The 141,115-nt window shown below is 48.6% G+C and overlaps 5 protein-coding genes and 1 pseudogene across 14 annotated transcripts in view; 4 read left to right on the forward strand and 2 right to left on the reverse strand.

The window, feature by feature from the left end:
* Positions 1–11,592: 11,592 nt before the first annotated feature.
* OTUB2 (OTU deubiquitinase, ubiquitin aldehyde binding 2) lies at positions 11,593–34,829 on the forward strand. The gene is made up of 6 exons (XM_081227568.1): positions 11,593–11,781; positions 24,501–24,596; positions 25,964–26,082; positions 29,145–29,229; positions 29,829–30,023; positions 31,590–34,829. Exons 1-6 carry the CDS (start codon positions 11,779–11,781, stop codon positions 31,794–31,796), a joined length of 705 nt encoding a protein of 234 aa, XP_081083694.1. The 5' UTR covers positions 11,593–11,778; the 3' UTR covers positions 31,797–34,829.
* Positions 11,859–22,790, forward strand: LOC308614983 (regulatory factor X-associated protein-like; annotated as a pseudogene). The gene is made up of 3 exons: positions 11,859–12,061; positions 13,036–13,157; positions 22,154–22,790. The product of its transcript is annotated as a regulatory factor X-associated protein-like (transcript).
* A 1,728-nt stretch (positions 34,830–36,557) lies between the features above and the next one.
* DDX24 (DEAD-box helicase 24) lies at positions 36,558–56,798 on the reverse strand. Of its 3 annotated transcripts, none has more exons than XM_081229468.1 (10): positions 56,780–56,798; positions 56,106–56,203; positions 54,310–55,029; positions 46,529–47,074; positions 45,303–45,456; positions 44,527–45,042; positions 42,446–42,521; positions 40,099–40,287; positions 38,582–38,711; positions 36,558–37,111 (listed from the first exon to the last, which is right to left on the reverse strand). In XM_081229468.1, the coding sequence occupies exons 3-10, from the start codon at positions 55,022–55,024 to the stop codon at positions 36,840–36,842; spliced, it is 2,598 nt and encodes an 865-aa protein (XP_081085594.1). In that variant the 5' UTR covers positions 55,025–55,029; positions 56,106–56,203; positions 56,780–56,798; the 3' UTR covers positions 36,558–36,839. The 3 variants fall into 3 exon arrangements, with proteins under 3 accessions (XP_081085594.1, XP_081085595.1, XP_081085593.1); XM_081229469.1 differs by lacking the exon at positions 56,780–56,798 and adding an exon at positions 56,587–56,773 and having other exon boundaries at positions 54,310–55,026; XM_081229467.1 differs by lacking the exon at positions 56,780–56,798 and adding an exon at positions 56,587–56,773.
* An 87-nt stretch (positions 56,799–56,885) lies between these two features.
* On the forward strand, positions 56,886–73,460 carry LOC308614781 (uncharacterized protein). Of its 5 annotated transcripts, none has more exons than XM_081229471.1 (6): positions 56,893–56,964; positions 61,369–61,486; positions 61,882–62,031; positions 71,424–71,453; positions 72,490–72,651; positions 73,203–73,460. In XM_081229471.1, exons 2-6 carry the CDS (start codon positions 61,414–61,416, stop codon positions 73,409–73,411), a joined length of 624 nt encoding a protein of 207 aa, XP_081085597.1. In that variant the 5' UTR covers positions 56,893–56,964; positions 61,369–61,413; the 3' UTR covers positions 73,412–73,460. The 5 variants fall into 5 exon arrangements, with proteins under 5 accessions (XP_081085600.1, XP_081085597.1, XP_081085596.1 ...); XM_081229470.1 differs by having other exon boundaries at positions 56,895–56,964; positions 61,365–61,486; XM_081229472.1 differs by lacking the exon at positions 56,893–56,964 and adding an exon at positions 56,982–57,069.
* Positions 73,461–90,413: 16,953 nt separating this feature from the next.
* On the reverse strand, positions 90,414–92,214 carry LOC308613748 (interferon alpha-inducible protein 27-like protein 2). 2 transcript variants are annotated; one of them, XM_081227713.1, is made up of 4 exons: positions 92,101–92,214; positions 91,910–91,939; positions 91,174–91,335; positions 90,414–90,635 (listed from the first exon to the last, which is right to left on the reverse strand). In XM_081227713.1, exons 1-4 carry the CDS (start codon positions 92,105–92,107, stop codon positions 90,433–90,435), a joined length of 402 nt encoding a protein of 133 aa, XP_081083839.1. In that variant the 5' UTR covers positions 92,108–92,214; the 3' UTR covers positions 90,414–90,432. The 2 variants fall into 2 exon arrangements, with proteins under 2 accessions (XP_081083839.1, XP_081083840.1); XM_081227714.1 differs by lacking the exon at positions 91,910–91,939 and having other exon boundaries at positions 92,101–92,212.
* A 44,941-nt stretch (positions 92,215–137,155) lies between these two features.
* The window catches only part of PPP4R4 (protein phosphatase 4 regulatory subunit 4), a gene marked incomplete at its 5' end in the record, with an annotated part of 122,809 nt that continues 118,849 nt past the window's right edge, over positions 137,156–141,115 (forward strand). For both annotated transcript variants that reach the window (XM_081230039.1, XM_081230040.1), the window contains 2 exons: positions 137,156–137,272; positions 138,745–138,818. In XM_081230039.1, coding sequence (XP_081086165.1) covers positions 137,156–137,272; positions 138,745–138,818 — 191 coding nt within the window. The remainder of the gene's footprint in view (positions 137,273–138,744; positions 138,819–141,115) is intronic.

The following is a 141,115-nucleotide window of genomic DNA, read 5'->3' on the forward strand; positions in this document are numbered from 1 at the left end:
TTGATCAGGAACTCAGTGGCAACAGAATCTAGTCTATCTGTGGGCTCTGCTCTGCGACAGCTTGGCTTCATTTTCAGGCTCAGCATAAACAAGATGGCTGTCAACAACCTCGGCCCTGCATCCTTTAAAGTGGAAGTCAGAGGAAAAGAGAGAATGTCTCTTCCCAGTAAACCCTGGCAATTCCCAGGATTTATTCTAATTGGATCACCTCGGGTCAGGTGTCGCTCTAAACAAATCTCTGATCGGCTAGGCCTAGGCTCCCTGTCCATCCTGAATGAATCTCTGTAACGAGGGGAGATTCCATGCTCTGATTTCCAGGACTTGATCAAATTTTCGTTTGAGTTTTTGTGAGGTGGAGTATCTTCCATGGCTGGAGACCAACCATATGTACTGAAAGAAGGGTTCCCCAAAGGGAAATCAGGCAGCTGTTATCACAGGGAGGTGAGGCCTGGCGCTGGGCAAGCACAAGCCAGAAATGCCCATTACAATACAGAAATGGTGTCCGTACCAAAATGTCCACCTCATTGTTACTTACAGTAGCCAAACTGGATACAAACTCAATATCTCGGAGGACAAGTTCAGTCAATGATGCAAAACTTTATGATTTTATAATTCTGCAGTCATTAAATTCCATGTTTTCAAAAATACTTAATGTAAGGAAAATTATCTATAGGGTGTAAAGTTAAGTGAAAAAAGCAAGCATTTTTTAAAAAGTTGAATATAAACTGAATTTAGTAAAAATTATATATGTAAAAGAAGGAAATAGACTAAGGCAGTGCTTCTAAGTGGGAGGATCCTGACCCTGGGGTGGAGTGGGAAGTGTTATACCCACCAGGTGCAGTAGATTGAGTAAGTGGTCCCTAGTCTCCACCCGCTATGGTGGCGTCTACATCCGTGCTCCTGCCAGAGGCTCAGGATTCACTTCTTGGCTTTGGGTTGGTCCTGTGACTTGCTTTGGCCAATGGGATGTCAGTGGATTATGACACAAGCAGAGGCTTAAGACGTATTGTGCAGTGGGGCTTGTGTGCCTCTGGGAGCCTCCTGGTTGCAGGGGGATGAGAGCCACATGGAGCTGACATAGACCAACCTGCAGCTCGGATCCACCGACACCATTCAATCCTCACTAAATCCACGGACCACAGAGTGCAAAATAAATGCTTATAATTGTAAGCCAGTGAAGTTGGAGGTTGTTTGTTACACAGTATTACAGCAAGAGCTGTCAGATACGCCCTCACACTTCTTCAGATTCCATGCTCTCTCTAATCCAAGAATCACCAGCGTGTGGGGAGCCAATCCACCCGCTGGGCAGGAATTGGGTTCCTGAGGAACGCTGAGCTGTTGAAAAAGGATTAGGAACTCCATTCTGCCATGTCCATCAACCCATCCTCTGGGTTGGAGGATTCTAATTTTTAATTCTCTTCTTTTTACTTTTGCATATTTTCCAAAGTTTCTGCAATAAGCATCGTTAACTTTTATAACCAGAGGGGAAAAACAACTTTATTCAAAAATTGGAAAAATTAATTGGAAACCAACTCTTCTTGGCACCTCACTGATCCTAACTTTGGTGTCTCCAAGAACAAAGCTAATTGTCAAGTCCTTCACCCCCAGGACTCTCTTCAAGTCTCTGAAGACAGGGTTCTTGGCCCCTGCAGGCTGTCTTTTCTCCAAGTTCAGCAATTCTGATTTCTTTAATGCGTCTCTGTTCTCTGAATGGATCTCACTGGTTTCTAGCCTTAAAATGTGGTGTCCCAATCTGAGTTCCATTCTCCAGGTAAGGAAGTTGGCCAGACAGGGATAACAGGATACATCTGGAAGAGGCTTCCTTGCCATGGCTCCACCTGAAAAGGCACTGGGCGTTCCTGCCTTCACTCCCAGCCCATCACCCTGGGGCATCAGGCTCTGCCCATCCCTCTTCTTGGCCCAGGAACGGCCTGGCTACTTTGAAGCTTGTGCCCAAGACTGTAAGTGCTGGCCAGCCCATGGGAACATCTCAAACGTCTTCAAACCCGAGCCCACCTGGCACCAGTATGTCCCTGTTTCTTACTAGGCACCTTCAGAAGATGCTGCACTGTTTCTCTGCCTTTTGAGGCTGAAGCTCGCTCATCCTGGCTGCCAGCTACCAGGATGCCCAGCCCTGGGTCTCCAAGCTGCTCTCCAGCACTGTGCAAGGGGAGATGTGAGGCCCGGAGCTGCATCTCCCTCACCCCTAAATCTCCATGCCTAGTCAGGACCTGGCACAGAGCAGGTGTTCAGTGTTGGACAAGGGGGGATATGTGTGTCAAGAGAGCTAGGCTCCCTCCATAGTGAGAACTTCCTGATGTGGTACTAGGATGCTGCTTTTGGGCCACTGTACCTCACTGGGTCCTCCCCACAACCCGAGATCTAGAAAGTGGCAGTTTCCCAGTTCCATTCTACAGAAGGGGCAGCTGAAGCTCAGTGCAGTTCTGTGACCTTGGGGTCACACAGCCGCTCAGTGGTTGAGCCGGGACGTTTAACTCAAGTCCATCAGGCTCCAGATGGAACAATGTAACTGGAAACAGTTTGGTAGCCAAAAGAACTATAAGAACAAGCACCAACATGCACGGGACGCTTGCTGTGTGCCACGTACTTTGCTAAGCTCGTCATTGTTCATGCAGCCTTCATACCCACCCCGTGAGAACGACTATCCCATTTTGCAGATGAGGAAATGGCGGCTCAGAGAGGTTGAAGGCTTGCCTGAGGTCACACAGCCCAGGGAGCAGGCCCCACATCTGTCTCCTTTCAGAGCTGATGTTATGGGGCTGAAGGGGACATGGGTATGAATCATGAACTAGAGCCAGGAGTCAATGGCTTAAGTTCAAATCCAGGTGGAATCAAGTTCCCAGGTGGAATCAAGGGAGAGTGTGCTTACTATAGATCCCTGCTACTCAAAGTGTGGTCCGGGGACCTGCGTCATGGGCATCACCTGGGAGTTTGTGAGAAAGGCAGAACCTGCATTTTAACAAGATCCTCTGGGGATCCATGTGCACAGTAAAGCACTGGTCTAATTTGCTCGGAGGCAAGCCTGGCATTACCCTCAGGTGAAGGTGGGACTCCCGAGGACAGCACCAGCTCTCATCATTAGGGTTCTGCTGGGGTCTGGGAGGGGTGTCTGTCTGTGAACTGGGACGGGTGATGTCTCTAGCCAATCAGCCACCTGGGTTCCCACTGAGAGCTGCACACGGTCCATATGTGCTTCGAGGGAGGTTCCTTCCGCCCTGACTTTCTTTCCCTGCCCATCCCTTCCCTATCCACTTCCAGCCTCACCTCCTTCATGAAGCCTCCCCAGCTGCCCCTGCCCCAGGCAGAGCGAGTAGAGCCCGCCTCTGGCTGCCACCCCCTTGTAAAAGGCTCTCAAGAGTAATTACCTCCTTATAGGTGTCACTTAATTGTTGACATTTGTATCTCCCCCACTGGAAGGAGAAGTTCTCAAGAAGAAGAGCTCTGTCTTAGCCACATATTCCAGCACCCATTGTGGAGGCTAGCGCAGAATAGGCCCTCAAGAAATATGTGTTGAATGATTGCATCCTTATATCCTCTGAGTAAATGAAGAAGGAAGGAAGGAACAAATGAATGAACTAAAGTCTTAAGCAAAGGAGTGAATCTCTAAATGAAACATTTTAAGGACCATGTAGGAGCCCAAAGTGAGGGATATTTTGGGGGACAGAGGAATCTTGGCTACCGCTTGGCCCTCAGGGTCATCCATGTCCCATGCATCGGTGCCGATGGCTACCTGGGGCCATGCCACTTTCCAGGATGAGCTGTCTCCCCAGCAGTCACGTAGGGTGAGCCTTGCTAAACCAGGCAAGTGTTTAATGAGTCCTCCAAGGGAATTATTAGGGGAAGCGCTCCCTCTCTCCCCTCTCCATAACATCATAAATCATAGGAATGCTGTAGCCAGTCACCTGGACTGTTACAAGAAATGAGGAAGGAGGGGGCCTCAGGACAGCCAGTACCCACATTGGAGCCTGTGACAGTGTCCACCTCTTTGGAGCCAGCAGAGACTTGCTCTGGGGTGAGTGAAGCCACACAGGCCCACAGGGCTTTTTCAGGCCTCACTGGCCTTTAACATGTGGAGTTGGGATGGATGAAATGGAAGGGAATAGAATAGAAAAACATGATTGACCTCTGTGTGTGTGTGTGTGTGTGTGTGTGTGTATTTCTGTCTATTACTAGTTTATACGCAATGGCTGGATAGATTATCACCAGCTCTGGAGGATGGACTTGGGACGTTCTGACTAAAAATAAGATCACATGATATCTATAAAGATGGCTGATCCAAAGGTTGGGAACTTTCAAATTTTCCTTTTTTTCTTTCATACCGAATAGTGTAGCGTATCATTTTAAAAGATTTCAAAAAGTTGATCTAAGACCTTTATACAGTTTGGATTTTACTATAAAGTCTTGCATAAGATACAGTGGGGGGAGTGGGAATACCTACAGTTTTTTATTCCTGCAATGATTGATTTCATTTGTCTATTTCCTGTGATCTCATATAAGAAATCATTCTAGGCAAAATGCTGCCACTTAGAAGATGAACAAATTTTAATTCTCCTGCAGCAACTGGCAAAAAGGTGAGAATTGTGAGAGTTGGAAAGCCAGTCTGAGAGGAACAACTGCTTGAAGTATGGGAGTGGCAGGGTCTTTCGTGGGCAACTGCAACTGATACCTGGGCTCAGAGAGGTGCAGTAACTCACTCAAGGTCACACAGCAATCAGATGGCAGAGCCCAAGTCTGGCTGACCTCAAAGTTAGAGCACTTTTGGGGGCTTCCCTGGTGGCGCAGTGGTTGAGAGTCCACCTGCCGATGCAGGGGACACGGGTTCGTGCCCCGGTCCGGGAGGATCCCACATGCCACGGAGCGGCTGGGCCCGTGAGCCATGGCCGCTGAGCCTGCGCGTCCGGAGCCTGTGCTCTGCAACGGGAGAGGCCACGACAGTGAGAGGCCTGCATACCACACACACACAAAAAAAGTTAGAGCACTTTTCCTGATCAAAGCCTAGAACTCCTCCTCCCCCACCCCAAATATGTCCAGTGGCAGAGAAGAGTTTACTCAGACTTTCAGGGGCCTGGCACTCAGACCTGAGGGAGACCAAATATTTTTGCACTTTTGCATTTTCACCTGAAAATTTTATGTGAGTCAATTTGCTATTTCATAATACTTTGTTCTTATACAAAAAAATCATGTTTTCTTCCCTGTAAAAATCTTTGAGGAAAACAGATGATCCAGGAAGCTGCTCAGTGTTTATGCAGCACTTCAAGCTCTGCCTGACAGAGCTGGGGGCCCCCGGGACCTGGGCTGGGGAGCCAGCACTTACCCCACACAACCTCCATCATCTGTAAACAAAAGATCCAGTTTCAAGAAGCTTTTACCAACACCTCCAAGGCGAAGCTTTTCTGAGCTTTGCTCTCCAGGGGTCTAGAGAGTTTCCAGGGATCACAGCCCCGAACTTCTCCATTTTTCACGTCCTGGGGGATGGTCATTGGGGGATTCACTCAGGCTCTGAGCTCTGCTGAATCTAACGGAGGCTGTGCTGTTGTGGCATCACCCCAGACCCTCTCTCTTCTGCTGCCCCACATCCAGCCACTGCAGGTCCTGTCCATGTCACCGTCTGCCCCTGGGTACTGCCACTTCCCCCATCTCTGTGCCCCACCCTAGGCCCTAGCCCTCTTATCTCTGGCCTTCAGGTCTTCTGCTTCCAGCCCCGCCCTCTTGAAACCCATTCCCCTCATAGCAGCCACAACGATCTCTCAAAAAAGCACATCTGATTGTGTCCACCCTCCCTCCTGCCCCTTCCAAGGCTCCCTATTGCCCTCAAGACAAACCCCTACCTGAGGCCTCAAGGCCTGCATGACCTGGTCCTGACCCCCTCTCCAGGCTGACGTGAACCACTCTCCCCTTCTTGACTTGCACCAGCCTGACGGGCCTCTCCCAGTTCCTAGAATTCACCAGCTCCTCTCCCCGGATCATCACCTATGCCATTCCTTCTGTCTCTAGTGCTTTGTCCCTTGGTCTTTGCTTGTGCCTACTCATTCATTCAGTTCAGTTTTCTGGAGCACCTACTACGTGCCAGGCACTCTGTCACGTACTTGGTGTGCTGTGGTGACCTGGTCCCCATCCTCTAGGAGCTTCCCCAAGGCAGACACACATTAATGGTGATGAACTGTGATAAATACTAGGATAGGAAATCACAAGGTGCTAAGAAAGAGACTAACAGGCTGGGGACAGGGAAAAGAAGGACAAATGAGCCCTCTTCCAACTCAGCCTTCAGACCTCAGTCAAAATTCACGTCCTCTGAGAAGACTTCCCTCTCCCCCTGAACAAGGCCGGGGCCCTGGGTTACTGCTCCCACAGCACCCTGTTCTCTTCCTTCCCAGCACTTGCAGAGTTTGCAGTTAGACATCGATTTCTGTGACTCAAGCAGTGGTAAGGAATGGTGCTGTGGAGCATCCACTCTGCATCCAGTGGGGGCTTGAGGAAGTAACCCCAGAGCTGGCTTCACCCACACCATTACCCAGAGATGTGAGTATCATTAATGCCACTTCCTAGAGGAGCAGACTGAGGCTGAGAGCAAGAGAGGCTGTCTGTATTAGTCATCTAATGCTGCATAACAAATCACCCCAAAACTTAGCTTAAAACAATGAACATTAACTACCTCAGTATTCTTGTGGGTCAGGAATCTGGGCATGGCTTAGCTGGGTCCTCTGGCTCAGCATCTCTCCACAAGGCTTCAATCAAGCTGTCAGCCAGGGCTGTGGTTTCATCTGAAGGCTCAACCGGAGGAGAATCGGTTTCCAAGCTCACTCATGTGGCTGTTGGCAGATGAAGTTCCCATGGCCTGTTGGACTAAGGCCCTCAATTTCTCATTGGCTGTTGGCTGAAGGCCTCCCTCAGCTCCTTGTCCCATGGACCTCCCCATAGGGCAGTTTACAGCATGGCAAGTAAGAGAGGAGAGAGAGTGAACCAGACAGAAGCCACTGTTTTGGGGTAACCTAGTCTCAGAAATGACACTCCATCACTCTTGTACTCTGTTTGTCACAAGCAAGTCATTAGGTCCAGCCCATGCTCCAGGGGAGGGAATTACACAAGGGCATGAACACAGGAGGCGGGGTTGTTGGGGGCCATTAGAGGCTGCCCATCACAGAGGTCATGTACCTGCCCCAGATCTTGTAGCTAGGACATGTTCCAGCCTCCTTCAGGGGCCAGGCTCTCTGTCCCGCCTCAAGGAGGTGAGGAGGGGGCAGGGACAGGAGGCTTCTGCCAAGCCCAGGACCCCCCAGTGGCCTTGGCTTTCTGTCAACCATACCCAATGCTTTCTCCTCCCATGGAAGCTGGGAGTATTCCCTGCCCAGCCCAGGAGGCTGTGTGGGCTATGAGCATTTACTACCCAGACTGGAGAAATGTTAGCTTTCAAAACCCAGCCCTGGGAGGAACCCACAAATGGGCAGTTGGCTGGAAAACTGGCCTATCTATTAGCCTCCTAGGGCTGTGGGTTATGTTTAGACTGAAAAGTGAGCTGTGATGTGGTATAACTGAGCCCTGTAAGGTTATTTCTCTTCCAGATTTTCTTGCCTCGTTTGAAAAGCCAGAGCAGCCTGGTAGGTACATTCCTTTTGTTCCCCCACCCCCACCCCAAATTAACTCTCACTGTGTCTCCTAGGCTGGTGAAAAATTAAATCTCAGTCATCCAAGGGGCTCCCTCCTGTCCTGCCCGCACCCTATAGGGGTTGTGTGGTCTGGACAACAGATTCAGTGCAGAGAGCTGGAGGTCACCACCCCACCAGAGTGGGAGCTGAGTGAGGCCAGCGACTTCTGTCAGTTTTGTGCACAGATGTGCATAGTCGGTGCCCAGCACACAGCAGATGTGCAATAAGTCTTTGCTGAATGTTGAGTGAGGGGTCTTTTGTTCTGTGGCCACAGTCTTTGCCCAAACATACATGTGCCTTGGATGGAGGGACAAAAGGGGTCTTGGCCAGCCAGGCCAGCATCCAGCGTTCCCCCGGGGAACACAGGCCTTTCCTCTTGTTCTGGGACACCAGCTTCCACCCCTTCCCCAATTCCAGAAATTTCTCCCTATTCAGTCAGCCCCAACTCCCCATTCCCTAAACCCCCAGTTCCATTGTTCTCTCCGGAAAGAACTTTTCTTAAAAATAAAAACCTCTTTCTCAACATTGCCCCTAGGAGTGGGAGCCAGGGTAGACCACTGACTCCAGGGCTGGCCCACAGCTCTGCGACCGGGAGTGAGGGAGGGGGAGGGGGGGGATCTGATTCTATCTCATCCTTCCCAGCAGTGAAACAGCACACACGTTGTATCTCAACAAAGTTTTCAGCTCAAAGTTGCAGGCTCTGATGCGAGGGGCAGGGGCAGGGGCCAGCCAGGAGGACGGCATTGACATCCTGTGAGGAGGTGAACCACCTGACAACCCGGGGGTCCTGCAGAACACCCCGCCCTGCAGCTCGCAGAGCAGAGAAGGTCAAGTGCGTGAAACAGCACAACGCCAAGAACACCAGAAGGTGGGTCTGCGCTAAAAGAGCTCCTGCCAACAGGGGTACAGCTGCCTGAGATCACCCCATCATAGTCTCCGGACATTGATTTGGGAGAGGGCAGATGACCCTCCTTTCCGTCAAAGACACAAACCTCCTTGGGGCTCCTTCCTGCCACATGCAAATCCCTGCCTGTCCTCTTTAGGCTTCGCCACACAAGATGAACAAGACTCAGGCCCCAGTAAGTACCAGGCAAAGCCCACATATATTGGGCACTTACTGGATACCAAGTACAGTGTCAAGTGCTTTTCATGATCATCTCACTGAGTCCTCCCGAATGCCCTTTGAGATGGGTATGAACACCTTCACTTTACAGATGAGGAAACAGAGGTATGCCTTTCTCAAGGAGCGATGCCATGGCAATCACGACACAAATATATACCTCATGCTCTGGCTCCTACTTGTAATTACCAGGTCCTACTGCCCCCTCCAAATCACAGCTGCAAAGGATCGGCACCACAGAAGGACAGAGATGATGTAGTGGAAATTCAGAGGAATTCATGCCCAGCCTGGCAATCCGGGATGGCTTCCTGGAGGAGGAGCCAGAATTTGAAGGATGGGGGACTTTGATAAGTGAAGCCTGTGCAAAGGACATTCCAGGAGGAGCAGAGGCTTAGAGGTGGGAAAAATTGGGAAGGTTCTGGCCCTTGGAGCCAGCCTCTTATGCTCGTGTACTGGGGAAGTGGGGAAGTGAGGGAGAGGGGGATGAGAAAGGTGGGCACATTGTAGAGACTAAAATGGGGTCAACCTGCGAAAGCTCTCTGGGTCTGACCAGCCTGAGAAAGGCCAGACCATGAGTTACAGGGGCCACAGGGGCCACAGAGCCCAGCCCCAAAGTCTGGGGGTGTCCAGCACCCAGGTGCCCAGGTCCTTTCCTGGAGGACAAGACACCCCTCTCCAAACCTGTGAAGTCATAACAGCCATCCCCCGACACCCCCCCCCCCACCAACCCAGACACCTGGACGCCAGGCAGAAGAGGGGCAGGTAGAGGAGACCAGATCCATTCCAGAAAGAACACGGTTACACCCAGCCAGGGGGCGGCCCCTACAAAGACTGTTCACAATTGCAGCTCCATCTCAGCTTGAAAACTGGCTGAACTCTTTGGAAGCTTTCTTTCTCTTCTAACCAGACTTTAGGGAGCTCAGGAAGACGTCTGATTAGTTACAGACCAAAGAGATTACATTTTCCCTGCTCATTTGAGCCCCAGTTGAGGAAAGTTTCCATATACTGAGATTCTGGGTAAGATTGTGTTTTTGTTTAAAAGCTTCAATAGTAAAAATATATTTTTAAATCTTCTTTTAATGGCCTCCATTGTCCAATCTCTTCACTGAGTGAGGAATCAGTGGCCTGGAGAGGGCCTGGATGTCACCTGAGGCCACACAGCAGTGAGCGGCAGAGTCTAGAGCCAGCCTGGGGCTCAGGGTTGCCTGTGAACTCCAGTTCAGTGCTCCTTCCACATGCCAGTGCTGGCTTGGGTTGGAGCTGCTGTGGCCTGGGGAGAGAAGGAGATGGGCCAAAGGCCCAGGGCTTAGTATGGCCCAGCATGAGGGCTCCTAGAAGCCCTCCTTCTGGAAGCCCCAGATGCCTCAGATGTGGGCTTGACCAGGGTTAAGCCTGAGACCAGGCCCCAGGCAATGCCCTCACAGGCCCTTCCCGGCTCTCCTCAGCAAAGACACCTCGCCCACACCTGCAGGGGCCACACCTGGCTCAGTCATTCCTCCAGCGAGTGAAGCCTATTTAACACACTCTGGACCAAGCACTGGATGAGGAGTCAGAAGTCTGGGATCCACCCCAGCTGAGCCTCTTCCTAGCTGAGCAGCACTGCGCTGTGCCTGTCACCTCTCTGGCTTCCTTGGCTGTAAAAAAACAGAGCAGAAACTCTCCAAGTGCAAAAAGAAACACCAGGAGTACACAGCCCCTGCAAACACGGGCATTGTTCCTCAGCAGAGCAAATTCAAACCCAGCTCTGGAGTCAGGCCGCCTGGGATTGAATCCCACTGTGTGCTGGGTCAATGTGGGCAAGTAGCTTAATTTCCCTGTGTCCCAGTTTCCTTGCCTGTAAAACAAGGATAATAGGACCTACTGCCATAAACTAGTTGTGAGAAAGTTAAGATAATATAGTTTGAGAGTTTGGGATGATGCTGGATACACAGTAAGTACTCAGTAAAAATTAGCTTTTATTATTATGGCTCTTTGAGCCTTGATTGACCCCAAACTCCCCAACTAGTAAATGATATGCACTTGGAAGATACAGATGTTTGTCTACTCAAGAGCCTAGCCTGGTGCCTGGGGCAGGGGAGTGAGAGTGTGGTGTGGAATTACTTAATACATGCTCCAGGAAGTATTAATACTTATAAAAGGGGTGCATACAGTTCACTGGAGCCCCCTTTCCCCACACAGAGCACCGTCTTCCAGCGGTCAAGGGCTGGTGAATGAATCTCTGAATGATACATATTCCTCTGTTTGATGCTCGGCAATAATGAGCTTGTATGCAGGGTGAGTCACCAAGCGTGGTTCACGGTCTGTGCCTCGTATATAGCCGTACAATTCCACAGGCACAGAATCAAAGATCCTGGAAATTCATTCATTCGACAAACATTAATTGGGTGCGTGGCAACCTACTGATTCAGGAGTTGGAAGGGTGTAAAATATTATTTTGAAGCTACACACGCAGGCAGGTAACTTAATGTTATTGGACACGTGTTCCCTAAGCGCCTGTCTTCTAGTCTTGAGCAAACTATACTTATATATGACCTGGTTTATGAATTAATGAGGGCCAGCTAATCTTTCAGAATTCAATTTGCAGTTTTGGTCAAAAGCCCTTCAGCCTTTACAACCTGTCTTCCTGGGTTGGGCTAACTCCTTTGCCAGTTAAAAGGTTTCTGTGTCTTTAAAAAGAGGCGGTACCCTGTCAAGTGTGCCCCAAAGGATACGCTGGAGGCGCGTGAAGTCTCACCCACTTTTTGTGACGTCCTGTGGCCCGGCTTCTGATTGCCCGCCTCAGACGTCAATCGAGGGGCGTGTGTCTTGCTGGGACACAGTGGTGGTCTAACCTCTGGTTTGCGGAGCGGTCGGGTGTATTCGCCTCTCGCCCCCACGCCTTCGAGGTCCCCGCCGCCCGACCCAACGGCGGAGCCAGCCAGCGGTTCCCGGGGCGCCCTCCCGCACCGATCCCACCTCTCTGGGGCGGGACCTGGCCCGACGGCTCCGGTCACTATGGTCAGTGGTTGTAGAGGGGAAGCGGGGAAGGAGGAGTGGGAAGGGGGGCGCGGTAGGCGGGGTCGCCGCCTGGGCACATGTGCGCTCGCGGGACTGGGGGTTGGGCGCGAGGCTCGGCCGCCACCGTCAGACCTGCAGCGTTCGGACACCCCGGAAATACTGGGGGCTCAGTCCTTCCTTGGAAGGCCCCCGTGAACGGCCAGCGACGGAGACCCAGCCCAGCTCCCAGATCCCCCGCCCCGGCGCGTTCGTCCCGGCTGTCCCCGAGTGCCGCTCGACGGTGGGCACCCGGAGGCTCCAGGGCTAAGTGTCGCTTCCTTTTTGTTAAGTAGACCTCCAGTCCGCAGCTCACGGCCCCACCCATCCGAGGGCTCAGCCATGAGAGACCTCCCACTCCCAAGCCCCAAGAGTGGACCTGGGGAGTGCAAGGGTGGCCGGACATCCTCTCCGTCCTACACGTCAACAGAAGGTCTTTGGAGTTAGGACCCACGTGGAGAGGCTGTCTCAAGTTGTGAGACACGTGAATTAGGGGTCCCGGCAAAGCAAAGACTAAAGGAACCCCTGGTTCAGAAAGCAGAAAGGGCCCCAGAGACCCTCTGAGCCAGGCCAACCGGGTCTTGGTCAGCTGGGGCCACTGAGGCCCAGACAGGGAGGGGACCGGGACTGATCGTGGTGGACTTGGACCTGAACCCAAGCCTCTGGACTCCCAGTCCAGTGCTCTTTGTATTACTACATCAGTCCATCTTGGGGGCAAGGGGAGGTGGGGGACAGGCACTCTGCAGAGGACTGGGTGTGATGAGTGCCTAAAACTCTTCAATTCTGAGCCCCCCTGCTCCAGGGAGCTTGTAGAGTATAAGGACTGGTGGCCTGGCTTGTGGTCACACAGCCCTGAGTTCAAATCTCACCTCCATCCCTTGGAAGGCCAAGAGGCTTTGGTTGGTCACTTCCCATCCCCGGCACTGTTTTTCACATCTGTATACTGGGCTGCTGTGAGGACCACGTGAGGTGATGCGAGTGGATCACTTGGCTCAGATAACGGGCACGGCTTTCCCTGTGAAAACAGGGTCCTGGAAATGCGCGTGCACGGGTGCCTGGTTTTTCTTGCTCGGCCTCCTCCCTCCCATGTCTGGGCAGAGAAATGGGTCACCCCTGCAGGCTGCCGCTGGCTTGGGGCACAGGTCAGAAACTGGTCACGGTCTGACACGTTCGGACTGTGGTGTGGGCAGCCAGGTCATCTGTGCTGGCCTGTCCTAGACAAACCAGCCTGCTGCTGGGTGTGGCTGAGGGCTTCTGGGGCATCTGGAAGCACCAGCTTCCTGCTTCTACCCAGTACCTAAGGGTTTACCTGGCTCTGCTGCTCCTGGAAGGGGACCCAGGTGTTTCTGCATCGCCTGCCAGGGAGTGGCCAAAGCTGGGGTAATAACGGGTTTAGCCACCCTGGAGCCGAGGCTGGCAGGGCTTCCAGCCCCCACTGGGTAGCTGAGAACATGGCAGGGGTGGTGAGGGCTGGGACCTGAACTTCTGGCCTTCGTGCTGCACAGTGAGGCCTCTGACTCCATCCTCGCGTCTGCCCTGGACTCACAAGACCGGAAGTTAGAGGGCAGATGGAGTCAGAGCACCAGCCCTCAGCCTGTGAGGGGTGGCGTGGCTGCCTTGGAGAGGGATGAAGTTGTTAGCTCACCAAATAGGACGTCTGCCGGGGAATCCTGGGAGGGTGGGGGTGGCAGAGGCGGTGCAGGGTGTGTTCTCTTCTGTTCACCCAGCACTTACTGAGCACCTACTGTTTGCCAGGTACCGTGCTGGGCCCTTTGGTGGTCTTCTGAGTCTGTGTGGTGTGGATGGCGGTGAGTGTGTGTGTGGTGGGCAGAGGAGAATGTCTTTGGAAAATATGGTGTTTTCTTTCTGTATTCATTTCAAAGTCACTGGGCTAAGCTTGAGGAAGGGTCCCAGGTAGAAGACACAGAACCCCTTGGCAACTCAGGGGCCAGGGTGAGGACAAAGCCTGGGGCTGCCACTGGCAGAGGTTGTAGGTAGTGAGGGGTCTCATGCTCACTCAAAGGGCATTTAACATTCAGTGAAGAATGAGGGTCGGATGTGAATAGCAGAACCACAGGGCCCTTCTGTGCTTTGTTCTTTGGTTTGTCAAACAAGCCCCAGTAGGTACCCTAGTCCAGCCCCATGCTGGGCAATGATGAGAAAGACAAGGGGCTTGCCCATTCTTAGGAGCTCACTGCCTGTTGGACAAGGCAGAGCTGGGCACAAGCAATTCTTGAGCTACCGGTCATGACCTAAGAGGCCTGACCATGGGCTTGGGGAGCACAGCAGGGAGCCATGCACTCTGAGGGAGTGGGGAGTGTTGAGGAAGTCTTCACAAAGGAGTCTTTTGAATGGGGTATTGAAGGATGTATAGGAGTTTTCAGGAAGGATTTGGGGAAGAGTGTATTCCGGTCAGGGTGGGACAGTGTGCTTACAGGCCTGGCAACATGGTTAAGAGTGGGATATGCTGGGAAAGGTGAGCGGTCTGTATGGATGCAGGGAGCTTGGGGGAGGGAGGAGAGATGAGTTTAGAAAAGCAGGTGGGGTCAGAATGTGCCATAAAGGGCTTTGCATGTGGATGCAGGGAGCTTGGGGGAGGGAGGAGAGATGAGTTTAGAAAAGCAGGTGGGGTCAGAATGTGCCATGAAGGGCTTCACATGTGGATGCAGGGAGCTTGGGGGAGGGAGGAGAGATGAGTTTAGAAAAGCAGGTGGGGTCAGAATGTGCCATAAAGGGCTTTGCATGTGGATTCAGGGAGCTTGGGGGAGGGAGGAGAGATGAGTTTAGAAAAGCAGGTGGGGTCAGAATGTGCCATGAAGGGCTTCACATGCTGCACTGTGGGGTTTGGATTTTATCCTGCAGGTGTGGCTGGGGAGGGGGGAGGACCATAACATATTTCTGACAAATAAGAGATGGTTGATTTGGATGCCGTCTGGCAATGGAGTGGACAGAGGGTTGGAAGTGGCCAGGCTGGAGTCAGAGACCAGCGCATACATCTGTTCACTCATCTGCTTGTTATGCATCTTGGGGGCATTATTGTGTGGCAGGCACTGGGGAATCTGGTCATGACAGGCAGGCAAAGTCCCTGCCCTCATGGAGTTGACATTCTCGTGGAGGGTGACCGACAGCATGCAAGTAAACGAGTGAACCTACATGTCAGAGAGCTCTAAAGACATAAAACAAGTCAAGGCAGTAGGGGTGGGGAAGGGGCAACTTTCACAGTGTGGTCAGGGAAGGAGGTTGCGTCATCTGAGTCATGTAAAGAGACAGAGAGTCATTCCATGCAGAGGAACAGCATGTGCAAAGGCCCTGAGGTAGGAATGGGTGTGTCTTGGGAAACATAAGGAGGGTCACTGTGACTGGAGCTCACGAGAGTGAGGGGAGCAAGGCCGGATGGCGTAGGACCTGGGTGGTTGTCATCCAAAGGTTGAGTCTTCTCCCATGTGAAGGAAGCCACTGGAGGGAACTGGGAAAGGGCATGTCCTCATTTGCTTCACATGGTAGGAGCCTGTGCTGGCTGCTGTGGAGGATGGTGGGGACGGGGGGTGGGAGTGGGAGCCAGGAGGTCAGTTGGGCAGACACGTGGTGCAGCCTCCCTGGGGGCAGATGGTGGTGGCTCTGGCCGGACACAGGAGCCGAGCTGACGGAGGAAGGGAGGAGTAGGAGAGGCCTCCCCTGTCTTTGGCCTGAGCTCTGTCTGGATGGAGGGGCTTTTGAGGATCTGGTGACACCTGGAGGGGATGCAGGCGTGGAGAGAGAAAGCAGTTAGGGGCACAGTAATTCTGCGATCTTGGTCAGACATCCCGGTGGCTGGTGGTGTTTGAGGCCGGAGCTCTAGGGAGAAGTCAGGGCTGGAGATCTGAGGGTCTGTTAGGAGGATGCTATGAGTCCAGGGTCAAATGAGAGAGGGCCAGCCTCTGAATTCGGGGTCTCTGCAAGGCCAGCCAATAACTGTGACCCAAGGCAGGTAGGGGTCCAGATGCAGGGTCTTCTCTGTTTCCTGAACTGAACTGCAGAGATGGGGGAATGTGGGTGGTAGGCTGAGTAATAGCGCCCCGTAGACACCCACATCCTAATCCCCAGAACCTGTGACTAGGGTACCTCACGTGGCAACAGGGGCTTTGCAGTTGTGATGAATTAAGGGTCCTGAAATGGGCAGAGTACCCTGGGGTACCCAGGTGGGCCCAATGATGTAATCACAAGGGTCCTTATAAGGAAGAGGCAGGAGGCTGGGAGTGAGGAGGCGTGACAACGGGAGGGAGGGATCATGAAGAAATGCAGGCAGCTTCTAGAAACCGAAAAAGGTAAGGGAGTGGCTTCTCCCCGTGAGCCTCCAGAAATGTAAGATCATAAACCTTGTTTTCAATCACTGAGTTTGTACTAGTTGCTGTTTGTACAGCAGCAATAGGAAGCCAATTCAGGACACTAGGTCTCCCCTGAATCTTGGGCCTCCAAATGGTTTGATCACTCATCAATAAAAATGTTTGATTTTCCCGTATGTGGGTATATTATACATCATACCCTGAAGTAGACATTTAAAAAGCCATTTCCTTCCGGCCCCTGCAAACAGCCCCCTTTGGAGACCCCAGCCCCAAGCAGGCAAGGCCAGGTTTGGAGCCACGGGGAGCCTCTAGAAGTGACAGGGACCTTCTGAGGGGAGGTGGTTGGCTGAGTTCTGGGCCCTGGCCCTCTGGTGGTGAGCCTGCAGGCTCTGGCCTCTGCCATGGAGGAGTTGGTAGCTTGAGGTCAGGCCACGCAGTGCGCTGTGGCTTCTCGGGGCTGGGCCTGGTTCGCGAGGCTGACTCATGGCCCGGGGTGAGCACACCAGCGGAGCAGCCTCAGTGGGAGGTCTGGCAGGCTAACGGCTGGCCTTGCCCGCTGGGGCCCAGGGTGGGCCCAGGAGAGGCCCACCAGCACCTCAGAGCCTTGGCTGGGGGTGCACACAGAGGCACCGAAGGGTACGTTATGGGGGGTTTGTAGGCAGAGGCATGAGCCCAAGGCCGGGCTGCTAAGGAGCCATCAGGAAGTGATGATAGGGCACACGAGGGCCAGGTGCGTTCTCTTTGTGGAGAGTTGGGGCGGAAAGGCACCCAGGTCTGTTGAGTACCTTTGATGTGCTGGGTGGCCAGCGTCGACGTTTCTCCCTGGATTGCCTCACTGTGTGACCTTGGACAAAGAGCTTGACCTTTCTGGGCTTCAGTTTCCATTTGTAAAACGGAGCTACTGCAAGGCCTAAGTGAGATTATCCCCAGCGCCTGGCATACGATGACCTCCCAGCAAAGGTAACTTAAGTCATTCAACAGGTGGTTACTTAGGGCCTTCCGGGGGCCAGCTGCTGTTGCAGGCACTTGGAGTACTGTGATAAAAGTGACAAAGGACCCTGTCCTTGTGGAGTTTCATCCTCCTATTGTTTCACCTCTCATGAAAGCACAGAGAAGCTGGATTAAAACTCTGAAGTGAACTGTATCTGTTCCAAGAGGGGCCCACAGAGAACTCACAGGAGGGGCAGGGGTTTGTTTTGGGTCACAGGTCATGTCACGGATCAGACCTTTACGGCCTGCAGGACTAAGCTGCCAGGGCCCAGTCCTTTCAGCGTGGCCCTCCCCACCCTGCAGCTCCCTGCCACCCCACCGTCTGCTGGGGGTCCCTGGAGATGCGCGCACAGTGCTGGGCACGTGGGGTTCCCGTGGGCAGGGGGCGCAGCAGCCTGTAGGATGGAAGATCCTGCATCGCCCTGGCAATGGGACCTCACTCTGGCTCTGCTTGGTCACTTCCTTACCGGAAGCTTTCAGTGCTTCAGATGCCACACCAGTGGGGCAGGATCCATGGATCGGTGTATATGGGTCTCAGGGGGGTATATGGATGAGAGATGGGGATCGAGTGCAGGGCCAGCAGCACTGCTGTAGGTGGTTACGTGCTGGCTCTGCGGTCTCCGAGGCTGTAGGAGGAAAGGGGACCCCCATGAGGACTCAGATCTGGTCTGAACACCAAGCCCCCCCCCCCCCCCCGTTCCAGTGCCTCAAGCTTGTTCCCAGGGTTACTGGGAAGGAGCCAGTGATGGGAGAAACATCCTTCTCTCACTTTGAAATATCTCCCTCGACTCAATAGCTCAAAGCTGTTTCCAAGCAGAGGTGCTATCTGCCTGACTTAGTTAATTAGCATCTATTTGCAAACCAGCAGTTTAAGGCTAAAATCCTTTAGGATTAGGTAACCTGATTAGGTCTGACAGGACGTTGTCAGGCGAGGCCTGTCCTTTTCCCATAACATCCTGGAAATTTGGGGCCATGATTTAAAAAACAAACCACCAACTAGAGTCAGCCAAGGTCGAACCCAGAGTATTGTACCTGATTTATGGGCCAGTATACCGAGGCTGTTCTTCCAGGGGTGTGACCAGGGCCCTGCCGATGGGGAGGGGGGCGGGGCCACCCGGGCTGACTTGGGTCACTCTGGGCCGCCAGGCAGGGACTTAAAGGCGCCAAAGCAGAAACCCACTCCCCTCACCCCTCCCAGTGGCACCAGTAAACACACCTGGGACCACGAGGGGGCGCTGGAGCTAACTCACAGCTCCATCACAGGGCAGGGCAACCAACCTGGGAGCCATTTGTCAGGAGGGGTGGATCTTAAATAGCATTGAGTGAAGGAAGAAGAAGCCACGATATCTATAGAATAATTTGTATGCATATTTAAAACATACATAAAACATAAAACATACATAAAACATACATAAAACATAAAGCATACATAAAACAACTCTGTATTTTAAAAAAGACATACAATCCACTTACATGAGGTCCCTAGGACAGGCACATTCATGGAGACAGAAAGCAGAGTGGTGGTTGCCAGGGGCTGGGCCGCGTGGAAATGAGGGGTACGGAATGGGGAGTTAGGGTTTCATGGGTAGAGTTTCAGCTGGGGGTGATGAAAAAGTTCTGGAAAGGACGGTAGTGGTTGCACAACAATGTGAATGCACTTAACGCCACGGAACTGCACGCTTAAAGATGGTTATGATGGTATATTTTGTGTTATGTATGTTTTAGCACAATTTTAAAAAGGCAGATCCGTATTGAAAGACGTACCGTAGGGAATACCTATAGAGGGTGGGGGGATGGCAGGATGGGAACAGCGGTCAGGGATGAAGGAGAAAAGGTGACAGAATGCCTTGCAGAGGCCGGTGCTCACAGCGGGTCTCTTGAACGCTGAGTGTGATGAGCTTGGCTCTCAGCGACCCAGAGCCCCCCACCCCCCGTCCCCAAACTGCTGTTTAATATTTTTCTTTTAAGTTGACTTTTAAATAGCCTAAGTAGATTTGTCTCGAATGCCCAGTCGATATGACTATGGCAAGTGGAAAAGCTAGGGAGGCTTCCCTCAGTGAGGCCCGTTTCCCCCTCCTGACCCGCCTTTAACATTCTCATTTTGACTGGTGACGGCGGGCTTTCTAACATCTTAAATACTTACCTCTACATATGTAAGATTCAATCCTTATACTCCTTTCCACTCTCCCAGCGATACCTTCTCAGAAACTGCCCATCAGATAGAACTGATTGTATGCATCCTCCCACACCATTTGTCATTTTTTTCGGGGGGCGCTCCAAGCGCGAGCAGCATTCAGTACAGCTGTGCTGCTTTTTAATCATCCATTGTTTAAAAAGACCCAAGCTGTCATTTTAAGTGGGCTGTGGGTAAAAACAAGACTTTTTGTTGGTGAGGTAGGTAAATAATGGGACTTTGGAATGAAAGGAGACGGCGGGTGGGTGAGTGCGAGAGATGGGCATTGTCGAGTGGGGACATGTGCTGTTTCTGAATAGTACCTGTTTGTCATCCTGCCTTCCCCTCGGGTCAGCAGAGGTGGATTTTTAAATTCTGAAACTCATGGAATCCCGTGGATATTTGCTTTATGAGCACACCGTATGAGTGCAAAATTAACTGTACACCAGCCATTGGTATTTATGATGCCAATAATGTAAGTCTTCCATGATTTAGAATAGGTCAAAACATGTTCACTTTTTATAACTATGCCAATGAAGTTAGTAAGTTAATAAGTTTTGGATTTCCCTGGCGGTTCAGTGGTTAAGACTCTGCTTTCTACTGCAGGGGTCACAGGTTCGATTCCTGGTCGGGGAAGATCCTGCATGCTGCGAGGCATGGCCAAAAAATTAAAAAAAAAAAAAAGTTAACAAGTTTTGTTTTAAGTTAAAAAAATTGCAAATGAAAATGCAACATTTTACGCTCCAAGTCAGAGGCCTTCTCACCCTTCAAAAGAGGCTAGCAAAGTGGAAAGGAGTTAAAGGTACACTGGAAGCCTGCTTTCTCCTTGGTGCAATTAGAAGGTTTGAAGAAAGTTGAAAAGAGATTAATTTTCGCTCCCAATGTCGCCAGTGTCTTCTAACCCCCATGTCCAGACATCACCTATAAATGATCTTCTCACTCCACCTGGGATGAGCAGCCCTCAGACTGGGGGACCCTGCTGTAGGCACTGAGGTCCAGGGCTGAGCACTCTGCCTGTAATGGGTGGAGGGGGAGCTGCAGGGGCCCAGCCTGAAGGTGAGAAGGCCCCAGACTGCCCTGCACACAGTGTTCCCTTGAGGCCTAGCAGCCTTTGTCCCTCTAGAGCTCCTGGACTCTGAACTCTGTCTGCTTAGCAGTTTGGCTTGGTAGAGTTTCCATGGGCTTCAGAGTCAGGCAGATCTGCAGCAAACCCCTTCCTGGCACAAGGGACCCAACCTTGTCAGTAGAGTGGATTTAGTAATCGTCAGTCGGGATTAAATGAAATAACGGGAATATGCAAGCCTCGGTCCCAGAGCTTGGCCACACAGCTGGTGTACAGTAATGGCATCCGTTATTATTCCATACATCTTGGGCTTAGGGTAGCAGCAGATCATCAAACCATCCTCCATGCGTTGGCTTTCAACCTCATGGTCACAGCATGGCTACTGGAATGCAGACGTTGCATCTGTATTAAGTCAGGAAGAAGGAGGAGGAGGCGGACATGCTGTCTCTGTTCTTTACATCCAAAACCAAAAGCCTTCCCCAAAGCCCCCAGCAGAGTTTTTGTGAGTCCAGTTGGCCAGCCCCGGTCACTTGGCTGCCTACAGCTGCAAGGGAGGCTAGGAAAATCGGTGAGGAGGAGGTTAGGGTTGTCCTGACTCAGCCCAGGCATTTTCCATCACACTGCCCAGAGTAAAAGAGGAATCCTGTCGGTAGGGAAGAAATGGGAAATGGCTGATGGGAAAGCAGCCTATAGCATCTGCCCCAGGATGGTTATTTGATTCCTCCTGATGGCTCGCCCCTGCTCTGCCAGCCCGCCACTGTGGTGTCAGAGCAGAAGTGAGGAAGGAGCCTGAGACTGACTGAATGTTGCAACAAAGGTTGGGTACGGAATAGAAGCTTCCAGAAACAAAACCTAGAATCCCTTCGCCCACCCACAAGCATTTGCACGCTCTCCTCCCTCTTTTAGAAATACTTTTCCTCCTGTTTTTAGGGACAACAGTCATCTTCTCACTGTTTGGCTTTCGTCTGGGAAGATGCCCGGGCGCCCCACATCTCGGGAGGGCATGTTTGGGGCCACCAGAAAGGGAGAAAAAGGAACAAAGCATGAGTTCAAGGGAGGACCCAAGCCTGATTCAGATGGGGTGGGGCAACCAGGGAGGCTTCACCGGGGAGATGGCTTTTATTCATTCATTTAACAAACATCTCATCCCCTGTTCTGCTTCGGGCCCTGTGAGGGGCCCTGGGGCATCAAGTGAATGGAAGGTCTCAGATGGTTTGACAGCTGCCCGCTGGCAAGGGAGGCCCATGTGACTTTGGAGACTTTGAGGGCTGGGAGCTTCCAGGTCCCCCAGAAATGCCGCTTCCCCGTCACGGAGCCTGGATGCCGAGTACAGGAATCAGAGACCAAGAAGCTCATTGTCAGACAGAAGTTTAGAGTCTGTCCAGGGTGGAGACCAGGTAAGCCTAGAAGTCCCTGACACCTCATTGTACGATTCTGTGGGCCAGCTCTCTGCTTCCGGTGGTGAGCTCTGGAGAATCTCCTCATCAAAATCCAACACATTTCTCCAGATGGGAAGGGGTCTGTAACACCGAAGCCTCCTTTTCAAGCACTGCGGTATTGGGTTGAGGCCACTGTCTAGTCAGTGAGGAGGCTGAGAGGCCGCCCGGTAACAACTGTCAAAAGTGATGGCCAGGGACTTTTCCTCTAGCGGGTTCCCGGCCGTTGGTTTCCTAAGTGCAGCTGGGCCCGGCAGGTGCTGAAGGGTTGGGATCGTGGACCCCCGCCAGGTCTCAGCAGCGCGGAGGTGCAGGCTGTCGCCGAGGGCTGCTCTCCGGCCCTGGGGGGCAGCGCCCGGGCTGCCCATTCGGTACCTGTGCAAAGTGGTGGGGGGGATGGCGAGGGGGAGGCGGGGGAAGACGAGGCAGACCTGCTGGACACTTAGGTCCCCCCGGGGAGAGGCGAGAGCACGGCTAGTTTGGAGGATCTGGAGGACGAGGGGACCCACTCTGGGGGAGAGGGTGGCAGCGGTGGAGCCCAGAGACGGGGCAGCGGCGGGGGCAGCGTGAGCAAGACCTGCCCCTACGAGGGCTGCAGCCAGACCCCGAGCCAGACACCGAGCCAGGTGGCCAAGCAGCACAAGCCGTGGATGTGCAAGAAGCACTGCAACAAGATGTACAAGGATAAGTACAAGAAGAGGAAAAGCGACCAGGCCCTGAACTGCGGTGGGGCCGCCCGGCCTGGCAGCGCAGGAACCGTCAAACTTGAGGAAAGTGCAGATAATATACTCTCCACTGTTAGACAGAGAACAGGATCTTTTGGGGATCGACCTGCAAGACCTACTCTTTTAGAACAAGTGTTAAATCAGAAAAGACGGTCATTACTAAGAAGTCCAGAAGTGGTGCAGTTTTCACAGAAACGGCAACAACTCCTAAATCAGCAGGTTTGGGAGCAAAGACAACAGCAGTTTCCAGGAACATCAGTGTGAGGGAATTTATCAAGAAGTCCTGCACGTTTTTTATCTTATTGTAGTGGATGGACACATGTTTTTTTTTTACATCTTTATTGGAGTATAATTGCTTTACAATGGTGTGTTAGTTTCTGCTTTATAACAAAGTGAATCAGTTATACATATACATATGTTCCCATATCTCTTCCCTCTTGCATCTCCCTCCCTCCCACCCTCCCTATCCCACCCCTCTAGGTGGTCACAAAGCACCGAGCTGATCTCCCTGTGCTATGCGGCTGCTTCCCACTAGCTATCTATTTTACATTTGGTAGTGTATATATGGGATGGACATATTTTTATGCTAAAGATAAATGGGGTAAGATTTGCCAGTAGAAGGTAAACAGTCATTTTCCTGTGCACGTGTGTGTATTTGGGGACAAATACGTATTGCACACTGTGCATCTATGACCCTGTTTCTGTTTTGCTATATTTGTTCATTTGTTTTTTTAGATTCCACATATAAGTGATATCATGTAATATTTGTCTTTCTCTGTTTTCACTTCACGTAGTATGATAATCTCTAGGTCCATCCATGTTGCTGCAAACGGCAGTATTTCATTCTTTTTCTATAGCTGAATAATTTTCCACTGCATATATATACCACATCTTCTTTTGCATATATATACCACATCTTCCTTATCCATTCATCTGTTGATGGGCACTTGGGTTGCTTCCATATCTTGGCTATTGTAAATAATGCTGCAGTGAACATAGGGGTGCATATATCTTTTCTAATGAGTGCTTTTTGTTTTCTTTGGATAAATACCCGGAAGTGGAATTGCTGGGTCATATGGTAGTTCTATTTTTTATTTTTCTGAGGAATCTCCATACCGTTTTCCATAATGGCTACACCAATTTACATTCCCACCAATGGTGCACAAGTGTTCACTTTCCCTCACCAGTACTTGTTATTTGCTGTCTTTTTGATAATAGCCATTCTGACAGATGTGAGGTGATACCTCACTGTGGTTTTGATTAGCATTTCCCTGATGATTAGTGACGCTGAAAATCTTTTCATGGGTCTGTTGGTCATCTGTATGTCTTCTTTGGAAAAATGTCTATTCAGATCCTCTGCCCGTTTTTTAATTGGGTTGTTTGGGTTTTTGATGTTGAGTTGTATATCTTCTTTATATATTTTGGATATTAACCCCTTATTCAGATATATTATTTGCAAATATCTTCTCCCATTCAGTAGATGGCCTTTTCCTTTTGTTGAAAGTTTCCCTTGCTGTGCAAAAGCTTTTTAGTTTGATGTAGTCTCGTTTGTTTGTTTCTGCTTTTGTTTTCCTTGCCTGAGGAGACATATCCAACAAAATGTTACTAAGACCAATGTCAAACAGCCTACTGCCTATGTTTTCTTCTAGAGAAGTTTAATGGTTTCAGGCCTTACATTTAAATCTTTAAACCATTTTGAATTTATTTTTGTGCACTGAGGTATTATGTTCTATAAAACGAATCAGTTTGGAAGTTACAAGTTGATACCCCTACATGGTGGGCCTGACCCTGGCTCCCTGCCTGCCGGGGACCATGGCGTCTGGGATACTAGTCACACACCCGCAGGTGCTTCTGTCGGGGGGAGGTAACATCCACTGTGTCCCTGCAGCCAGCAGTTCGGAGGCTTTCTGTTGGTGAAAGCCCAACAGCTGCTTTTGAAATTGTCACAGCTTCACTCCTTTTTCTGTCTTTCAGAGTGAAGCATCTTTCAACCTAATATCAGAAAAATGTGACATTCTATCAATTCTTCGGGATCATCCTGAAAACAAGATTTACCAGAGGAAAATCCAGGTAAGGCAGAGGGTCAGAAGAAGGGGAGCCTAGATGAAGTGGGCTGGAGTCGGGAGCAGAGAAAGAGGTGCCACTTTGAAGGTAAAAAAGGCTTCGCATTTGGACCAGGTTCCTGGGCAAATGAAAGGGCTCCCAGAATATTGTCATGTTAGGCATTTGCCTTCAAGAGAAATCCTTCCGCTGCAAAGAAAAAAAAAAATAGCACCTCTGTTTTTAAAAAGCTAGGCACTCTCCTAAGTGTTTCCTTTCTCCCTGAGACCTCAGTACAACATTGCAAGGTCAGAACTTCTATTACCCACGTTTTACAGCTGAGGGAAACGAGGCACAGAAATTAAATGGCAAGTGCACGGCCCTACTGCTAGTGCATTTAGACCAGGCAGCCTGACCTCATAAAAGTCGTCTTTGTAACCGCCCTGCAAGGGCATCTCTCAGGAGGGAAAGCCCACTCCAGCCGGGCTGTGAAAAAGGCGGGGTAGGGTTGCTGGAAGGATGCAGGGAGAGTCACAGAACAAGAAGGAGCCTGGGCGCTCCCCTGGTGCCCCCTCTCCACCTCTCGGCTTCCCGCCGGGGCAGGAGCAAAGGCTGGGCAGCACACTGACTCTCGTGTCCCCTGGACCCCCCTCGGGAGCCGAGATGGAGTTTTCAAGGAGCCCATCCTTCCCTACGGCCTGCCTCTGGTGGGCCCTGTCAGCTCCACTCTGGTGGGACCCCTTGAAAACCAGCTCTGCTGTCAGAACCCTGAGGGTAGGCAGGCCCAGGAGGCAGCCATGGGGACTCCGGCCGTTTCAGAGGGAAGCTGACAGCCAGGAGCAGTGCTGGAGGGGGTGGCATGGGGAGGCCACACCTCCCACGAAACCCTCTGAAGCACTGGCCAGACTGCTTGGTGAAGGCTGGGGAGGCCCTTCCTACCGACTCTGCAGCCTCCTGGCCCACCTCCCAGGCACGCCCACCCTCACTGCCCCCCCGCCCCCGTGCACGCCACTGCTCCTCCTCTCAGCGCCATTCCTCCAGGAAGTCTTCCTGGACTGCTGAAGTCTGATGTAGATGCCGCTGCTCCGTGGCACCCCGGTGCTTCCCCTGTCCTCCTGTCACGATCATCTGACTGTCCATCTCACCCCAGACTGTAGGCTCCCGAGGGCAGGGCCGTGGGACACCCCCACGCCCATACCGTTCGTGCTCAGTGTCTGACACAGGACACACTCCGAGTAGTTTTATTTTTGTGGGATGAGAGTTGGGACACTGTGGAGGGCAGCCAGTCTGAGAGGAGGGAGCAGGTGTTACGTGGGGGAGGCAGGGGCCCCGGCCCTGACGGGACACGACGGGGGTGCGGTTGGTGCAGACACCCACATTTCCTCTGTCCCCCGCAGGAACTCAGCAAAAGGTTCACTGCGATCCGCAAGACCAAGGGGGACGGGAACTGCTTCTACCGGGCCTTGGGCTACTCCTACCTGGAATCTCTGCTGGGGAAGAGCAGGGAGATACTCAAGTGAGTGGGGCACAGGGGATGCTGGGTGGGCCGCCAAGGGGCCGGCTGGGGAAGGACAGTGACCTCGCGGGCACTCTCGGCCCTCTGGTCTCAGCGCGCTTAGGCAAGTCGCATTGGGTGCGTTCTCGAAGCCTCACTGCAAGAACACAAAGAAGCGTTGCCCCGTTGTTCTGGGTGATCTCAGCGGACCTTGGGTTTGAGTGTGTGAGTGACCCAGGGGTCCACCTGGTCAGCCTGGATCTAGAGTTGATGCTGTCCAAGGTCCCTCTGTCCCGCAGCTGCTGCCCGTAGCGATCCTCCCTTAGACCCTCGGGTTTTGGCCTAGCTCGAGGCTTCTCACACTTCATCATTTGTGCAAACCCCCTGGGATCTTCTTCAGCTGCAGATTTCAGTTCAGTAGGTCTAGGGCGGGGAATTCCGCATTTCTCACAAGCTCCCTGGAGAAGCCGCCCCTGCCGCTGGGCCTCGAACCACGCTGGGGAGCAAGGAGCTGAGACCTGCTTCTTTTTTTTTTTTTTTTTTTTGTGGTACGCGGGCCTCTCACCGTTGTGGCCTCTCCCGTTGCGGAGCACAGGCTCCGGACGCACAGGCTCAGCGGCCATGGCTCACGGGCCCAGCCGCTCCGCGGCACATGGGATCTTCCCAGACCGGGGCACGAACCCGTGTCCCCCGTATCGGCAGGTGGACTCTCAACCACTGCGCCACCAGGGAAGCCCAACGGGCCTTTTTAAGGACCTTGAATGTCGGCCTGAATGAGATGGAGCCACAGAGGGTTCAAGAGAGCAAGGGGCCTGATCTGCGGCCGGCTGCGTGCAGGATAAACGCAGCGGCGCGCAGCCAGGGAGCAGCAGGGGACGCGATTCGGGAGAGCCCAGAGGAGGGGTGGTGATAGTGGCCTGAGCAGGTGGAGGTCGATCGCAGAGCCCTGCAGGGGTGGCGCCAACAGGATTCACTCGTGGCTGGAGTGGGGTGTGTGAGCAGAGACAGGAGTCGAGGATGGGTGCCTGGGGTTTGGCCTGAGAGTTAAAAAAGCAGGAGCTCCATGTTGCTAAGTCCGAAATCCCCGTGGGCCATCCAAGCGGGGTCCAGTGGGAAATACCAGGAGGGTGTTACCCCATTTTACAGATGAGTAAACCGAGCTTCGGAAAGGTTAAGTGACTTGCCCCAGGTCCCACTAAAGCTGGTGTGTGGCCGAGAGGGCCTGTGCTCCAAGTCCTGACGCCGTCCTCCTCCCTCACCTCGTCGGGCGGGAGTCCTGCCCTGGCTGTTTGTCCCTCGCTTGACTGGGTCTGTGTGTCGCCGTCTCTGTGTCCCCAGGGCTGGCACGGCAGGGCCAGCAGTCGTTGGTGAGGAATGAGCGTGGGGATGCGGCGGGGGCTCAGGAGTGCGTGGCCAGGGAGGGGAAGGGTGTGAAGGCAGAAAGCTGGGAACAGAGCTGTGCACATTCACAGCCTCACAGAACAGTGGCCAGAGGGGCCCTCCCAGCACCCCTCGTGGAGGCCTGTTACCATCACCCATGCCGTAAGAAAGGGGAGCCTACGTCCCAAAGCCGGAGAGCGACATAGCAGCAGGGCTGTGGCTCCCAGCACAGCACTCCTTCCCACACCTGCCCTGGCCAAACCGGGCTCAGATAACGCCGGCCGGCCCAGCCTTTGGTGGTTTGCCTTTCGGCAGAAGCGCCTCACCTTCCAGGTTAGATGGTTCCACTTCATACACACCACCCTCTCCTCACCTCCCCTGTCCCACAGGGCACCTAAGCCTCCCAGGCCTTTCTCATTGTGCCTTTAGTCCCTCGTGAAAACCCCTCCCGTGTCCTCCCTAGAGTCTGGTCTCCCCTCCCAGGGGACAGGCTGCGGTTACGCCTGTGCCAGCTGGTCCCCCAGAGCCTCTGCACCTGGTCCTTCTTGCGGGGGATGCATCCCTCCTTCTGTGGACCACTCACTTGGACTGTATCTCGTCTCTGCTGCTGAACTCTGTGTCCGGGGGCAGCTCCTCGCCATCCCCAAGGGGGCCAGGACAGGTCCCAGATGGGGCCGTGCCAGTGGGGGGCCTTCAGTGGGAGCACTAACAAAGCAGGGGTCCCTGGACCAGGTCTTGAGGGATGGTCAGTTCTGGCAGAAGTTTAGTGGCTGTTTGGCCGGGAGGCCTGATTTGTGGTGTGAGTTGATTTCTGTAGTATCAGTACCCTTGTCATGATTTTTTTTTTTCAAGTTACCATCATGGGGTCACTGAACAGGGAGTTGGGAAGAGATACGTAACACGTGCTATAGTCCAAATCGTATTTCCACCATCCACACACAATAGACAAAGATTACCTCAAGAGCATAGATTGTAATTTGTGTTTTAAAGTTATTTAAGTTTACATAACTTGATTCTTAAATAATGGCTGTTTAACAGCTGGATGGCAAAACGCGTAAATTTAACAACTAGCTCGTGTGAGCAGGTACAAACCAGCGCTAGCACACCTCTGAGAAGAGCATCCCTGGCTAAGGGGACAGTGGAGGCTAAGGGGTGAGACCGCAAATGGGTAGTGACTGTGGGGTGTGAGGGAAGCTGTGAGACCTGACTAGAGATGAGGCTGCTGAGCTCGGCAGGGGCCCTTCCAGGACACCTGTGCTGAGGAGCTGTGTCCTGAGGGAGAAGGCTGTGGCAGGTCACTCTAAGGTCGCTGTGGAGAGGGCACCAGGAGTGAGGGAAGGCTGGGTGTGGCCCAGGCCAGAGATGGTGTTGACGCACCAGGAACCATGGGGACAGGAAGGAGGGACGGAGTCAACAGGCCTTCGAAAGGTAGAATCAATATATCTGGGAGTGGGTGGTGATTACCTCAATTTCCTCATCTGTGAAATGGGTATACTACCCACCTCCCGTGACTGTACAGGGGAGGACGGAACAAATCAGTGTGTGGTCCACGTGGAAGTGCTTTGAACAGTAGAAAAGTCCTAGTAGAAAAGTGACACGCACCCTCTCAGGTGTGTATGGGGGTGGTGGGTGAGTGGGATGACAGCTGACGTCACAGCAGCGCCCCCTGCAGTTCCTTGTAAGTACCAGTCTTTCCCCTCTAGGTTCAAAGAGCGTGTACTGCAGACCCCAAACGACCTTCTGGCTGCTGGCTTCGAGGAGCACAAGTTCCAAAACTTCTTTAACGCTGTGAGTTAACCTGGGCACGACGGCTGAGGGGCCAGGTCCTCCCTCGCTGGCAGAGCAGACAGGAGCGGGCACTGGCTGGAGTCCCCTCACCGCCCAGGGCTCTGTGGTTGCGCCCCTCTGGCTCCTCCCAGCTGGGGAAGGGCTGAGGGTTGCTTGCTGCTTGTGGGGACATCGAGGGAACAGGGAGCCCAGGGCCCTGCCGTCTCTCGGGGAGGAGGTACCTCCTTTGGGGCACTAGCTCTCAGGCTGGAAGCTTCCCCCAGCCTCCGTCAGCCCCTCCCCTCTCCACCCCACTCCCCGGACCCCACTAGTGAAGGCGCTGGGGTTGGAGGACCGTCAGTTCTGAATCTGTAAATAAGAATTGCAACCACGGCAGTGAGGAGGGACACTAACCGCTGCTCCTTCGACGTGACTCCGGGCTAAGGGACTCGCTACAGGGTACCTCTAACCCTGTCACGGAGCTTTGGCGGGGTCTCTGATTGATTGATTTTGGCGCCTCAGCTTGAGGATTTGAAGATGGAAATGTCCGTGGAGGGAGGCCCACGGGGGGGGTGGGGCGGGGCTTGCCGCTCCCCTGGCTGAGGACCCAAGGGCTGCAGTTTTACAGCGTGGTAGAGCTCGTGGAGAAGGACAGCTCCGTGGCCAGCCTGCTGAAGGTGTTCAACGACCAGAGCTCCTCGGACCGCATCGTGCAGTTCCTGCGCCTGCTCACGTCAGCCTTCATCAGGAACCGCGGAGACTTCTTCCGACATTTCGTCGATGAGGAGATGGACATCAAAGACTTCTGCACTCATGTAGGTCCTCGGGGCCCAGGCTTTGGGGACTCGGACTCCGGCCCTGGGCTCCGCTCTCATCCCTCTCTCCTTAGGAGACTTTAGCACCAGCATTCCCCAACCAGGGGACCTGGGTGTCATGTCTACATTGCAATTCAAAGAGCACTAGGTTAGCAAGCGGGACACATCCTCCTTCGGCCCAAAGTGTGTGGCTTTGGGCAAGTCGCTGTCCCTCTCTGGGCCTCAGATTTCTCATCTGAGAAATAAGGGCTTTGGACTAGACTGTTCACAGAATTACAGAGTAGCAACCCCAGAGTCGCATTTGCCCAAGACCTGTTTTGTTTATGATGTGTGGTATTTACCCGAAAGAGCTGCCAACGTTTAAACAGTGGGCAATTTTCGTATGAACGTCTGGATTTCTCTGGAAAAATCAGAAGATCCAGCTCCCCAGGCCTTATTCCTTTTTGTGTTTTTTTTTAATAAATTTATTTTTTATTTATATTTTTTATTTTTGGCTGCGTTGGGTCTTCGTTGCTGCGCGTGGGCTTTCTCTAGCTGCAGCAAGCCGGGGCTACTCTTTGTTGTGATGCATGGGCTTGTCACTGCGGTGGCTTCTCTTGCTGCGGGGCACGGGCTCTAGGCCCACGGGCTTCAGTAGTTGTGGCACGTGGGCTCAGTAGTTGTGGCTCACGGGCTCTAGAGCGCAGGCTCAGTAGTTGTGGCGCACGGGCTTAGTTGCTCTGGGGCACGTGGGATCTTCCCGGACCAGGGATCGAACCCATGTCCCCTGCATTGGCAGGCGGATTCTTTTTTTGTTTGTTTTTGTTTTTGGCGATATGTGGGCCTCTCACTGTTGTGGCCTCTCCCATTGCGGAGCACAGGCTCCGGACGCACAGGCTAAGCAGCCATGGCTCACGGGCCCAGCCGCTCCGCGGCATGTGGGATCCTCCCGGACCGGGGCACGAACCCGTGTCCCCTGCATCGGCAGGCGGACTTCCAACCACTGCGCCACCAGGGAAGCCCCCCAGGCGGATTCTTAAGCACTGTGCTACCAGGGAAGTCCTTCCCAGGCCTTCCTCTTGCCCGGCAGTAATCAGTAGGAGCTAAATGGCAGCTGCCCTAGTTATTGGGACTCAGTAGGCAGCTTGGCTCTCCATTGACTCACCCACTCGCTCGCCTAGCCCTCTGTAAGCACATAAGCTTGAAATCCCTTTATGATGAAACCCCTTTCTGCTGAGATTCTTTGACTCTGTGCATTAGGAAGCCCAAGCTGAAAAACCCCTGCCCCCCTTTCCAGATTCTTCAAAGTAGTGTCCTCTTCTCACAACTAGGGGGTCCAGAATCAAAAAGATCTAGATTCAAGCCTTGCAACTGTGGCAATTTCTATCTGTTACCTCTTCAGTGAGCCTGCGTTTCCTCCTCTGGAAAATGCAGATGCCAACATCTGCCTCACAGGTTGCTGTGGGGATTATTTCCCAGCGCAGAGGTTTCGACCCAGGACCACGAAAGCCAGAGTTGGACCTCTCACTTGTCCTCTGCCAGGCCTCCATCCTCAACTGGGTTGTTTTTTCATTGTGACCTTTGCAGGAAGTGGAGCCCATGGCCATGGAGTGTGACCACATCCAGATCACGGCCCTGTCCCAGGCACTGAACATTGCCCTGCAGGTGGAGTATGTGGACGAAATGGACACGGCCCTGAACCACCACGTGTTCCCCGAGGCTGCCATCCCTGCCGTGTACCTGCTCTATAAAACCTCCCACTACAGCATCCTTTATGCAGCCGATAAACGTTGATTTTAGGCCATGCAGTGGAGCCTGTCACCTAACGGGACTGCATTCTTTTTTTTTTTTTTTTTTTTTTTGCGGTACGCGGGCCTCTCACTGTTGTGGCCTCTCCCGCCGTGGAGCACAGGCTCCGGACGCACAGGCCCAGCGGCCATGGCTCACAGGCCCAGCCGCTCCGCAGCATGCGGGATCCTCCCGGACCGGGGCACGAACCCGTGTCCCCTGCATCGGCAGGCGGACTCTCAACCACTGCGCCACCAGGGAAGCCCTACGGGACTGCATTCTGAATGGAACGTTACAGCTTTTCAATTTTTTTAAGCGATTTAGACTATAGTTAGAAAATGTGCAGCCTTTTGGGCAAAGTCACTGGGAATAAGGCCTACTCACTACGGACTGGTGGTAACTTGGCGATATTTTTAGTGTTTATCTTCACGGAGGATCCAGTGTTTTCTCACTCTGGGCTAGGAAGCCACATGTCCTGGCTCTACCCCAGTTCTGAGACCTTGCATAGGACACCTCCTCTCTCTGGGCCCAATTCTTCATCTGGAGGAGGTTCCTGCCAGTGTTGACATTCCATTGTTGTATAAAAATGGGGTCCTCTGGTTTATTTTCACCAGGGGCAGTGCCTCTCTGTAGGGGAAGAAAAGCTCAAGATCAGCTGTCTTAAGTGACTTACCAGTTCTATAAAAAATTCAAGTCCAGTAAGCCGTTGGACTGGACTTTGGTGCACGGTGAATTGAGGCCAATTTGAATGCGAGGGCTTCAGTGTACTTCCAAGCATTCATGACAGTGTTTTCTTACCCCTAACTTGAGGAAAAAGATACTTTTATGCCAAAGTCTAGAAAGAGGCCTGTAGCCATCAGCGTGAAGCCCAAGTTGTTGGGCCCCTCTATCTCCCTCAGGGCCAGGACTGCCTGCCTTCTGGTGGGCAGCCCTGCAGGGTTCTGCCGCCAGCCCTACCTGGACAGACACTGAGAAGGACTAAGGTCTGGGACCAAGAAGGTGTCTCATCGTCCCCAGCACATCCTGGAAGTAGAATACGGATACTCAGCCAGGTGGAGACATCGGTCCGCACATGCAGCCGTAGACTCCAGCTGAGCAGAACAGACAAGGTTTTCTGAGGCTGTCTTTGGCTTCCTTTCCCCTTTCCCCGCTTCTGTCTGGCTTATGGGCTGGCTAGAGATTAGGTGGCAAAGAACAGAGATAAGCCGAGGAGACTGGCAGTGGGGGAGGTCACCTCTGGGGAAGCTGCCTGGTAGCCAAGAGCCCTGGCTCTGGCCAGTCTCCCTGTTCATCCGCCTGAACATGCCCCTTAATGACCCCCTCACCTTGCTGCCTCAGGATCTCGAGGAGCCCTGGCTGGGCTGGGGGCGCTGCCAGCAAGCTCTCTTCCTCTCTGGGAAGAAATGGAGAATGCAGGGGTGTGGAATCGCCTTCCTTAATCGAAGGCCTCACAGGTTCCATTCTGCAGGGATTTATTAGAATCTGTTGGTGCTGCAGTGCCAGACTGTAGTGTCTGCTGACAGGCAAACTGCACCAGGAGGACGGGGTGACAGCCTGCTCCCGATCCTCGTATACAAATGTCAGATTGGTATCAGTCTTCCGCCTTTGTGAAAACTGATGTCAGGGTGCTTTTAATGCCAGGCAGGGACCCAGGTTCCCATACTGCCCTTGGCTGGAACTTGGACCCCAAGGGCTCAAGCTAAATAAGTGACTGTCACTTTTTCACAGGAATGTGAAGCTGACCCTGATCTCTGAACTGGTTCAGTGGTCCTACCTTGCTCTGGGTAGGAGTGCTGTGACAAGTACACTGTAAGAGCAGGGTAACATGTTACATGATTTGTGAGTATCACGATCCCTGTTTCCAAACTGAAGGACACTGACCTGCACCTTGGCTGCTCTGAGCAGTTGTGAGATGGGTCCTGGGCCTCCAGCTGGGCTCTCAAGCACAGCATGATCAGCACTGGCTGCCACTTAACTGCATTTGTAGCTTGTGTAGCGTTCACAAAAGCCAAGCTTTCTCTTTGGCAGACAGGCTGGAGAACTCCCCTCTGAGGTGTGTCTGTGCTGTGTGTCCAGGCCGGAGAGCCTGCCAGTGCTCACGTGGGACCCTCTTCCCAGGGGAGAGCCGATCAGTTTAGAATCAGAGTGCCCAAGAGAGGCAGGCTGTTGTCATGACCCCCCTCTCCGCTCTCCCATTTTTCATAAAACTATTGGCCAAATCCAAACCGCTGCTCTCTTCCCTTCCCATCTGCCCTCAGCTCTTGCCTCTGAAGGGAAAGCACCACGGAGGAAAGGCGCGGCAGAATTCGGAGAAGCTTTAAGTAACCAATGTAAAATCCAGTCATCCGTGGACATTACCCTGCTTATGTACAGCAGCCAGTCATGTCAGCAATCACGCTTCCTGGGTAATTCCTCACCCGGCCCACAAAGCCTTCTCTTTGCAGACCAAAAGCTGGAAGGAAGGTTGCTTTCAGAGTTTGTCTTTACAACTGCACATGTGTTACCTTCCTTCCAAAGGGAACTTTACAAACCAGTGTGAATACTTAGCAACAAAAAAACTGTCCTTGCTTTTGGTTCCTACTTTAAGCACATAGTGGCTCTGGAGCCACACCGCCTGGGTTCAAATCTTCAACTTTGCCACTAACTAGTTATATGACCTTGGCCAAGTCCCTTCACCTCCAAGTTCCAATTCCCACATTAGTGAAATGGAGACGATACCAACACATCACAGAATTATCGGTTCAAGTGGAACAAGATTACATGTGAAAACAATCGCAAGACCTGACGCATAGTGAGTGCCCTACAAATGGGATGCTTCCCCCCACGGATCCTTCCCCATGGGCTGCAGAACACTGCAAGATGGGAAAACATGCCACCTTGGCAGTGGCACTGTGGTTTCCCAAACACGGAAGAAGTCTAAGGACCAAACGCAATCCTGTGATGAGCGGAAATAGGGGCAGGGGCCCCTTGTCCCGTGGGATGTAGGCCAGGCCTACAGCTTCCTCGGGCAATTGGTAAAAACATTTTCCTAGCATTAAAATGGTTTCCATAACAACTGTTTGTCCTGGCTTCTTAATAGCGGGTACCTGGCATGCACCAAAAATCAACACTACTGTCCCATAGGGCTTGTACGTGTGAGTGGATTAGCACGGGTAGCAGTGTCCTTGTTTAGTGAAAGGTCCAGACACTCAGGAAATTCTGTCCTTGGGCTGGGCTGGAGGTGCCAGAGGAACCACAGGCCTCACCAAAGCTTCACCTCATCAGGTCAGAGAGCAACACGGTCAGGGAGGCTGGCCCCATCTTTTAAAACCTAGCTCTTTAACATGTTACCCCACAAAAAAGAATTTGCTGTTAGAGGGCAAGGACAGGATGTCACAGGACATTAGTGGATCTGTTTGGCCTGTGACAAGTGTCCTCAGGCCTCTCATGGCTCAGGTGCTGCTCAGGGACCTTGACCGTGCTTATACTTCCACTGTATCATTTGGAAAATGGCGAGTCCCCCCTGCCATCCTCTGATAGCTATCACTCAGGAGCTTCACAGACGAGGGCTGTTTTCTTCTGCATTCTCTCCGGGTCACTGGTGACACTCGGGAGACAGTCTCTGGCAACACTGCTGACTTCTAAAACCAAAGCACTTTTCTGGACTTCCCTTGGGCCTCCAAGGAAATACCCAAGGTTCTTATCCCAGCTCTGCCACGTGACTGCTGTGTGACCCTGAGCAAGTCTTAGCCACTCACAGTGAGGTTTCTCAACTGCAAAAAAGGGTAAAGACGTATGTCCCAGGGCCTTGACGGAAAACCAAATGACAATCGAAGTAGATAAAAGCCCCTAACCAACACTCAGTGATACCTGAATCTGAGTTTAGGCCAACTACCCTGTTGCAGTTGCCCAGAGGGACCAAGGGAACACAGCTGCCAACCATGAGGCCAAGAAAACGTCTGTTTAGAAGCCCAGACTTAGCTGTGCAGAAATCAGTGCTTCTCCCAGGACTGTGGCTACTCACCCAGGCTGACCCAGAGGAAGCTGCGGTGGCGCCGGGAGGTCTCGGGTTCCCTCAGCACACATTAACACCAGGCCCTGATCTAAGTGCAAGGGCTGAAAGGAGTAAGAAGCAGCTTCTGCCCGAAGGGAGCTCAGCCAGGTGCCGGAGAGCAGTGTGGCAAGTACTGTGAAGAGGGTGAGCCTGGGTACTGTGGGAGCTGCTCACGAGAGGAACACATCACCTCCTGGGTCTCAGGGGCCAGCAGAGCTCAGGGGCAGGAAAAGGCAAACAGGCCAAGGAAAAGCTTGGACAAAGGCTCAGGGCCAAAGAATGGGGGCGTGAGACCGTGGGCAGCAACCAGTTCCGTCACACAGAGGAAGGGAGCAGAGACACGAGGCTGGAGAGACTGGCCAGGGCCAGATCCCAGGTGCCTCACCGCCCCACTCAGCAGACTGCTCCTGGCTTCCCCACACGTGGCTCTGTGGTATCACGGAAGCTGTGTTCTCTTGGAAGCCGGCAATCTCTTCCCTGCCCACCTCCCCGCGAGGCTAAGACGGGACAGCAGCGGTAGAGCTAAGGAGCTGTCAGGATTCTTCTGTGGAGAAAAACGGGGACACGCGGTGGGGACCCAGGCAGAAAGGACTTTACAGTGATCTGCGAAGCTCACCAGCCTCTCGCTCTATCCACACCGTGCAGCGGAGTGAGACGCACCCCGCGTGCATCCTGCAGCCAGAGGACTATGACGGTGTCCCCCGTATCCTGGCTAAAAACTCAAGAAAAAGCGCTGGTTCTGACCATTGTTTTTAATTGAGGAAATCAAGTTAACCATACAAGAAGCCTGTAAACACTGGAATGCAGAAATATATAAGCTGCTACATAGAATTCTTACTGTGAAACAACACAGATCTGCATGAGGTCTCTCCTGCTATGGGAGGTGGTATGCAAGAGGGAGATTTCTGTAACTGGGGCTGACAGTGGCGTGAAGCCAAAGGCGCGAAGGTTTTCCGTACAACCAGAGAACAGAGACACAATGTGCAGGCCCCAGCAGGCTCTGACCTGGGGGGCGGTTAGTCTGCACTTGTGCTTGGCTGTGGCTGTTCCTGCCGCTGCTCTTTCGGCTGCTTCTTTTTCTTCTTCTTCTGTTTGGAGAGGCAGCTCAGCGCGGACTCACCATTTCTTGGGGTGGACACGAGCTCGGGCAGCTTGCCAGACTGAGTGGGATACTTGGTTTTCAGACCATCTTTAAACAGCGGTTGGGAGAGTAAATGGCGCAGCTCCTTCTTCAGGACTTTCGTCTGCTTTTGTCGCCGACGCTCTTCTTGCTGGTCAACTTTTCCTCCTTGAAACACAATTCAAAACAGATCATGTTTACTATGGCTTGTAGGAGCACTCTGCGTCCCCTGATGGATAATACTTGTGATGAGAAGTGTTCTGGGACCCTTGGGGAGGATGGGGAGGAACGCCCTCTGCAGAAACTACTGTTGGCTGACTTCCAACACAGTTTAGAGAACCGCTCAGGGCCCCTCTGTCCTTTACCCCTCCAAAAAATCCTCTAAGACAGGAATTATCTTTAGTTTACAGTTGAGGAAATCCAGGTCACTTGCCCAAGGTCACAGAGCTAGCTAGCTGCCAAGTTGAGATTAGTACCCCAGTCTCCTGACCTGAAGATCACTTTTCTTCCTATGACCCACCCACTGGTTGCCTGGAATTTGGTGACTGGATGGCTACAAACCCCTCAGGAGACAGTGAAAGCCACCTATGCAGCCCAGCTCCCCTGCATCTCCCCGCCAGCGTTGTAACTGCACCTGTAGAGGCAGACACGGCCAGAGGGCTCCACGCCTCACATCACAGCCCTAGCCCCAAGCCTGAGCTACCAGGAGGACCACTGACTGTCATCGAGCCTAGTGATTTGGTTCCTGGCTTCCATGCTGAGCAGGGAGCAGTTAAGCCTGCCTCTGAATTTGTTGGCTTTGGCACCGAGATGCCAACACCTCAGCTGAGCTGCCCACTTGTGCGGTGGAAAGAGCACTGGACCTAATTCTGGTGTTAGTTCTAGATGTGGTTTTACCACTTCTTAGAGTCAGGAGCTTTCCCAGAGCGAGGACCACACAGATTCATCCCTGAATCCTTAGTCTCTGGCCTCGGTTCGGAGCACGGACTCCGTCAACACCTGGTGCTGGAGCTGCTTCCCTGCACAAATCGCTTCTGTGAGCCTCTAGTTCCCAAATGTAGTAACGATTCCTGCTCTGTTTACATCATGAGACCGGAGAAGATCAAATGAGATGATGACAGAAGTAATCTGTCAGCTTGGAAGACAGGTGACAATAAATAACTTAAAATGTACCCAATACTTTCCATTTGCCAGGCACTGTTATAAGCACTTTATACTCATTAACTCAAGCCATCTTTGCAACCCCATGAGGTAGTAGGTACTTTACGAGCTGCGTTTTACAAATGAGGACAGCCTAGGTACAACAGAGAGGTTAAGTAACTTGACCCGGTCACACAGCTAGTTAAGGGATGGGGCAGCGGTCACACACATGCAGTCTGGCCCCGGAGCCTGCCCTGACGTCACTGTACTCCACTGCCTCTCCACACGAGGGGTGGAGCTACAGGCTCCAGACAAACGATGACAGAAGCAGACAGAGGCTGAGGGCTTTAGGCTCATCTGTCACAAAGAAGGGAAAGGCGTCTTGCCGATTTTGACAGGACCCACGGTGGTGGGGAGGTTCCCACAGACAGAAGCTGAAGGGAAAAACGAAAGATCAAAGCTGAGTGAACCCTTCCCCGAGTCCACCTTGCCCCTTACCCTTGTACATTTCTTCTTCCAGCTCAATCTCAAGGGCAGCCGCTGCCTGCTCAATCCAAGAGTTGTGCAGACAAGCCTGGAAGTTGCGATACTCAGCTTTTTCAACCTGTCGAGCTAAATGGATTCGCTCCTAGGGGAAAGGAAAAGAAAGTATTCATGTGACAGAGGATTGAGGGCTCTGGGAAGCAAAGTCTCATTTAAGTTGTGTTTTTAAAAAAGCTCTTGAGATCAGTGTTCAGTGAGATGCACCTTAGCTCCCATCAAAATGCATTTGCTTTGGTTCCTGATTAAAGCACAGAGGGCAACTGCTACTTGTGAGCATGTACACGCGAACCACAAGAGCCGGCTTTCCAAACCCGCTCGAACAGCCCCTCTTCTTGGCAGCCCACCTCGGTCAGACTCCCGACCTTCACGTGTCAAAGGGAACCGTTTCCCCAGACACCGCAGCTGGCTTCCATAGCTGAGCTGAGACCTGGAGACACCCCGAGAGCCCTCAGTTAGGGTCCCGCTGTCACTCACAGGGACAACGCATAACTGCCATCCCCCTCTTCCACACTGTCCTCTGCCAAAAACACTTCAGTTCTCCTTCTCCTGGGTTCTGGGTTCAGACCGCAGCAACAGGATACACCAGGATAATGGGAAAGATCTTGTGATGTGGGGGAAAAGAGCCACGGGAAGCCGGGGTGGCTCCTAATCCTCTCTGCATTCTCCACCGCTCCATCTCACCTCCCACCGTATTTCCCCACACAGCTAACAGTCCTTTTGAGCCACAGGAGCCAGCAGAGCTTGAACCACTCCTTGCTTTTTGCTCCCCCAATTCCTGGAACTCCATCCCTTCTTCACCCCTTCACATCTCTGCCTGCAGGAGGCTTGGAGGAAACTAAATCTCCTACCAATGTGACCACATACCCACCAGTCCACAGTGCTCCATTTGTACCTGAACTTCAGCCTGGACTCAACCTGCCTCACGAGCCAGTGGATTTCTATGGAAGAGAACCCACCCTGTTTTGGTGCCTGACACGCTGCAGCCCATAATAAGCAGCACCCATTCAGGCAATGTTTATTGAGTTAAAAATAAACCCCCGAAGGTAGGAATTACAGGCATCTGCTTCAGGGATGTGACAAAGCTTTAGTTTCTGCCTCAGCACCACACACTGACCTCACTTCCCTACAACCCTCCATCCAAAGGCATGTCCAGACAGCCATGCTCACTGCCCCTGCCATGGGCGGGGTGGGGGTGATGGTGGAGGTTTCAGGGGTGGAGGGAAGGAAGGGTTCATGAAGAGAACTCCTCCCACTCTGGCCACTCACCCTATCCCCCCTTCTGCCAGACACGGTGCCCCCCACCCATTTCTTTTTTTTTTTTTTTTTTTTTTTTTTACAAATCTCCCTGCTTAGCTATTGGCAGAACTACTAATTCGTTCCCAAGGGTGGTACTGCAAGAATCTCACAGCAAAGTGAGGGAGCAGCCCAATCCCTCCCCTCATTAGCACTGGGCTTTGAACTTTTCTTTTTACCTTGACTGCATCCATATACTTTGCCTGTACAGGGAACAGCGGGATGTCCTCATCTTTCTTAAGGGTTTTGTAGATCTTCTTAAAGTTGATCACGTCCTCAGGCCCAACCAGCATCAGGCTGAGGCCTTCACTGGTGGCACGAGCAGTTCGACCGCTTCGGTGGACATAAATCTCCGAGGTACGAGGGACCTGCCAAAGGAGGAACTGGGAGGTCATCGTGACTGTCACCAAGCACTGCTCTTCCCCTCAAGGCCAACAACCCAAGGCTGGACTCTCCTCCCTCTCAGCCAGGCAGCTAGAAACCTCTCCAGCACTGTGGACAGATCCAGCCCTTCTCCCTAAGTCCCACATCCAAACTGTCCCCAGGTTTAGCCCATTCACTATGCAGGCTCTGCCCTCCCATGGCCCCTGCCCTGGTTCAGGTCCTCAAGACCATTCAACTGGACAATGGCAGTCACTTCTTATTTGGTCTCTAGTCCTGCCACCGCCCCCCTGACCCAACCCAAAGCTGCCAGTGTCATCTTCCAGAGCCAAAGCTCTGACCATCATAACCCCTCTACCTAAAGAAACTCTAATGGTTCTTCATTAACTCTGCATGGATGATGGATGATGGTAATCAACGTGCCAGGCAATTCTAAGCCCTCTGCGTGTATTACTACCCCATTTATCCCTCAACAACAGCAACAGGAAATAGATGCTTTCACGATGATCCATGTTATAGACCGGGAAACTGAAACACACCGATGTGAAGCAGTTTCCCCTAAGTTACCCAACTAAATGGTGGAGCCGGGATTCGAAATGAAGCAGTCCAGCTCCAAAGACCATGCTAACGCCCGGGCTATGCTGCCTCTACTCCAATAAAAACTGGATATGTTATCCACGGATAATGTGGCATGGGAGCTGACAATCCCTCCCTTCCCACACCCATGGCACACACCACTAATCAAGAACAGTCTCCTCCACTGAGCCCCGAGAAGGCTCAGCATCTTTTCCAACGCAGTGCCCTAAGCACGGTGATCAGTGGTTCGTAATGTGCTGGAAATGCTGCCATTCTTCACTTTCCTCTTCTGTCATACAACCCCTTCTTCTCCCTCCCTGTCCGCTGCCCCCTTCCACATGTTTGCTCCTTCTCCTGCTTCCTTCTCTACCTCTACATGCCCAAATCCTCTGCATCCGTAAATGCCAAGCATCTTTTAGAAAGCACTTTCCAACCTCCTAACCTCCCAAACTAGCAGTTATCTCTCTCTCCGATTTTATTTTGCAACTTTCTAATATCTTCTGCCTTAAGTTACGGGTATGGTCATCTCACGTTCTCTGGTGGATGTGATACTTCTTCCGGGCTAGAACGGTTTTTGTTCATCTGGATATTTCCGAGAGACTGACCCAGACTCTTTCCCCAAAAGAGGAAGAATAAAGATTTGCTAAGCTGAATTGGCACCCTCAAAGATGGTTAAAAGCATGAAGGGTTTAAAGGGGAAACAAGCATGCCAGAACAGCTCCCATTTGTTGAAGACTTACACTCGCTAGGCGATCCGTCCGCATTAGCTCAATTTAATCCTGTGACAACCCTATGGCGTAGGTAGCATTATTACTCCCACTTTACAAACGATGACACTGAAACCAGAGATACTAAGTAACGTGCCGAGAGCTAACCCGCTCAGCAGCCGCCAGGAAGGATTCAAACGCTGGAAGCGTGCTTCCGGAGCCCACATGCCTAACCGCCACACTACGCTAATCTTTACTAGGTACCCGTGCTGATGTTCACGTCAGTATCAACAGCAGCTCACATTTAGGAGGCACCACCTGTGGCTTTTGAAACGCCTCACGCAAAGTAACTTATTTCACCTTAATAAGAACTTAGGAAGTCGATACCGTAATAACTGCCATTTAACAAATGAAAAAACTGAGGCACAAAGAGACTAAATCACTTGCTCAAGGTTACACAGCTGGGATTTAAGCCCGGGCAGGACTTAATGACCACATTCCTTTATTTCTCTACAAGCAGGGTAATCATGTTACACGCTAAACTTATTATGCCCATTTCATGGAAGAAACTACGACTCTAACCTGCCAATATTAAGTAGTCTGCCCAAGTCAAAAAGAAAGGGGCTATCTGATATTTGACATCAGACAGTGTCAAGAGGTGTTGGAGAATAACTCTCAGCACGGTGTTCCCGAAGTGGCGGCAGCCAGTTGGTCACCAGATGCTCGTGGTATTATTCTCTGTTGCACGAGGCCTCGGGACCAACAATTCCTCCTCCCTCCCCTTCCTCCCTCCCTCAACCCTTGCTTTAAAAATTCCCCACTCAGTGTTGGGAGATGCCTACAAATTCCCTGATGTCCCTACCTGGTAATGGATGACATGCTGGACTTTAGGAATATCCAGGCCCCGAGCTGCCACATCTGTCGCCAGGAGAACACAACTGTGGTGGAGAGAGAAAGCTCATTAATAACAACTAACGGCTATCATTAATCGAATTCTGACCACCAACTGAGTACCCTAAACACGACCATCCTTAGAAACACTCTACGAGACAATACTATTACACATCTCCCTCTGACAGATAAAGAAGCTGAGGCTCAGAGCCATTAACTTCCCAAGGTATATATATGGCTATTCAGTTGTGGAGCCAGGATGCAAACGTGGGTTTCACTGGCCGCAATTGACAAGCCACACTCTGCAATAATAAAGCCTACCTCAAGTGCATTAAATGGGGCCGTACTCTAGGTCGTGACCTCATCTCCTATCACCCTCCCACTTCATTCCCTCCAGTCACACAGGCGTCCTCGCTCTCCTCGCTCTTCTCAAACACGCCAGACCTGCTCTTACGTCCCAGCCTGTGCACTTAGTGCGCCTTAGGCCATAAAGGTCTTCCTCCGATATTCACATTTCCTTACTTTCTTCCACTCTCTGCTCAAATCTCACCTTATGAGAAAAGCCTCCCAGACCACACACCCACAGTCTGCACAACTCCCCATACAACTTTACCTCTTAGCACTTAGCACCACGTGACGAACTGTATACTTACTTTTCAGTTTATTACCTCCCTCCCCTGGGATGTAAACTCCATGAGAGCAGGGACTCTGCACTACTCACTACTGTATTACCAGCCCCTAGAACAGTGCCAGGTTCCCAGCAAGCACTCAGTAATATGTACTGGGTGATGTTTCTTAATGTATGTGTAGTTTGAGGGGAGTCAAAAGCACCTGAGGTATGTCTTAAAAACTAAAGATTTTAGGCCCTTCAGGGTCCCCACTTCCTGCATCTCTGAGATAGGGCTGCGGAATATGATGCAAACTAAAGTTTGTAAAATATTAAACCACCATTCTAAGTCAAGGTCAGCAAACTTCTTCTGTAAAGGGCCAGAGAGTAAACTATTTTTGGCTTCGTGGGTGATGTCTGTTGAAACTACTCAACTCTGCCATTATAGCACAAAAACAGCTATAGGCGATACATAAATAGGCCTCGCTGTGTTCCGATAAAACTTTACTTATAAAAACAGGCAACAAGCCAGATCTGGCCCATGGGCTATAGTTTGCCAACTCCTGATCCAATGAACCACTAACTCTACTTACTAACATTCAGAGGGAAGTGAACCACTTGTTCTTGCAACTGATCTGTAACCGGTAACCGGACAAAACAATGTGGGCAGAAGCCAATTTAAAGTCCAGCTTCCCAGGCCCTCACTTTGACAATCTGCAGCGTGCTGCCTGCCTGACCATCAGGCCCAAGAGCAGGTGGACATGACAGCGTGAGCTCCGCAGTCTGACAGGCTGCTCTGGGGCCCAGCTCTGCCACTTCCGAGCCGAGAAACCTTGGGCAAGCTTATGTGCTTTTCTAAACCTTACTTTTTTAATCTATAAAATAAGAACAATGACAAGTGGTCAGTATTAAAGCTAACATTTAGCAAGCTCACACCACGTGCCAAGCACTGCTCCGAACACTTCAAATGCATAAAGTCACTCACTCCTCAGAGCAACCCTCTGCCATAACTTCTATTATTATACTGATTATGAGAAAACTGAGACATGAAGAAGTAATCTGACCAGCTAGAAGTGACACAGCCAGGGTGTGATCTCAAGCAGTCCGCTTCCGGTCTGTGCTCTTAACCATGTCTCTATTCTTCTTCTCAAGGATGTGAGAAGTGAATGAATGTAATAATGTATCTAAAATGCAAGCACAATACTTAATCTACTGTTAAGTGTTCAATAATAATAGGTATTATTGTCACCATTACTCATTATTAAAGACGTTTCTGTTGGGCATTACCAGCAACCAAATGTACTAGATGACAGTGAGCCTGCCTCACGCTGTGCAGAAAAAAAAAAGGCTACCTTCTACCGATAAGGATCCCATGAAAGAAGGTAGCTTCCCACCATCCTGGCGAACTAGACCCAATGGCTAATCTGTGGACAGGCCTGACTTACTCCTGCAGATGGGCAAACTGCTCCAGGTTTCTGAGCCTCTGCTTCTGGTGCATGCAGGCGTGCAGGGTCAGCGGCATGACATCCAGGGCTTTGAGGAGCCCCGAGAGGCGTTTGATGCAGGAGATACTGTTGGCAAACACTAAGGTGCGGCCTGGGTACTGCATCAGGAAGTAGTACAGATATAAGTCTTTCTCATCAGTCTCACAATGGATCTTGGTCTCTGTCAGTGTCTCTACCGTGGCCTCCTTTCTTGTAAGGTCGATGACCTTGGGCTTGCCCCTCATGCCAATCTTCTGCATGAGGAGGTCAAGTTTGGCAGATTTGTCGATTTTCTTAGCGTGCTTCTTGTGAAGGATTCGAACAGGAGCTTGATGTACCAGGGTCAGCGTGGCCGAAAAAACAAGTGTCTGTCTCTTTGGGTTGTACTGGGCATCACCGAGCATCTCTAGCAGCTGTGAGAGCTCAGCAAAGTGGCCTTTCTCAACCATGCGGTCAGCCTCATCGATCACCAGGCACCTACAGATCCAGACAGACCCACATCACCTGGTTAGCAGCAGGTAAGAGGAGTCCCCCACGGCATATACTCTACCGCCCCCCCACCCCAGGGCCCTCAGCTAATCCCCCGCACACATGCTCGGCTTTCTAAAGGCCCAAGTCTGGCTAGTGCCACACCATGGCACTTTGTAACAGGGAGAAGGCATTGCACACTGTGCCATGTCACCTCAGTTCCACTTCAGAACAGGGGCTGGGGGAAAGGGGGAGGTACTGTTTCTCACCTGAGCTGCCGAAGGTTGCTCAAATGAGGGTGCTTTTCTTTAACTAGCTCCCACAGCCGGCCTGGAGTGGCAACCACAATCTCAGGCTGACGGTTCAGCATCCTCTGCTGTTTCTGTGTGGACATTCCACCAACCAAAATAGCAGTTTTAATGCCTATGGTACACAAAACGTAAGGGACACTGTTATTCAGACTGATTGCTTATTTTTTCCAACGCTGACACAGGCGCCCCCAGATTAGTAAAGGCTGCCAGTCACCAGCACAGCTCCCCTCCCCAGGGGCGTGCTAACATCTGGCCTGCCCTGTTGATGCCACTGCTAGAGGGCTTACCAGGTCTTCTAGGATCTAGGCCCTCACTATTTCCCCAACCTCATTTTTTTCTACTCTTTCCCCTCCAACCACACCAGTAGGGCTGGATTTGAACCCAGGCATGGTGACATCCAAAGCTCTGGACAAAATGAGCAGTGGTGCACCACGGTGCCGGGAAAGATGTAACTCGTAGCGGTGACACACCTCCCCTAGGCGTTCCTGCCCATGCCCCTCAATTAAAATTAAACTGAATCTCCTCTGATGGCTAGTGTTCTCTTCTCCTCTCTAGTGGAGGACTTCGCATGGTAGCCAGTAAGGAAGGAACACAAAGGGTCATGCAAGCAAAGCATTAGTGAAGTGCCTTGTAATACACAGTCAGAGCTTGATAAGTAACTGATCCTTTTACTATAAAATTGAAACCCCGACTCTGCAGCCTCTCCCAAAGAATTCCCTGAAAAAGTTAAGTTCTAATGCCCAAAGGCAAGAGTCAACAAACTTTTCCAACAGTAAACATTTTTGGCCCTGTGGGCTAAATGGTCTGTGTACAATTACTACCTCTATTCCACTCTGCATTGGTGATGCAAAAGTGACCACAGACATATGTAAATAAGAGGGTGTGGCAGTACTTTATTTACCAAAAACCCCACAAAAACCCAAACAGTGGTTTGCCAAACGCTGCCCCAAGTATCTACTGTATCCAGTAAGTTAACTAATTTCCTATGCAGCTAGAACAGCATTAGCTAGGTGTTATCCTTGGGAGAATAAAGAATGTGTCACACAAACAGTTTTCTGCCGGGCTTCATGCTCTGGCAGAAGAGAAAGGTTCCCTCTAGAGGGCGGGCACAGCTGATTCACCTCTGCCACCCCAGCTACTGGGATCCTTTCAGGCAACGTTTATTAAACGGAATTGAACCTCACTTGTGAACTTGGCCGCAGCGTCAATGTGTTGTTTGACTTGAACGGCTAGCTCTCGAGTGGGAGTCAGAACCAGTCCAAGCAGAGGACGCCTTGGATGTGCAATTTTGCCGCCCAATTCTTGTTGTGACTTTCTAGTCTGCTCTTCATCAAGCTTCTCCTCCTTGCCTTCATCCTGTTTGGGAACGGGCGTCGCCCTGATCAGGGAAGAAGGTCCTTCACCGGCATCATCAGCGTCATCACCACAGGAGGGCAGCGCCCGGTTTGAGACTGTAGCTCCAATCTTGGCTCTTGCCTGGCTGGGTGCTGCTCTAGCCTTCGCTCCAGCCTCACTGGGCAGTGCTTCACCCTCAATTCCAATCTCAACAGGTAAAGCTCCAGACTCAGTTCCAGCCCTGCCTGGTGATCCTGTCTCAACTCCAGCCTCATTACTGGTCTCCCCAAGTGGTGCTCCTGTGTTACTTAGAGCTGGGATAGGCTTCTTCTTCACCTGCCACTGCAGCACTGCATGAATCATTGGAATGGCAAAGGCAAGCGTTTTCCCACTTCCTTAGAAGCAGAACAAAAAACAAACAAAAACAGTGTGAATCAACAGACGTACATACTTTTGCCTGAGATTCTATCCTTTACACGGAATAAGGGACCCTGAAATAGCCAAGTGCCACCCTGACCAATCCAAAGCTCCTTCTACCCTACACAGCTATGGTAGCCCTACAGCACTGCAACCAGAGGGCACCTGTAATTAGGAGTCTGAGGAAAAGTCTGACAGACTGGCATTGCGGGCTGAGGTCACCAATAAACTACAGACAAATGTCCAAACAATGAAACCCTAAAGAGATGGCCAAGTTTTGTGCGTTTGTGTGTGTGTGTGTGTGTGTGTGTGTGTGTGTGTTGCTGTTGTAAAGGAACACAAAATTGAAGGGTAAGGAATGAAATCTGTATAATGCTTTCCCAAAACCTTTCTCTGGTGGGGAAGGAGGGAGTAAAAGAAAATTTTCTTAGTTTTCGAGAAAACTTTAAAACTTTTGTCTATGCATGAACATTTGCAAACTAGCCTTTGAATGTATATGGAGCCCAAGTAGTCACACCATCTGTGCGGACAAAAACAAATAAACAAAACAAACCACTTCAAGCTGAGAATTTAAAGTGGTTCCAAAATTAAAATGCCCCACGCAGAAGCAAATAAGTGATCTCTGTATGAAGAAACTTTTATCACAGACCTCAAAGAACTCTCACAGATAATTTTCAGAGGAAAATGAGCATCTCTCAGGAACGAGGTACTATAAGCAAGAACTATAACAAAAAAAAAAAAAAAAAAGAAAGCAAAAACAAACTCATAAAACTTCAGAGAAGAAAAACAGCACTTTTCATCAGAAACAACAAATGCTACAAAACAGTGCAATGACATCTTTATCTGAAGACCTGGGGGAAAAATCTGACAATCTCTAACTCTACACTTAGCAAAAATCTCTTTCAAAACAAAATGCAAAATAAAGACTTTTGTAGGGATACAAAAGCCGAAAGAATTTATCATCAGCAGACCTGGTATACAAGAAATATTAAAGGAAGTCTTTCATGTAGAAGAAAAGATGATATTGGCTGAAAATCTGGATCAACACGAAGGAATGAAGAGCACCAGAAACGGTGACATGGATGAATATAAAAAGTCTTTTTCTTATTAAAACTTCTTTAAAAAATAACGGACTATTTAAAGCAAAAATAATGAAAATGTGTTTGGGGATTTCTAACACATATAAAGTATAAAACAAAAAGCACAAAGCAAAGAAAAAATGGAAATATACTTTTGTAACGTTCTTGTACTATATATAAAGTAGTATATTATCACTTGAAGGTAGGGTATGGTATACTGAAGACATCATCTGCGAACCCAAAAGCAACCTCCAAAAGGACATAACAAAGAGTTATAGCTAATAAGACTATAAAAAAGATAAAATAGTATCACAAATATTCAATCCAAAAGAAGGTAGAAGAGGAACAAAGGAATAAAGAATAGCTGGGAGAAATAGAAAACAAATAGCAAAACAGATTAAAACCCAACCATTATCAATAATCACATGAAATGTAAATGATCTCAACACAATTAAAAGACAAGATAGTTGGATTAAACAGCAAGACCCAATTATATGCTGCCTATAAAAAACTCACTTTGAATATAAAGATATAAATAGGACAAAAGTACAAGTATGGAAAAAGACACACCATGCTAACATTAATCAAAATAAAGCTGGAAAAGCTACATTAATAACCTGACAAAGGAGATTTTAGAACACAGAATACTTCAGGGAAAAAGAGGGCCATTTCTTAACGAAAAAAGTGAACTCATTTAGAGGATACAATAGTCCTAAACATTTATGCATCTAGTAACAGGGTTTCAACATTCACAAAACAAAAGCTAACTGAACTGCAAGTAGAAAACTATCACTCAAGAAAAAATAAAAATATTTCTAATATGGTAAAGTAATTAAGTTCATAATTAAAAACCATCCTATACAGAAGTGCAAGCACAGATGAATTCTACCAAATACTTAAGGAAGAAAAATGCCAATTCTATACACACTCCTTCAGAAAATTGAAGGGAATACTTCAACTCACTCTGAGGTCTGCATTACTCTGATTCCAAAACCAGTCAAAGACATTACAAGAAGACAAAACTACAAACCAATATCCCGTTAACAGAAATTCAAAAAGCATCAACAAAATTTTAGCAAATCAAATCCAACAATGTACAGATAATACACTGCGACTAAGTTCAGTTTATCACCATTATCAACAAACTGAAAATGAAAAAAACATATATCTCAATATAAGCAGAAAAGGCATTTAAAAAAATACAGTAACCATTCCTGATAAAAATCTTTCTGCAAACTAGAAACAGAAGAGAAGTTTCTCAACCTGATAGAGGACAAATAGGAAAAAACCTACTGCTAACATCACACTTAATGATGAAACACTGAATATCTTTCCCCAAAGATCAGGAACGAAGCAATGATGCCCACTATACCACTTCAATTCCAATTGGACTGGAGTTTTAGCCAGTGCAATAAATAAGACAAAAATAAACAAAAGGCATCCAGATTGGATGAATAATCATCTTTGAAGAAAATCCTATGTAATCTTCAAGAAACTAGTTGATGGTACCAAGTTGCAGGATACAAGATCAATATACAAATATGCAGATTTCTATTTATTAGCATCAGAAATAGGAAATCTTAAATTACCATGTACAAAAGCATCGAAAATATGAAATACTTAAGGATAAATCTAATACATGTCCATACACTGAAAAGTACAAAGCGCTGCTAAGAAAAACTGAAGACCTAAAAAAAATGCAGAGCTATACCACATTCATGGACTGGAAGATTCTATATTGTCCAGATGTCATGTCCTCAGTTGGCTCTATAACCAAGGCAATCCCAATCCGAATACCAGCTGACTTTTTTGTTGAAATTGAACAACTGACTCTAAAATTCACCTTGAAATGCCAAGGGCCTACAATAGCCAAAATAACTTTTGAAAAGAACAAAATTGGAGGACTTATACTACCTGATTTTAAGACTTATTCTAAAGCTACTGTATCCAACATAGTGAGTATTGGGAAAACAGTAAAGATAGACAAATAGATCAATGGAAAAGAAAAGACTCCAGAAATAGACCCATACCTATATGGTCACTGATTTTCAAAAAAGATGCAAAGGCAATTCAGTGGAGAAAGAGTAGTTTTTCAGCAAACGGTGCTGGAATAATTAGATAGCCACGTGCAAAACAAAACAAAACAAAACCTTTGATCTGTATTTCTCCCCATAAAAGTTAACACAGGAAGGATCAGACTGAAACACAGAACCTAAAACTAGTAACACTTCTAGAAGAAAATGCAGGAGAAAATCTTTGTGATCTTGTGTTAGGCAAGGGATTCTTAGGTAAGCACATCTGTCAAAGAAATCGTGATCATTTAAACTTCATCAAAATAAATAACTCCTGCTCTTCGAAAGACACTGTAAAGAGAATGAAGAAATAAGCCACAGACTGGGAGAAAAAAATGCACATCACATATCTGATGAAGGAGGTGTATCTAGAATATATTGTGAATTCAATAATAGGAAAACCACAACCCAATTAAAACATGGGCAAAAGAACTAAACAGACACCACCAAAGAAGATAATATGGATACAATTAGGCACTCGAAAAGATGCTGCTCAAGGAGTCACTAGGGAAATACCAATGAGAGCCACAAGGAAATATCACTAAAATTTTTAAAGTCTAAATCAAATTAAAGACTGACCACACCAAGTACTGGCAAGGACATGGACCAATCTGAACTCTCATAACCTGGTGATTATGTAAAATGGTACAATCACTTTGGAAAACTCCTAAAAAGTTACATTCACCATAAGACCTAGCCATTCCACACCTAGGTGTGGGTGTTCCACACCCAACAGAAATCAAAGCGTATATCGATACAAAGACTTTTACACCAATATTTATGATAGTTTTACTTGTAAATGCCAAAAACTAGAAAGAACAGAACTATCCATCAATAGATAGATAAACAAACTGCACTCTATCCACACAGTGGAATACTACTCATCAATAAAAAGAAATGAACCACTGGTATTTGCAATAACATGGCTGAATCTCAAAGTATGCTGAGTTAAAGAGCAGACACTCTCCCTCCCCAAAATACATATTGTATGATTCCATTTTAAAATTCTGGAAAGTGCAAACTAATTTACAGCGATAGAAAGACTATCAGAGGTTACCTGGGGATGAACAAGGAGGGGAGCCTAGGGAAGGAGGGATTATTAAGGGGCCCAAACATCTTTTGGGGGGGATGGATATATTCATTATCTGCATTGGCAGCAGTTTGCCCACAGCCCCAAGAGTCTTTGAGACTTGGACCTGTGGATTCACAGCATTCCATAGAAACAGCCTGATAGGAGCTGTGGTATACATCCAAATGTCAATCTCTAGCCAAAGTGGCTCACATCTCTCCTCTGCCTTCCAGAAACAGACTTCCAGGCCTCTCTGCACATACCAAAGTAGTGTAGCAGAATGCTTAAGAGCACATAGACCTAGCCTACAACTATTCAAGCACTACCACTTTTCAGTGGGGCAGTTTTAGGGACACTGTCTACCCTCTGTGAGGCCGAGTTTCCTCTTCAGTAAGATGGGAATAATAACGGAGCCTACCTCAGGGTGGTTTTGAGAAACTGAGTTCATGCATGTAACACAGGGCGTGACATAATTTAAATGTTAAATAAATGTTCTAAGCTATCTATCACTGTTACCTCCATCCCCCTTTCCTGGGGTTTCCTCCCTCTTCCATCTTTATGAGTCTTATACAGGATCTCACCTCAAGTTTCCTGACCACTCTTCCAGAAATCCAAGGCACAAAGTGTCTAAATCAGGGGTCCCCAATCCCCAGGCCACAGACCGGTAGCGGTCTGTGGCCCGTTAGGAACCAGGCCGCACAGCAGGAGGTGAGCGGCCTGCGAGTTAGCGAAGCTTCATCTGTATTTACAGCTGCTCCCCATCGCGCACATTACTCCCCGAGCTCGGCCTCCTGTCAGCATTATGGTGAACTGTATGATTATTTCATCATATATTACAATGTAACTAACAATAATAGAAATAAAGTGCACAAGAAGTGTAATGCACTTGAATCATCCTGAAACCACCACCCACCCCCTTCCGTGGAAAAAACTGTCTTCCAGGGCTTCCCTGGTGGCGCAGTGGTGGAGAGTCCGCCTGCCAATGGAGGGGACACGGGTTCGTGCCCGGTCTGGGAAGATCCCACATGCCGTGGAGCGGCTGGGCCCGTGAGCCTTGGCCCCTGAGCCTGCGCGTCCGAGCCTGTGCTCCGCAACGGGAGAGGCCACAACAGTGAGAGGCCCGCGTACCGCAAAAAACAAACAAACAAACAAAAAAACTGTCTTCCACAAAACCGGTCCCTGGTGCCAAAAAGGTTGGGGACCGCTGGTCTACACGGTCTAGCTCTGAAATGGAGCGGGACTCTATCGTCCTTCCCGCCCATGTCCTCAGCCTGCATCCTATCTGTGGAAAAACTTCAGCCAAAGAATAAGTTTAATCAGAGAAGTGACAAAATGCAGAAGCAAAGGAAAGCAGTCCAACAAGACTAAATAATAATAGTTTAGTCAATAAGCATAGCTAAGGACCTTTAGTTCCTTCTCAAGGGCTATAGATAATATTCGGAGCCATATCCTGTGAGCTGTCTTGTAGATACCCTCTGTGTATCTACAGATAAAACGCCCACAAGGTGGAAAAAGTTAACTACATGATGCCCAGACTGTAGCCATGACATAAGCTGCCATTCCGAGAACTGGCCTCAAGAAAATGGAAACAAACCGACCCTGGAACTGAAGATTAACTGTACTTAAAACAATGAAGACAATGCTGGTCAGACCACCAATGACAAATTTCAAGGTGACTGTCAACAGCTGACTGTGCTGTTTCTGCATGCGGCCCCCTCCCCTCCATCTATAAAAGCTCTTGTCCACTGGTTGGGGGGGTGGGGGGGGTCGGCCTTCAGACAGGAGCACCCCCTGTCCCGCCACGCCCCGCCTCCGCTGCCGGCATCCAAAATAAAGCAAACTTTCCTTTCACCAACCTGGCCTCTTTACTGGCTTTTGAGCGGTGAGCAGCTGGACCCCACTTTTGGTTACAGTTCTGTGCCATACAATATAGTAGCTACTAGCCACATACAGCTCTCAAGCTCTTAAAATGTGGTTACTCTAAACTGAGATAGGCGGCACATTGAAAATACACATCAGAGTCTGAAAACAGTATAAAAATAAGAATGTAAAATATCTCAACAATTTTACATTCATTGTGTACTGAAATATGTTATGTAATTGGTTAAATATATTGTTAAAATTAATTTTCACTTTTTAAAAACCTTTTTAATATGGCTCCTAGGAAATTTTAAGTTACATATGTGGCTCACATTACCTATATATTTCTCTTGGTTACTGCTGGTCAAGTTAGACTAATAGCTCCAGGCTTGTATTGCTCCTTCCCCCATCAGTAGTTTAGTCTCCCCAGGGTGAGTCTACCTGTCATTGCTTCACAAAGTCTCAGGTGGCCCAAGGAATGAGGGATCTTTAAGCAATGCCTAGTCCCAATAGTCACCTCCTGCCCAAATCTGCCTACAAAATCCACCCAACGGTTATCACAGACTCAAATCCTTCCAATGCCAATAAACCCACCAACTCCCAACGCAGCCCTTTTTATCTCTGGACAACTCTTGCGAATGAGACACTGCTTCCTTACACTAATGAAGATCTACCTCTCCAGAGGGCTGATCTTAGCCCTACTTTACCTCTGAGCCATTCAGAAAAGGCTCAAGACCTGGAAAAAAACTACCATTCGCAGATCACTTACAACGTACTGTGTAAATTTTAGTTTACTATTGTTTTTTGTTACTAGTTTACTATTGTATAAATGTATAAATTTAGTTGGCACTTACATTTAACCCACGTAGCAAAAGAAGGACGTACTGCAGTTGTCTATCTCCATTTTATAACAGGGTCTGCAGGGCTCAGAGAAATAGTGACCTGCCTAGGGCACCAATCAGGACGTGGCCTATTTCAGCCCAGAGCTAGCCGACTTCTAAAAACCTTCACTCAACAGTGCTTTTGTGGTCATGCTCCCAACATCCCCGTCTCCCAGCCAACCAGCCTCTTAGCAGCCACAAGCTCAATCCAGAAGCAATCTTGCCCTGGCCGCCAGATAAGGAAGCCCTTACCTGTCTCAGCAGCCCCAAGGATGTCCAGTTTGTCACGAATGGCAGGTGCCAAGGTCAGAGCTTGGACTGGTGTCGGGGCAGAGAAGCCTAGAAAGCTGAGCGCTCGGAGAACTGGCTTGGGTACAAACAGATCCTTCCAAGCTGATACATCTGCCTTGTGATCATGCATTTCAGGCATCCAGGTCTTTGCTTTTTTGGGCACCTTTGTAGTAGTACCCTGAGAAGGCTCTGAGGTTTTTTTCCCTTTCTTGTTCTTCTTTTTTGGAACCGTCTGGGCCAGGCTTTCTGATGCCATCTCCCCTACCTCTGGATCAGGACAAACTGTGTCATCTCCCTGGGGCCCTGGCTCAGTAGCTTTGCTCTCAAACACTTTCTGGGCACCGGTTCCTTCAGTTTCCACATCTTTACTCTTCTTCAACTTCATCTTTTTCTTTGAGGAGGTAGACTCTCCTTCCTCCTCTCCTTCTGAAACGGCTTGTGCCTTTCTCTTCTTGGGCTCCTCCTTTGAGAAGAGACTGGAGGAACTCTCCGCAGAGGAGACCAACTGATAATCCGTCAGTTCCTCAAAGCACACCAAGTCATCCATCTGTCCGTCTGCAAACATATTTGGGTCAATCTTCACCTGCTTCCATTTTCCCACAACTTTGATGCCCTTCCTCTGAATTCTGCCATAGTTTGGTGGCTTTGGCCTCGATTTTTTCTCTTTCAACTTCATGGCTGCTGAAAAGCAGAGAAATGTTCCATTAGATTGGCAACTGAGCAGCACAGGGTTCCGAGGCAACAAATACTTTCTAAGAAGCCTATAGAGTATCAGGCCCTGCAAAGAAGTGGACACAAAGGTGGCTCTAACCCTGATGCTGCCAGCTAGAGAAGATTGCAAAAGGAAAGAAATGTACACACATAGTGGGCAGCTTGGCCTGCAACACAGGGGACACAGGAGGTGTAGCAAAGACATATGACTAGATCTGGTCTGGATTCCAGATCCAAGATCAAAGGAGGAAAGAAATGTACCCACATAGTGGGCAGCTTGGCCTGCAACACAGGGGACACAGGGGGTGTAGCAAAGACATATGAGCTAGATCTGGTTTGGATTCCAGAACCAAGATCAAAGGAGGAAAGAAATGTACCCACATAGTGGGCAGCTTGGCCTGCAACACAGGGGACACAGGGGGTGTAGCAAAGACATATGAGTTAGATCTGGTTTGGATTCCAGAACCAAGATCAAAGAAGGAAAGAAATGTACCCACATAGTGGGCAGCTTGGCCTGCAACAGAGGGAACACAGGAGGTGTAGCAAAGACATAAGACTAGATCTGGTCTGGATTCCAGATCCAAGATCAAAGAAGGAAAGAAATGTACCCGCATAGTGGGCAGCTTGGCCTGCAACAGAGGGGACACAGGAGGTGTAACAAAGACATATGACTAGATCTGGTTTGGATTCCAGATCCAACACCGACTGCTCGCGTGCCCTTGGCAGGTCCTGCTTAATCCTCTCTGCACCTCAGTGTTCTCATATTTTCAAAAGGGGGGAGGGGTTTACTAGCTAAGTCCCAAAATGTTCTCTGCAATAAATAACATTATGTAAAGTATGGAGGGTGAAGCCTGCCACACCCAAGCCATTTTGAAGGCTGAATAAGAATCTGCGGGGGGTCGCTGGAGGGTGGGTGAGGAGGACAGCTTTATTAAGAGTGCACAGAGCTTTCTTCCTTCTCAAGCCTTGCCCCAAGAGGGCAGATGCCTTGGCCACGACTCTGGCCTTTGCCAACTGGCTTAAAACCCAACCAGCTTTTTCATTACCTTTTCAGTGATTTAAAAACAAGTGATCTATGCACAAGCCGTCAGACTGGAACTCGAGCCACGTTCTCCCTTTTCAGAAAGGCCGAGAAAACTAGATCCTGTGGGAAGACAAAGGGAAACCTTGGTTGAAATCTGGACCCGTCACTGGCCCGCTCTGGGTCTGGGGTGTTCCTCGTCTGGAAAATGGGGATGATGAGGGTCTGTGTCTCCTTGGAACATCAGGCGAAGACAAAAAGGTGACGCACGTCCAGAACCGCTCAGCATGGCGCCCCGACGGCAAAGCAAGCCAGAGCGCAACGAAGGTTCACCCCCAGCATCGCCTACGCCGCATTCACAAGCAACCCGGATCAACGACGGGGGGAAGGAGGGAGGCACATGGGGGCGAGGACGCGGACTGCGACCCGCAGAGCAAGCGGGAGGGGTCCCTCCTCCTGGCGCCCGGCCAGGCGCCCGGCGCTGGCGCCTCGCGTCAGGCACGAACCGGCTCACGAAGCAGAGAAACCGAGGGGCTCCCGGCGCAGGGTCGGCCAGGACGCTTGAAGAGGCCGGCGGCCGCCCTCTCTGGTCCCGAGAACCCAACGGCCTGGAGAGTCCGCGCTGGGAGGCTGCCTCCAGCTCCTCTCGGGTGCCGGGTCCGGCCCCGGCCCCGCTCCGGCTCCGGCCTCGGTACTCACCGTGTAGGGGCCTCAGACACTGCTTCACCAGCCCTCCTCGGCAGCGTCCACCGCAGTTCCGGGGAGGAGCTTGCGCTCACGCACGCGTGGGCGTGGGGAAGGAAGTCCCGCCCCCATTCTAGACCCCGCACTTAATTCGCTGCGCGCGGTGAGCTTCCGCAGTGCGTGTACCGAGAGCGCAGAAGGTGAGTGAGGGACCTCGCGGATAGGTCCTCCTCTCGGGCTTAGGGAGCAGGAGCAACAGGTGGAGCGCGCCGTACTTCCTCTGAAGGGGCTCGGTTCTAGCTCATGTATGGGAACTTTAAGGTCTTGTATTCTTGCTTTGGTTTTACCGCCGTGGCTGTTTACGTACTGGCTCTGTGCCTAGAGCCTCGCAAAAGCTTTAGCATTTAATTTACAACTCAACCAGCCTGTATTGGAGGTGTTGTTTTCCGCAGGTTTTCATGCCTCGCCTGTTGCTCACTGATAGTTGGGGAAGGTCGGGCTGCCTCCAATAATCAAGCTAAACTGGGTCCTTTGTTATATGCAGAGAAATCAGCTTCACGGTAGTTACTCTTTTTTTCGAGGTGGGGATCACCAGACTATCTGGGAAACCTTTCCCATACACTGTCTCTATGTCCGGTGACTTTGGGAAGTCCTAAAGGACAACGGGGGAATTCACCCGTTGTCGAGTGAGCCTCCCCACCACCCCGGAGCCACCATGGGACACAACTTAACTCATTTCTGGGAGGAACTTGCCAGTGTGTCCCCAAGAGCCTGGGTGGCATAGTCTGCGCCCACCTGGCGCCTGAAGTCCACGGGGACTGCACTTCCTGTGCTCCGGACTTCCTCATAGGTACTTTTCCATCTGGCCGTTCATTTGTATCCTTTAATCTCCTTTGTAATAAATCAGTAGTGGTGAGTAAAGTGCTTTCGTGAGATCTGTGAGCCTTTTGGCAAATTATCAAACCCAAGGAAGAGGTCATGTAACTGAACGCAAGTCTGTGTGCCTGACGAACAGTGAAGCCAAACAATAGCAAAACGTCATTTCGGAGCAGAACCCTGCAAGGAGACGGGTGGCTCATGCCGTAAGAACCCAGACCTCCCCAAGCTTTCAGCAAAGCCCTTTTATAGGAAAGGTGAGGGAGGGATGTGGTTAGTGGTTGCAAACTTCTTGGTGTCACATGTTTTGTTCTTGAGGTCAGGTCACGGTCACCATGTTCCTGTAAACCTCCACCAAACAAATGTTATTCTCTGTTCTGACAAGGAAGGGCAAGGTCCCAAGGCACAACTTTCACCTTCCGAGGTCCAGGCACTGCTTAAGAGGAGGGGGTCCCTGTGCAGACAGGTTACCCTGCCTGGGAGCCTTAGTCCAGCACCCAGTCTGGGTTCTCCCGCCAGTGCCCAGGCCCCGCTAAGGAGGCAGATCTCAGCTGGTGGCGCCCTCTGGGCCAGGTCCCCAAACCCTGCCCAGCCGTCATCACTGAGAGACCCAGGCGCCCAGAACCCCAAGGGCCCTCAGGTTCCTCAGGCCGCCCAGAAAGAGGCCGGTCCCGTGGACGGTGACCCATGGAGACCACTACACGACCAAAACAACCCAAAACACCTGTTCTGCTTAAGTTACCTAGAGTGACTTCTGTTATCTGCAGCCAAACCCTGACTAACAGATGCATGGAACACACACACACACACACACACACACAGAGTTTTCTCTTTTAAAAATTATTTTTAGTATTAGCAGATTGAACACATTTTCAAATATTTATTGGCCATGTATAATTCTTTTTTTAGGAACCACCTTTTCTAGTCTGAGTTCCTTTTTAAAGACAGTTCTTTTGAAAAATTGTTTCATAAGAACTCTCTTTACATTGGGGATTCTGATGATGCAAAGGGTATTGGGTTTTTTTTTCCCCTCAGTAGATTACATGTCTCTTATCCTTGTTTGTGGTGTTTTTAATGTCACATGTGGTCTGATGGTACCAGTCTCTTCTGTTCTATAGGTTGTCTTTCTAGCTGTCTTCTAGTGACAGGAAATTCAGAGAAACCAATAGGCCTGTTTCTCCAGGAGGGGGATGTCCCTCATGCCCTGAATTCCGCCAGGAAAGTAGATTGGATACCAAGTGATGTGGAAGAGGGGCTCCGGCAACGTTGCTCTGAAAACGTCTCCCGTCTGTGTCCCATGGACAGTGTCACCCAGTATCCCAGGGAAAACTGGAGCAGTTTTTGCTGAGCTGTTTGGGGCTGTTGTCCTAAAGCTAAGCAGGGGTGGGGGTGGGGGACAGACAGGTCCTAGGTCTGGTCCCTCATGTCCTTGTCTTGCACGAGGGACAAAGCCTCATTTCCCAGGACATTCAAGCATATTCCAAGCAGAGGCCTCTTCCAGCCCTGATTCTGCCCTTTCTTTCATTGCCTGCTCCTCCTTTCCCCGCCCCCCTCCGTTTCCCCCCAGCTTCATACTGAGATTCTCACTTTCCCCTTTTTTCTCCTTATTCATTCTTTCATTCAAAACACATTTATTGGGACTTCCCTGGCGGTCCACTGGTTAGGACTTCGCCTTCCAATGCAGGGAGTGCGGGTTCGATCCCTGGTTGGGGAGATAAGATCCCACGTGCCTCGTGGTCAGAAAACCAAATCATAAAACAAGAAATATTGTAATAAATTCACTAAAGACTTTAAAAATGGTCCACATCAAAAAAAACTTAAAAAAAAATATTTACTGAGCTCCTGACCCAGGGGAAGAAGACAGACAAATCTACACTTTTCATGAGACTTATTCCACTAGGGGTAAGGAACAGAAAGATGTAAATGTAATAATAGCACCTATTTTGTGAGTGCCTATGTACGTCCTAACTAAGGCACATCAAGGGTAATACACTTGCCAAAAGTCACAGCTAAGGATTCCAACCCAGGCACTGGTCAGAGATCATGCTGTTAACCACCAACCCATACTGCCTCCTTGGTTATTACAGATATGAGCTTAGGGCTCTGTGCCATTTGTCAGCCAAGGTAAAATGTTTTCTGCTGTAAATTTGTAAATCATGGCAGGCAGGGGAAGGACGATCTCATACAAAATAAAGTTCACAAGAATTGCAGTTGAGTTTTATAAAAAGGAGGACTACGGATTTCTCACATATCCAAGAAGGGATTTTTTTAAAAATTTTATTTATTTATTTATGACTGTATTGGCTCTTCATTTCTGTGTGAGGGCTTTCTCCAGTTGCGGCCAGTGGGGGCCACTCCTCATTGCGGTGCGCGGGTCTCTCATCATCACGGCCTCTCTTGTTGCGGAGCACAGGCTCCAGACGCACAGGCTCAGTAATTGTGGCTCACGGGGCTAGTTGCTCCGCGGCATGTGGGATCTTCCCGGACCGGGGCACAAACCCGTGTCCCCTGCATTGGCAGGCACATTCTCAACCACTGCGCCTCCAGGGAAGCCCCCAAGAAGGAATTTTGAGAGGGAAATTAATGCTCCCGCAGAAGACTCAACCACGCAGGCCTCATCCTTGCATTAGAATGCAAAGGTGAGTTCTACCTGGCACCAAACCGGGGAAGAGATAGACTCACTTTCTCCTTGGACTTTTGGGCTTAGATGTCATCCAGCATGGAGGGGATGGAAAAAGATATTCCATGCAAATGGAAATCAAAAAAAGCTGTAGTAGCAATTTTCATATCAGACAAAATAGACTTTAAAATAAAGACTCTGCCAAGAGACAAAGAAGAACACTACATAATGACCGAGGGATCAATCCAAGACGAAGATATAACAATTGTAAATATTTATGCACCCAACATAGGGGCAACTCAATACATAAGGCAAATGCTAACAGCCATAAAAGGGGAAATCGACAGTTACACAATCATAGTAGGGGACTTTAACAGCCAGCTGGTGTCCTCAGCAGCCTCACTACCTGCAGAACTTCTGACTCTGCTCTTCCTTCCCAGACAGTGACCCCCCAGGCTAGGCAGGGGCGTAGGATGTGGGGGAGGGGAGAGAGCAACAGGACTCTGCTTCCAGATTAGTTCCCTAGTCTCATATCTGTAATAACCAAGTAGGCAGTATGGGTTGGTGGTTAACAGCATGATCTCTGACCAGTGCCTGGGTTGGAATCCTTAGTTGTGACCTTTGGCAAGTGTATTACCCTTGCTGTGCCTTAGTTTGGACGCACATAGACACTCGCAAAATAGGTGCTATTATTACATTTACTTCTCTGCTTCCATCCAGGGCTTGTCACTGTGACCAGAGGTGAGTGTGCTGGGAAGGGGCTTGAGCCCACCTTTACCAGGAGACTTTGGGAACCTCCAGTCTTGTATCAGCCCAGGTCACTCTGAAGCCCTAAGACTTAGGCTGGGTGGGCAGTGGGCGGGGCAGAGATGGATTATTAGAGGTGAACAGGATTCTGGAGATCAGGGAGCCAAGCAAAGTCATTATTAACTTTAAAAGCTGTGGTCTGTGCAGATCTGGGGATCAGGCTGGAAGTGCCCGCAGGCTCCTATAGGACAGAGGGCAAGGCTGGGGCAACAGAGAGGTGCCCCTGCCTTCCCGCCACCAGTCCATCATAAATCAGGCAGAGCGCTTCTGATTTTCACACTCTTGTTTCTCCGAAAGATAGTGGTGTCCTTGGCTCTGCGCCTGGTGTTCCCACACTGCCTCCAAGATGTCAGCTAAAGCCATAGAGAGCGGGGAAGGAGATGCCACTGACCTCTCCCTGCAGGAATCTCCCTTTGATGGTGAGTGCTCTAGGGAAGCTCCAGAGGGCAGGGTGGCCCAGGGCTTGGGGTGCCTGAACGAGGGCAGAGGGGGTCTTCTGGGTTCTGGCCTGGAGCTGCCACCAGGTGCACTGTGCCCCGTCAGGTCTCTAACCTCGTGGGCCTCAGACTCCTGCTCTGTGAAGTCTGGAACCTGCCAGCTCCACGTTGGTGCTGGGTCTCCCTCTCTCTGTCTTCTCCTTGGGTTCACCTCCAAGCATCTTTGTCACCTCTTAGCACAGCTGCCGTTGAGGTCCCCTCCCAACATCAGAGTTCTTGGGAGTTCCGGGAGATGGTGGAGGGTGCCACGTGGGGCCTCTGGTCCCTCAGCTGCCCACGCCGCTGGGATCTCCCCCACCTCTTTTTTTTTTTTCCAGAGGAGGATGAACCTTCCCAGTCATCTGACCAGGCCTCTGATGGTTCTCCTGGGAAGCCACCACAGGGGCCACCCCAGGGGCCAGATGGATCTGGCTCTGACCCCAGCGACCCACCCAAGGATGGAGGCAGCAATTTTTACCATAAAGCAGGTAACTGATCCCTGAGCATCAATCCACAGGCCCTCACCCAACTCCCCACTGCTCAGTTCTGCCTTCTGAGTTGTCAGTGTCAGGCCCACTTTCCTGATAGAATCTCTCTGACACTCACATTGTCAGAAAAAGGGCACAGTATACATGAGAGATGAAATAAATGATGCTCTAGGATCAAAGGAACCACACTTCAGGACTTGGCTCTGCCTGACTTGCTGAGTGACCCAGAACCAGTCACTTGCCCTCTCTGGGCCTTGAATGGTTTGCTTTTAAGAGCAGGGTAGGATGAGGTCCCTCTTAGGGCTTTCCCGGAGCCAGGTCATATTCTGTTAGGAGGGACGGAGGTGCTGCTCAGGCTCCTGGGCAGCCAGCAGGCACGGGCTCAGGCACAGCTCCTTGCCGGTTAAGTCCACTGGCTGTGCCCGACCTTTTGGCCCCATAGCACCCAAGGCGGGTGAGTACCATTTCTCCATTTTCGCCCCTCCCGTGATGCCCACCCAGGACACACCCACCCTCGCAGAGCAGTGTCACGTGTAAGGGTGGGGCTAGCCCGGGCCAGAGCAGCAAAAGACACCAGCTTTTTGTTTTTTTGGTGGGGGGGGGCCTGGTGGAATACACATAGCATTAAATTTACCAACATAACCATTTGTCAGCGTGCAGTTCAGTAGTGTTGACTATATTCGCATTACCGTGCAACCAACCTCCGGAACTGTCTTCATCTGCCCAAAGTGAAACTCTGTACACATTAAACATTAACTACCCGTATCCTCCTGCCCCCAGCTCCTGGCAACCACACTTCCTTCTGGCTCTATAAACTCGACTAATCTAATGTAATATCCATGGAGGTGGTATCATACAGTGTTTGCCTTTTGGTGACCAATTTACATTTGCATAAGGTTCCCAAGGTTCACCTGTATGTCAGAACTTGCTTTGTAAGGCTGAATGATATTCTATTGTGTGTATATACCACATGGTGATCATCCGTTCATCCGTTGATGGACACTTGGGTTGCTTCCGCCTCATGGCAATGGTGATCTATGCTGCTGTGAACACGGGGGTGCAAATATCTCTTCAAGACCCCGCTTTCAATTTCTTTGGATATATATCCAGAAATGGGATTGCTGGATCATATGGTTTTCTATTTTTAATATTCTCAGGAACTGCCATACATTTTCCATAGGGGTGATGGTGACTAGGGTGGCAGTGGTGGAGCCAGAGACAGATTGGAGTCATGCAGCCACAAGCCAAGGATTGTTGGCAACCCCTAGACAATGATGCTAGAAAGAGGCAAGGAAGGATCCTCCCCTAGAGCTTTCAGAGAGAGCCTGGCCCTGCCTACACCTTGATTTTGGACTTCTGACCTCCAGAACTGTGAGGGACCTTGAGGGAATCAACACAGTTTGTGGTAATTGGTTACAGCAGCCTCAGGAAACTAACATGGGCAGACCTCATTTTATTGTACTTTGCAAATACTGCGTTTTTTACAAGTTGAAGGTTTATAGCAACCTAGCATAGGCAGATATTGGTTCATATTTTTAGCAATAAAGTACTTTTAAATTAAGGTATACTCCTTGTCTTTTTAAACAAAAGGCTATTGCACATTTAGTAGACTACAGTATAGTATAAACATAACTTTTTTTTTTTTTTTTTTTTTTTTTGCGGCACGCAGGCCTCTCACTGTTGTGGCCACTCCCGTTGCGGAGCACGGCTCCGGACGCACAGGCTCAGCGGCCATGGCTCACGGGCCCAGCCACTCCACGGCATGTGCGATCTTCCCGGACCGGGGCACGAACCCGTGTCCCCTGCATTGGCAGGAAGACTCTCAACCACTGCGCCACCAGGGAAGCCCCCAGACATAACTTTTATATGCAGTGGAAACCAAAAACTTCACGTGATATTCGCTTTCTTGCAGTGGTCTTGAACCGAACCCTCAGTATCTCCGAGGTGTCTCTGGACAGAGATTGAAAATCCCATTGTGGTTGAAGGCTGTATTAGAGCCAGAATCTGTACAAGGAGGAGGTGGGAGTCTCTAGGGGGTGCTGCACATTGGTAATAGAGAGGGGGCAGTTTTTGTTAGTGACAGGGTCTAGGGCAGCACCGTCCAATAGAGCTTTCTGCAGTGATGAGCATGGTCTCTGCGTGATCCAGTATGGTAGCCACTAGCCACATGTGACTATCGAGTCACTGAAATATGGGCTGTGGGACTGAGGAACTGAGTTTTAAATTTTATTTCATTTAAATTAATTAGCACACATGGCTAGTGGTTCCTATAGTGGGCAGCATGGGCCTAGTGTATGACCTTGGGTGTGTGTGGCATAGAGTTCAAGATCCTTGGAAGTGAGGCGTGAGAACTTCAAGGCCAGTTTGTAGGAAATATCATCTGTGCAGAAACGGAAACCCTCAAGACAGGTCAGGGGTACTGATGGAGAGAGAGGTGATGGGGAGCCATGAGCTGCAACCTGCAAGAAATGACTGGGGGTCTGAGGCTGATTTCGTACCTTCTCTCCCTTGCCTGGGACCAAGGCTCCTCTTCATGGGGAGATGGCTGAGCTCACTCCTGCAGCTTCTGAAATCTCCAGAACTCCTGGTCCCAGCTGCCCCAGCACCCTAGTCCCTGCCCCTGTCAGATGTCCCTGCCAGCCCCAAGAGCTCTCAGCAATTCGACGTGGTCCAGGCGTGCTCTGCCCCGTGATGCCAGGGGCTCCAGCCACAAGGCAGGACACACAGAGGAAGCAGGGTGACTTCTCCCTCTTTTTTTTTTTTTTTTAGTTTTTGAATTTTATTTTATATTTTTATACAGCAGGTTCTTCGTAGTTATCCATTTTATACATATTAATGTGTACATGTCAATCCCAGTCTCCCAATTCATCCCACAAGCACACCCCCCACCACTTTCCCCCCTTGTTCTCTACACCTGTGTCTCTATTTCTGCCCTGCAAACCGGTTTTTCAAGGTTTCACATATATGCATTAATATACGATATTTGTTTTTCTCTTTCTGACTTACTTCACTCTGTATGACAGACTATAGATCCATCCACGTCACTACAAATGACCCAATTTCGTTCCTTTTTATGGCTGAGTAATATTCCATTGTATATATGTACCACATCTTCTTTATCCATTCGTCTGCTGATGGGTATTTAGGTTGCTTCCATATCCTGCCTATTGTAAATAGTGCTGCAATGAACATTGGGGTGCATGTGTCTTTTTGAATTACGGTTTTCTGTGGGTATATGCCGAGTAGTGGGATTGCTGGGTCGTGTGGTAATTCTATTTTTAGTTTTTTAAGGAACCTCCATACTGTTCTCCATAGTGGCTGTATCAAATTTACATTCCCACCAACAGTGCAAGAGAGTTCTCTCTTCTCCACACCCTCTCCAGCATTTGTTGTTTGTAGATTTTCTGATGATGCCCATTGAGACCGGAGTAAGGTGATACCTCACTGTAGTTTTGATTGCATGTCTCTAATAATTAGTGATGTTGAGCACCTTTTCATGTGCTTCTTGGCCATCTGTATGTCTTCTTTGGGGTAATGTCTATTTAGGTCTTGTACCCATTTTTGGATTGGGTTGTTTTTTTAATATTGAGCTGCATGAGCTGCTTATATATTTTGGAGATTAATCGTTTGTCAGTTGATTCGTTTGCAAATATTTTCTCCCATTCTGAGGGTTGTCTTTTTGTCTTGTTTGTAGTTTCCTTTGCTGTGCAAAAGCTTTTAAGTTTCATTAGGTCATATTTATTTTTGTTTTTATTTCCATTACTCTAGGAGGTGGATCAAAAAAGATCTTGCTGTGATTTATGTCAAAGAGTGTTCTTCCTATGTCTCCTCTAAGAGTTTTATAGCGTCCGGTCTTACATTTAGGTCTCTAATCCATTTTGAGTTTATTTTTGTGTATTGTGTTAGGGAGTGTTCTAATTTCATTCTTTTACATGTAGCTGTCCAGTTTTCCCAGCACCACTTATTGAAGAGACTGTCTTTTCTCCATTTTATATCCTTGCCTCCTTTGTCGTAGATCAGTTGACCATAGGTATGTGGGTTTATCTCTGGGCTTTCTATCCTGTTCCATTGATCTATATTTCTGTTTTTGTGTCAGTACCATATTGTCTTGATCACTGTAGCTTTGTAGTATAGTCTGAAGTCAGGGAGTCTGATTCCTCCAGCTCTGTTTTTTTCCCTCAAGACTGCTTTGGCTATTCTGGGTCTTTTGTGTCTCTTATAAATTTTAAGGTTTTTTGTTCTAGTTCTGTAAATAATGCCACTGGTAATTTGATAGGGATTGCATTGAATCTGTAGATTGCATTGGGTAGTATAGTCATTTTCACAATATTGATTCTTCCAATCCAGGAGTATGGTATATCTCTCCATCTGTTTGTGTTATCTTTGATTTCTTTCATCAGTGTCTTATAGTTTTCTGAGTACATGTCTTTTACCTCCTTAGGTAGGTTTATTCCTAGGTATTTTATTCTTTTTGTTGCAATGGTGAATGGGATTGTTTCCTTAATTTCTCCTTCTGATCTTTCGTCATTAGTATATAGGAATGCAAGAGATTTCTGTGCATTAATTTTGTATCCTGCAACTTTACCAAATTCATTGATTAGCTCTAGTACTTTTCTGGTGGCATCTTTAGGATTCTCTACGTATAGTGTCATGTCATCTGAAAAGAGTAACAGTTTTACTTCTTCTTTTCCAATTTGGATTCCTTTTATTTATTTTTCTTCTCTGATTGCCATGGCTAGGACTTCCAAAGCTGTGTTGAATAATAGTGGCGAGAGTGGACATCCTTGTCTTGTTCCTGATCCTAGAGGAAATGCTTTCAGTTTTTCACCATTGAGAATGATGTTTGCTGTGGGTTTGTCATATATGGCCTTTATTATGTTGAGGTAGGTTCCCTCTATGCCCACTTTCTGGAGAGTTTTTATCCTAAATGGGTGTTGAATTTTGTCAGAAGCTTTTTCTGCATCTATTGAGATGATCATATGGTTTTTCTTCTTCAATTTGTTACTGTGATGTATCACATTGATTGATTTGCGTATATTGAAGAATCTTTGAATCCCTGGGATAGATCCCATTTGATCATGGTGTATGATCCTGTTAATGTGTTTTTGGATTCTGTTTGCTAGTATTTTGTTGAGGATTTCTGCATCTCTATTCATCAGTGATATTAGTCTGTAATTTTCTTTTTTTGTAGAATCTTTGTCTGGTTTTGGTATCAGGGTGATGGTGGCCTCATAGAATGAGTTTGGGAGTGTTCCTTCCTCTGCAATTTTTTGGAAGAGTTTGAGAAGGATGGGTATTAGCTCTTCTCTAAATGTTTAATAGAATTCATCTGTGAAGCTGTCTGGTCCTGGACTTTTGTTTGTTGGAATATTTTTAATCACCGTTTCAATTTCGTTACTTGTGATTGGTCTGTCTATATTTTCTGTTTCTTCCTGGTTCACTCTTGGAAGGTTATACCTAAGAATTTGTCCATTTCCTCCAGGTTGTCCATTTTATTGGCATAGAGTTGCTTGTAGTAGTCTCTCATGATGCTTTGTATTTCTGCGGTGTCCGTTGTAACTTCTCCTTTTTCATCTCTAATTTCATTGATTTGAGTCCTCTCCCTCTTTTTCTTGATGAGTCTGGCTAAAGGTTTATCAATTTTGTTTATCTTCTCAAAGAACCAGCTTTTAGTTTTATTGATCTTTGCTATTATTTTCTTTGTTTCTATTTCATTTATTTCTGCTCTGATCTTTATGATTTATTTCCTTCTACTAACTTTGGGTTTTGTTTGTTCTTCTTTCTCTAGTTCCTTTAGGTGTAAGGTTAGATTGTTTATTTGAGATTTTTCTTGTTTCTTGAGGTAGGCTTGTATAGCTATTAACTTCCCTCTTAGAACTCCTTTTGCTGCCTCCCATAGGTTTTGGATCATCGTGTTTTCATTGTAATTTCTCTCTAGGTATTTTTTTATTTCCTCTTTGATTTCTTCACTGATCTCCTGGTGAAGAGATTTAGTAACGTATTGTTTAGCCTCCATGTGTTTGTGTTTTTTACGTTTTCTTTCCCCATAATTGATTTCTAATCTTTTAGCATTGTGGTCGGAAAAGATGCTTGATATGATTTGTTTTCTTAAATTTACCAAGGCTTGATTTGTGACCCAAGATGGGATCTATTCTGGAGAATGTTCCATATGTACTTGAGAAGAAAGTGTAATCTGCTGTTTTTGCATGGAATGTCTTATAAATATCAATTAAATCTATCTGGTCTGTTGTGTCATTTAAAGCTTGTGTTTCCTTATTAATTTTCTGTCTGGATGATCTATCCATTGGTGTAAGTGAGGTGTTAAAGTCCCCCACTATTGTTGTGTTACTGTCGATTTCCTCTTTTATAGCTGTTAGCAGTTGCCTTATGTATTGATGTGTTCCTATGTTGGGTGCACGTATATTTATAATTGTTATATCTTCTTCTTGGATTGATCCCTTGATCATTATGTAGTGTGCTTCCTTGTCTCTTGTAACATTCTTTATTTTAAAGTCTATTTTATCTGATATGAGTATTGCTACTCCACCTTTCTTCTGATTTCCATTTGCATAGAATATCTTTTTCCATCCCCTCACTTTCAGTCTGTATGTGTCCCTAGGTCTGAAGTGGGTCTCTTGTAGACAGCATACATGTGGGTCTTGTTTTTGTATCCATTCAGCGAGCCTGTGTCTTTCAGTTGGAGCATTTAATCCATTTACGTTTAAGGTAATTATCGCTATGTATGTTCCTATTACCATTTTCTTAATTGTTTTGGGTTTGTTTTTGTAGGTCCTTTTCTTCTCTTGTGTTTCCCACTTAGAGAAGTTCCTTTAACATTTGTTGTAGAGCTGGTTTGGTGGTGCTGTATTCTCTTAGCTTTTGCTTGTCGGTAAAGCTTTTGATTTCTCCATCGAATCTGAATGAGTTCTTTGCCAGGTAGAGTAACCTTGGTTGTAGGTTCTTCCCTTTCATCACTTTAAATATATCGTGTCACTCCCTTCTGGCTTGTAGAGTTTCTGCTCAGAAATCAGCTGCTAACCTTATGGGAGTTCCCTTGTATGTTATCTGTTGTTTTTCCGTTGCTGCTTTCAATAATTTTCCTTTGTCTTTAATTTTTGCCAATTTGATGACTATATGTCTCGGCATGTTTCTCCTTGGGTTTATCCTGTATGGGACTCTCTGTGCTTCCTGGACTTGCGTGGCTATTTCGTTTCCCATGTTAGGGAAGTTTTCAACTATAATCTATTCAAATATTTTCTCGGGTCCTTTCTCTCTCTCTTCTCCTCTGGGACCCCTGTAATGCGAATGTTGTTACGTTGAATGTTGTCCCAGAGGTCTCTTAGGCTGTCTTCATTTCTTTTCATTCTTTTTTCTGTTCCACAGCAGTGATTCCCACCATTCTGTCTTCCAGGTCACTTATCTGTTCTTCTGCCTCAGTTATTCTGCTATTGATTCCTTCTAGTGTAGTTTTCATTTCAGTTACTGTATTGTTCATCTCTGTTAGTTTGTTCTTTAATTCTTCTAGGTCTTCGTTAAACATTTCTTGCATCTTCTCGATCTTTGACTCCATTCTTTTTCCAAGGTCCTGGATATCTTCACTATCATTGTTCTGAATTCTTTTTCTGGAAACCACTTCATTTAGTTGTTTTTCTGGGGTTTTATCTTGTTCCTTCATCTGGTACAGAGTCCTCTGCCTTTTCATTTTGTCTAGCTTCTGTGATTGTGGTTTTCATTGCTCAGGCTGCAGGACTGTAGTTCTTGTTGCTTCTGCTATCTGCCCGCTGGTGGATGTGGCTATCTTAGTGGCTTGTTGAAGGCTCCAGATGGGAGGGACTGGTGGTGGGTAGAGCTGGGTGTTGTTGCTCTGGTGGGCAGAGCTCAGTAAAACTCTATTCTGCTTGTCTGCTGATGGGTGGGGCTGGGTTCCCTCCCTGTTGGTTGTTTGGCCTGAGGTGACCCAACACTGGAGCCTACCTGGGCTCTTTGGTGGGGCTAATGGCGGACTCTGGGAGGGCTCACGCCAAGGAGTACTTGCCAGAACTTCTGCTGCCAGTGTCCTTGTCCCTTGGTGAGCCAAAGCCACCGCCTGCCTCTTCAGGAGACCCTCCAACACTAGCAGGTAGGTCTGGTTCAATCTACCCTGGGGTCACTGCTCCTTCCCCTGGGTCCCGATACGCACACTATTTTGTGTGTGCCCTCCAAGAATCAAGTCTCTGGTGGTGCAGCAGTTAAGAATCCGCCTGCCAATGCAGGGGACACGGGTTCCATTCCTGTTCCAGGAAGATCCCCCATGCCGCGGAGCACCCAAGCCCGTGTGCCAAAACTACTGAGCCTGCGCTCTGGAGCCTGTGAGCCACAAGTACTGAGCCTGCGTGCCACAACTACTGAAGCCCGTGCCTAGAGCCCACGCTCTACAACAAGAGAAGCCACCGCAATGAGAAGCCTGCGCACTGCAATGAAGAGTAGCCCCTGCTCGCCACAACTAGAGACAGCCTGCCTGCAGCAACGAAGACCCAACGCAGCCAAAAATAACTAACTAGATAAATTTATAAAAAAGGAAAAAAGAGCAAAGTCTCTGTTTCCCCCAGTCCTGTCAAAGTCCTGCGATCAAATCCCGCTAGCCTTCAGAGTGATTCTCTAGGAATTCCTCCCCGCGTTGCCGGACCCCCAGGTTGGGAAACCTGATGTGGGGTTCAGAACCTTCACTCTAGTGGACGGACTTCTGTGGTATAAGTGTTCTCCAGTTAGTGAGTCACCCACCCAGCAGTCATGGGATCTGATTTTATTGGGATTGCGCCCCTCCTACCGTCTCATTGCAGCTTCTCCTTTGTCTTTGGATGTGGGGTTTCTTTTTTGGTGAGTTCCAGTGTCTTCCTGGTGATGACTGTCAGGAAGCAGGGTGACTTCTGATGGGGGAATTAGAGATGCTTCCTGAAGAAAGTGACAAGTAGGCTGAGCCCTGGAGGATGGGGGGCTTTCGCTCCAACTGTAGACTGGGATGGGTATAGGGTGTCTGGAAGAGGGAAAGACCAGGAAAGTCAAATTTATTCCATCGCAAATGAAAATAGCATGCTTTTCTTGATTTTTGTTTTTGTTTTTGTTTTTTTTTTTTTGAGAAAATGATACCAAATGTATTGACTTCACAGAGCAGCCTGAAACCTTTTCAAGGCAGGTGCCCCTCACCTTCTGGAGCATAACAGAGTTCTAGACTCTCGTCCATCCACCTCTGCATTCTCAGAAAATCAGACTTCTCGGGAAAAGCAGGAAGAGGCCAGGCAGGGGCTGCTCTCTTCTCTGATCCCAACTCCAGGGAACCCCTCCCGCTGTGTCAGCAGTGGGGGTGCAGGGGGAGGCCAGTGCCATGCACTCATGGGGGTGCTTTTTGTCTTCAGGCGTGGCCTGTGCAGCCGTGGTTGGAGGAGGTGAGTCTCTTTGGGAAGAAACTCAAGCCCCCATCTGACCCTGGCCTGGGGCCCCTGGGACCACCTGGCCTTGACCAAGCCCAAGATTGCCTTGAGCCCCAGGACATGGGTGGGTAAGGGTGCAGTGGGCAGGGGACAGAGTTGGAACACTCGAGGTGACAAGAACCTTGCCAAGAAGGAACCGAAGCAAGGCCATTCAAAGCACCCAGGTCCAATCTCAGCTTCTCCCAAGTGCAAACCGTGTGATCCAGGCAAGTTGTTAAATCTGTCTCAACCCATGATTCCTCCCCAGAAAGCAGGGCCAGGGGTAGCTCCAGAGGGTTGTAGGGCATGTGTAAGCTGAGCTGTAGGGATTCCTCATACTGCTTTACAAACCCGCTAGCTTATCCTGTGAGCCCAGAGGTTCCCAGCTGTGCCCATGGCCAGCATCCTCTAACACGGTGGCCAGAATTCAAGAAAATGAAAACATTTCTGTCACACCAGCCACAGTCTCAAGTGCTTATTGGCTACATGCTGCCAGCGTGTTGGACAGTGCAGATACGGAACGTTTCCTGGTTGCAGAAAGTTCTATGACTGCACTCTCTGGAGATGTAGGGGACACCTGATGGGATGCCCACAGGCAGCTGTAGGGCAGAGGGCAGAAGCCGCCACCCCAGCACCTCTTCAGATGAGCAGCTCTGTCCTTATTCTGTGGGCCCTGTGAATGGAGGAAAGACACTATTTTCCCTGCCAAAAGGGGGCGCTTGAAGACCACTGCTCCTTTAATTTTATTTCACACAAGGGCAGTTGAGGCACAGGGAGGACAGGTGAGCCTTCCAGGACCACAGCAAAACAGAGGAATGCACATGCCTGGGATCCAGCTTCCTGGGGGGGGGCCGTCCACTCGTGTCCACTTGTACAGCTTTCCTTTGCCTCAGGCCCCATGGTTCTCCCAAGAGCGAAGTGGACCCCTCACCTCATCCCCCCAGGAAGGTATCAGGGCGATCTGGGGAGTCTGTCCCCTGGGGCCAACCCTAAAGTTCCTCTCCCCCTACAGCCCTGGCTGTGGGGGCTGTGCCCGTGGTGCTGGGCGCCGTGGGCTTCACCGGGGCAGGAATCGCAGCCTCCTCCCTAGCGGCCAAGATGATGTCAGCGGCCGCCATAGCCAATGGGGGCGGAGTTGCCGCCGGCAGCCTGGTGGCCACTCTCCAGTCCGTGGGTAAGTGTCCGGGCGGGAGGAGGGGAGGAGGGTGTGACACACCAGCACAGGATTCAGGCCAGAGGCTAAGCCGGAGGGAGGGCCTGTCTGCTTCCTCCAGCTTTGTGGGCATCAGTGTCCCTGGTCCTTTGTGTCTCCCTCACTGTCCCCTCTTCTGGCTGGGGGTGGGTTTGGGGGCACTGGGGGCATGCAGCAGAGCAGGTGCGCATTCCCCATCAGCCCTACAAAAACTGCCTGGGGCCCTCCCCTCGCTGGGCCCAGCATCGTGCTGGGGAGGGAGAGGCAGAGACCCTGTGCCATTTCTCAGAGGATCTGTCCTGTCGCTGGTGGAGTCCCCACCAGAGTGCGTGTCTCCTCTTCGGGCAGCCATGGGCAGCAGCCCCTCCCCAAAGCAGACCTCCTGGGGTTTCAGAAAGTAGAGGAGGGAACAGGACTGGGATGTCTGGGTCTTGGGCCTCCTGTGCGTCCTGGGTTCTCTGACCTCCACAGTCTTGCCGGGAGCTGCCGGGGCTGCCTGTCCCCTTGTGCTCTAACCCCCTCCTCTCTCCCAGGGGCAGCCGGACTTTCCGTGTCATCCAACATCCTCGTGGGCTTGGCTGGGTCAGCTCTTGGGGCCTGGCTGTGGGGTAGCAAAAAGCAAGCCCCTTCCTCTCCTCCACCAGAATCCAGTACTGAAGCAGAGAGGGGCTCCCGTGCTGGAGATGACCCTCCAGGGCCTCAGGATGTCAGTCCCCCAAATGACAAGTCCTCTGCGTCCTAAAATTCTTTAAAGAAGCATAGGAAATAAAGACGAGATGCTGTGACCTTCACGAGTGTCCGCAGTGCATTCTTGTTTACCAGGCAGGGCGCAGCGCATCTGCAGAGCCGTGGCTTCGGGGTGGGGGTCAGCAGGAAGTCTAAGAATGGGCACTGTTGTCTGCGACAGGAAGCCAGGTCTGTTGCAGTCCTGCCACCCAGCTGTGATCCTGGGAAGCTCACGTCTCCCCTTTGAGCCTCAGTTTGCTGCTCTTTGGATGGGATCGTGGATCACATGTCTTCAAAGATGTCAGCCAGAGCAGCATTATAGGATGGCTTGGCCCTGGGGTCAGTTTGAGCCATTGACCCTCAGTTATGAAACACTTTATCCTCAGGGATTATTGACCCCTCCCCTCCCCACCCAAGACTCTGGGTCTGACTGTATCATGAGTCTAGGAACTCAGCAACACTGTCTGCCTGGCCTGGTGGCCTTTGGAGCTCTTCAGGTAGGTAGAGAATTTGCATTTCTCCAGAGAGCTCTGTCCCGGTTGGTGTAGAGCTCAGGGTCCTTGGGGTCCAAGGGAAACTGGCCAGAACCTGCAAGGACACACAGGCCTCCCTCCCCTGGTGGGGCTCCCGAGAGGCTTGTCAATGCAGAACACTCATCTCTCTCCTAAGGCCCACTGGCTGCCTGGCCCTGCGTCAGGTGGCAGGCATTGTATGTGTGTTGACCTGGCCTCTGCCACCTGCCTGCCCGCCCATGCAGATAACCCATACCCAGCTTCTGGCAGCCCTGCTTCCACTTTAGACTTGAGTCTCAGATCTCGTCCTAGGGGCTCCAGGACCCCGGCCCGGGTCCCCACTCTGGCCTTCACCCCCGTCTTCCTTCACTGCCCCTCCTCCACCAGGCTCTGTCCCCCGGGTGCTGCCCCAGCTCACTCATACAGCTCCCGGCTACCCTCCAGGGCTCCCAGAACACAGACAAGCTCAAGAGCCACAGGTCAGTTCCACATCTTCAGAAAGTCTGCTCCTTTGGGTAAGACAGGCAGGAGTGGGCAGGGCCGGCTCCGTCCTGACGCCCCCACCCTTGGGGGGCCGGGGGGCTCAGCGAGTGGAGGGGAGACCCGTGTGCAGCCACTGGAAGAACTGTCTCATGTTTCTCATCTGGGTGGCTGCAGGCAGAGAAGCTGGGTCTTGGGAGGGAAGTGACTTAAGCCCCCAACTGGGCTCTGGGACTCTGGAAGCCATGAGCCTAGTCTGGGCCTGGGTGATCCTCAAGCCGTGAGCCTGGGTAGGGGCGAGATGGGCAGGGGGAAGAGACAAGTAGGAGGAACCGAATCAGAGCCATTCAAGCCCACGCTTTGGAAGCAGCCGGACCTGGGTCGAGTCCCGCGTTGCCAAGCCAAGCTTTGTGATCTCGGATGAATCTCTTACCCTCTCCGTGCCAGTGTTTCCTCATTGTAAAATGGGGATACTAATCTCATCCTTCTCGTTGAGTTAGTGAGGAGAGTGCATGAGAACAGGAACCCAGAACAACCTGACCGCGGTATAGGCCTTCAAAATGTAATTCGCTCTGGTTTCCTTATTCTGGCACATATTAAATTACTCCATGGAGACCTAAGGGAGTTCTAGAAATCTGTGTTTCAGGAGGAGGGAAGCAGCCCACCTTGGGAAGTAAAATCTCCCTCCAGCCCCCTCCCCACCTTCCCCTCACACAGGTCCTTCTGTAGCCCCAGTACCATATCTTGGACCCTCCCCAGGCTTGCATCTTCCACAAGCTCAGAGCAGCCTCTCTACCCCTTGGAGCCCCTTGAGATTTTAAGGGCAGTGGGTGTGACCCCAGTTCTGGTGTCCTCATCTCCCCATCAAAGCTCCACTGTTTCAGCAGTTTGGGTGCCGGTCAACTTCTGTACCATAGAATTTACCAGCGCTGTCCTCTTAGCCTCTAACCTGGCTTCCAAGATACTGTCTGCAGGGAGCCTGGTCAAAGTGGGCGGGGCAGCCTCTGCAGGTGTCTTGGCAGGACTTCCTTGGCTGAGTGTTCCTGGCAGGGTCTGGTGAGAGGTGGCGTGGGGGCTAGGGAGGGCACAGGGTCCTACCCAAGGACCCATGGGAGGGGACAATAGCATCACCTTCAGTCTCTCACCCTCCCCTGTACTTACCCTTGGGTGTCCGCCCTGGCTTTCTCTCTGAGAGGGGTCAGAGGGAGGCAGGTCCCTGGGCACAGGGGATCTGGGCCCCCTGCCCTCTCCCGCCTAGAGATGGGGGACCCTAAGGGACCCTGTGGCTGCGGCCCACTCTCTGGCTCTCACTTCCCCGGGATTCACCACTAGAATTCTCCTCCTTTAGGTTTTTACCTAAGCGTCCAACCAGCCTTTCGTAAGTTTGTCCTGATGGATCTCAAATCAAGATCGTTGATTTGAACAAAATTCTTCAATTCAGGCCCATTTTCTTCAATTAGTTCTTGAAAGCCCCCTTTCTGGCTTATTCTCACTGTTTATCTTCCCTTTTGCCTGCAATTCCCCCTTCTCATATTAGAAAGTCAGCCTAACGTGTTGAACGTGTATCTGTTTTTCGTATATATTTCTGTAAAATGGGTGTTGCTTTTTGTTTGGATGTGTTTTAATTTACATACAGAAGTGTGTCCTGTATATCTCACTTTATTTCTTTTATTCCACACTGAGAGCTATGTTTCTGAGATCCCTCAGGGTCGATAGGTGAGCTTCTAATCCTTGCTTTCAATCGCTGCAAAGTGCTCCAGTGTGCATCCGGCACCATTCAACTTTCTGCCCCTAGGGTGGACCCCAGGGGTCCTCCCACCTCTGCCAACAGAAAGTGTACAGGATGGAATTGGCTGGGGACTGGGGGCGGTGACACAGCCTCCAACCACTGCCCAACCTCTGACTTCTGACTCCTGTGCATCACCCTGTGTTCTTAGGGCTCACCCTGTCATCCAACGCTGCCCTGGCTGGGGCCACATCTACCCTGGGATCCTTGCTGGGGACACTGAATGGCTCCTACCTGCTAGGATGCCCTGCTGCGGCCCTGACCACTTTCCTACTAGGAGATAACTGGCCGTGGGTGATAGATAACCCTCCTTCGACGCCTACCCAGCACGTGGGAGTATGACAACAAAGTTAAGACCTGGGCCACAACTGGCAGTCTTCCTCATGGTCAGAAATATGAGGACTCCTCAGCTTACGAGAAACAATTCATAAGATGAAAAGAATCAGAACAGCTGAATTTGATCAAACGCTGTGATATCCTAGTCACTAAGCTTAGCACTTGACATTTATCCATTCATTTAATTCTCATAACAACCCCAGAGAAAGATGATATTGCCCCTTATTTACAAATGAAGGGAGCATTGTCCAAGGGCCCTGGGCTGGGAGGTGAGGTGGGTGGGTAGCTGCTCTGGAGCCTGCGACAGGAAGTAGCACAGAAATGCAGGCGCCGGGGCCTGGGAGGAAGGCTCAGGGCAGGGCAGGTTCTGAACAGCCCAGAAGGGCCACGCTCCTCCACCCGGAGATGTCCACTGGGGGAGCCCTGCAGGCAGGCCATCAGACAGACAGCACCCTTTCCCCTGGGCTGTCCGTGTGTTGGGGCCCAGGTGCACCAAGCTGCTGGCCAGCCTGGCATCATCTGTCCTCCCAAACGATAATGCTGAGCCTCAAATACACTTTAACTGGGCTCTTTTTTTTATTTTTTTTTGCGGTACGCGGGCCTCTCACTGTTGTGGCCTCTCCCGTTGCGGAGCACAGGCTCCGGACGCGCGGGCTCAGCGGCCATGGCTCACGGGCCCAGGCGCTCTACGGCATGTGGGATCTTCCCGGACCAGGGCACGAACCTGTGTCCCCTGTATCGGCAGGCGGACTCTCAACCACTGCGCCACCAGGGAAGCCCTAACTGGGCTCTTGATTCTTGAGTCTCTGGTTCCATACCCCAACCAGGTGGCCCACTGGTTACTTAGGGTTTAGCTTTCATACCCCTTAATCTCTTTACTTCCTTCTCTGCCACCCCAAAGCTCTCTTCTTGGGGAGCTGGCTGAGCTCACTCCTGCATACCTTGCTAGTTTTAGAATTCCTGGTCCCCACTGACCCCAAAGAGTGCAGTCCTGGCTGCTATGGCTGCTGCAGACCAAGACCTCTGCCAGGAACTAGTTCCAGGGACTCTCAGTGCTGGGGAGCCAGGCAACTACGGTCCAGTGTTGTGAGTGGGTCCAGCCACAGGGGATCAAGGATGGTTCTGATTGGGAGGGTCAGGGTCAGCTTTCCAGAGGAAGGGGCAACAGGTGGGGCCTTGGAGAATCAGGAGCATTCAATGCGTTCCAGCACTGTTCTCAAGCAGCCTTCAAGCCTTCAGCAGTGCTTGCCCTGATTTCAGCCGGGTCCTGCAAAATGAAACACACCTGTCCACAAGGATTTACTGCTGTCGGAAGAGGTTTCTCTGGACGAAAAGAGAAGGTTATATAACGCCCACCCCACCCAGACACACACTCATAAAACACCAACCCTATTTCAGATGAACTAACATCCTGGCTCAGAGGGCGTGACACTCACTTCCTTCACCTCTTCCTGCCCCCGTCAAACCACCGTGCCCTAAATTACTTTGCCAAGAGTCCCGCATTCCCTGTGAAGGGGGTTGCAGCCGCACACCTTCCTTCCCAAATCTGTAAGGTTTTGTCTGTTTTTGTTTTGACCAAACCTGGCTTGGAAGGCAGAGAGAAAAAAGAACTTCTGTGCTTCCCACAAACAACCCCCAAGCAACCAGTCCGCAGACATTAAAAAGGCACGCAACAAAACCCCTGTCTGATGGTTGGATTTTTCTGGAACAAGGCCCTCAAACCCCGTCTCCAGATTACTCTAGGCCAAGGCATGCAGGTCCACTCAGGACAGGTCACCCGCCTCCCCAGCAGCCCTTGCCAAGCTCAGGGCTGTGGGTCACCTTCTCAGGAAGAAGCAGGCAGGGGTCCTTCCTTCCTGTGTCTCCCAGCCTGGGGCAGCCACCCCCATAGGCATGCTGTGGGCTCAGGGAGTGGAGGGGCAGCCAGTGTGGATCCGCTCACAGAATGTTCTTTCGGCTTCCGGCCAAGGCTGATGCAGCTGTGGCTGGAGGAGGTAAGTCTCTGCCGTGGAAACCTGCTCCTCGTCCATCCCCAGGCCCTGGGACTTGGGGAGCCGCTGGCCTTGCACCTGCCCCAGGCTTCCTGTACACTGTAGGGGAGGAGGCGCTGGAGTGAGGAAAATGGCGAGCTTCCGTGTCGCACAGAGGCAGCCCCAGCAGGGGCCCAACCTCCTTGCCGAGCCTCCACCGCGTGGCTTCGGATGTGGCTTTGAACTCCTCTGGGTTCAGCTTTCCTCGTGAAAATCAGGCCAAGGCTGCCCATTCAGGGTTATCGTGAGGGTTACGTCGGATGAGACGTGCACAGTCTGGACCCAGGAGGTGTGTTAAGGAGAAGCCACTGGCTCAGCCACTCTGGCTTCCAATTGCTCTGCGGTGACGCCGTGGAGACCCAGAGTTGGGATCCTTGCTTTATGCTGGGCCCTGGGTAAGATTTGCTTGTATTAAACATGTCCTCAGCGAAGACAAGAAGCTTGCAAACCTCCGCCCCGCCCCCAACTTAGTTCCAGGATTTTACTAAGGCAGAAACAGAGGCCTTTCCCGAGGAAGGTCCTGCTGTGGATCAGAGGCCTGACCCCAGTGACCCCGCGGCCCTCCCCTCCGCTTTCCCCACCAGCTGTGCTGCCCTCGACTCCTGACTGCGGGCCGTGCCTGGAATCTCCCCCAAGCTCAGGCTTTACCCCTTCTCCAGGCTCCTTGAAGTCCCCCAAGCTTGATGTGCTCTCCGTGTGTGATTTGGGGGCGTGTCCATCTCCCCCTCAACCCAGCTCCTTGCCCCCTACAGCCCTGGCCACGGGGGCTGTGCCCGTGGTGCTGGGCGCCGTGGGCTTCACCGGGGCAGGAATTGCAGCCTCCTCCTTAGCGGCCAAGATAATGTCACCGGCCGCCATGGCCAATGGGGGCGGAGTTGCCACCGGCAGCCTGGTGGCCACTGTCCAGTCCATGGGTAAGTGTCCCCGATGGGGCTTGCTGTGGAGGGTGAGGGAGGACAAGAGCCTCAGAGCATCCAGCCCTGACCTTAGCCCTGGTGAGCCCCAGTCTGCCTGTGCCTTTGTCTCACCCTCCGTGGTCACTCTCTCTCTGGGTCTCTGAAGCAGGGGCGTTGCCGGGAGAAGGTGCTCTGGCCTAGGGTGTGCTCGGCTCAGGCTGACTCTGCCCAAAGCAGACTTTCTGAGTTAGCTGGGGCGTCTGTGTCCCACCTGGGGTTCAGCCTTCTTTCCCAGAGAGCGAGGCAGCTCCCAGCTCTCGGTTTCCCCACCGGAGTTCATGCCTTTGGGTACCTGCTTGCAGCAGCGTTTCCCAAACAGAGATCCTTGGGGGTTGCGGAAACAGACATGGGTTCTGGGTGGGATCTCTGGGCCTGAGGCCCTCCTGACAGGCCCTGGAGTCTCGGACCCTATGGTTCTGCCCCACAAGCTGCCCCAGCCTGCCCGTCCCATTCTACTCACCCTCTGCTTCTCCCGCAGGATCAGGTGGACTCTCCCTGTCACCCAAAGTCCTCCTGGGATCCGCTGGGTTTGCCCTTGTGTCCCTCGTGGTGGGCTTGTGACAGGTCCCTGTCACTCCCTTTGCAGACAAGAGGACCAGGTAGTGCCCTGCTCGCCAGCCTGATGCAGGAAGGGACCAAACGCTGCACCCCCAGAGGAAAATAAGAAATAAAAATGAGTTGTTGCAACCCCTCGGATCCCTTCCTTCTTGTTTGCCTGAAGTGGGGGTGGGGGAAGGCTCACTTCTCTTAGAGCGACATGTGTCGGGGTGCCCAGAGATGGACTGAGTCAAACGGTGAAGCCTGGAACCTGCCCTTGCCCAGCTTCTGACTGTGTGTGTGACCCCGGGTGCATCACCTCCGCTCTGGGCCTGCATTCGGCCCTCTGTATATGGGGAGTTGGTCTGAAAGACCTCAAAGGTCCCAGCAAGGGTGGATGTTTTGGCTCAGTTCCTGTGCAGAGTCAGGAATGGAAGGGGAGGGAGCATCCTGTTTGGAGCCTCATTTGCACACACCCCACTCCTACCCTCTGCGTATGCAATGGCTATTTCCTAAGTGGCCTGGCTGAGGCTCAGAAAGCAATGGCTCCAGGATGTCACTGCTTCCTCCCAAAGTCAAAACCCAGTGCCCTGGCCTTTTTCCCCCAACAGCTAGAAAGAAAATCTCGTTTGTCAAGGGCTCTGATCTTTCTGCTTCAGGGCCGTGGTCCCTAAAGATCCTTCTCCCCCCGGTACAAGGTCTTGTAGAAACTTCTCATCACCAGGATGGGATCTATCCCAGAACATCAGAAAATTCGCTTCCACGTTGATTCACTCCTCCTTTCCACAAACTCTTGGAGCATGTGCTGTGGGTCAGGCACTGGGCTGTGTGCTAGGGAACTTGGCCTTTCCTAGGTAGCACTCTTGGTCTGCTGCGTGGGTGGACCAACAGGCAGACAGCCATTGATGTTGCCCTCTGATGACATCAGAGGCCAGCCCAGGGCTTTGGGGGTGCCCAGAGGGAAGGCACATCACAGCAGTGTCTTAGTCCGTTCAGGCTGCTATAACAAAAATACCATAAAATGGGTGGCTTATAAACAACAGAAATTTATTCCTTACAGTATTGGAGGCTGAGAAGTCAGAGATCAAGGCTGCAGCACATTTAGGTTCCTAGGTGGCTGTCTTTTCACTGCGTCCTCACATGATGGAAGGGGAAAGAGAGCTCTTTGTGGCCTCTATTAGAAGGACACTAATCCCATTCATGAGGGCTCCACCCTCATGATCGAAGCACCTCCAGTGTTTCCTCCTCCTTATACCATCACCTTGGGGGTTAATATTTCAACTTCTGAATTCTGGGGGGACACAAACATTCAGACCATAGCAAGCATATTGGGGAAGGGGAGCTTGGATTCTATCCTGAGGGCTTTGGAGAAACACTGAAGGGTTTTTAATATGACTGTGACCATATCACAGATTCTATTTTGCGTGAAGGGGGACCTCCTTCCAGGTTCTGAGAGTGGGCTCTTGTCTGACACTTGGAAATGAATTGTCCAAGGAGACACAGGTGCTGACAAAGCAAGAGACTTGATTGGGAAGGGGCAGCCGGGTGGAGAACAACAGGGTAAGGGAACCCAGGAGAACTACTCTGCCACGTGGCTCGCAGTCTCAGGTTTTATGGTAATGGGGTTAGCTTCTGGATTGTCTCTGGCCAATCATTCTGACTCAGGGTCCTTCCTGGTGGCGTGTGCATTGCCCAGCCAAGGTGGATTCCAGTGAGAAGGATTCTGGGAGGTTGGCAGGGCACATGGAAGGGCGAATCCTCTTTCCTTTTGACCTTTCCCGAATTCATCTGGTTAGTGATATCTTGTTAGTTCTGTGTCCTTACCAGGACGTCCTGTTGTAAGATAACTCACGCAAGTGGCTACTATCTTGCCTGGCCAGGGTGGGCAGTTTTGGTCCGTGGTTCCCCTAACATTACACCCGTGCACACCCTGTCCTAGATGCCATCAGCGGCCTGGCAGGATCTCAGTTTCCAACAAGAACCAAACTTGTGAGTCTGGTTTTATGGACCTTTTAAAAGTTAACTCACTCGTGTCCTCAAGTGGCTCCTAGTGGGGTCAGTGAAGCATCGTTGTACCCAACCATAGGCGTAAACTCCTTAGGGTACTAATTATTTCAACACTTGATTCTTTTTCTTTCCCCCATTTTTTTTTTTTTTTTTTGCGATATGCGGACCTCTCACTGTTGTGGCCTCTCCCGTTGCGGAGCACAGGCTCTGGACACGCAGGCCCAGCAGCCATGGCTCACGGGCCCAGCCGCTCCGCGGCATGTGGGATCTTCCTGGACCGGGGCACGAACGCGTGTCCCCTGCATCGGCAGGCGGACTCTCAACCACTGCGCCACCAGGGAAGCCCCCATTTTTTTTTTTTTTTTTTATGTCTTGGAGAATCTAAGCAAAGCTGTGAATGTTTTCCCCCAAAATGCACACATTCCCAAAATAATGCTCTAACTTCAAGTCCTTCATTAGAGCCTCCGAAGGTCCTCCTGGAGCTAAGGGCAAAAGCCCCTGCCTTAACTACAAGTCTGCGTCTCCCACAAGAAGGGCACTTGCTCTGATTTGGATTTGGAAGGATGGAGACCAACTTCCTGGAAGGTCAAGACCATCTGTACTTCTGACTGACAACTATTAGATGATAAAAGCGTGTTATTTTAAGCTGCTAAATGTGTGGTAATTTATTACACAGGACTGGAAACTAATACAGCTTTGATTGCCCCCCTCTCTCTATCCAGCTGAGGTTGTTCACTCAGGAGCTGGCCGAACATACTCTGGCCACCCCAGGATTCCTGAAACTTCTGGCTTCAGCCGGCTCCCACCCTGCCCCTGTGGATCCAGGGGTCCCTGCCTGCTCTCAGGAGTCCCCAGTGTCAGAAGCCAGGCACATCCACTGCTCACCATGTTCCTGCACACAGGGGCCCAGCGTGCTGCAGGGCAGTGAAACAGGAGGGAAGGGGGCAGGGCACAACGTTTAAAAGAATGACACAGCCATGGAGGATACAACACAAACTGGTTAGAACCTACTGTTTTGCTGAGAGACTTACTCTCAGGTTTCAGGTTCGCAGGATTTTTGGCAAAATAAACCACTCTACACTTAATTAAGTAAGAGATAAGAAAGTCTATTAGGTTAGTTATAAATCGTAGCACGAAGATAAGCAAAATAGTAAGAAATAAATGTATTTACAATCACCAAATTGGGGAAACAGCTACATCTAGATCCAAGCAAGGCTGGGAAGTCCCTTGAATAACAATCCGGAGTCCCAATTGGAAGTAGTAAGTTACAGCATAAGGTCAAGCAACATAGCAAGAAATAAGTATATATACATCACCAAAGTGGGGAAACACCTACATCCAGATCCAAGCAACACTGGGAAGTCCCTGGAACAGCGATCTGGAGTCCCAGCTGGAAGGTTCCGAGCAGCATATCCACCCCATGGATGAGACTTCAGAGTACTGCTCAAAGGAGTCCTGTTCTTTTTTTTTTTTTTTTTAAATAAATTTATTTATTTATTTTTGGCTGTGTTGGGTCTTTGTTGCTGCGCACAGGCTTTCTCTAGTTGCAATGAGCAGGGGCTATACTTCGTTGCAGTGCACGGGCTTCCCATTGCGGTGGCTTCTCTTATTGCAGAGAATGGGCTCTAGGCACACAGGCTTCAGTAATTGTGGCACGCGGGCTCAGCAGTTGTGGCTCGCGGGCTCTAGAGCGCAGGCTCAGTAGTTGTGGCACATGGGCTTAGTTGCTCCGCGGCATGTGGGATCTTCCCGGATCAGGGCTCAAACCCTTGTCCCCTGCATTGACAGGCGGATTCTTAACCACTGCACCACCAGGGAAGCCCAGGAGTCCTGCTTTTAATGCCAAGCTGCAAGCTGATAATCACCAGCTTATGTGCAAATATGCAGCTCTGGCTATTACCAGAAATGTTTTCCTCTCTAGTCGGAAGTCTCAGAACGTTCACTGACCCTTGGGAACTGGCCAGATTCACTAGGCCCAGGAAGCTTCGTGACTTACTCCCTTCCTTATCTGTTGCTTCTGAAGACTTGTTAGTGCTGTTTCTGTTGACCTGCACGTAGTCCAGCAGCTCAGCATGTAGTTCCTTTCAGGGTCTTCTTTTAGTCAAAGGCCTATTATGGCCTCTGAAGCCTGAACAAGCCTGTTAACTTCCCCAACACCTACTAGGTCCAAAAGGGTGGAAGATTCGACTTCCAGTAGACCTTGAGCCTCATTATATGCTCACTGTGATACATCAGCATGCTAAGTGACACACATACAGGCACCATGACAGTTCTGAGGCCATAAAAGGGCAAATAGTGGGCAGTGGCCAAAATAGGTGGAATAATCCTCAAAATAGTTGGAATACAGTTGGAGCAATTCTCCCACTCATTAGCCTATGAAATTACCCAGCCCATAAAAACTGACCACCCCATATTTCAGGGCCTCTCGCCTTCTGAGATGGCCCACACTCTGTCTGTGGAGTATGTTTCTCCCAGGGCTGCTCTTGCCTTTTGAGACAGACCGCATTCTGTTTATGGAATGTGTCTCTCTCTAAATAAATCCACTTCTTGCCTATCCCTTTGCCTGTCGCTGAATTCCTTCTGTGCTGAAACATAAAGAACCCGAGCTTCATTAAGTCCTGAGACCAGGTGTGCGATCTTAATTAAGATCATGTTGGTTACAGTCCCAGCCCGTGGGTTCAAGTCCCAATCTCAGTTTTAGCTGGATTTGAGTCCCATCTGAGTTGTGCAGTTTCAGTAGGACACGGGGAGGCAGAGGCAAATTCTCACTGTGGGGATCTAGGATAGACTCCTGTCTTCATCAGAGTGGCAGAGGCTGCTAGCAGTCACCCGATGCCTACTCTTTCCTTCTGGTGCATATGAAGAGAGCCCTGATTTTTGGCCAGGTGCATGATTCCCAGCCAAGGATTGCATTCCCAGTCTTCTCGTGGGAAGGTGTGCTCACCAGACTGGGTTCTGGCCATTGGGATGTGAGTGGAACTGAAGTATGCAACTCTCTGGGTATGCACTTAAGGGGAGTGGGTGAGTCCGCCTTGCCCCTTGGCCCTTTCCCATGGGCTCTGCTGCAGGTGGGGGAGTGGCCATCTTCCACCCTGCAGATGAGAGCAGCCCCTTAAGGAAGCAGAGCAACAAGACTGCAGGAGCCTGGGCCTCCCTGAGCAGAGCCGCCACTCCAACAGAGACACTCACACAACCAAGTTAATAGAGAAAGAGACTTCTCTTGTTTAAGCCAAGAGGGCGTCTTTTACAACAAGCAAACGCAGATTTTCATGAACATGGGGGGATCTTTTGATTGCAAGCAACAGAAGAATCAATCCAACAAAGGGAGTTGCTTTTACCTGTTCCTTCTCAAAATCTCACTAAAATAACAGTAAAGGACTAAAGAAAGGCTTAAACCCACATCAACAAAGAGACAGGAAGAGAAGATGAGAGTAACACAATTTAGAAGCCAGAAATCACATGGACATGGGGTTCCACTTAGCAGTCCCAAGAAAGCTGAATCTTAAGGTGTCAGTGGGGAAGGGGAGAAAGAGGCAACTTTGCCCTTAGGACCACCAGAACCTCAGCCATTGGAGTGGCTACTGGAGGTTGGCATTAAGGTGGACTGGCAGCAAGAGGGCTGGCTGGACGTCTATTTAGGAAGCAGGCAGACCCCCAGGTAGCCCCCTCCAGCAGACGCCTGGAGGTTTACTTTTGGTGAGGTTGGGTCTCTGGGCCAGGAGGCACCAGGGGCCAGGAAGTGCATACTAAGAATGACAGTCTCCAAACAAGTGCTGAGACCCTCAATCTTCTTCACTGATAGGCACCAGAACGCTGCAGCCAGGTTATAACATCCAAAACAGAAGGAGGAAGATTCTTCTTGGGAATCTTACCAGCCCAAGAAAAGAAATGCTCATATTCTGATACCTGGGAAGGGGATGCCCAATGAAAGGTTCATCCAGACCACATACCCTCCCGAAGTTGACAAGAGCCACTCCTGTGGCAGAGCCTGTCATGGGACATCTGTGAAGACCTCAGACATAAAGGGGAAGCAGACTAACCCCCCACGTCTCTGGCCCTCTCCCGCCTTTCACCCTCGGCCCTGGGGCACTCACCCTCTGACAGATGTGCAGCTTCACCACTGGCTTACCCACCCCCTGAAAGACTCGAGGGACCAAGGGGGCCGCATGGCTGGTCTGAGACTGTGGAAAACAGAGGTGGGGGGTATGCAGCGGGCCCAGGAGGGATGCAGACCAAGGTGTCAGGACGTCCATAGCACCTGGGCTGGGGGAGGGAGGAAAGGGCTTCTGTTTCCTAGAAACCCCACCGTCTGTCCTCCTGAGTCCCCACAGCAACTTCCGGGACACCTCTGGGGCACCCTAAATACCCACAGAGCAATTCTGAAAGCCCTGGGACAAGAGGATCAAAGTAAATAACATTAAGAATATATTTACTCTGGTTAAGACACTGCCCGTGACTCACCACATAAAATCCACACACTATTTCAAGAAAGACAACACTGCTGCCCCTGTTTTCATAGACACTGTTGAAAGAACCCATAAGAGATGATCCAAAGTCCCTAACTCCTGCTGCTGTTGAAGACGGGCATCTTTCCATAACTCGCATTGACTTTGCGGGTTATTTCCAGGAGATTTGGAGTCTTTACCTGGCTCGCTGCCCACCAGCTCTGTCCCAGCTGCCTTCTCAAGCAGTCAGCCTGTGTTCAGGGAGATAAAATAATGTTCATAATGAATCAATTTCAAATTGATGAGATTTGGGGTGGGGGATAGAGTAGTTCAACCATTACAACTCTTGTCCAGCCAGCCATGGCCAGACTCTCTGGAATGTTGTTGCAGCAGAAATAGAAAAGAGGCTTTTCTGACAAGGAAAATAAGGAAACAGTGAACAGGCTTGGGAAGCAGCATAAACAGGCCTGAAAGAGTTAAGCAATCTTGGTTATTCTTTAGCTGTTACTACTAACACACACTTGTAGCTACACGTGTCCTTCACAAAGCTGACTACTCTCTGACTCCATATGAATTACCCTTTGCACCTGGCATTATCTTCTCCCCTTACACTCCCTCATAGCACTCTTCATTTCAGAAAGAAGGTCATGGGGCTTCCCTGGTGGCGCAGTGATTAAGAATCCGCCTGCCAACGCAGGGGACACGGGTTAGAGCCCTAGTCCGGGAAGATCCCACATGCCGCAGAGCAACAAAGCCCATGCGCCACGGCTACTGAGCCTGCGCTCTAGAGCCCGTGAGCCACAACTACTGAGCCCGTGTGTCACAACGACTGAAGCCCGCGTGCCACAACTACTGAAGCCCACACGTCTAGAGCCTGTGCTCCGCAACAAGAGAAGCCACCGCAATGAGAAGCCCGCGCACCGCAACGAAGAGTAGCCCCCGCTCACCACAACTAGAGAAAGCCCGCGCGCAGCAACGAAGACCCAACGCAGTCAAAAATAAATAAATAAATAAATAAATTCATTATTTCAAGAAAAAAGAAAGAAAGAAAGTAGGTTGGGCCCGGTAACTTCAGGGACACCAGACCCAGTTTCTGAGCTGACACCAGCTTTGGCCATGAATTTGCAGAAGAAAAGGAATGCAAGACCTTCATTACTTTGAGCCTTATCACCTACCCCAGACCACGAGCCCCGGGCTATATAACCTCTCCCTATTCCCCAGGAACGGGGCACAGTTCTTGAGGTGCTAGCCTGTTATGTTACCCCCTTTGCCAGGCAACGATTAAAGCCATTTTCCTCATTCCTCCAAAACTCTTGTCTTCGTATTTCTTTTCAGCATCGGTGCACAGAGAGTCAATGTTTTTTGACATCAGTTTCTTTGGTAACAGGGATTTTCCAGCAGAAAAGGAAACTAAGAAGGAACGTTTTTCAAACTGAAATTGTGCCAGGCTTTTCCTGACAAATTGCAGAGACTTAGGGATTGTCCACTGGTTTGAGTGATCTCCCTCAAGGCCCTTGGCTTGTGGCTTTGTGCAGGGTAGGCCAGCTGGGGACCAGCCCCAAAGCTGAGCTGTGTTCTCTGCTGGGATTCCAACAGATCTGGGCCCGTCTGGGGTCCTGACTTGGCGGGTCACTATGAGACAGACTGTGGAACCTCCTGTGTGTGCCTCATCCTGATGGAAGGAGATGGGTGAAGCCTGAAAATAGGCGGGTTTCAGGAATAATCTGAGAGCACTGTGGCTGCCTGGGGTCAGACCCCTGGGCTCCTGAGTGGGGCCTGAGCAGAAGGTAGGAAGCTGTCTTAGGCTGAGACCCCAAGACAAGGATTTGAGTGCAAGTAGTTAATTTGGGAGGTGACCCCAGAGAACACCAACAGGGAAATGGGGGGTGACAGGGAAAGACTGGCAGCTGAGAAATGGCCCATTAGTGAGTTTGCACTGGGGGCAACTGAGGCTGACTCCTGCTGCAGACCTCTGGGGGGGTTTATCCCCCAACTAAAATCCATCACTGGCTGAGGGCTATTCTGGGGGCGGGGGCCAACACCTGACACCTCCAGCCAGCCTTGTAGGCCTCAGGGGCGGGGCCCGGCAGTGGGAACAGCAGGCGGACGCTGGGAGACACATGGCCGGGGGACAAGGGCAAGGTTCCGACAGTGTCTGTTGCCCAAGTTCAGTAGAGACAGAGGTGAACAGTATTTATGCCAGGACCTGCACATGGGAGGTCGATCTTATCAGTAGTTCATCTGGGTTTGGATTTTGTTGTTGCTATGGCTGCTGTCTGTGATCCACCAGCTTCAAATCAGGGTTCCCTGGGCTTGCGGTGGAGGCTGATTTTTCTCAGTGTCTGTTCAACCCTTGGCTACAGGCTTCCGTTTGGTCTGCGCATCTTGGAGAGGGTCTCTGCACACCTGCTCCACCCGCAGTGTAAACATCTGTTGCTTGTCACTAGCTAGCCTGGCGGAAAGGGCAAAAGGGTTCTCTGTGGTCTACCCGACCTAGTCTGCGCAGGCGCTGCGGGCCTGGGCCCGGGGGCGGGATTTTCTCAGAAGCGTTCCCCTCCCCCTGCTTCCCTAGTGGTGGGCTGATCCTTACTGTCTGAGCCCCGGAAAGTTTAACACCCCAAATTCAGAGGTAGAGGATTTTTTTTCTCTTTTTCTTTCCCATCTACACTGATCTTCACCTGTGCTCTGCAGGCTTCCCCCAGCAACGTGAGGCTTTTGTTCCCTAGGGGGTAGGGCTGCAGCTCCCCTCCGCCAGCCCTGCCTCAGTGAAGGAAGTTTCTCCTGACTCCAGTCTTCCTTGGGAGCACCCAGTGGGTCCCTGGAGAAAAACGTTAAGGTTGGCCTGAAGCATCCATCCTTGTGACTGTAGCTCCCAGAGTTCCCTGCGCTCATGGTAGCCCATCCTTGCCCTTGAGCGATCAGTTAAGGTTTTTAGCTGAACTTGCACTGCCTGCTCTGGCCGCACCTCCCTCCTGTGCTGTGCCCCAGGTGGCTCAGTGCTCTCCTTGGAGGCCCCTGACTTCCCTGAGAATTCAGGCCATCTGGTGGCCCTGCCTCTTCAGCTCTCTTCGGGGTTCAAGGAAAGTTATGCCTTTGTAGGTTTTCTGGCTTTTTCTTATTGTCGGGTGGGAGTAACGCTCTCTCCAGCTTCCTGTATCCTAAGCAGCTCTTCCTTCTTGATAGGTCGGCAAGTGGCCTACAGAATGCAGCGCCTGCACGCTGGACGCCTCCTCAAGACTATCTATTGGGGGTGTAAGCAGAAGTGTTAGAACTGATATCTCATCCTTTAGAAAGACTCCAGAAAATGAGGCCACTCTGGAAGGAAGTGAGACCTCACTCTGAAGGTGAATGGAGTCTTAGGGGACACCAAGAATGCCTGTCGGCAGCGAAGGAACTGGTGAATGCCAGTTGCCTTTCAATTTTCCAGACACAGCGTAGTGACCATTCCTGATTCCATCTCCTCCTCTCGAGGTGCCCAGAGCCCCACTATAACACTGGCATACTGTCCTGTCCTTGCCCTGGTGGTCTGCATGTCAGCCTCCCCACAGCACTTTGAACAGGGTCCTGCTCACCTCTGGATGTCTGGTGCCCATTAATGAGGAAGGGCCGAGGGCTCTGGGGTCAGTGGCTCGATATGCATCCCGGCTACCCCTCACCTCTGCCTCCCTAGGAAGCTTTGTCAACCCCATCACTGAGTGAGGGGTAAACTGAGACCCACTGATGGTGCACAAATGGCCCTGGGTTATACAGCCCATCCCCTGTAGGATGGGGACCAACCTGAGCCTCTTGCCAAGTGATTCTGTGCTTGATCAGCCTGCCCCCAACCTCTGCCCCTCTACCACAAGGCAGGTTGGGAGAATGGGGGGCACTCGAAACTTCCAATTCACAACTCACAACCCCCCAGGGCTGCAAGGAACAAAGACAGGATGGTGCATCTGCAGATGCTCTTTATTTCTCATGCTTCTCTGAACTGAGTGGGAGTTTTGGAGGTCTGACTTGGGGTACATTTTCTCCTGGCTGGTCCCCTTCAGCTCTGGGTCCAGCTGGAGGAGAGGAAGAAGGTGGCTTTTTTGCACCTCCAAGCAAAGCCCCAAAAGCTGATCCAACGGAGCCCAGGAGGATGTTGGATGATGTGGAGAGTCCAGCTGCCCCTGTGGGAGACAGAGGATGAGCACAAGAAGGGTGCAGTGGCCGGTGGCTGGGGCCCCTCAGGAGGCCTGAGGCCCAGAGATCCCACCTGGATGCCTCCCCTGGGTCCTGAATCCCCCAGGGCTCTGCTTTGGACAGAGGGAGGGGGTGAATTCATGGGAAGTGAGAGACAGAGGGAGAGTCAACCACAGACCCCAAGAGCTACAGGTCTCACGGAGGCCTAGAGAGGGGAGGGGACCTGCTTAGGCCAGTGTCAGATTTGGGTAGGGCGAGACCCATAGCCCAGCTATCACATAACCTGGGCTCCTTTCCTTCTTCCCTTCTTCTCTTTTCCAGAACACCTCACCCCTCCACTTCCTTCCTGCCCCCAAACCTCACGCAGGACTCAGGGAGGACAGTGAGGGAGACACAAAGGACCAGGGACATTGAGGACCAGGAAACCGGAGAGAGCAGACAGGCCCTCCGTCAGGGTTAGCCGCTGGGCTGAATCCTGCGCTGGTATGTCACACCCTCCTCCCCTCCTCCCGCCCGGACACTTACCCACGGACTGGAGAGTGGCCACCAGGCTGCCAGCGGCAACTCCGCCCCCATTGGCCATGGCGGCCGCTGACATCATCTTGGCCGCTAAGGAGGAGGCTGCGATTCCTGCCCCGGTGAAGCCCACGGCGCCCAGCACCACGGGCACAGCCCCCACGGCCAGGGCTGTAGGGGGAGAGGAGCTGGGTCGGGGCGTGGGCTCAGGGGAGTGGACTCCCTTAGGAATTCCTTGACAGTTTCTGGGGACTGTCTGCTCGGAGCAGACGGGAGACAGTCGCTTGGAGAGGTGTCCCAAGGTAAAGAAGAAGATGGGGGTGTGGAGCCAGCTTGGGACAAGTAGGTTAGAGTAGGCCCCTGGTTGGGTCTCTAACTTGCTGGGTGACTACGGGGAAGTCACTACCCCACCCTGGGCTTCATGTCTGTGTCTGTGTAAATGTAGAGGTGAAATAAACCAATAAACCACTGCTGTTTTTAGCAGCAAACCCCGTTTCAAATGAAATCTCTACATGCTCATTACATATAAGGACTAGAGTTGCAGCTACGTCGGGGATCGCGGTGACCTTTTCCGAGCGAGTACGGCTCTCGGCCCCTAAGATTCACCCGCGCGGCTCCGGGAGCGGAGAGGGGCTGGCGGGCCAGCTCCCACACGCCCGGCAGTGCCACCTCCCTAAGGCCTCCCTCCCATCCTGAGACCCAGGCCAGCTGAAGGCCTGGCGATGTGGGGATCCAGGAAAGTCACCTCCTCCTATCGCAGCAGCAGCTGCCCGTTCTTGAGAGAGAGAGAGAGAGAGAGAGAGAGAGAGAGAGAGAGAGAGAGAGAGAGAGAGTTGAGTGAGGGAAAGAAGCGAGTCCTCTGGCCCTCCGTGGGTTGGGGTCTGGGAGGCCCGCCCCCTGCCCAGGCCACCAGCCCGATGGGGAAGAGAAACTTACTTATCATGGTGACGCCCTCCTCGCTGCAGCGGAGCTCAGGAAATGACTAAGCTGCAGGAAATGCTGTTATTTCCTGGAGAACCACTAGGGACGCGGCCGGCCCCTCGCAGCATCTCGACCCCAGCAAAACGCAGGAACGCACATTCTGCGCGCCTGCTCGCCCGCTCCCCATCCCGCTTCCCGCCCCTACTCGCCGGTCTTACCCGCCTCCCACCTTCATCCCCCTAGTCCTTCTCCTCCCGGCGCCGCCACTGCTGGCTCCCCCGGGTGGTTCTGTCTTGTTTGGTGGCTCCACTGAAAGGAAAAGAGCCCTAAAGCACCTGAAAGCCGTTTCAAGTGGACCGGGGTTCCAAGTTGTAACATTTTGCCCCCTGATGACAGAAGAGTTGTTCGCCACAAAACAAAACAAAACAAAAAACAGAACGTAAGGAGAAAATTTAATTTCACTTCCAGAGGGAGACACTGGTAGATTTTGGTGCATTTCCAGGCTATTTCGCCAAGACCGCCCCATCTCTGTCACTCTCTGAATGTGTAACCTCACCTCCAAGTTCCAATCACACTTGCACACTACTTTGTAAATTACTCATTTTATTTAATCGGCCGTTTTTGTTTCCCCAGGCTGTTTCATATCCTTCAACAGGATTTTTTATAAAGTTAAATTTATTGAGGTATAATTTGCACAGAGTAAAACTCAACTTTTTTTTTTTTTGGCCGCCCTGCTTTCCCTGGACCAGGGATGGAGCCCATACCCCCTGCAATGGAAGGGTGGAGTCTTAACCATTGGACCGCCAGGGAAGTCCCAAAACTCAACTTTTGAGTGTACTTTTCTATGAGTTTGGAAAACTTTCACAGTCGTGAAACACCGGCTCAGATACAGAAAGTTTTCATCACCCATCTCCCCCATCCCCCAATTTTCTCATGCTCCTTCCTCATCAACCCCTCCCTGAGCTCCGGCTGTAGCGGCCTATGATCAGTTTTCCGTCCCTAAACATTTGCCTTTTTGTATAATTTCAACACGTTTTTTGCTTGTCATCAAGTATTCTGTCCTGGGGATAAACTATAGTTCAATGTATCAGTCCGCGCCCCACCCCACTCCACCCCCCGCCCCTTTTTGTTTTGGCTTCTCGGCGCAGCATGTGGGATCTTAGTTCCCCTACCAGGGATCCAACTGGTGCCCCCTGCATTGGAAGTGCCAGGTCTTAACCACTGGACCACCAGGGAAGTCCCCCCTTTTTAAGGGCTTAAATTCTTATTTTTGCTCTGTAAGTTATCCTGGCTTGAAGTGCTTACATCATGGTTCACAAGTATTTTCTGATAATATAGTCCTAGAAGAAGAATTGCTGGGTCAGAAACTGTACATTTCTTATGGCACTTAATACTTTATTGTTAGGTTGTCCTCCAAAAATATTGCATCAGTTTACACTCTCCCCAAAAGTATGAGAGAGGATCTATTTTTCTCTACTCCTAACCAACAATTAGCTTTGTCATTAAAATAAAAAAGACCTTTGCTGATGAAAGGTGAAAGATGATGACATTTTAATTTACATTTCTTATTTTACTTCTAATCAGACTAAACCATTTTTAAGTTACTTAGGCTTATGCGGTCTTATTTTATGAATTATCTTCTAGTATTCTTGTACCTTTCTTCCATTGAAGTGTTACTTTTTTTTCCTTACAGATATATAGGAATTTATTTATATTTAACTATTTTAATCCTTTCTCATAGACGTTGCAAAGTTTTGTTTCCAGTTCATCACTTTTTTTTTTTGAGGGGGTAGGGGGACTTTTTTTAACACAGAAAAGTTTTTAATATTTATGCAAATATGCCAATATTTTACTTTATTATTTTTTCCTTTGTGTGCCTAAAAAGGCCATTTCTTCTAGCTATCAGATACATAGTCACCTAGATTTTGGGGTTTTTTTTCACTTTTTAAAATTAATTATTTAATCCATATGGAATCTAGTTTGGTACATATAGGGTGCTTTACATATCTATGTATGTCTTAGCCAACCAGCTCAGATATAAACACCATTTATTAAATTCCAACACTATTTATTAAATCATCTTCTATTTCCTCTTTGATTTGAAATTCCAACCTTATATTCAATATTCATATACTTGTATATATGCCAGTATACCTGTTTTGGAATTTTCTATTCTGTTCCAATGAGCTATCGTTTCCGGCAACAAGATCACACTGTTTTAATGTTTATAAATTTAATATTTGATTTAATATCTGTGCTCATTTTCATTTAGGTTTAAAAAAATCTTCTGTCTCTTCCTTCCTATTAGTTCTTCAGATGAAATTTATAAATATTTTCTCAATTTCAAAAAAAATTTTTTTTGCTATTTTGATTGAAATTGAGCTAAATTTTTGAATAAATATTCCGGGAGAAACATTTTTGCAAAAGCGATTTTTTATTGAGGTATGTGATAAGTCTTTCTACTTATTCTTTTTCCATATCCCTGCGTAAAGTTTTATAGTTGTCTTTGTACAAGGACTACATATTTTTAAATAAACTTTATTTTTAAAGAAGATTTTAGATTTAAGGAAAAATTGCAAAGATAGTACAGAGAGTTCAAATATACCCTGCACCCAGGTTCCCCTATTATTAACATCTTATATTATAGGGTACATTTGCTACAATTATTGAACCAATGTTGGCATGTTATTATCAAAGTCATACTTTATTCAGATTTCCTTATTTTTAACCTAATGTCCTTCGGTTTCAGGATCCTATCCGGGATAACACATGACATTTAGTCATCATGTCTACTTAGGTTCTTCTTGGCTGTGACAATTTCTCATGCTTTCCTTTGTTTTGATGACCTTAATAATTCTGAGGAGTACTGGTCAGGTATCTTGGAGAATGTTACCTCACTGGGATATGTCTGAATTTTCCCTCTCATGATTAGATGAGTTATGAGTTTTGGGGAGGCAGGTCACAGAGGTAAATTGCCATTCTCATCACAGCATATCAAAGGTACATGCTATCAACTTGACTTATAACTGTTGATGTTGATGAAAGACATTTTCACATATTGAGGTATGGGGAAGTCATTTTGGTTTATATGTGATTTGGCTTGAACTTTATGATGATAACTAGGACGGCCTGTCTTATGGCCTGTCAAATATCCATTGTACATTTGCCTTAACCACAACAACAAAAAGAATGCAGTTATACCAGATTGTTTAGAATGTCCACTTTGAAGATATGGATAGATGCCTACCCCCTTCCTGTGACATCAGTGCTAGTACTCCTTTGAAGATGAGATTCGCTCACTAGACACCAAGGTCATGTGTATGTGCTAGACTGTCTCTTTTGAAACCTTGAAGGAATGTACCCCTGTCATGTTTCATGTTTGGTCTTTGTTCTGACAAGATGTTAAACTGTGGTTCAGGTATCCAAAATGGACCTGGCTGGCCATTGTGGATGTGGTTTCAGACACATTGCTGCATCACTGAGAACTTGAATTTTCTGAAGTGTATCAAACTCAAGGACACCACCAGCCATTCTCAAAACAGTATCTGCTAGCAGCTACCAGCTGCCACCTTATGGTCTCAAGGTCTCTCCTGGTAACTATGTAACCATTTTGGACCCCACCCAATTCTTGCTTAAGAAACACCCTTACTTCTTGCCCGTTCCAATCCTAATTCTTTTTTTTTTAACATCTTTATTGGAGTATAACTGCTTTACAATGATGTGTTAGTTTCTGCTTTATAACAAAGTGAATCAGCTATACATATACAAATATCCCCATATCTCTTCCCTCTTGCATCTCCCTCCCTCACACCCTCCCTATCCCACCCTTCTACGTGGTCACAAAGCACCGAGCTGATCTCCCTGTGCTATGCGGCTGCTTCCCACTAGCTATCTATTTTACATTTGGTAGTGTATATATGTCCATGCCACTCTCTCATTTTATCACAGCTTACCCTTCCCCCTCTCTGTGTCCTCAAGTCCATTCTCTAATAGGTCTGTGTCTTTATTCCTGTCTTGCCCCTAGGTTCTTCATGACCTTTTTTTTTTTTTTTTTAGATTCCATATATATGTGTTAGCATACGGTATTTGTTTTTCTCTTTCTGACTTATTTCACTCTGTATGACAGACTCTAGGTCCATCCCAATCCTAATTCTTGACAAACAGCTTATGTAACTTTGTGCTTTTTGCCTAGATAGGCCTTTCCCATTTTGTAGTCTGGCAGAACACAATTCAAGTGCTTCTTGAATCTGTATTTCCCGCACTATAGTCCTTAGTTTGGCTTGAATAAAACTCGTTTCTGTTCCTATTATAGACTGTTTCTTGATTATTTCCGTTGACAATGTTGAGCTTGATCACCTGGCTGAGGTAGTGTTTGTCAGGTTTCTCCACCGTAAAGCTACTTTCCCCCATTCCTTTCCATACCATCCTCTAAGGAAGGAAATCACTGCAGCCGACATTTCAGGAATGGGAGTTGATGCCTCACCTCTTTGAGGATGGAATATCTTCATAAATTATTTGGAATTATGCACAGGAGATGTGTCTCTTCTCCCCTACTTATTAATTTCATCATTTGTTTATATCAGTATGGACTCATTAATATTTATTTTATACTTTGGTGCATAAACCAATACTACCTTAATTATTTGGTTGCTCAAGTTTTTCCAGCTTTGGCCACTGGGTCTCTCTCAGTTGATTTCTGTGTCTCTTTGACATACCCTCACCATTATGTGTGTGTGTGTGTGTGTGTGTGTGTGTGTGTGTAGCACTTCGTTACTTTCTGCCACTATAAGATGCTCCAGGAAATATTTTACATAGTCCTTGTCCCAGTCCTAGAATTGGAGCCCTGGTTTCTTTTATTGGAGAAATAATACCATGGTATTAGACAGCAATACCTGCAAGCTAGGTGTGCTCATTGCTGCTGGGGTATCATTGCCTCTATGTCCTCTCAGCTGCAGGTCAAAGAAATATAGGTATGTATACTAACCAATATATGTACACATAACCGTAACTATTTCTATGTGTACTGATGTTGAGCCAAACATGAGTTCACACTGATATCTCCAAGTCTAATCCATCACTTCATGGGTCATTCTAACCTCTCTTCCTTTATTTAATTCCCACTCCAATAGGGAAAAACATTGCTCTCTCCACCTGTCGTCCTCTTACTTAATTGTTCAATTCCAGTGTACAGCATAGCAGTATCAGAAGCATTAAACCAGTGCTATGTATTTTTTGTAAACGTTTAAAAATACTTTGTAAATGATCTCTACTGTCCTGAAATGGAATTCATAGGTAACATCATCTAGCTACACACAATACATTGCCAAAAAAGTAATACGAAAGAGAAGTAAAAGGAATCTATTTATAATTAAAAAGTGTATATTTCAATATGTATGTGACCAAGCACTATTATACCAGAAGATAAAATGAATCAGTTGTTTGCAACCATTTAAGTTTAGATTTAGGTTAATATAATCATTCAACTAAAAATTATTAACACTTTTTTTATACCTGATTTTTGTGTGTGTGTGTGGTACAGGGGACTCTCACTGCTGTGGCCTCTCCCGTTGTGGAGCACAGGCTCTGAACGCGCAGGCTCAGCGGCCATGGCTCACGGGCCCAGCCGCTCCGTGGCATGTGAGATCCTCCCGGACCGGGGCATGAACCCGTGTCCCCTGCATCGGCAGGCGGACTCTCAACCACTGCGCCAGCTGGGAAGCCCTATAGCTGATATTTTGAAGCAAGGGCTTAAGACATGTACCTATACATTCATAGATCTATATCTAATCACCATGCATGTGACAGCTGCACATACAGACTGATTCAAGTACCATGTCAAGTAGTGACATTGCTACTATGATACAACTTTTTTTTTTTTTTTTTTTTTTTTTTTGCAGTACGCGGGCTTCTGACCATTGTGGCCTCTCCCGTTGCGGAGCACAGGCTCTGGATGTGCAGGCTCAACGGTCACGGCTCACGGGCCCAGCCGCTCCGCAGCATGTGGGATCTTCCCGGGCCGGGGCACGAACCCGTGTCTCCTGCACTGGCAGGTGGACTCTCAACCACTGTGCCACCAGGGAAGCCCCGATACAACTTTTTGAAGTGGTTAATAACTCTTGGTAAAGTCCAGAACAAATAAAAGTACAATGTCTCCCCGATTTGCAAGATAATTGCAATTCCTAGAAAATTCAATCTATATTAAAATTATGCAAAAAATACTTGCATGTAAAACATGGTGAAGTTCTAGGCTTAGATACTTATGAGGTTTTTGCTTATGTGAAGGGACCTTTGAAATTTTTATAGGATAACTTTTAGTTGTGCATTTCTGTCCTGTGTATTTCAGATGTCAGGCATCCCTGGTCCGGGTAGGCTAAATACTAGAACATCCCTCCATCACTGTGACTACTAAAAACATGCCATCAACTTTCCAAAATGTCCCCTAGGCGGCAGTACCATCCCAGTTAAAACTAACATCTTAGGCAGTAACTTAAAAAACCTGGAATGTTTATAACTATTTAAAGAGAAAATAAAATAAATACAACCAATGTTATTCATATTTTGGGCATTCGTTTTAAGAATAATTAGTGCATATTGAACATTTAACTTGTGCATAAGAATTTGGTATATGTGACATTTTAGAGTTATGACCCAAATTTTAATGGTGTGCTTCAGCAAGAGATTTAATCTTGTGATTATAAAGATGAAAATTATTCTATTTTAAACCAATTTTATAAGGAAAACTTAAAGTTCAAAATTGTAAAAATTTATTTTATTAAATTTATAAGATTCACCAAATTTCATGGGATAGCTTTGCTTGTCAGAGACAAATGCAGTGCTTAAAAAGAAAATTGATTACATAATATACACAAACTTAGAAAGAAACTTGGTTATGTTAATATATAGGCAACATAAAATATTTAGGGGAATTTGATCAATAAGTTGTAAAGGTCCTCTTAGATTCATAAATAGAATATTAAGGTTTTAATTAACCTTAAAAACAGGAATATTAGCTTTTAATTTGTTATTTTAATATATTCAATATTAATTTAAAAACCCAAGCCACAGTGGCTTCCCTGGTGTCGCAGTGGTTGAGAGTCCGCCTGCCGATGCAGGGGACGCGGGTTCGTTCCCCGGTCCGGGAAGATCCCACATGCCGCAGAGCGCCTGGGCCCGTGAGCCATGGCCGCTGAGTCTGCGCATCCGGAGGCTGTGCTCCGCAACGGGAGAGGCCACAACAGTGAGAGGCCCGTGTACCACAAAAAAACAAAACAAAAAAACCCCAAAAAAACCCCAAACCACAAATAGTCTTACTGTTTACAAAAGCTGCTTTCAAGGATAACCTAAAACTCAAATGTATACCAGTCACCCACTTAGTCTCCTTTGAGTAATGCCAGCTGGGTCTTTTCTGATTTCCTGGAATTTGCAAATAAAGACTATAGTTTAAAAAGACTATAGTTTAAACAAATGCTGGAGAGGGTGTGGAGAAAAGGGAACCCTCTTGCACTGTTGGTGGGAATGTAAATTGATACAGCCACTATGGAGAACAGTATGGAGGTTCCTTAAAAAACTAAAAATAGAACTACCATATGACCCAGCAATCCCACTACCAGGCATATACCCTGAGAAAACCATAATTCAAAAAGACACATGCGCTCCAATGTTCACTGCAGCACTATTTACAATAGCCAGGACATGAAAGCAACCTAAATGCCCATCGACAGATGAATGGATAAAGAAGATGTGGTACACATATACAATGGAATATTACTCAGCCATAGAAAGGAACGAAATTGAGTCATTTGTAGAGACGTGGATGGACCTAGAGACTGTCATACAGAGTGAAGTAAGTCAGAAAGAGAAAAACAAATATTGTATATTAACGCATATATGTGGAACCTAGAAAAATGGTACAGATGAACTGGTTTGCAGGGCAGAAATGGAGACACAGATATAGAGAACAAACGTATGGACACCAAGGGGGGAAAGACACGGGGTGGTGGGGATGGTGGTGTGATGAATTGGGGGATTGGGATTGACATGTATACACTGATGTGTATAAAATGGATGACTAATAAGGACCTGCTGTATAAAAAAATAAATTCAATAAAATTTAAAAAAAGACTATAGTTTAAACCAAACACAAGAAGCACTTAACCATATAGGATAGGTTATTAATTTGAATACATTAAAATTAAAAGTCTTTATTCAACATAAGTCACCACTGGAAGAATAAGAAGTCAAGTCACACAGTGGGAGAAAATATTTGCCATACATATAACAAATAACTGATATCCAGAATAGATAAATTACACCTACAAACCAATAAAAAGGCAAACAATCAAATAGAAACACATGCAAGAGGCTTCAAAAGAATCCACAAAATGAGGCTATTCAAATAACCAATTCATATGTGAGAGGACGTGCAACAGCATCACAAATCCAGGAAATATAAACTAAAACCACAATAAATGGAGTTCTGTTTCTGGCTAAGATGTAGGATGTGAAAAGCCTTTGTTAGTGCTGAAAAACAAGAAATCAATGGATAAACAGCAACAACAACACCTATATATATATTTTTTAAGAAGGTGTTCACAAATATTCTTTAATGGGCCAGAGTGAAAATACTTTAGGTTATACATGGTCTCTGTTGCATATTCTTCTTCTTTTTTTTTTTTTTTTTTTTTTGCGGTACGCGGGCCTCTCACCGCCGTGGCCTCTCCCATTGCGGAGCACAGGCTCCGGACGCGCAGGCTCAGCGGCCATGGCTCACGGGCCCAGCCGCTCCGCGGCATGTGGGATCCTCCCGGACCGGGGCACGAACCCATATCCCCTGCATCGGCAGGCGGACTCTCAACCACTGAGCCACCAGGGAAGCCCTCTTCTTCTTTTTTAACACAATCCTTTAAAAGCATAAAAGCCATTTTTATCTCATGATCTGTACAAAAACAGGTTGTGAGCTGGATTTGGACGGTTAACCAACCCCTGCTTTAAAGTCATCAAAGAGCTGTGGACAAAGATTCTAAAATAAATTTTTAGTTTCTAGAAAAAACCCTAGACACAATACAGAGGCTTAGCTAAAAATTAACTGAATAACTAAAAGACATACAAAGTAATACTTAATTCATCCAAAGTAAGCCAGAGAAGGACGAGTGAAGGAAAAAAGAATATATGGGACAAATGGAAAACTACATCAAGGTGGTAGTCTTAAACCCAACCATACTGATAATTATTTAAATATCAATGAAATAAATACTTCATGTAAAAAAACAGAGATTGTCAGACTATATAAAATTGCATATAGAATATTCACCAAGATAGACCATATACTGGGCCATAAAGCAAATATTAATACATTTTAAAAGACTGAAAACATACTGGGACTTCCCTGGTGGTGCAGTGTTTAAGACTCTGAGCTCCCAATGCAGGGGGCTCAGTTTTGTTCCCTGGTCAGGGAACTAGATCCCACATGCATGCTGCAACTAAGAGTTCACATGCCGCAACTAAGGAGCCCGCCTGCCGCAACTAAGACCCAGTGCAACCAAATAAATAAATGAATAAAATAAATATGAAAACATTCAGAGCACATTATCTGACCATGAAGGTGTTAAGTTAGTAATCAATAACAATAAGATATCTAGAAATTTCTCAAATATATGGGAAAAAAGCAACACAATTCTAAGTAATCTATGGAACAAATTTAAAAAATCACAAATAAAATTAGAAAATATTTTGAATTGAATGAAGATAAAACACTAAAATGTGTGGAATGCAAATGATTAGTACATAGAAATATTTTTTGTACAGCTTTAAATGTTCATATTAGAAAAAAAAGATTTAAAATAACAGCAAATTAAATCCAGAGTAAGTGGAAGGAAAGAAATATAGCAGAAACTGATGAAATAGAAAACAAACAATAGGAAAAAAATGCACAAACCCAACTTTTTTTTAGTAAAACATTTTTTTAAACTCTATCTAGAGTTTCCCTTGATCAAGAAAAAAATGAGAGAAAACAAAAACTGCCATCATCAATAATGAAAGAATAGTTATCACAACATGAAAAGGATAAGAAGGAAATATAACCAACTTTATGCCTATAAATTTGACAATATAAATAAAACGGACACATCCCTGGAGAAATTAAGAAACTGACCCAAGAAGAGATAGAAAAACTGAAAAACTCTATACATTAAATTAATTTAATTCATAACTGAAATTATTCCCACAAAGAAAACTCCCAGCCCAGATAGCTTCACTGATGAAGTCTATCAGACGTTTAAAGGAAGAGAAGCTACCAGTTTTGCACAAACACTTTCAGAAAATGGAAAAGAGAATATTTCTAACTCACTTCCTGAGATCAGTATAGCCTCAATATCAAAATCTAACAAAAGCATTTCAGAAATAGAAAACTACAGACCAATATTTCTTAAAAATTAGATGAAAATATCCTGAACAAAATATGAGCAAATGCAATCTACCAATATATAAGAGAGACTGTATCATGACCTAGTGAGGTTTACCCTGGCAAATCAGGTTAGTCAACATTTGAAAATTAATCAAGGAATTTACCACATATACAGAATAAAGGGAAAAAAATAATCATACTCTTCTCAATAGGTGCTTTGATTAAAAATTCTAAGCAATTTAGAAATAAAAAGAAACTTTTGCAATCTTGCAAACTTTTTTTTTTTTTTTTTTTTTTGCGGTACGTGGGCCTCTCACTGCTGTGGCCTCTCCCGTTGCAGAGCACAGGCTTCGGATGCACAGGCTCAGTAGCCATGGCTCACGGGCCCAGCTGCTCTGCGGCATGTGGGATCCTCCCGGACCGGGGCACGAACCCGTGTCCCCTGCATCGGCAGGCGGACTCTCAATCACTGCGCCACCAGGGAAGCCCCAAATATCATTCTTAATGCTGCTGTACTGGGTGCATTCCCCTTCTCATTGGGAGGAGGAAAGGATGTCCACTTTCACCACTTCTATTCAGTATTGCCCTTGGACGTCCTAGCCGGTGCAATGAAGAAAAGGGGGAGGGGGGAGAAAGGCATGAAGATTGAAAAGGAAGAAGTAAACCTTTTTCATGCAGAACATGATTGTTTATGTAGCAAGTCCTAAGAAATCCGCACACAAAAAAACACTAGAACCAACAAGTGAACTTAAAATATTGCAAAAATCAATTGTATTTATAAATACTAAAAACAAAAGTAAAAATGACACTTCAGTAGCATCAAAGGATCTTCAAAATGACACATACAACAGCGTCAAAATTGTAAAACGGTTAGGGATATATTAACAAAATATGTGCAAGACATGTACATTGAAACTAGAAAATATTGCTGAGAGACATGAAAGGGGACCTAAAAACTGGAAAGATAAACCATATTCATGGGTTGGAAGACTGAATTTTCAGTTGTCAATTCTCTACAAATTGACCTATAGATTCAATGCAATCCCTTAATTCCTCTCCCAGGTATTTACTCAAGAGAAATTGAAGGCAAATGAAGTCCACACTTGTAGACTTGTACACAATGTCCAAAACAGCTTTATTTAGAATAGCCCCATGTGAAAAGAACCCAAAGCGTACAGTAACAAGTGAATTATACAAGCAGTCCATGTTCATTAGAACTTTTAGAATGTAATAGTATGCAAAGTGGAAAAAAAATTAAAGGTCTCCAGTTTCCTACTACTAACCCCTGTTGATGTTTTTGAGTATGGAGCTTTGCCCCCATTTTGCCTGCCTGTCATTTAGTCCTTAGGGCTACCTCTAACTGAGGCCTCCTGCCACTGCTCTTCTGGAAATTCTATTGGGTTTGAGCCAATCATCCAAGTCATAATAAAGTGACTGAATTTGCCTGGGATGTGTCATGCTTCAGAAGATGTGGCAGCGCCGGGTGGCAGGCCAAGATTTCTGAGATCCTGGGTCCTACCCTCTCACAGTCTCTGCCAGCCTTGCAGACTGACTACCAACAGCTAACCTAGCTGGGCCTACTGCAGTGGAGATCGAGGACCAGTTTTTGGGAAAATTAGATTCCTGATTTGGCGCGCCCTCTTGTGGCGGTACCTCAAACCGAAGCACAGTTGCAGGTGGGCTGGGTACCACACGTGCAGCACCCAACTTGGTTGAGACGAAGATTTGTTTTGAGGGCTGGAGCAAACTTGTCATGAATCTCAAACTGAAAAAGCTGCAAGGCTAATTCCCTTTCTTGGAGCAAACTTTTGTATTGGGTGAGGAGAGATCTCTCAGTGGAAGAGGTTTTCCAGTACCTTCTTTTATGGACATCTCCCCAACTCTCACCCATGCCATTAAATGTTGTTTCTTCCCCATTCACAGGGTGGGCTCCCAGAGTCCATGCTCGTGAACATGACCTCACTTCCCAGACCACATTGATAAGACCAGGGCTGGGCACTTGGCAAAGCTGGACCAACTGGGGATCTTTCCCTGGAAATTTGGAAAGAAAGTGATACGGAGACACTAACTGAGTAGCTGGGTCTATAATAAAGGACATGGGAGTCATGGGGTAGCTGCTTACAGAGTTGTTCTTTGCTATGTCCATGTGGGCTGAGTAGGAGAGAAAGCTGATCCACTGGTAAGGAGAAATGGAGCAAATGTACAGAAAGTAGCCAGAGTGAGGACGGAGACAGCCCTCCCCCCTGTGTTCTCAACTCTAGACCCCACTGAGGTCTGGCTGCATCCAGCTTTTGGGTTCTGAGATGCTCCTAGGCCTTATTATTTATGGTCTTAGGTCTTAAGCTACTTAAAGTCCTACCACATCTGCCTTGGTGCCGGCTTCTAGTGCTACTCATTCATTCACTCACTCGTTTATTCATTCAGCAAAAAATTATTGACCATTTGTATGTATCAGATATTTGCTATAGAATCTGGGGAAAGAGTCATGAACAAAAAGAAAAATGTGCTCTCAACTCCCTCATAGCAAGGACAGTAAGTGCAAAGGTCCTGAGGTAGGAGGTGTTTGAAGAACAGCAGGGACGCACGTATGATGAGAGGAGTGAGTGAGGGCTGAGATGAGGTCAGAGTCGCGGAGGGAGCGTGGGGTGAGGGAGACTGCGTGTATATATGTGTGGAGGTGGCACAGGGCCTTGTGGGCATTTGAAAGGACTTTGGCTCTTGCTCTGAGTTACACAGGAAACAACTGGAGGGGTTTAAGTACGTGTTATGATCCTACTACCTTTTTTAAAGGTAATATGTAATCAGACATTAGTGTTCATTTCAGAGCCTGGGGAGATCCATTCGAGACTCTGAAATTGCAAAAGCATCGCAGGGTGTGGGTGGGTGGCTAACATTCCTTGGAGGGCGCAGGTCTGGGTCTTTGGCAGCAGTTGGGATGTATCTGAAGGAAGAATGGGGGCTCAAACAGGCTGGGATTGGGTACCAGCCATTTGACATCTTCAGGTCTTTGCCCATTTGATTCGTTCTCTTTTAGGAGTTTCCATCTCTCTTCTCCCATGAGACTGGGAACTGAAATGTGGGCCGGGTCTGGTCTCCTCTTGCTTGGGAGGAGGGACTGTTCACTCTGCCCAGATCTCCCTCAGTAGACAAGGGGGACTGTGGGGCTGAGGTGGAAGGGGAGGCCTGCAGTAGGCAAGACGGATCACGGACCCTCCCAGGTCTTTGCATCTTATTTTATTTTTGTTATTATTTTTTTGGCCACACCATGAGTCATGCGGGATCTTAACTCCCCTGACCAGGGATCTAACCTGCGCCCCTTGCAGTGGAAGCATGGGGGTCTATTTTTTTTTTTTTTGACATGATATTGTTCTTTATTTACTTAGGTCTTCTTTAACCCATCTCATTAATGCTTTGTAGTTTTCAGCATCTTTCACATATTTTATTAGATTTATTTCTAGAGATTTAATTTTTTCATATTATTATAAATAGTATTTTTTTTCCAATTTTATTTTTCAATTGGTTGTTGCTAAATACATAAATACAATTTACTTCCATGTATTACCCTCATAATCCACCAACCATGATCAATTTTCATATTCATTTTAATTGTTTGTAAATTCTTTGAGGGTTTTTTTGGTGTATAATCATTTAAAATTTTATTTCTGCTACCATCATTTGTATCTTTTTTCAACATCTTTATTGGAGTATAATTGCTTTACAATGGTGTGTTAGTTTCTGCTTTATAACAAAGTGAATCAGTTATACATAGACATATGTTCCCATATCTCTTCCCTCTTGCGTCTCCCTCCCTCCCACCCTCCCTATCCCACCCCTCTAGGTGGTCACAAAGCACCGAGCTGATCTCCCTGTGCTATGCGGCTGCTTTCCACTAGCCATCCATTTTATATTTGGCAGTGTATATATGTCCATGCCTCTCTCTCACTTTGTCCCTGCTTACCCTTCCCCCTCCCCATATCCTCAAGTCCATTCTCTAGTAGGTCTGTGTCTTTATTTCTGTCTTATCCCTAGGTTCTTCATGACCTTTTTTTTTTTCTTAGATTCCATATATATGTGTTAGCATACGGTATTTGTCTTTCTCTTTCTGACTTACTTCACTCTGTATGACAGACTCTAGGTCCATCCACCTCACTACAAATAACTCAATTTCGTTTCTTTTTATGGCTGAGTAATATTCCATTGTATATATATGCCACATCTTCTTTATCCATTCATCCGATAATGGACACTTAGGTTGCCATGGAGTCTTAACTGCTGGGCGGCCAGGGAAGTTCCAGTCTTTGCATTTTAAACAATTGGGAATCTTTCTCGAATTCACAATATAAATCCTCTCTCCTATTTCACTGACACACAGGGTTCTCCCAGTGCATCTTTCTTTGTCCCACTTTTGATAGACATGTGTACTGAGAAAGTGTCTTAATGCAAGAAAAACTATAGTCCAAATGCCATAATAAATGGCAACAGAGGCTGGAGAGGACTGGGCAACTCAGAGAATTGCCATCCTGTGCAAAGGAAGGGTCAGATCTGAGATGCTGCCCTGTGGGATGGGGGGTCCAATAAGGCCAGATCTTCTGAATTTTGACGACAAGTGAAGTCTCCGGACAGTCTTCCATTAAGACAGCATCAGCATCCAGAACAACCACCACATCCTGGTCATCCCAGCCTTGGGTAGATCCAGCCCACAGGTCACCAGACCTGGGCCCCAGGCGTCCGGAGAAGGGCTTTCCTCTGCCAGCATTAGTCTTTCCCTTTGATGCTCAGTGGTGCCAGGCCTGTGTCCTCCGCTGGAATGACCCACCTCCATCTCTTCGGCATGGGAGGGCACACTTACTTTAGGGTTGCCTTGGTCTGTTCCTTGCCATCCTAGAGAATTAGGCAGAGTGCCTGCCGGTCAGTGGGATAAACTCTCATGGCCCTAAAGTGGGGTTAATGGAGCCTGTATCAATGTGGGGTTTATTTATTCACTCAGCAAATATTTATTTACATTTCCTACATGTCAAACATTGTTTATCCCCAAAGTGGAGTTAGTGGAGCCTCTATCAAAAGCCTTTTCCTGAGGAGCAGGTGCAATGCCATGCAGGTGGTCCTGAATATTCAGTAATGTCCCATTTTCCCACTTTCTCAATCTATTAAAGATGCTGTCACTGGAAAATTTATCCCAAGCCATGAGTCCTCGTTTGCACAACATTGGGACAGCTCTTCTTCAAGTGTTTGTAATCTCGCTACATAACCACTTACTGTGATGCTTTAAAAGTCTCGTGACTTCGTGTCTAGCACTTGCACAGTGAGACCACCCTCCCTGGGAAAAATCATGAAACTCCTTTTTACCAGTTCTGCCAAGTGATCTTTATATGCATCTGAAACTAGCTTTGATTGAAGGAGTTCCGTGGTGCCCTGTTGTACAAAGTAAACAAGAAGCCACCCCTTAGGATGAGACACTTTTTATTTATTTATTTTACCAAAGTGACATGGATTTATAATATTATATAAGTTTCACGTGAACAACATTGTGTTTCTACTTCTATACACCTTACAGCGTGCTCACTACCAAAATTCATTTTCCATCCAACACCATACAGCTAATCCCTTTTCCCATTTCACCTCCCCTCCTTCTCCTCTGGTAACCACTCCTCTGGTCTCTGTATCTTTGTACCTGTTTTTGTTTGATTTGATTTGTTCACTTTGTTGGTTGGTTGGTTGTTTTTTTATAGTCCACATATAAGTGAAATCATACGGTATTTGTCTTTCTCTGTCTGACTTATTTCATTTAGCATAATAACTTCAAGGTCCATCCACGTTGCTGCAAGTGGCAAGACTTCATTCATTTTTATGGCCGAGTAGTATTCTACTGTGTATACACACCATGTCTTCTTTATCCATTCATCCCTTAATGGGCACCTAGGTTGTTTCCATATCTTTGCTGTTGGATATCATGCTGCAATGAACATAGGGGTACATATATCTCTTCAAACTAGAGTTTTCATATTTGGATAAATACCCAGAATTGGGATAGCTGAATCATAGGGTTCTAGTCTGAATTTTTGAAGAATTTCCACACTTTTCCACAATGGCTGCACGAATTATTCCTATCAACAGTGTATGAGGGTTACCTGTTCTCCACATCCTCGCCAATGTTTGTTATTTCTTGTCTTTTTTAAAAAATTAATTTATTTATGGCTGTGTTGGGTCTTAGTCGCTGTGAGTGGGCTTCCTCTAGTTGCAGTGAGCGGGGGTTACTCTTCGTTGTGGTGCATGGCCTTCTCATCGCAGTGGTTTCTCCTTTTCGCGGAGCACGGGCTCCAGGCGCACGGGCTTCAATAGTTGTAGCACGCGGGCTCAGTAGTTGTGGCGCACGGGCTTAGTTGCTCTGTGGCATGTGGGATCTTCCCGGACCAGGGCTCGAACCCGTGTCTCCTGCATTGGCAAGCAGTTTCTTAACCACTGCGTCACCAGGGAAGCCCCTTTCTTGTCTTTTTGATAATAGCTGTTCTGATAGGCATCAGGTGGCATTAGGATGAGACACTGTACACTTGCTCATGTATGAAGGGACTATTTTCTGAGGGATTTTTTGGGGGGGAACTCTTCCCTCAGTAGATGATTCTGTGCTGTGATTCAGGGTGAAGGGGTGTATTCGCTTCCATAACAAATTGCAGAAATCTCATGGCTTTAAAAAGAGATTTATTCTCTTACAGTCTCTTGAGACCAGAAGTCTGAAATCAAGGTGTTGGCAGGCTCTAGGGGAGAATCTTCTTTGCCTCTTCCGGATTCTGGAGGCTCTAGGTTTGGCTTGTCGCTTCAACACTCTGATCTCTGGCTTTGTCTTTACATGGTCTTCTCCTCTTCTGTCTCTTTTTAAAAAAATTTTTATTTATTTATATTTTTGGTTGTGCCCCGAGGGATGTGGGATCTTAGTTCCCAGACCAGGGGTTGAACCTGGGCCTCCTGCAATGGAAGTGCAGAGTTTTAGTCCCCTGTCTCTTTTAAAACAATGGGTTGTTATTGTGGATAACCTAGGATGATCTCATCTTGAGATCCTTAACTGAAACACATCTGCAAAGACCTTTTTACTAAATATGGTCACATTTGCAGATCCCAGGTATTAGGACATGGACATATCTTTTGGGGGCCATCATCCAACCCACTCCAGTAGGCAAGTACCCCAAACCTGCAAGGTCCCCTAAATGCAACCCCTGGGTGCCCCTGTGTGATGGTTAACTTTATGTGTCAACTTGACTGGGCTAAATGATGCCCAGATAGATGGTGAAATACTTTCTGGAGGTGTCTGTGAAGGTGTCTCTGGGAGAGATGAGCATTTGAATTGGTAGACAGAGTAAAGAACTTTTACCAATGCGTGTGGGCATCATCTAATCTGCTGGGTGCTTGAATAGAACAAAAAGGCTGGGACAGGGCCTATTCAGTCTCTCTGCTTGAGCTGAGACAACCATCTTCTCCTGTCCCTGACATTGGTGTTCCTGGTTCTCAGGCTTCAGACCCAGAAGTGATACCCCGAGCTCTCCTGGGTCTCCAGCTTACAGATGGTAGATCCTGGAGCTTCTTGTGAGCCAATTCCTATAATAAATCTATATCTATATCTATCTGCCTATCTATCGATCTATGTATCTGTCTATCCAATTGGTTCTGTTTCTCTGGAGAATCCTGACTAATACACCCTCTCTACCCATCTGACTCCTTCCCGCTGTCAAGTCCTGCCTCCTGAAACCTGGCACCTGCCTTGTCCCTGCCATGCCCCCACCCATAGGAAACAGGCTCAATGCTGGGTCTCCCTTGCCTGCCTCGGCCCAAGGCTAACACTCTGACCAGCCCTGTCCTGCCTTCCAAACCTGGGCTCGAGTCTCAGTAAGATGTAACTTCTCATTTCCCATCTTCTCTCACCACAAATGCAGATGTGGGCCTTGTTGATCCTAGGTCCTGGGTGTTCCTAGCTCTGCCATTGCTTTCCTGCCCCCCTGTGAACTGCACTTCTGGTCTTAGGTTCCCAGGATTACATGCAGCTGGTACAACCGGGCTCTGTGGCACCAAGGTGTATGATCAGTATGTGCGCCTGTAGCTGAGAACGCCTGACAACCCAAGTCCATCTTCAGAATAAGCTGACACAGTGTAAGGAGCTCTCACCTTCCCCCTCTTTCCTGCTCTCCTTGTCTCCCTCCTTATTTCTTTTCCTCCCGTTTTATTTTTCCAGTTTCATCACATGGTGTATCGGTTTCCTACAGCCACAAGAATGCCACGTAATACACCATCCCCAAACGCAGTGGCTTAAAACAACAGTCTTTTTTTTTCCCTTTGGCCCTGCAGGCAGGATGGGGCAGTTGTTAGTCTAGGCTGGGCTTGGCTGGATGACTCTGCTTCAAGCTGTGGCATCCGCAGTACCTTTGATTTTCTCTGATGGTCTGTGGGCAGTTGGGGCGGCTCTGATCCAAGTGGGTTCATTCTGGAGTCCAGCTTGATGGGGCAACAGCTGCCCAGGGGAAGTTGTTTTTGTGGCGATGGCAGAAACATATGAAGCTTCTTTTTTTTTAATTAATCAATTTTTGGCTGCATTGGGTCTTCGTTGCTGTGCGCGGGCTTTCTCTAGTTGTGCTGAGCGGGCGCTCCTCTTTGTTGCGGTGCACGGGCTTCTCACTGCGGTGGTTTCTCTTCATTGCGGAGCACGGGCTCTAGGCACGCGGGCTCAGTAGCTATGGCACATGGGCTCAGTAGTTGTGGCTCGCGGGCTCTAGAGTGCAGGCTCAGGAGTTGTGGTGCACGGGCCTAGTTGCTCCATGGCATGTGGTCCCGGACCGGGGCTCGAACCCGTGTCCCCTGCGTTGGCAGGTGGATTCTCAACCGCTGCGCCACCAGGGAAGCCCCCATATGAAGTTTCTTAAGGCTTGGAACTGACACACTGTCACTCCTATTCCATTCCGTCGGTCAGAGCAAGTCACACAGGCCCACAATCCGGGACTGTGGAACTACCCTGTCCAAAATGAGGCCATGGCAAGGGTGTGGATATGGGGGTGGGGGTTAAGAATTGGGGCCAGTAAATCAATCTGTCACACCTGGTCAGTGCTCAATCCGTACTATTTATCCCACATGTTGGCTTATATATTCCCTGGGTTTTCAGTGTGCACCCAGGAGCATTTAAAACTATTGTCTGCAAGGACTTCTTTAACATGATTTCCTCAAGGGATTGTTTTTAGCTGCAGAAAGCACAGAGGGCCGGGCTGCCTCTGGTACTGGAAAAAATTGAAGAGATTTTTCAGAAAAAACTCCATCAGCCATGAGTCAGGGATTTTAGGATCAGGGCCGGGGACTCCATCACCATGAATTAGAAACGTCAATTAGCAGAGCCATTACGATGCAGTTGCCAGGGCTGAGGCCAAGGACGAGGCCTCTGGGGCAGACCAAAGCTTTCAATTCATCTGCAAGATTGCAGGGAAAAAATTAATAACAAGTCTTATGCCAAGAGCATAAGAGTCCACACGTTATCTCATTTAATCCTCACCACAGCTCTGTAAAGTTGGTGTTTTTAAACCCATGAAATGGAGCACTTACATCTGTGCAATTATAATACCTCTCCCTGGGTAATTGCTTGAATGGAATTTTGTCGAGTGTGACGCAGTCCATTTCCCAGCATTGCTGGAAAATTTTGGAACACGGGTCAAGTCCTCTCATGTTCAGGTTATATCAAGAAGCCTGCTTAATAGAAAATCCAGTGTAATGTCACTCATTAAATGTGCAGGCAAGGCCTCCGAGACAGCCTGTAACCCAGAGGATGAGGCTGCTCCGTGTTCCCCCATTCACTTGCTAACCTCAGTCTTGGGTCTCCAGGTACCATCCATGGGGATGCTCTGTGGTCTGGGCACAAGCTGACAACCCACCAGCTCTCCTGGAGGAACTGGGGACCCTCATAGCCCCAGGCTCCTGGCCTTCTCTTTCCATCTGCGTTGGTTGCCACTTTGGGATACCTGCAAGCAGAGCAGGAACTGCCCACTCTTCAGCTGCCTTTGGTCAACAGGTTTTGGCGACTGGGGAAAATATGGGTGGAGGTGACACAGGGCAGGCAGAAGGAAGCACTGACCTATTTCCTGCTCTTCTCCATCATTTTATCGTTTCCATTTCCCATCTGGCTATGTCTGGCCACCCCTTACTTTCCTTTTGCCCTGCCAGGAAAGTGAAAACAGCATGACTGTTTTCTAAGTGTAGAAACAAGGCTCCGGCAGCTTTCCCAAGGCCACGAAGGCAGGCAGTGGCAGAACTGAACTTGAATTAAGAGCTGCAGGCTCCACTCGGCACATTCTTGTCCCCACGCCACACTGAGGTTTGCTTATCACAGCGACTCACACAAGTCACCCGGGGGTCTCGGTAAAAGTCAGATTCCTATTCAGCAGGTCTGGACAGAGGCCTGGGATCCTGCATTTCTAACAAGCTCCCACGTGATGCTGATACTGCTGGTCCATGGGCCACCCTCTGAGTAGCCGGAGTGTAGTGTTTTACAGAGAACTTCTATGTGTATTATTCCTCTCTCTCTTTTTTAAGCACAGAAGATCTTTGTATTTAAGCAAGTTGATACTTACGCATTGGCATGGACAACTATGCAATTTACATAATGCCTCCCTTGTTTTAAATGGCAACATACATAGTTACTATATCAAAAATTTAGCAGTTTTGCTAAAGAATTTTTAATTTTTAGAGTCTTACCTATTTGTCTAGGTTTTAATGTTTTCCAATATCTCCAACACAGTAAATCATGTATTATTCCTCTCTCTTTTTTTTTTTAAGCACAGAAGATCTTCGTGTTGAAAGAAGTTCATACTTACGCATTGGCATAGACAACTATGCAATTTACATAACGCCTCCCTTGTTTTAAATGGCAACATATGTAGTTACTATATCAAAAATTTAGCAGTTTTGCTAAAGAATTTTTAATTTTTAAAGCCTTACCTATTTGTCTAGGTTTTAATGTTTTCCAATATCTCCAACACAGTAAATCATGTATTATTCCTCTCCATCCTGTTGCAACCCAGCAGGGCTGGGAGGGCAGGAGCTAGTGTATTTATATTTTAAAGGTGAGGAGGCTCAAGCCCAGAGAGTTGGCATGACGTTTCTGAGGCCTCCTGGGTAGCAGGCAGCATCAAAATTGGAACACAGGCTTCTGATTAGGAACCTGATGCCTGCTTGGCTATGCTGCTTGGCTGCTAAGATGTAACCGTGTGAAACTGTGGGCTCCAGCCTGCCAGGTACAGCCCTGCAGCTGCTGCAAACACATTCTATGTGTTTAATGTCACCCACGTCCCTGTCTCTAAGCGCAGCCTTGAAATTGTGGTGATTGTCCTGTTATTCCCAGGTCCCATTGTTCCTGGCCTAGTGAGGTGCCCCAGTAAAGTGAAAGACTTCGGAAAAGTTGTGTGTGGTCATGGGTGGAGAGCACACGCATCTCAGAGGACAGAGCTCCCAGTTTCCCTGTGCGGGATCAAGTGTGCTTTGTGGGCTGTCCTTGGCAGTGGAAATGGGCCATATAAATTATACATTGAAATAATAGAGGCTGCTGCAATCCACCGGAAGGTCTGTGATGGCAGAGATGGTGGACTTATTTGCTGGGGAACTGGCTCTGCTGAGGGCACCCAGAGAACTTAAGAAGTTAGGCGCCAGGCGTATTCAACTTCTGGATTTCCTGTTAGGAGTGAAACATGCTTTTCTTTATGGTCAGAGCTTGCTGGACTTTGGCAAAGCACCAATATACCCAGAGGTGCATATCTTGGGCAGCAAAAGGATGAAAAGGGTCTGATCAATGAGTTATATGACTTCAGCCCCAGTGAATACGAGAATGTCGGGGCTGGAGGGGTGAAAGTGAGAGAGTCTGAGAGCCCAGTCCATCCGCTGGGGGAGACAGAAGCCCGTAGACAGGGATGCCTGCCCGAGGCCACCCTACTTATTCTGGGCAACGCGGGTGCCAGGCTGCTGGCTTCTCAACTGTAGTCTCGAATTTTGCCCTCTGCTTCACCTCTTTGCCTTTTCATGGACCAGATCTTGTGTTACATGTTTTTGGCCACACAGTGCGGCTTGCAGAGCAATCTTAGTTCCCTGAGCAGGGATCGAACCCAGGCCCCCTGCAGTGGAAGCACGGAGTCCTAACCACTGGACCGCCAGGGACTTCCTTTGTATGACTTTTCTTAAGCAGGATAAGGTGCTCTGGATTGAAACAGGGGGCAGCAGCCTGTAGAGACTTGGAGAGAAGGACTGGTTCTGGGGGCACACGTGGAAAAAAGGTAAAATCTCAGGCATCAGGGAAAGTCACATTCCAACAGGTTGTCACCCCTTTTGGTCCTTGTGCAGGACTCTTTTCTTGGGCCACTATTCAGCTGGCATTGCAATATGGCTTGCCTTAGACTACACTTTATTTGTCTGCCCCTCAGTTCGTCAATCCCATGAGTGGATGAACTGTGAGTACAAGTCTTCATCTCCTCCAACAAACCTGATTTGACATCTCCTGTCTGCCAGCCAGGTCCTGTGCCCGGTGCTGGCCACCAGAGATCCGTGCCATGGTCTCTGCCTTCAGTGACCATTGTTAAAACGTTCTTATGTAAATAACATGAATGTTATTACAGCTACAGTTTCGAGAGCAGTGCTGCTCAAAGCACCCACCTGCTTCTACAAAAGGAGCTTGCACCATAACGTAAATCAACAAGCTGTTGGGGCTTCCCTGGTGGCGCAGTGGTTGAGAGTCCGCCTGCCGATGCGGGGGGCGCGGGTTCGTGCCCCGGTCCGGGAGGATCCCACGTGCCGCGGAGCGGCTGGGCCCGTGAGCCATGGCCGCTGAGCCTGCGCGTCCGGAGCCTGTGCTCCGCAACGGGAGAGGCCACAACAGTGAGAGACCCGCGTACCGCAAAAAAAAAAAAAAATCAACAAGCTGTTAACTCCACCGGGAAAGTCTTCCTGTGAAAAAGAAAACTTGGCTCCAGCCTAAAGAGGGTGCTTAGCAAAGTAATTGATTTATCCTCCAGCAGGAGTTGCTATCTCATCAGGGATCCTGACAGTAATTGTGGGCTGCTGGTCATTGAGGAGAACTGTTCCAGATCACTTTCTGTGCATCAGGCACACAACTAAACACTAGATGTGTATATATACACACACGCATACACATATACATATATGCGTGTGTGTAGTAATTTTATTCTCTAGGTTATGCAGTAAAATTGACTTTCCCCCCGTTTTGGTGTACAGTTCTATGAATTTTAACACATGTATAGGTTCCTGTAACCCCCACCATAATCGAGATACAGAACAGATCCATCACTCCAATAAATTCCTGCCTGCTATTTCTTTCCAGTGACCTTCACCCCCCCATCCCAAGGCTCTGGCAACCACTGGCATGCAGACATAAATGGGGAGACAACTCAGACCCCGTAGATGAAGGCAATATCTTAGGGCTAGAAGGAGCATGGGCCCCTGAGACTTCACAGAACAGAGCTGAGTGAGAATAACCTCCTATCATCATGCCCCTCTCCTTAAGGGCAGGACCTAGAAATTCTGCTCACCAATCTGCAAAGGATTCTGGGAATTAAGGCCTTTCTTCTGGGTGGCCATCATCACAAGCCTCTCCTACAAAATAGGAGGGGTGACAATTAGTCTCTCCTCTAACGTTGAGGTTCAAGAAATGTCTAGTTTCTTTATTTTTTTTTTAAATAAATGAGTCTGGCTTGGAGCTGCCACTGTCAAGGTCTGGGACCGGCTGACTGTCTACTGTGGGGCTCCCTCCAGCACAGCCTGGCTCCACGGTCTAGAGAGACCCCTGGTATTGTGCACTGCTCCCTCTGCAGCCCAGCGCAGCTGCCCAGGGCGCTGCCTTTGTTCTCTGAGGGGCACTATGGCTCCAAGGAGGGGACAGCAGACACCTCTTCCTGAGGACTCGGCCATGGGGACTCATGCCCCAGCCGTGAAGGTCATGGTCTTCATAGCGTGGCTCCTTGGCATCTCCTCAGCCACCCTCATCCAGGGCATTGCCTTAGTGCTTTGCATGGCATTCTCAGGGAACCTCCAAATCCCAGGGGTTTCTGACATAGTCTCAGGGAGTCTTATGGTTAAATCTTTAAAATAAGTATGAATTCTTAAATTCATCCTAATAATGGTCTTAAAAATACACATATATTTCAAGTCATCTTTAAAAGAGAAATTCAGAAGAGCCTCAGGGAACCTGACTGACCTATGACATTTGACTAAACCTAACAGTGTTAGGTACAAGATTTAGAAAGTAGGTGTCTCAAACAGGAGCCTGGAAAGAAACAGATGACATAGTGAATTCGGGTAATTTCAGGAGAATTTAATAAAGGGACCATGCAGTACTTTGGGGCTGGTAACATCAGGGGACCTGAGGGGGTTTGGGGAGGAGCTGTTACCAGGACTTGGAGGGGGAGAGAGCTGTGGGGAGGGGCCTTCTGTGGCCCCGCCCTCAGCAGCCTCAGGGAAGGAGATGGGAGAAAACTATACCCTGACAACGCTCTCCTCCCTCCTCTGGGTTCCTCATTAGCTGAGCCCAAAGGGAAGCTAGAAGCAAGGATCCAGGTCCTGCATCCTTGGGCATCAGCCTCCATGGACAGAGACTAGGTCTGGAGAGGCACACGGAATGAAGGACTGATGGCTCCAGCACAGTAGGTGACGGAGGACGAGCGTCATAGTAATAAAAACCAGTACAGTAAGTCCCCTGCGTACGTAACTGCAAGTTGCGAACTTTCAAAGATGTGAACGCCCGTTCCATCAACGTCAGGCGAGCGTGACATTGCAGCTTGTCTTCCGTCTCCTGTTGCTGACGACCCTTCAGCTCTTCCGTCTCCCACCTCCTCTCCCTCCTCCAGTCAGTAACTCTCCTTGCCTGTTCACTCGATGCCAGCCCCTGTGTGCCAGCTGTTGTGCTGTACTGCTGTACTTCTGTACCGTTCAAGGTACTGTCCTGTAAGATTAAAAATGTTTTCTTTGTTTTTTGTGTTTGTTTGTTTTTTATGTATTATTTGCGCGGAAAGTATTATAAACCTATTACAGTGCAGTACTATATAGCCGATGGTATTAGTTGTGTACCTAGGCTAACTTTGTTGGACCTAACGAACAAATTGGACTTAGGAATGCACTCTTGGAATGGAACTCTTTCGTATGTAGGGGACTTACTGTACTTCTTTAGAGCTTGCTTTGCACCAGGGATTATTCTAAGGGCTCTTCATAGATTAACTCATTTAATCCTGCAGGGCAATAATAAGCAAATGACACATAAAGCGAGGTGAGGATTCAGAGGCATTCCTGGCAACTTTTGATTGAAGGGATGCGGGAGGAGGTGGATTAGAGCTGGGTGGCACGGGGGGAAGGGGCTTGAGGAGGACATATGTATGTTGAAATGCCCAGATCGAGGCACAAAAGAGGAGCAAACACTCCCGGATCAAAATGCACAATTTATCTCATGGGCCAACGATGGCGAGTGACATTTTGTATGTGGCGGGAGGTGGGGTGGACTTAGGTAGGAGGGGTTTTCCTGATCAGGCAGGATTAGCATCAGGAAGAAGTCACTGCCTTCCCACCCCTGCCACAGCCATCCAGCTCTTTTTTGTGTGTGTGTGTGTGGTCCGCGGGCCTCTCACTGCTGTGGCCTCTCCCGTTGCGGAGCACAGGCTCCGGACGTGCAGGCTCAGCAGCCATGGCTCACGGGCCCAGCCGCTCCGCGGCATGTGGGATCTTCCCGGACCGGGGCACGAACCTGCATTCCCTGCATTGGCAGGCGGACTCTCAACCACTGCGCCACCAGGGAAGCCCCATCCAGCTCTCTTTAATCACACCCTCTGAGAAGGCCAGGCCAGAAGAAGGAGGCCTTGGAGAGATCATTGATACCAAAGGTAGCCGTCATCATGAAGCTCCCTGTATGCCAGATGTGTTTCTGCCCATTTCCTCTAAAAATCACCACAATCCTGCAAAGTAGATACTATTGTCCTTTTTTTTTTATAGATGAGGAAACTAGGTCCAGAGAGGGTTAGTAACTTGCCCAAGGCCACACAGCTAATAGTTGACAGAGCCGAGGCTCAATTTCAAATCCAATGCGCTTCCAACTAGACAATGTTGCCTTCTATCTCTGAAACAGAAACACGAAACACATGGAAGTGTAGAAAACTGGACAAGACCATGTGCATAAACGATGGGGGTATCGGGATTGAGGAGGAGAGGAGAGTTAAGATTATCTGGGGTCATTCCAGAAAGAAAGCAGGCACAAACAACTTTGAAGGACAAGGTCGATTACTATTAGTGGAGAAAAGGGGAAGAGTATTCACGGTGGGGGAAATGTGTAACCAAGTGTTTGGAGGCAGGAAGGAGCATGGTTTCCAGCACAAGCAGAGGCAGCAAGCCGGTGAGGGCAGGAGGCTGAACTATGGAAGGACTTTACAATAGAAAATATGGGGGCTGAGACTTTGGACAGACTTCAGTGGGACTTAGGCATCAGTTCAAGTTCTTGAACAGAAATTGACACCATGAAAGCAGTGATTAAGGAAGATTAAAATCTAAGGCACACAATTCCCCCCCCCACCCCCGCCCAGCAGACAGGACTTTGAAGGATGCACATGATACAGAGATATGAGTTAGGCTTTTGTTTTTTTAAACATCTTTATTGGAGTATAATTGCTTTACAATGGTGTGTTAGTTTCTCCTTTATAACAAAATAAATCAGTTATACATATATGTATATCCCCATATCTCTTCCCTCTTGCATCTTCCTCCCTCCCACCCTCCCTATCCCACTCCTCTAGGTGGTCACAAAGCACCGAGCTGATCTCCCTGTGCTATGTGGCTGCTTCTCACCAGTTATCTATTTTACATTTGGTAGTGTATATATGTCCATATTATGAGTTAGGTTTTAATAGCAAGTGGCTTTTAAGCACAGTCATTGTCTATGTTTCCCCTCTAGCATTGGGTATGGTTTTTAAAAGGCTGTCAGTCAAAATGCAGCTAACGTATGAAGTAGGTGTTTTTTCCTTTTTGTGACTTAATGAGTTTAACTGATACTTGTTTTACTACTTTTCTGGAAAACTACTGCCCCTAACCACAACCCGTGTGTGTGTGTGCGCCCACACAGCAGTGTGAAAAGCCCTGTTATTTGACAATGGAGATGGTGGGCACCGGTCACTAGAGCCCTGCCATCTGCCCCCTGACTTGCCCGAACCCTCGGCAGGTGCTGAATAGGAGGGCTTGCTCTGGGGAGCCTCAGGGCTTTGATGCCTAGAATGGGCCTGGCCTGCCTACTCTGCTTAGACCCTTAGTGGAAGAGCTCCTCTTCCAAGACACAGTAAGAGTCTGGAAGCTGGACTTGAGTTGGTTTTTATAAAATTGTCAAATCAAAGTTAAGCAAATATAAATGAAATTTCCCTAGGGCTCAAAGAATGAGCAAGCTAGAGAAAGGTGCGACCAATGGCTGAGATGATAAGTGGTCATCTGAGAAGCCTAAGTAGGTGACAGTCCAAGGCCATGGTCATGGCACACCCACCAAGTGTGAGGCTCTGTGCTAGGCACAGGGCAGATGCAAAAACGACTAAGGCCAAGTATCTGCCCTCAAGTGGAGAAGCCACAGTTGTGGGTTCTCAGATGTCACTTCTTCAAGGACCCCTTCTCTGACACACACATACCTGTCCCATTCAGGAATAGGCGCCTTCTCTGGGGTCCACAGTCCTGTGTGTTTACCCTGATCACGTCGCTTACCACACCGAATGGTTGTTTGTTAACTTATCTGTGTCCCATGCATCATCGCTTGGATCAATGTCTTAAAAAGTTGACTGTCCAGTAAAACGCAGTAAGGAAATTGAAATCCAGCCAGGGGAGTGGAGGAATAATTTTGAGTTCTCTTGAGACCATTTGCTTTCCTAAGAGAAGTGATTTATGAAACGTCTTCTCCAAGCTCAGAAAGAAAGCATCTCATGTGCTTCTGGGCTCCAGAGTAATTGTGGAATTCTGGGAAACTACAGCCACCCACAGGCTAAAGGATGCTCAGCCAGCTGGGATGGGCTGAACATTGGGGCAGGGCTACTAGGAGGAAATGCCAGTCACCTTTGACCCTTTCACTCCCGGGGGGCTGGGGGGTGGGGAGATGCAGCCATGTTTCCACCAGTCTTTGTTCTCCTACAAGAGAAGTGGCTTAGGGTGACAATGACCATCACTGTGGGAATATTGCCCCTCACTCTTCTGGTTCACTTACATCATGGTGTCCAGGCCTGGGTGTCCATGCTTGACCAGTATGACAGTACAGTATTTGAAAGGAAACAAGGACAGCTAACGAAAGGCCACCACCCAGTCGTTAGGCTTTTGTGGATGGTCACGTGAAGAATCATATTTCCTTCCTCCCTCCCTCCACAAGATCGCAATTCTTCCTTGACTTCTCTGTTCTTTCACCTGGTTCTGGAAAATATTCTTTAGGCCTCTGGACAATAATAGACTAACTACAGGTGATGAAAAACACAGTCCCACGTTCCATTCTCCAATGTCAAGTTCACTCTAATTATGTGGGCATAATGAGTTGACACAAGATACAGAGTGGTCACACGCATACCAGGCAGTTGTGGTTTCTTAGCAACAAGCTAGAGACTTTGTCAGGTAGGTCTTGTTTGTGTCTGGGTTCATGTGCATTCAGAGCTGTAGTGGTAGTGACTGTCGAATGTAGATGGACATTTCACACGTGTGCTGATTTCTTCTCGAGACTCTAGTTCAATGCAATCACCTAACAAAGAGTTTGAAAGGCTGTAGTATTCTTGAACTTGCTTTATGGGTCTGGAGCTCATTTTAAGAGGAATTAGTCTTATCTGTTTATGCTTACCATTTAATGTGTGCTGTGCTCTGAGTTATAACGATTTGCCTGAAGTGGCATAGAATATTTGTTCTTAAGAGCCATCAGTCCGTCCCATGTCCTGTTGCTTGAGTGATCTTAAGGACATGCCTTATTTCTACCTCAACTCCTGTAATAAAGGCTCAGGGAGAAGACACATGTCCCACATGACTTAGCTAGTGAGGGGCTGGACTAGGATTCAGACCCAGATCAGCCCACTGGGTCATGTCTGTGGGGTATACAGGAGGTTTTTGGTTAGTGTGACCCCTCAAAGATGGTAGCTGGTGCGTTCTGGGTCTGTGAGGTATTTTATTACTCTCCTAGAGCCCAGCATCAAATGGTCATTGTTCTGGAGGGCCTTCCTTCTGGATCAAGATTCCCTGGGAGGGAATAAAGCCAGACTCTCGACTCCACAGTATACACTGCCTGCTGCATCACTGGCATTCTATCAGTATGCGCTGAAGAGTGGGGGAGGGAGTGAATGAGTGATTCTAATTCTATTCACAGCCAAGGTTGACGCTTGACATGCAGACCGAAGCAGAACATAATGGTTTCCATTACCCAGCACTCAGGAGATTACTTTGCCATAAACAACAGTATTTTGCACGCTACCAGAGAATTATAAGTTCTCATTGTTCAAATTATTGTTCTCAATAATTATTGTGGTGACCCAGGCAGAGAAACGGAGCTGCCCCTTCTTATGAAACAGCGAGCTGGCGTGAGTCAGGAGTGAGCCTCATCAGGCATTGGGGCGACACAGGTGCCAGCAGACAGCCTGGGCTCTGTGTGCCAAGGCAAATGCTGTCACAACGCACAGCGTTAAAGATCCTCGCGTGGTCTTGCTGAGAAACTGTGTGGGAGTATTTGATACCAGCTCAATCTGTGTCACCCTGAATGCGGCCCCTTCTGATAGAAGCTTACTTCTAAGGTGCTTTGAGTCTTTGGGGCCACAGCACCTATTTATAGCTGGGTCTCCAAATATAAACGAACAAAGGCTCTGCTTCACTACCCCCGTCCAACCCACACCCTCTGGAAGCATCTCATAGCACATTCTGTATCTCCAGGTTGTACCTGGATGTGCAGTCTGGAGAAGCTAGTGGACCATCAATCACTCTCTCATTTGCGTCTATTCATTAAACATTTTTTCTATTTTTTTCCTCTCTTATAATACATACTGATCAATTTCTTGCCAAGTGCCAGACTCACTGGGAGATGTAAAAATGAAGGAAGAAGCCCCACTCATGGGACACACTGCCCTGCTCTGTGGGGCAGATTTTATCAAAGGTTTTCGGGCAAAGGAGGGGTCTTTACAACTCAGCAATGCCAACTACTTAATATGGAATATTAGACATCACTGTCTTTAAAAGTCTTTCCACTATTATGCCTTGTGTTTTGGTATCTCCTCTCTCCCCTCTTCCTCAGCAGGGGTGCCTTTCTTTCCTGCCCCCTAAATGATTCAGGGAAGACCTATGCTGGCTAAAGTTCTATTCAGGCAATCTCCTTGAACAGGAAGCACCCTCCTTGGTGTTATTTCCTGTCCTACCTGTCTTTTTAAGGGGAGAGAGAGAGTAGCATATCTATATATTTTACTAATTTTATTTTGTTTAATTGTTAAAGTTAATTTATTTTTTAAAGTTTTTATTGAAATATAGTTGATTTACAATGGTGTAGTATAAAGATTTGATTTATCCACGGATATAAGTTTGATCACACACTTTCTCCTCCACCCCATCCCCACGCTCCTGCTTTGTCTAAGAAATAACACTTGAGTAACTAAAATCAGTTTGGGTATTAAAACACTTACATGGTCATTACATAAAGCTGCCCTTGTTAATGGTTTGCATATCTTGTTTCTCCTTTTAGATCATAAGCTCAAGTAGGCGGGGGCTGCATCTCATTTTCACCCCTTTTGCTCCTGCTTAGCTGCAAGCATGGTGCTGGGTGAGTGGAGTGACGCCTTACAAATATTTCAGCTAGATGGAATATGCTTTTGCATTGCGTTTGAATAAAGGAGTCCCTTCCTTTTTGCAACAGAGTTGGGTATGTAGAACAGGAACCCAAACCAGCTTTTAACTCTGCTTGTTGAAGGAACTGCTGAATAAATTCAAGGTTAAAAACACAGCCAAGTGGGAATTCCCTGACCGTCCAGTGGTTAGGACTCCAAGCTTCCACTGCAGACGGCCTGGGTTTGATCCCTGGTTGGGGAACTAAGATCCCACAAGCCGTGCGGCGTGGCAAAAAAAAAAAATGTATATATATATATATATGTGTTTAAAAAATAATAAAATAAAAACACAGACAAGTAACAAATGTGTGATGTGGCCAGGTTAATGCCAACAGGGAGCGGTGAGCCTGCAAGCAGCTAGGTGGCACTGCTTCTCTTCAGTGCTCTGAAATCCAAATGACAAAACAAAGCAAAATATTGTGCTGGTAAACAAACCCAGACCCCAGCCTCAGAGACCAGCAGGTGAGGGAAGCTTGCCTCGGTCCACACCCTGTGCTTAGCCCCTCTGTTCCTGCGCAGGTGCCAGTGTCCCATCGGACCTCACTTACCAAACACAAGTTCAAAGATAAAGTTGCCAAGAATTTCAGGATGGTGGCAGTAGAGCCTTAAACCTCAAGCTTGGGGCTCTTCTGAGCACAAAGCCCTCCCTGTGCTACTGTCCAGGCTGCAAGCCCATGAAGCTGGCCCTGCCTAGCACATACTAAGTACTCAAATGCTTGGTTAATGAATGAACAAATGTTACTTCTCAAGACCAGCCTTAATTAACCAAAGCTCAATTGTTGGAATTATTCTAGGACCCAATTACAATATGGGTGGGGGGATTCTCTCATACACCCACCACAATTCTCCTCGACTCCAGCTGGGTGTCCTACAGTCTAACTCAATTCTGGTGCTATCTACTTGGAAGTAGCATCAGATCCTACAGGTTAAGGGCTCAGCCCCACAACTCTGCACCCCACCACCTCAGTTGCTAATCACACGTCCAGGTTGTCACCAGTGCTTCTGACCCATCAGCTGTAAATCAGAGGTTCCTACGACCCCCTCTTCGGGTTTGATTAATTTGCTAGAGCGGCTCACAGAACTCAGGAGAACAGTTTACTTACATTTGCCGGTTTATTATAAAAGGGTATGATAAAGGATACAAACTAACTGCCAGATGGAAGAGATGAGGGCGTGAGGCTTCCACATGCTCTCTGTGTACCACTCTTCCATCATCTCCACCTATTCACCGACCTGGAAGCTCTCCGAGCCCCTACTGTTGGGATTTTGTGGAGGCTTCCTCACAGAGATATGATTAATTACTAACTCCATTCCCACCTTTCTCCCTTTCTGGAGGACAACGGGGGGCGTTGAAAATCCTAAGCTTCTAATCAAGGCTTGGTCATGCTGGTGACCAGCCCCCATCCGGGAGCTCACCCAGAGTGGCCTCAACAGAACAAAAGATGCTCCTAGTGTTTTTTTTTTGTTTTGTTCTTTTGTTTTTTTTGGCTGTGTCGGGTCTTAGCTGGGACACGTGGGATCTCTGTTGAGGCATGTGGGCTCTTCCTTGAGGTGCGCAGGCTTCTCTCTAGCTGTGGTGTGCGGGTTGTTTCTTTTCTCTCTCTCTAGTTGTGGTCCACAGGCTCCAGGCCATGTGGGGTCTGTAGCTTGCGGCACGCGAGCTCAGTAGCTGTGACGCCCGGGCTTAGTTGCCCCGAGGCATGTAGGATCTTAGTACCCTGACCAGGGATCAAACCCGTGTCCCCTGCATTGTAAGGCGGATTCTTTACCACTGGACCACCAGGGAAGTCCCCGCGCCTAGTGTGCTTATCACTTAGGAAATTACAAGGGTTTTAGGAACTCTGTGCCAGGAACCAGGGGCAGAGACCAATGTATATATTTTCTATTATCTCACAATTGTCTATTATGGCGGACCTAATAGAAAATTTCTCTCTCAGATATTGAAAACAACTTCGGAGCCAAGAGTTTTAATCTCTCTTTTTTTTGAGATTTGTTAATCAGCTGCAGCACTGAGCAGGTCTGAGTTTCACCAATTCCATCTTCTGCTAGAGAGAGGTAGTCCTCGAGACAGGAGGATGGGAATTGATTTTGTTCTGTTTTGCTTTCAATTAATTTTTTTTGTTCTTAATTTTTAAAAGTCAAGAAAGGTAAGAGCACCATTCCGTTTCTCCCTGTGCACATGTGACTTAACAAAATAGGGTTCAGATACACCTGAAACAACCATGTCTAAAAAGTCTCTTACTCAGCTATGCCTCTGTCTCCAGACAGGAGGATATGTTATCTGAAAAGTACAGGCCACTATGATGAAAGCTGATGGACTGACAATCCTAGATTGACTTTTAACTGGGCTGGGGGGAAAGGGGGGCATGGAAAATTCATGGTTGGAAGCAAGTTTCTGCAAAGGAAAGCTTAATGTTCTTGGTGTACAGAATTTGATACATTAATAACCACCCTGATTCAGAAAAGCTTAGATGAACAAACTTGTCGAGGCAACATTACCACAATCCTTTGGGGGGCCTGGAGGCCCTGGGCTTTCCTATGTATTCATGTGTCGGTGCTTGGAGGCCCTGAGCTTTCCTATGTATTCATGTGTCGATACCAAGGTGAAAAAATGCCACTGAAAGAGGTTGGAATGCAATTTTCCCAAAGTGGGTAGGTGGGAAAGAAACCAAATGACGTACGCCTGGAATTTCATTTCGACTCTCTCCTAAATGAAGACCATCGTTGATTAAGAAACTCAAGAGAATCAGATTTACACTACATTTATGTATTCATTCAGCCAGCATTTCTCGAGCTGTAGGCCAGGCACCGTGTTAGGTGCTGGGGCCTTGAAGCAAAATTCAGCTAAATACTCATCCCGGAGAAGCCCTCAGTTTACCCTGAAATGAAAATGTGGTGGATGGGATGGGGGGTGGGCATGGAGCTCTCCCAGCTCCTGGTGCCTTGGGAAAATGACCGTTCACATCCAGAGCCCCTGATGCTGGAAGTCATTCTACCCCACAGAGGTTGGTAAGCTATGAGTTGTCAGGGCAACAGAGTAAACAGATGGAACAGGGTGTGAGGGCCCCAGCTGTGAGTGTACTGTCTCCTCCTCCTCTGCCTGAGTTCCAGCCCGACGCTCCCTTGCTTACTGCAGAGACCATTTTCCTGGATGTGGGATCTGGCTGGAGAAGAAGAGCAGATGGAAGCGGGGTGCTGGGAAGGGGAGAGAATAGTAGAGACACCACAGATTCATACGGAATAACAAGTAAAATTTAGCGTTAACACTTATGGGACCCTCCTCAGGTGCCAGGCACTACGGCAGCCTCATCTCAGCTGATTCTCATCGTAACGCTCTGGCAGTCTTCTTTCCCCCAATATAGAGGTGAGAAAACTGAGGCTCAGATGGGCTGTAGATAAATTGCCCAAATAGGCAGCAGAGCTGAGATGAGAATCTGGGTCTGTCTGATTCCCATGCCTGTGCTCTCAGCACCGAGTTTCAGTGGTTCTGAACTGTATGTAGGTACGGCGAACCTGGGGGTGTGGAGGGAGAAGGGCTAAAATGCAGAGTCCTGGGCAGAGCTCCAGACCTACTGAATCAGAATGTCTGGGGGCCCAGCAATCAGAGCATGAAGGGATCTTGCGGGTCTTAGAGATCTGAGTGGGGCCTGGAGACAGGAAGTGACTTTCCCCAGGTCCCAGGGTGAGTCAGGACTAGCATCCAGGTCTTCCACACCAGCTTAGTGGGCTTAAAGGTGTGGAGTGGGGTGCTCACAGGACACCAGCAGAGGATAGGGTGGGCCCAAGCACTGAAAGTTGTTCTTTACTTACGGTGACAAGGCTCCATGTAACCCGGAAGAGAGAAGCCCTAACTGGTGCTCACTGTATTTCTTTCCAGCATTACCGCCTGCAAGGCCAGCCCACTTCCTAGCCCCGTCACCAGGGTAACCATTACCCCCAGCTTGACAGTCAAGTGCGTACGCAGCTTCTTGCACCTACATCCAGGGCCAAGGGACCCAGCCCTGTAATCAGCCTCCCGCCGCCTCTACACAGTCAGCAGCGCCAGCTCCCTGCTCTCAGGGCCCATCAACCCATCACCGATCTGCAGACACCCCTCCCCAGGCACACACGCTGCATCCCACTTCCCTCGCCCACTGCCTCCCAGGAGACGACTGTGCAATCTGCTCCTGGTGCGTTATCATCACCTCTGGAGGGAGGAATCTGCCCTCGAGTTGGGGCACAGCCCAACACACGTGGCCCACACATGAGAAGAAACACCCCCTCCTGGAGGAGGGGCGCGGTGGCAGTGAACGCCCTCTCTCCCTCCAGAGACAGCTGAGGGGGCGGCTGCAGTTTGGAAGAGTTTGCAAAGTGACGATCAGGAGAGGGGCTGAGGCAGCTGACAGGGAGGGGGACTGGGCGGAAGCTGGGTGCCCAGATCCTGTCGCTAATGAAGCAGCCCCCTGCCTGCCCAACCCCAGGGTGCTCTGTCGAGGAAACAGGAGCCCCCTCAATCACCGCAGTCCCCCGGAGCCTGCCCCTGCAGGTGATGGGGCTGGGCGCCCTGTGCAAGGACCTGCCAGAACGCTTTCACGAGGCTGGGCTGCTGGGGCCATGGAGTCCCCTTCAGGACTCCTAAAGGACCAATTCCATCCAGCCCACTCAATGCCCTGCTTGCTAGGCTGCACTCCTCTGATCTCCTTCCTCAACAGCTGGAGCCAGTCAGTGCTTCTGACCAGCTCTATGCTGACCTGGACGGCAGACACCTTGGCTGTTCCCCTCCTCACTACTCCTTCCCTCATCCGCCTGCTTGGGCACATCTTAGGCCATCTCAGATGCTCTGCGTCTCCGCTGTCTCCTAGGCTCTGAGCCTCTTCAACCCTAAGGACCAGGGATTGCTGTCCTGATTACCTTAACTTTCTCAGTTCCCTGCAGCCTGAGGGGTTGAAGCCTTCATTTCCTAACTGGGACTGAGACCTTTCTCTTGAGGGCTTGGAATCTGGCTCCCCCAGCAGCGGCTGAAAGGGCCAGGTGAAACCATTAGAGTGCTCCGGACTTAACTCCCCGAGGAGCCAACTGTGACCAACAGAAGGTAGACAGCAGAAGGAAGCCTTACTCGCCTGCTTCCCACGGGCGGTTCCCCGGCCCGGCCTTCTGCGTAGCCTGCCTGGAGATGTCCTCTGTGGCTGAGCCCCGGGCTGTGCCTCTTCACGAGCTGGTGGCCAGCTTGGCAGCGCAGTACCTGCCTCCGCTTCCCTTCCTGCCCCACCTCGCTTCACTCTCTCTCTGGTTGCCCTAGGGTTGCACCTCCCAAGGAAGGGTTTTCTAGGGAATCTGGGCTAAGTCAGGACTAAGACTGAAAGAGGGCTGAATCCTCATTCGATATTATCCAGCCTAATTCCCTCATTTGACAGAGGGAGCGGGGGGCCAGAGAAGTGGTTTCCTCAAGTTCACAGCTCGTGAGAAGCTATGCCTATTCATCACTTTAACGACGAATTAATAAGCACCTACCACGTACCAGGCACTATTCTAGGCCCTGGGAACGCAGCGGTGAACAACACGGACAAAATCCCTCCTTTTATGGAAGACAACATTTGAGTGGAGGGTTAGAGGGGAAAAAAGACCATACAAGAGATAAGTAAAATACTCGGAATGTTAGACTGGTAAGGACTGGTGGTGGTGATGGTTGGATATTATGGGCTGGACTGTGTCCTCCAAAATTCACCTGTTAAGGTCCTAACCCCTAGGGGCTTCCATGGTGGCGCAGTGGTTGAGAGTCCGCCTGCCGATGCAGGGGACGCGGGTTCGTGCCCCAGTCCGGGAAGATCCCACATGCCGCGGAGCGGCTGGACGTGTGAGCCATGGCCGCTGAGCCTGCACGTCCGGAGCCTGTGCGCTGCAACGGGAGAGGCCGCAACAGTGAGAGGCCCGCGTACCGCAAAAAAAAAAAAAAAAAAAAAAAAAAAAATTAAAGTCCTAACCCCTAGTACCTCAGAATATGACAGTATTTGGAGATAGGGCCATTAAAGAGGTCATTAAGTTAAAACGGGGCCATTATAGTGAGCCCTAACCCAATATGCCTGGTGTCCTCATAAGAAGAGAAAATTTGGACACATGAAGAGACATCAGGGATGCCACACACAGAGAAGAGACCCTGTGAGGACACAGTGAGAAGGCGGCCACCTGCAAGCCTCAGGAGAAACCAACCCTGCCAACACCGTGATCTTGGACTTCCGGCCTCTAGACTGTGAGACAGTACATTGCTGTTGTCACCCAGTCTGTGGTATTTTGTTATGGTCGCCTTAGCAAACCAAAATGGATTTTATTTTCATAGAAGGCGTCCTGAGCTGGCCTCACTGAGGTGACATCTGAGGAAAACTCCGAAGGATGTGATGGGGTGAGTTGTTTGCAGCTCTGACGGAAGAGCATCCCAGTCCGAGGGACCTCGGGCTTCACGGCTCTGACTGGGCTCATACCTCAAGTGTTCAAGGGATAGCAAAGACGCCAGTGTGCACACAGAAAGTAGAGTGGGTGAGGCAGAAAACGGGAGGATGTGAGACCCGAGACGTGACGGGATGTGGGAGGACGTTCTCTGCATGAGATGGGCAGTTACTGCGGAGTTTAGAGCAGTGGTTCTCAATTGGGAGGAAGGGGATTTTTGCATCCAAATTTGGCAATGCCTGAAGATACTTTCCATGGTCAATACTGAGGAGGAGTGAGGAGAGGTCAGGATCAGACACTGGTATCTAGTGGGTAGAGGCCAGGAATGCTGCTGAATATCCTACCATGCACAGGACAGCATTTCCCTCCAGCTCCCCAATAAAGAATTACCAAGGTCCGCATAGTAACAAGGTTGAGAAGCCCTGGTTTAGAGCACAGGATCATTCTGGCTGTGTTGGGAGTGACTCCAAAAGAAGAACGGGCAGACTTCCCTGGTGGCGCAGTGGTTGGGAATCCGCCTACCAATGCAGGGAACACGGGTTCGAGCCTTGGTCTGGGAAGATCCCATATGCCACAGAGCAACTAAGCCCGTGTGCCACAACTACTGAGCCTGCGCTCTAGAGCCCGTGAGCCACAACTACTGAGCCCGTGTGCCACAACTACAGAAGCCCGCGCACCTAGAGCCCGTGCTCCACAATGAGAGAAGCCACCGTAATGAGAAGCCCGCGCACCGCAACGAAGAACAGCCCCCGCTCTCCGCAACTAGAGAAAGCCCACGCGCAGCAACGAAGACCCAAGGCAGCCAAAAATAAAAAAATAAAAATAAATTTAAAAAAAGAAGAAGAACAGGGAATTCCCTGGCAGTCCAGTGGTTAGGACTTGGTGCTTTCGCTGATGTGCCTGGTTCAATCCCTGGTGGGGGAACTAAGATCTCTCAAGCTGTGCGACGCAAAAAAAAAAAAAAAAAAAAAGAGGAAGAACAGAGGCTCTGTTCATCCAGGTGACTTGGCCAGGTGGGCAGAAGATCTACTACGCCAGTTTAGGGCTCCCTGCCTCCTCCCTCTTTCTCTTTTCACTTTCTCAACAAACATTAACAGAACACTTACTATGTGTTAACTTGTCCCAGGTGCTGGGCAGATTCCAACAGGTGTGGTCCACTAGGACCCCCGTCTAGTTCACCCAGACTCACGCTGGCGAGAAGGGAGCTGTTACAGGGAGCAGGTGCTGACTTGGGGAAGTCCGCTTGGGGCTGCAGGTGGACCTCTGCAGCAGTTGTCAGCAGCTGCTGTGTACTCAGACACTAAAGAACACACAGAATGAGCAATGGGTGGGTGACAGCCCCCCTAGCCTAAAGCCTGGAAATCATCTTAATGCCTCTGTCTCCCTGACCCCCACCCCTCCACCCCTAATCCATTCCCAGTTACCTCCAAAATCTCTCTTGTAGCTACTCACAGTGCTCCATCTTTATCATCATGACTCTAGTCCAAGCAACTATCATTTCCTACCTGGTGCCTCGATCGTCACTCTTGTGCCCCCAGAATCTTTTATTAGTTAGGACAGATGGGCCGAGCTGCAGTAACAGAAAACTCAGTGAATTCTCAGTGGCTTAACACAAAAAAGGTTTATTTCTGACTTATGCAACAGTACGTAAGGTGGTCCTCGTCCATCGGTCTCCTGACTCTGTATTTTTTCCATAGCGGTTATCATACTTTGTAATTATCTATTTAATTATATGATTATTGGATCAGTTTCTATTGCTATCCCTAGGGTGTGTGCTCCTTGATGGTAGGGCCTGTACCTGGCTTGCTATGTATCCCTAGACCTAGAACAATGCCTATAATATACCTACAATGAATGCCTTAATATAACATACAAAGTAGAATTCTTGAAATATTTTTTGAATGAATGAATGGACGAGTGCAGTGGCTACACTACAACTGGAAACCATATCATCTCCCAGATCTAAAAAATTCTAAAATACTTCATGCATAAAACATGATAGGGAAAACATATGTATACTTTAAGCCTAACAATAAAACACTCACATATCACTATACTACTCAGTTCAAAAAATAACACATCACTTGGGACTTCCCTGGTGGTCCAGTGGTTAAGACTCTGTGCTCCCAATGCAGGGGCCTGGGTCTGATCCCTGGTCAGGGAACTAGATCCCGCGTGCCACAACTAAGACCCAGTACAGCCAAATAAATACATAAATACATAAATACTAAAAAAACCCTCCATACTTCTACTGCAAGGGGCTCGATCTCTGGTCGGGGAACTAAGACCCCACATGCCAAGAGCGGCGCGACCAAAAAATTAAAAAAAACAAAAAAACACATCACCAATGTCTACGTGCCCCTCCCTGATGACATCTCAGTCCTAGAGATTAACAAAAGACTGCATTTTGTGTCTATCATCTCTTTCCTTTTCATCATTTTAACCACATATGGATATTACATATACTACTGTTTTTGAACATTATGTAAATAATATCACACTGTAGATAATCTTTGGTGATTTGCATTTGTTGGTCAACCTGTTTGTGAGATTTATCTTTGTAGAATTACGTAGTTCGGGTTCATTTTTACCGTCATAGTTTCCATTGGTTGAGTATAATACAACTAATTCATTCTCCTGTTGATGGGCATTTGAGTTGTTACCAGGTTTTTGCAATTATAATTTGTACTGCTGTGAACTTTCTTGTGCATGTCTCTTTGTGCAAGTGTGCAAAGAGTTCCTCTAGGGTACATAGTACATACCTTGAAGAGGTAAATTCCATTTTACAAGTTAATGCCAAATTATTTTCCAAAGTGTTTGCACCAATTTTCACTTCCACCAACACTGTCCAAGAGTTCCTTTTGTTCTACATCCTTCAGACACCTGATGCGGCCAGACTTTAAAATTTTTGCCTCTCTGGTGGGTGTCTACATTTACCTTCCCCTGATTATTAATGAGGTTGAACTTCTTTTCATAGGTTTATTAGCAGTTCTTCTTCTGCAAAATGATTGTATATATATTGCTCATGTTTCCATTTAGTTGTCTTCTTACTGATTTTTTTGGAATTCTTAACTCTGGACAGCAATTCTTCTTTGGTTATTTTCTTGTAAATATCTTTTCCCGGTCTATAGTTTTTTTTGTTACTGTCTTTGTGTCTTTTGATGAACACGAGTTCTTAATTTTAAGACAGTTACATTTATCACTTTTATAGTATGTGCTTTTTGTTTTGTATAAGAACACTCTCCTTATTCTGATGTCATAAAACTATTCTTCTGTATTTTCTTCCAAAAGTTTGGAAGATTTGTCTTTAGTTTTTTTTATTCACCTGAAATTGATTTTGTCTATGGTCTGAGGTAGAAATCTAATTTAAATATTTTTCTCATGATTGCATTATAATTACATTAGTTTCCTACTGCTCTTGTAACAAATTACCACCAATCTAGTGGCTTGAAAAACACAAATTTATTATCTTACAGCTCTGGAACTTAGAACTGGGTTTCACTGGGCTAAAATCAAGGTGTCAGCAGGGGCTGCACTGCATTCCCATCTGGAGGCTCTAGGAGAAGTTTTTTTTTTTCCCCTTTTCCAACTTCTAGAAGTTGTCCCCTTGAGCCCTCTTCCATCTTCAAAGCCAGCAATGGCCAGTCAAGATTCTCCTGCATCACATCCCTCTGACACTGACCCTTCTGCCTCCCTCTTTTACTCATAAGGACCCTTATGATTACACTAGGCCCATCTGGATCATCCAAGATAATCTTCCCACCTCAAAATCCTTAAACTAGTCACATCCTTAAAGTCCCTTTTGCCACATAAGGTAACACAGTCACACATTCAGAGGATTAGGATATGGACATCTTTGGGAGAGCATTATTCTGCTTCCCACAATAATCAACCGATTCAGCACAATTTATTTAATCTTTTCTGAACCTGGGTACAGGGAAACACTGGTCTGGTCGTAATAATAATAATAATAGCAAGCACGGAATGCTTGCTGTGTACCAGGAATATCTCTAAGCACTGTATGCATATTACCTCATTTAATACTTACACGACTTTATGCTAAGGCCAGTACTATTATTTCTATCTTAAAGATGAGTAAAGTGAGGGACAAAGTGATGAAGTACCTTTCCTACGATAGGAAATGGCAGAGCCAGGACTCGAACCCAGGCAGTTGGGATCCTAAGTCCATGCACCCAACCACCATGCTACTGTTCAATGAACAAACTAAATACATAAATCTAGCTTCCCTTAGCTGCTCAAGCCTAAGTCACATAACTTCTTTGCGCCTCAGTTTCTTTACCTATAAAATTGGAAAAGTGGTGCATCTCTTTTGCATTTCACGGGGCTGCTTTGAGGACACATTGAGACAAGCTGTAACAAAGCAGTTCAGATAAGGAAAACAGGGCTCCACGAGTCACTCCACTGCATGTCACTGGCAGAGCCAGGACTGGGACTCAGGTTTCCTGGCAAGGTGGGCTATTTCCACCACAGGGTGGTAACTATAGCAGGCACAACTGTTCAAATGGACTATGTGCCCTTCACCAACCTCATGCCCATGAAAGCTGTGTCTGTGTAGTTAATCAATTGTTCATTAAGAATGTCATCAAGTCTCAGAGGATGCTGTTACAAAATTCAAATATGAGCTAACACTTCTTAGCTGAGACAGGGTAAAGCGTACAAGTATTATTTAGCAGCAGCTACAAATCAAGGGGAAAAGGAAGAAAATTTCAGAAACTGACAGAAGAGGGAGGCTGCAAGGTACCTGCTAAGGAAAACCACCTCCACCGTGTCTTTGCTTCTTCTCCATCCTGATCCCATCAAGATGCACCCCTTTTCATTTTCCCTTGAATTCTCCTTAGTGGAGTAGGTATCAGAAAACCTGACTTTCAGCTTTGGGGTAACGCCTGACCGTTTTTGCTTTGACTTTCAAGGCAATATCGAAAAAAAACAAAGAAAAAGGGCGAAGAGTGGGAGGATTCACTCTACCAGATATTAGGATATACAACAAAGTCATAGCAATAAAATCCGTGTAGCACTTGTACAGGAACAGATCTAGATCAACAGAAGAGCAATGAGAGCCCAGAAACAGAGACAGGTGTCTATGGAGACTTGGCTTACAACATAGATGCCGTCACATCTTGGTGGGGAAAAGATGGATTGTTTGGTGGGTACTGCTGGGAAAACTGGCTCAGCATGCACAGAAAATAATATTGTATTCCTATTTGCAGTACATGCGAGGTGAACTTCAGATGAGTTAAGACATGTGACAGGTAAAAGTATGAAGCAAAATAGGGAAAAATGTAGGAGAATATTTTGCAGCCACGCATAGGAAAAGATCTTTAAACAAGACCCCAAAAGCACTCTTCACAAGGCTGAAATTGGATGCATTTGGCTACATCAAAATTAAGGATTTTCCCTACACTATAGGATAGCAAAGACCAAGTTAAAAGGATGCAAGAAAGATTGGGAGATACTGGCAGTGTCCAAGGCTGACAAGGGATTAATATTTAGAATATGTAAGAAACTTTTAAAATTCACTCAGAAAAATAATAGGAAATTTAGCAGAAAAATAGGCAAAAGATGTAGCAGGTAGTTCATGGAAGGAAAAACATCTCTATGGCTCTTAAGCATATGGAAAAATGGTTATCACTAATCATGAAAATTAAAATGTGATACTACTTTACCAATGTCAGATTAATAGAAATTGGGACATATGTTAGCGTATAAAGTGGAGAAACAGGAACCTTCCTATCTTCATGTGCCATTGGTGGCAGTGCAAACTGGCAAAGCCATTCTGGAGAGTACCATGGCAGAGTGAAACCAAGCAGTGTAGGCTCCATGATCTAGCAACTCCATTTCTCTCTTATGGTCCATAAGAGACACGTGTAATACCCATTCCAGCACTGTCCGTGATAACAAGGAACTGCTGGCAACCTAAGTGTTCATTGATTAATGAACTGGTAAGTAAAATGTGCTAGACGCACAAATCAAATACTTTCAGTGGTCAGAATTAATGAACCTCTGGTATACACAGCCCCACGGACAGATCTTTAAGACATCATGTTGAGGGGAAAAACAAGAAACAGAATGAGCTCTTATCACAGTACCATTCGTGTATATTAAAAATAGATACTTCAACTAAAAGCAGTATCTTTCGAGGACATATACATGTACTGGGACATATCTTAAACGAGAGAGAATGCATATGGGGGGTAGAGAAACGGGAGGGTGGAGAGGGAATGAGTGGAAAATAATAAAATAAAAAAGAGTTGGGTGTTGCTGACTCTTAGGAGGGAAGAGTATGATCAACAAAACTTTTGTCGCTGAGGTCCCCAAAATGGCCCCAATCCCCCTTCCATCGCTTCCTACTCTTAACAGAATCAAATGCAAGCAACTCAGCGTGGCTGCCCAGACCTGGGCTTTTTTTCCATAAAGAACCTACCTCTCTACCTTGCCAAGCACTCGGTTCCCCGCACTTCAAGCTCTACTCTGCCTGCACTTCCTACAACCCAAACACACCCAGGCTTCAATCCGAAATGGGCTTACTCTTATTTCTCTTGGAAAAATCCTGTTTAAGATCCAGTTTAAGCGTCTCCTCTCCAGGGATCCTTTTTCTGACGGCTGCTTTTCCCACATGCTAACGCCTCCCGGACTGTATGCCCATGCACCCCGTCCCCATCAATCCCGCACACACCAAGTTCTATTTCCTTATTTTGGGTACACACCCCTCCCTCAGGGATAGAGCAGAGTTACGGAGATATTCGCGTCCACAGATCGTGCGCTGGGGTGGGCGGTCCCACGAATAACCGCATGATAATTCTAGCAACTTAAGCAAGATCCCAGCCCACCTCCCTCTCCTTTGTTTCGCCTCTTATTGGTTCAGCATCTCCGCCCCCGGCTACCGACCCCACTCCTCCTCCACTGGCCGCAGGGAGTGGGAGGCTCTGCGCACGCGCCGCGGCTTCGGGCTTGCTCTGTCGGGGGCGGGGCAAGGGGAGAGAAGAGCAGAGAGACGAGAGCGGTAGGGGGCCGCCGCGACGTTGCGCGGCAGTTGCGTCCGGCCCGCGTGCACGCGACGCCCGGGAGGGGGCGGGGCTGAGGCGGGCACCCCCACCCACCCAGGCCCCGCCCCCGAGGCCCACCCGCGCATTTCACCCCGCCCCCTCGCTTTGGCTGCCCCGCCCCCTAGCCTTGGCTGCCCCGCCCCCTCACCTTGGCTGCCCCACCCCTCGGCGGTCGCGCTCCTTCTCCCGCCGCCTGCTCGTCTCTCGCCCGGCTCCTTCGGCCGAGAGCGGGAGAAAGTCCTGCTGGTGGGCGGCCGCGGGGCTGCGCGCGTCCGGCATCCCGGTGCCGCTCCGGCCCGGGCGGCTAGGGGGCCCGGCGGTCCATGCATCCGCCGCCGCCCGCCGCCGCGATGGAGTTCAGTCAGAACAGTCTGTTCGGCTACATGGAGGACCTGCAGGAGCTCACCATCATCGAGAGGCCGGTCCGCCGGAGCCTCAAGGTGCGCCCCGGGGAGGAGGAACTGCCCGCAGGGCGCCCGGCGGCTTGCCCCTACCCCGACCCCAGCCCGTCCGCTCCCCGAGGCGGCCCGGGACCCTCTCGGAGTCCTGCTGGCCCCCCAGTCCTCCTCCAGTCCCCGGCCGCCGTGTTACCCTAACCCGGCCCTTCTCGGGCCCCCTTCTTCGACGTGGCTCGGGTTCTCCCAGCCTGGACCCCCAGACCCAAGGGACGGGCATCCGGAACCAGCCCGTGATCCCTCGAACGCCCTCGGTTTTCTATTCCCCCGGCCCAGCCCGCCCCGGTCCCTTTCCCCAACCCGCCCCCCAGGAACGGCCGGTCGAGCCCCTGTCATTCGGGCCAGCCCGGCGTCCTCCCCGCGCCGTCCCTCTCGCACAGCTGGAGCCCCTCGGTTGCGGTCCTTCTTACCCCGGCCCTGCAGGAGCTGCCCCTCGCAGCTGCAGCCCGCTTATCCCGCCTCCTCTCCTTGGGGCTCCCCCTCCCCCCGCTTTGGCTCCCTGGTGCTGCTGCCCGGGTTCAGGCCCCAGTCCCACTTCTCAGTCTACACGGCCCCGACTCTTCCCCTACCTCTCCCAGAGACACCCCAGATCCCATCCCCCTCCACCCCCATCAGAGCGAGCTCCGGTCCCCCAGTCCCCAAGTCAGCCCGGGCCTCCCTTCACCTCCCAACTAGCACCCATACTAGAGCCGTCCTGCTACGGGTCTTCAAAGCCCTCTCGACCCTTTGTGCCGATCCTGAGTCACGTGTCCTTACCTTCCAGCCCCTCCAGGACTCTAGCTGGGACCCTGCTCCCCAACCTCCTTAAGAGAGTCAGCCTTCACTAGGCCCCCCACCTCCCGCTAGCTCCCCGACCCCGCAGAGTCATCTTCCTCCCAGCCTCCCAGAGGCTCCAGCCCTCACTGCTGGCAAAGCTAGTGACCGACCACCACCCCCTCCGCCCCCCGTTATAGCTCTTTTCACTCCCACCTGCCGCAATATCTCGAATCTTTGATATCCTTCCAGTCCCAGAGTTTATTCCCTTCCCTCCCCCACTCCAGATTTCGTCTTTCTCATTCTCCCTCGGCTGCAGTCTTCATTCCCCCTTTTAAGCATTTCCTGGGATGGAAATGCTGGCGAAACAGTCTTAGATATTAGAGACTAAAAGTATGTATATATTTTATATATATACATACAATTGATTTCAGCAAGGTTCTGAAGCCACAATGTGATTCTCAGACTTCAATCTAGAAGCTAGAAGAGTAAACAAACAAAAAAAAGCCCCCAACCCCCGAAACTCCACCACCTAAACCCAACACTTAGAGACGTCTGAGGTTTGAGGGCGTCAGACCCTTGATTAGTTTTCAGTGACAACGCTTAATTGTGAAACTTTTTCATTAGTCCATACTCAGATAGGGACCCTGGAAGCAAGACCGATCCGATGTTTGTGTGCATAATTTGTGTTTTACACTTGACAGACACCAGAAGAAATAGAAAGATTGACAGTTGATGAAGACCTCAGTGATATTGAAAGGGCTGTTTATCTGCTCAGGTATTTCATAAAGTCTTTTTGTGATAATTGCTGCTTTTCCTGTGGCAGCATTCACAAATGATTTCTGAAATGTCATGTTACGGTTCTGTTCAGATTTACTTAATCACTTGAACAGAGTACTTTTGCATGCGCAGCACTTAATTATGTTATAAATGAAGATTTAGATATGGCCTTATGAACTTGAGAACCGAAATCAAATCAGATACCTAGCTTATAGAATATTGCTTGGAGGAGGAGCAGAACAACTAATGGTTTGAGTTGAATCTCATTAAAAAAAAAATCTTGCAGCTTTGGTTGTCCTCGCATAAGATCCAATAAATTTAGATGAGACTTAAGAATATCCAGTGATTAATTTTAAGTTAATTGCAGAGTATGAACTTTATATGCTATTTACTGTACAGAAAAAAATCCACAAATATGGTAGTTCAATTTTTTCCCCTCAGGCTATCCTGTTTATATTACTTCTGCTATGTGCACTTTATAATTTTGCCTGAGAGATTTTAAAATTTAATTGCGCCTACTCTCACTTAAGTTTCATCTTACAAGCTCTACAGAATTGCTTAAGCCAAATGGTTATTACAAATATTTAGAAGATTTCTCTCAACTATTTTAAAAATTGTGTTGTGGATTTAACTTCTTAAAAGCTGATGTGAACATTAGTGAAAATATCTATAAAAATACTTCAGAAATAGAAATTTTCCTAAGGCATTTTGTGTACATTTAAAAAATTTTTTTCTTGCACATTTTTCCTCCCTTTTGGCAAATTAGTTTTCGCTTTTTTTTTTTTTTTTTTTTTTGGAATCAGATTTTGAAAACTGGTGTTATTTACCTCCTGGGATATTTGTGATCCTTGTTTCCTTAGCTCAGGTCTACTTTGCCGGTTTCAGGTGCTGGCAAATTTCTTCTTCTTTCTTGTTTTATAGATCACGTTTCTAGTCCCATGATATTCACTGAATGACCCTGTTAAAAAAAAAGTCTCCTCTCCTTGACTACCATTTTCTTAATTATTCTGTAGCCTATTAGTGACATCTTGGGTTCTATTCTTGTCAGAATTTTAGCATGCTTACAATTTAGACCATTCTCTTCAATAATTCTGTTACTTTAAAATGTTTCGGGATCTTAGACCTTATGTTGGGGTTATTTCCCCTCATCTTTTGGTGATTTATGGTAGCCTGCTCTCATTGTTTCTACCTATTTGTTTTATTTTATTTTATTTTTAAAATGTTCATTGGAGTATAGTTGATTTACAATGTTGTGTCAGTTTCAGGTGTATAGCTACCTATTTATTTTAAAGGAAAGTGGTTTTATCTATGTATGCATTAACAGTATGTGAGTATGTGTTTTTGCTGTTTCATAGAGAATATGCCTTTTAACTTAGTTTAATAATTGTGTAATATTTGAAGTACTTTATTCCTTAATGATTAACATGTCCAATATGGCGAACAGTAGTTGTAAGCATCTGCCTTTTCCCACATTTCTTTTGTTTGGAGCAGGTAGACAACTGGTGAAAATTTGGATAAGCTTCTTTTAGCATACAGCAGTTAATGACTTGAAGTCAGTGCCTACTTACTCCTACTTAATTCTCTCCGTATAAATGCTGGCTGACAATGAGGAAATAGAGAGTTTTGCTCTACTTACTTGCGACAGCAGATACCTTATTTTAGGTATCAGTGACAAGGCTTCTTTTTTAGGATAGCTTATTTTCTATTTTGCTTTTATTGTTAGCGAACCAGGTCGTCTAAGTTGTTTGAATTTCTCAGACAAAGAACGTACGTTTCATCCAGTTCTGGAACTGACAAAGCCCTTACAGAGGCAGATGGGTCCTCTCATTCTTAGGCAAGAGAGTTTTAAAGGAGATCTGATATCTCCTTTAGTTTCTAGTGGCTCATCTACCTTGAAGGAGGTTTGCAAGGTGACTCAAAAGGCAAACACTAGTTTGGTTGTTTGTGGGCTCTCCAGCTGAGTTCTTCTTTTGTATTCCTACCATCTCACCACCTCCTGGGGGAAAGCGGGGTTTCACCTTTAGGCCAGCTTCTGAAGGGATAACAAGATGCCTGCCTGAAGGGTTCTTTCTTCCCTGGGATTCAGGAGAGGGTGTGGGATTGTCTTATGGACATGTTCCAAACTTTGCCTCTGTTAAAGCTGTTAAAGCCTCTTCTCTCGTGTATTGAGCCTTCTATTTTAAATGTAATTTATTCCTTTTTTTTCCTATTTGTACTTCCCAATGCTGTAGAATCTAATACTGAGTCCTTTTTTTCCTCTATGATTTTCAGGTTTATTTTTGAGTGCTTTACCTT

Source organism: Mesoplodon bidens (genome assembly GCF_964165515.1).
Source record: "Mesoplodon bidens genome assembly, chromosome: 3".
NCBI lineage: Eukaryota > Metazoa > Chordata > Mammalia > Artiodactyla > Ziphiidae > Mesoplodon > Mesoplodon bidens.

Bases quoted from the DNA above. Each gene is read 5' to 3' on its own strand.
- OTUB2 (XM_081227568.1), top strand. The intron at 24,597-25,963 runs GTAAGGCAGAGG...TGTCCCCCGCAG, and splicing joins TTTACCAGAGGAAAATCCAG to GAACTCAGCAAAAGGTTCAC. The intron at 30,024-31,589 runs GTAGGTCCTCGG...TGACCTTTGCAG, and splicing joins TCAAAGACTTCTGCACTCAT to GAAGTGGAGCCCATGGCCAT.
- DDX24 (XM_081229468.1), bottom strand. From the start codon at position 55,024: ATGAAGTTGAAAGAGAAAAAATCGAGGCCAAAGCCACCAAACTATGGC. The intron at 47,075-54,309 runs GTAAGGGCTTCC...TCTGCTTCTAAG, and splicing joins CCTTGGGGCTGCTGAGACAG to GAAGTGGGAAAACGCTTGCC. The intron at 42,522-44,526 runs GTAAGTCAGGCC...TCTCCACCACAG, and splicing joins CAGTTTGCCCATCTGCAGGA to TTGTGTTCTCCTGGCGACAG.
- LOC308614781 (XM_081229471.1), top strand. From the start codon at position 61,414: ATGTCAGCTAAAGCCATAGAGAGCGGGGAAGGAGATGCCACTGACCTC. The intron at 62,032-71,423 runs GTAACTGATCCC...TTTTGTCTTCAG, and splicing joins CAATTTTTACCATAAAGCAG to GCGTGGCCTGTGCAGCCGTG. The intron at 71,454-72,489 runs GTGAGTCTCTTT...CTCCCCCTACAG, and splicing joins TGCAGCCGTGGTTGGAGGAG to CCCTGGCTGTGGGGGCTGTG.
- LOC308613748 (XM_081227713.1), bottom strand. The intron at 91,336-91,909 runs GTGACTTTCCTG...CTCCCCCTACAG, and splicing joins TGCTGCTGCGATAGGAGGAG to CCCTGGCCGTGGGGGCTGTG. The intron at 90,636-91,173 runs GTAAGTGTCCGG...TGTCTCCCACAG, and splicing joins GGCCACTCTCCAGTCCGTGG to GGGCAGCTGGACTCTCCACA.